General features: G+C 47.0%; 5 protein-coding genes across 9 annotated transcripts; 2 read left to right on the top strand and 3 right to left on the bottom strand.

Moving 5' to 3' along the window:
- Positions 1-9,448: 9,448 nt before the first annotated feature.
- On the bottom strand, positions 9,449-18,168 carry MRPL52 (mitochondrial ribosomal protein L52). Its single transcript, XM_081968901.1, has 5 exons — positions 18,002-18,168; positions 15,023-15,098; positions 13,627-13,694; positions 11,257-11,321; positions 9,449-9,675 (listed from the first exon to the last, which is right to left on the bottom strand). The coding sequence occupies exons 1-5, from the start codon at positions 18,027-18,029 to the stop codon at positions 9,529-9,531; spliced, it is 384 nt and encodes a 127-aa protein (XP_081825027.1). The 5' UTR covers positions 18,030-18,168; the 3' UTR covers positions 9,449-9,528.
- Positions 18,169-18,240: 72 nt separating this feature from the next.
- Positions 18,241-63,428, top strand: SLC7A7 (solute carrier family 7 member 7). Of its 5 annotated transcripts, XM_081968878.1 has the most exons (11): positions 18,267-18,378; positions 23,361-23,580; positions 29,538-30,056; positions 44,385-44,510; positions 47,167-47,311; positions 53,506-53,629; positions 54,948-55,051; positions 57,061-57,157; positions 60,304-60,453; positions 61,597-61,780; positions 63,071-63,428. In XM_081968878.1, the coding sequence occupies exons 2-11, from the start codon at positions 23,493-23,495 to the stop codon at positions 63,145-63,147; spliced, it is 1,614 nt and encodes a 537-aa protein (XP_081825004.1). In that variant the 5' UTR covers positions 18,267-18,378; positions 23,361-23,492; the 3' UTR covers positions 63,148-63,428. The 5 variants fall into 5 exon arrangements, with proteins under 5 accessions (XP_081825007.1, XP_081825004.1, XP_081825006.1 ...); XM_081968881.1 differs by lacking the exon at positions 23,361-23,580 and having other exon boundaries at positions 18,241-18,378; positions 63,071-63,427; XM_081968880.1 differs by lacking the exons at positions 18,267-18,378; positions 23,361-23,580 and adding an exon at positions 23,637-23,812 and having other exon boundaries at positions 63,071-63,427.
- A 1,670-nt stretch (positions 63,429-65,098) lies between these two features.
- Positions 65,099-91,844, bottom strand: LOC309400411 (mitochondrial inner membrane protein OXA1L-like). The gene is made up of 10 exons (XM_081968894.1): positions 91,688-91,844; positions 86,470-86,610; positions 83,806-83,995; positions 81,451-81,594; positions 79,780-79,865; positions 79,519-79,683; positions 76,627-76,731; positions 71,605-71,767; positions 67,703-67,783; positions 65,099-65,286 (listed from the first exon to the last, which is right to left on the bottom strand). Exons 1-10 carry the CDS (start codon positions 91,745-91,747, stop codon positions 65,183-65,185), a joined length of 1,239 nt encoding a protein of 412 aa, XP_081825020.1. The 5' UTR covers positions 91,748-91,844; the 3' UTR covers positions 65,099-65,182.
- Positions 91,845-92,608: 764 nt separating this feature from the next.
- Positions 92,609-96,243, top strand: LOC309400463 (general transcription factor II-I repeat domain-containing protein 2-like). The gene is made up of 2 exons (XM_081968977.1): positions 92,609-92,672; positions 94,351-96,243. The coding sequence occupies exon 2, from the start codon at positions 94,376-94,378 to the stop codon at positions 96,191-96,193; it is 1,818 nt and encodes a 605-aa protein (XP_081825103.1). The 5' UTR covers positions 92,609-92,672; positions 94,351-94,375; the 3' UTR covers positions 96,194-96,243.
- A 1,682-nt stretch (positions 96,244-97,925) lies between these two features.
- LOC309400407 (mitochondrial inner membrane protein OXA1L-like) lies at positions 97,926-110,113 on the bottom strand. The gene is made up of 10 exons (XM_081968887.1): positions 109,719-110,113; positions 107,343-107,483; positions 107,052-107,241; positions 105,982-106,125; positions 105,301-105,386; positions 105,054-105,218; positions 103,134-103,238; positions 100,457-100,619; positions 99,648-99,728; positions 97,926-98,154 (listed from the first exon to the last, which is right to left on the bottom strand). Exons 1-10 carry the CDS (start codon positions 110,073-110,075, stop codon positions 98,075-98,077), a joined length of 1,512 nt encoding a protein of 503 aa, XP_081825013.1. The 5' UTR covers positions 110,076-110,113; the 3' UTR covers positions 97,926-98,074.
- Positions 110,114-128,871: the final 18,758 nt, after the last annotated feature.

The following is a 128,871-nucleotide window of genomic DNA, read 5'->3' as shown; positions in this document are numbered from 1 at the left end:
TTTGAATTCAGAGGAAATGGTTCCTAAACAGTTTTCCAATTCCTTGTGAGGTGGAGTCTGAGCCACTGAATGAAACTGAGTATTTACTGGCCCGATGCCTTTCCTGTTGCCAATGCAGAGTTTTGTTCAGATGATCTATTCTCATTGTGCCCAGAGAGAGAGAAATATCTGCCTCTACCTAGGTTCAAATTCACAGCCCCCATATTGTGAAGCGAGAGAGCTCCACCCCTAGGCCACCGCACCGCTCAGAGGGGACTCAAAACGCTTCAGCATCGCCTCCGACTGCCCTCCGTCATCCAAAATCGATCATACGGCCATCAAAGTTGCCCTCTTAGTGGTGGCCGCGGTCAGAATGATGGGTGTTGTAGTCCGACATATCTAGAGGGCCTCAGGTGTGAGAGGGGGTTATTGAGTTTAATCGGGGGTGAGTGGTAGAGGCAGGGTGTTTATGGATCTGCACAAATTCCACAAAACGACAACCGAAAACAACCGATGAGCTGATCGCTTACTCTGGCCAAAATACGTTGTATACTCATATTCTTGGCACAGCTTGGATCTAAAGTTGAGATGGAGGCCTTAAAAAGCAAAAATAATGGAGGGGACAGGAAGGTTACACATTCCCAGCTTCTCGTTCCTTTTTCTCCCTTTCTTCTCCTTTTCCCTTCTCTTCCTTCCTTATTTTTTTCTCCCTTCCTTTTCCCCCTTCTTTCTTTTTTCCTTTTCCTCCTGCCTCCTCCTCCTTTCCCCCTTTCTTCCTTTCTCTTCCTTCTTCCTTTCTTCCCTTCCTTCCTTCTTCCTTTCTGCCATCCCTCTCTTTTCCTTTCCTTCCTTCTTTCCCTTTCTTTCTTTTCCTTTTCCTCCCTCCCTTTCTCTTGCTTTTTCTTTCTTCCTTCCCTCTTCTTTCCCATTCTTTCCTTTTCCTCCCTTCCCTTCCTTTTTCTTTCTTTCATTTCCTTCTTTCCCCTTCCTTTCCTCCCTCCTCATCCCTTTTCCTTCCCTTCTTTCTTTCCCATTCTTTCTTTCCTTCCTTCTCTTCCCGCCCCCTTCTTTTCCCTTCACTTCCTTTTCTTTCTTTTTCTTTCTTCCCTTCTTCTTTCCCCTTCCTTTCCTTTTTCCTCCCTCCCTCCCCCTTCCCTTCCTTTCCCCTTCTTTCCTTTTCCACCCGCCCCCTTCTTCTTTCCCCCTTTCTTTCTTTCTTTCTTTCTTTCTTTCTTTCTTTCTTTCTTTCTTTCTTCCCTTCTTTCTTCCTTCCCTTTTTTCCTCCCTCCCTCCCCTTTCCTTCCTTTCCCCTCTTTCATGTTCTCTTCCTTCCTTTCCTTTTCTCTTCTCTTTCTTTCCTTTTTTCCTCCCTGCCTCTTTCCTCTTCTCCCCCATTGCGTCCTCCCTTCCTCCTTCCCCCATTTTCTTGCTCTTTAGAATTGAAACACTCTGGATCCCAGCCTAGCAAACAGCTAGTCTGTTATTATTTTTTCCGTAAGAATGAGATGGCAGTCCTGTGGGTTAATTGCCATCCTCCTCCATCCTATTGTGTAATGTTTATTTTGAAAGAATACACTTTCCTGGTATTTTGCTTTGCAAAACGTGACATGACAATTCTGGGAAGTTCTGTGTTTGTTTGTGCGTTTCTCTCTCCCCCCCCCCAAAAAAAATCCATGCGCTATTGAGAAATGGAGGCTTAGTGATAGATTATAGATGGATGGAGAGACACAGAGAGAGAGACAAAGAAAGAGCGACAGAGAGAGAGACACACACAGAGGCACAGAGAGAGAGGCAAAGAGAGAGAGGCAGACACACACACACACACACACAGAGGCACAGAGAGAGAGGCAAAGAGAGAGAGGCAGAGAGAGAGACACACACAGAGAGAGACACGGAGAGGCAGAGAGAGAGAGGCAAAGAGAGAGGCAGAGAGAGAGACACACAACAGAGAGAAAGAGACACAGAGAGAGGCAGAGAAAGAGAGGCAGAGAGAGAGACACACAACAGAGAGAAAGAGAGACACAGAGAGGCAAAGAGAGAGAGGCAGAGAGAGAGAGACACACACACAGAGAGAAAGAGACACAGAGAGAGGCAGAGAGAGAGAGGCAAAGAGAGAGACACACAACAGAGAGAAAGAGACACAGAGAGAGGCAGAGAGAGAGACACACAACAGAGAGAAAGAGACACAGAGAGAGGCAGAGAGAGAGGCAAAGAGAGAGACACACACAGAGAGAGAAAGAGAGAGACACACACACAGAGAGAGAGAGAGAGAGAGAGAGAGAGAGAGAGAGAGAGAGAGAGCTGTATTGCCGTGGTACTCTACACATGGCCAGGATGCAGCGGTCTTGACTTTCTCCACAGGTTCAAGGAACTGAAATTACAGACCATCTTTAAACCTGCATTTTGGGAAAGAGCTGAAGTTTGAAAAAGTATTTTGTGGTGCAGGGTACAAACGGTCCTTGATTTATGGCCATAATTTGTCTTGGAATGACAGTTGTAAGTCATGGCAGTTGTTATCTACCTACCATATGACCGTGCCTGATTCCATGACCCATAAATGCACCCATTATATCCGATGTGAAGTCCCCCCCCCCAGGAAATAACTGGAAGTGAATTCATTCATTCTATCTATCTATCTATCTATCTATCTATCTATCTATCTATCTATCTATCTATCATCTATCTATCTATTCATCTGTCTGTCTGTCTGTCTGTCATTTGTCTATCTATCTGCTATCATTATCTCTGTCTATTATCGATCCATCTCTCCCACTGTCTATCTATATCCATTATCTATCTATCTATCTATCTATCTATCTATCTATCTATCTATCTATCTATCATCTATCTATCTAGCTATCTATTCACCTGTCTGTCTGTCTGTCATTTGTCTATCTATCTGCTATCATTATCTCTGTCTATTATCGATCCGTCTCTCCCACTGTCTATCTATATCCATTATCTATCTATCTATCTATCTATCTATCTATCTATCTATCTATCTATCATCTATCTATCTATCTATCTATCTATCTATCTATCATCTATCTATCTATGCTATCAATCTATTAATCTCTGTGTGTGTGTGTGTGTGTGTATGTATATATCAATCTATCATTATCTCTATCATCTATCCATCTGTGTCTATTATCCATCCATCCATCCATCCATCCATCTATGCTATCAATCTATTAATCTCTATGTGTGTATGTGTGTGTGTGTATCAATCATTATCTCTATCATCTATCCATCTGTGTCTATTATCCATCCATCCATCCATCCATCCATCCATCCATCTATGCTATCAATCTATTAATCTCTATGTGTGTGTGTGTTTGTATCAATCTATCATTATCTCTATCATCTATCCATCTGTGTCTATTATCCATCCATCCATCCATCCATCCATCTATCTATGCTATCAATCTATTATTAATCTCTCTATATATATGTGTGTGTGTATGTGTGTGTTTATATGTACATGTATATGTATATATATCAGCTCAATCTTATCTTTCATCTATCCGTCTGTCTGTATCTATCTATCTACTATCTCTCTCTCTCTCTCTCTCTCTATCTATCTATCTATCTATCTATCTATCTATCTATCTATCTATCTACGGTATCTATCTATCTATCTATCTATCTATCTATCTATCTATACATATATATATATAAATCAGATCAATCTATCATTATCTCTATCATCTATCCATCTATTATCCATCCATTCAACTCTCATTTATCATCTCCCTCCCTCCCATCTATCATCTATCTATCTATCTATCTATCTATCTATCTATCTATCTATCTATCTATCTATCTATCTATCATCTATCTATCTATCTATCTATCTATCATCTATCTATCTATCTATCATCTATCTATCTATCTATCTATCTATCTATCTATCTATCTATCTATCTATCTATCTAATCTCCCTCTCTCTCTCATCTAATATTTTTAATAAGCAGATTTCCAGAGAGGGACGCATGACACACAGCACAGCTGAATCCTGTCTCTGCTGACGCAACCACAATTTCGCACTCAATTCGACTGACTCAGGGATAATCCGGCGGAGGGGAGGGGGGGTGTCATCAGCTCAATGGCTGCGTCAAGATCAGCCAGGAGCTCAACCGGGGTGAAATTTGGTGGAGGGGGGGAAAAGAAGGAAGTGGGGGGGGAGGAGAGAATCATCCGTAGAAGAGCTGAGCTGGCCTTTGGGCGTGTGGAGGTCCTCTCCCACCAAGAGGTGCAACTTGGGCCCTCTCCCCGGCTTGGCCGTCCGGGCGGGTCTCGTGCGCTTGGCCCAAGGCTCCAGGGCTGATCTCATCCCTGTGTTTGCGGTGGTCACATCTGGAATCCATTACAGAGGTTTCGCCCCCCCCATCCTTCTGTAGGAGGGAGAAAAAAATGGTGTTCAAAACAGAGATGGAATTAGCAAGGCGGAGAATGAATGATGAGGGACCCGAAGAGGGGTGCGAAGGGGCAAAGAGATTATTTTTTCCCCACCATCCCTCTCCCCAAGTTCCTATACGGCTGGGCAGCCATGCAGATCTTCCTCTCTTCCACCTCCCCAAAATTGCAGGATTGGGGAGGGAGGAACAAGAGCGAAGCAAAATTCCCGTTGGGACGCCAAGCTGACTTTTAAATTTGGCATGCCGTGGACCTAGCATTCAATAAGTTCAACAACGCCCCTTTAGGCTGATGTCAAGCGGCACAGACAAGGAAGGGAATCGCAAAGATAGAAGGGATGGGTGAAAAAGGAGCGGGCAGGGAGGGAGCAACAAAGCCCATCGTGCTGCGGCGTGGCGAGGATGGATTGAACGGGAGCAACCCGGCAAGGCCTCCTGTTCAGGACCTCCTAGGCGAGGCCAACGTTTAAGGTCGAAAGGGCATTTAGCTCAGCGGCTAAGACGATCAGAAAGGTCGGCGGTTCGGCAGTTCGAATCCCGAGCGCCGCGTAACGGAGTGAGCTCCCGTTCCTTGTCCTAGCTTCTGCCAACCTAGCGGTTTGAAAGCATGTGAAAAATGCAAGTAGAAAAAAATAGGGACCACCTTTGGTGGGAAGGGAACAGCGTTCCATGAGCCTCCGGCGTTAAGTCATGCCGGCCACATGACTACAGAGACATCTTCGGACAGCGCCGGCTCTTTGGCTTTGAAACGGAGATGAGCACCGCCCCCTAGAGTCAGGAACGACTAGCACATATGTGCGAGAGGAACTGTTACCTTTTTACGTAGATTTAGATGAACAGAGTTGGAAGGAATCTTATAGGTCATCTAGTCCAACCCCCACCCTCGCCCAAGCAGGAGACCCTTCACCATTTCTGACAAATGGCAATTCCAACCTCTTCTTGAAAGCCTTCAGGGATGAAGCTCCCGCAAGTATCAAGGTTAGGCACGAGTGGTGAGGTGGCCTAGAGGCAGAGCTCTCGCCTCATTATCAGAGGGCTGTGAGTTCGATCCTAAGGTACAGGCAGATATTTCTCTCTCTGGGTACGTTGAGAATATATCTGCCGAACAAAACTCCGCATCGGCGACAGAAGGGCATCTGGCCAGTAAAAACTGAACTCTCTATTCAGTTGCCCAAACTCTATTAGGGAGTCAAAAAAGGTGACAATGATGATCAAGGGTTAGACATATTCACCTTAACAGATGAACAGAGTTGGAAGGGACCTTGTAGGTCATCTAGTCTAACCCCCACCCCCGCCCAAGCAGGAGACCCTACACCATTTCTGACAAATGGCAATTCCAATCTCTTCTTGAAAGCCTCCAGGGTGAAGCTCCCACAACTTCCGAAGGCAACCTCTGTTCCATGGGTGGATTGCTCACGCTGTCAGAAAAAGTTTGGAGCCGCTCTGGGTTTCATTCATTTAAACCGAATTAAATGCCCCCTCTCCATCGCCTCTGCAGAAAATCAAAGAAAATTATCTTTTTTTCCTCCCTGTGAAAAGCATAATCTTCCAGCGGGAAGAAAACCAGGATGGAAAATGTCATTTTCCAACGAAGAGAGAGGAAAAGAAACCGAAGACGATCCTTTAAGATTTGGGAAGAATGCCTGTATCTTCCCAGCCCCCATTTTCCTTCATAAGGTCTTGTGACTTGAGTTTTGGCCGGGTGAGGTTCCCCAGAGGGCCAGAGCGGGAGGTGTGTGTGTTTGTGTATGCTTTACAGCCCGCCCCCCCCCCCATGGATGGAGAGAGACAAGGAGAACAAGCAGGACTTTGGCAGAAAAGTATCCAACATTCCTACAAATTTGGCGGAGGCTGCATTTTGATTTTTCAGCCAAGATGGGTTTCTCCTCACCGTTTCCAAAAATCTATCTGTCCTTTGGCCAGTTGGATGTTTTTTTTTTCCTGGCAAACCCTGCCTGCCGATTTTTCGGCCTCTCCCCTGCTTTTCAACCGCACAGGGGCCAAGGAGTTTTTCAGCTTTTTAAAAACTTCTGTGGAAAACCTCGTGGCTCCCGGGCCAGGGATGGGATTCCCTTACCTTTGCTACTGGTTTGCAAATGTGAGCGTGCTCACAGAAGGTCACGCATTATGTCGGGGGGGGGGATGAGCGGAGCCTCCAGCAGCCACCGCTACCGGCTCACCTGAACCACTAAGAATCAGTGGAATACCGCTAATATCCCGGGCTCCCTGCACGAAGCAAAGTGGTGGGGAAAGAGTTGACTGACTTTTTATTTATCTATTTATTTATTTTAATCGCATGACATCCTGGCCCATGACTCATTTTGCAGCCGGGGTCTGGATCAGAAAGCGAGGACCGCATTCCAGGGCAGGCATTCAAAATAATAATAATAATAATAATAATAATAATAATAATAATAATAATAATAATAATAACAACAACAACAACAACAACAGTAACGACAGTAACAATAGTAATAATAGTAATAATAATAATAATAATAATAATAATAATAATAATAATAATAATAATAAGTGCAGCATCAGTCAAATGCAAAAAGCTGCACTGCTTGGATCTGCATGTATATTATGAAAATACGTTACGACGTCCTAGGCCCCTGGGTGGGGCCCGACTAGTAATCAATGCCAAATCCGGCGAAACAACTGGCCACTGTGTTTTGTCAATCTCCGTTCTTATTTAAAAAGAAAATTATGGAATAAATGAGTTGGAGGGGACCTGGGAGGTCTGCTAGTCCAACCCTCTGCTCAAGCAGGAGACCCCCTATATTCGTGAGGGCAAAGCAGAGCCCTTCCTGCGAGTACGCCAGTTGTTGTCCCAGCCCCGTTCCATCGTGCGTACGTCTGCACCTCCCGCCGGCCAGCTGGTCTTCAGGCCTCTGCCGCGCATGTGCGAGAGGCAGGACACAGGGCGGGGGACTGTCCTTGCATTGCATTTTGAGGCCTTGTGCAGCGGCCCTGCATCCCGTTTTGGCTTCCAGGTTGATGCAAGAAGCTTTCACCCGTCCCGTCCCGTCCCCTGTTTTGGGCCTGGAAAGCCTCAGAAGACTGAAAGACGGCCATATGTCCAGTTTTTCGGTGCCATTGTATGTCTGAACAGTCACTAAACCAACTGTTGTAAGTCAAGGACTATACGTAGTCCCAACTCCACCGAGAAAAATAGAGCAAAGCCGAGCATCGGTGTCTCCTAGATACAGTCACAATCCGGTCAAATATTCCCCCAACAGCGTAAAGAAGCGTGCAAGGCCTTCAAGATAAAATCCTGTTTTGTGATGAGGGGGGGTGACGGTTTTTGTGCCAGGGTGTGACGGTTGCGAGTGTGCGTTTGAAACAACGCGGGCCCTTGGCGAACAACACGGCTTTGCAGAGGCAGAGAACATGCCCACCTTCCAACCTTGGATTATAAACCAAAAGGTTACGGGGAAAAACGAGCAGAAAACAGTGGCTGGCCAGATGGGGAATCTTTTTTTCTCCTGGCGTGGCAAAATTACTTGCCTGCACGCATGCCCACTCAATTGCCCCAGCTGCACATGTGCGCCCCCCCCCCACCGGGCATGCACGCGTGACCCTTCCCCAGTCTCCGGAGACTTTCCTGAAGCCTGGGGAGGGCGAAAAATTGTCCCAACAGCCCAACCGGAAGTTCAGGAACGACCGCTTTTCGTCGTCCCCAGTCGTCGTCCCCTGCGCAGGCGCGCCCACCCACCCCCCAGTCTCTGGAGGCTTTTCTGAAGCCTGGGGAAGGCAAAAAATGGTCCCAACAGCCCAACTGGAAGTTCAGGAATGACCGCTTTTTGCCCTCCCCAGTCGTCGTCCCTCACGCAGGCATGCCCCACCCCTCCCCAGTCTCCAGAGGCTTTCCTGAAGACTGGGGAGGGCGAAAATCGGTCGTTCCTGAAGTTCCAGTTGGGCCGTTGGGACCGTTTTTCGCCCTCCCCAGGCTTCAGGAAAGCCTCTGGAGCCTAGGGAGGGTATAAAACACCCCAACCGGAAGTTCAGAAACGATCCGTTTCTAGCTTCCGGGGGGCTGGGGGAGGTTGTTTTCACTCCAGGGGAAGGATATTGTAATATCCTCATTCCCTCCGCACTCCAGGGGAAGGATACTGCAAAATCCCCATTCCCTCTCCACTCCAAGGGAAGGATACTGTAAAATCTTTATTTTTACCCCTCTCCAGGGGAAGGATACTGTAAAATCTTTATTTTTACCCCTCTCCAGGGGAAGGATACTGTAAAATCTTTATTTTTACCCCTCTCCAGGGGAAGGATACTGTAAAATCTTTATTTTTACCCCTCTCCAGGGGAAGAATACTGTAAAATCTTTATTTTTACCCCTCTCCACGGGAAGGATACTGTAAAATCTTTATTTTTACCCCTCTCCATGGGAAGGATACTGTAAAATCTTTATTTTTACCCCTCTGTATGGGAAGGATACTGTAAAATCTTTATTTTTACCCCTCTCCAGGGGAAGGATACTGTAAAATCTTTATTTTTACCCCTCTCCAAGGGAAAGATACTGTAAAATCTTTATTTTTACCCCTCTCCATGGGAAGGATACTGTAAAATCTTTATTTTTACCCCTCTCCAGGGGAAGGATACTGTAAAATCCCCATTCTCTCCCCATTCCAGGGGAAGGATACTGCAAACCCTCCGTTCCCTCCCCACTCCAGGGGAAGGATACTGCAAAATCTCCATTTCCACCCCACTCCAGGGCAAGGATACTGTAAAATCTCTATTTTCACCCCTCATCAGGGGAAGGATAGGGCAAAATCTCCATTCCCTCCCCTTTCCAGGGGAAGGATACTGCAAAATTCCCTCCCCACCCCACTAACCTGCTTTCCAGCTCCTGTGCAGGGCAACAGAAGAAGACACAGCTGATTAAATGGGATGCAGTGAATGGATGGGGGGGGGGGCAGGGCCAGCCAGAGGTGATATTTGCCGGTTCTCCAAACTATTTAAAATGTCCGCTACCGGTTCTCCAGAACCGGCTAAATATACCACCTCTGCTGCAACCGGTCTTCTTATATAATTTATACATAGATAGATTTATTATACATAAATTTATTGGAAAAAAATTTTTTTTGAGGGGGGGGGAAGCTCAAGAATGCAGAAGGACAAAGCACAATTATTTCGGGAGCTGCTGGAGGGCGTCTCCTTTGGGCTGAAGTCTCTTGCGTCGCTTCTCCTCTTGGTCTTCTTCCTGCTTTTTCAGCTTCGCTTCCCACTTTTGCATCCCGTGATCCAGCTCGGAAGAGAGCTGGGCTATGCGTCTCTGCAGGACCAAAAACCAGAGAAGGGACGGTTAAAAAAGGGACCAGGAAGATGTCCTCCACATGCCCCCCTTTTAACCTTCCTGCCGGAAATTCCCTATTATTCAGGTCTTTCTGATTTTTCTTTCGAAGCCGTTTCACTCCTCACCCAAGAAGCTTCTTCAGCTCTGACTGGATGGCGGGGAATGGAAGGATTTATATTCCTTGCAGACAGCTGGTCATTTGCATCCTTTTAGAGCAGGGATGTCAAACACAAGACCCGCGGGCCGAATCCGGCCCGCGATGTGGCTGGATCCGGCCTGCATGGCTTCGGCCTGGTCTATCGAATGAGAAGAGGAAACATTGGGCCAGCGTGGCTTCGGCCTAGTCTACCCAACGCAAAGAGGAAAGAGTTTGGGGAGTGGCGTTAAGCTGGCCACGCCCATCCAGTCCCCCCCAATCAACCACCGTCCTGATGCGGCCCTCAATGAAATTGAGTTTGAAACCCACCCACCCCTGTCTTAAGAGGGTTATTGAAGCACTTGGAAGTTTATCTGTCTCCTCAGGGTGACCTGAGCATTGCAAATGGTTCCTGTAGTCTGCCATTATTCCTCTGGAATTCCATTCCTCCTCCCACACCGTTCATCCCAAAGTGCATAGTTAAAAGTCTGTAGAGATTGACACGGTTGTTTTTTCCAGGAAGAGATTGGACTTCCTCTCTTTTTCTCTCTTTTGAAGACGTTTCCCTTCTTATCCAATGAGCTTTCAGGAAGCAGGTGATCCCCGAGGACACAGCTAAACCTCCAAGTGGCCTCAACGGCTCTCTAAAAAGGATGCAAATGACCAGCAGGACTATTAACCCTTTCCCTTCCCCTCCATCCAGTCGGAGCCGAAGAAGCTTCTTAGAGGAGAAGCGAAACATCTTCAAAACAAAAAAGAACAGAAAGTCCAGTTGCCTCTTAAAAAAAAAAGCACCTTTGGGACTTCCCGCAGGGAATTGTTATGGTCTGGCAGCAGCTTCAAACAGTGAGGAGTCTAGGGAAGGCTCAGACGAGAGCTCTGCGTCGGAGGCAGAGACGGGGGCCAGGGCCGTATGCCAGTTATCAGCTGCCTTGAGAGTCAGACATCCGTGAGGCAGAAGAACAGCTGGAGCCTGTTCCCAGTGTGCACATGTGCAGAGCGGCCAGACAAAGGGAACAGCTAAAGAACAGGGGTCAACTTAAGAGTAAGGCCACAAGTGGACAATGAATGGCCCCTCCCAGAGGAAATAAAAGAGGAGCAAAAGGGGAGTGGAGTTTGCAGGAGGCAATTAGTTCGCTTCATTGGCTCGTGACTCTCCGAAACGCCTGGCCAAGCTTTGCAGGTCAGCTCTCCAAGCCAGCTAAGGTCTGTGACCGTAAATCCTCCTTCGAAAGACTTTGCTGGATGTGAATGAGCAGAATTCACAGTCAATGAATAAAAGGGTTTTTTGTTGGGACAAGGAGTTTGCTTCATGCTCTTGGGAGGCCTGGGTCAGAATCTCAGACATGCAACCCCCAAAATTATTACTGTTAAGTAGGTTACGCCCCATTTTTTTTTGCCATGTGGCTAGAAAGAGTACTTACCACTATCTCCCTGTGTTTTTCCTGCCGTCGGATATGGCCTACCATGGGAGGAGCGGGCCTGCCATCTGCCGGGGACGGAGGGAGGGAAGAAAGGCACAATGGTTATTGAAGGTACAAGTTGCCGTTCTCGGAGGGCAGATGTGAAGCTTGCTAAATGCAGCATTAACCACCATAACCGAAGGACAGGGAGTCCTCTAATTCCGACCAGTTGCTTAGCGATTGTTCAGAGCTAAAACGCAGCCCAAAAACTAGAGTTATAACAACCCAGGGTTGGGAGTTCTCACACTCGCTCCCTGTCACTTGGCGGTCACGCGATTGAATTTCGGACACTTGGCAAAATGGCCTACATAGAGGTTATTTTCCATTCCATATATTCTATTCTATTTATTCTACCCCATTATTATTTTCCATTCCATTCCATATATTCTATTCTATTCATTCTATTTTATTCTCCTTTTCCCTTCCATATATTCTATATTCTATTCTATTGTTATTTTCCATTCCATTTCATTCCATATATTCTATATTCTATTTTATTGTTATTTTCCATTCCATTCCATATATTCTATTCTGTTTATTCTATTCTAATACTATTTTCCATTCATATATTCTATACCGGTGATAAAATATATAGGTGGCCATGTGGAGCCATATTTTCCAGCATGGCAGCCCTCAGCTCTGGGGCGCGCAGCTGGTTTTCGGCCTTTCGGAGGGCTGTAGGGGGCCGTTTTCATCATCATCTCCTTTTTATGACCACATAATGCCTCGCCCAAATGGGGAAGCTGGTTTCACTTAACAACCGTGTTTCTAACTTAACAATGGCAATGATTCATTGTGGCCAGAAAGGTCGCAAAAAGGGGCAAAATTCACTTAACACCCGTCTCGCTTAGCAACAGAAATGTTAGGCTCAAATGTTGATTCCAGAACCTACCAGAGACAGAAAATGAAGACCTTAAGGATATTATGAGTACAATTTTAGCAGATTATATTAAGAGAGATAAAAAACAACTGAGGTGGGACCTGGACTTAGTCTATAGGATAAATTCAGCATATGCTAAAAGCCATAATGTTCCAAGGGAGGTACATGTTAAATTTCTCAGGAGGACCACAAGGGATGAGGTGCTTAGGACCCAAAGGGAGAGACCATTGAAATATAAAGATGAAGAAATCACCATCCTTAAGCAGATTCCAAAAAAGATGAGAGAGGAGGAAGTATTCCTCCTTATCAAAGAAACTATACAATAAAGGAATTTGGTTTAGATGGTTGTTGCCAGAGGGAATGTTGATTTTCTGGGAGGGAAACAGGATTAGAATTAATACAGTGCAAGAGGCGGAAGCCTTTATAAAAAAATATTTCCCCTCCCAGAAGATGAACAAAGCGAAGGTAGTGGAAGGGACAGTAAGGTGCAAGACAAGAAGGAGGGTGTGTGTGGCTGAGGCTTCCTCTGGGGATAGGGAGGAAGGAGCAATATCGAAAAGGCTCAGATCACAAAAATAAAAGCATTTGAAATAATAGCAATTGGGACACTCTAGAAAGTGACAAAGGGAAACGAATGAACACATGGTCGACAATATAGAATAACCCTAACCCTAACCCTAACCCTAACCCTAACCCTAACTCCCGTACTCGTTCTGTGATTAACTAAGTCCTGAATTCAGAGGAAATGATTCCTGAACAGTTTTCCAGGAAAGATTGCAGTGGGGGGAGTTTTATCATCATCATCTTTTCACTACCCCATAATGCCTTGTGGGGTGGAGTCTGGGTAACTAAATGGGGCAGAGGGCTTACTGGCCGGATGCCTTTCCTGTTGCCAATGCGGAGTTTTATTCAGCAGATATATTCTCAGTGTGCTCCAGAGAGAGAAATATCTGCCTCTACCTAGGATCAAACTCACAGCCTCCCGGTCGTGAGGCGAGAGCTCCACCTCTAGGCCATCGCCCCACTCTACAGATCTTTTCAAAAGTGACAAGTTCAAATTGAGCTAGGCAACCGTATAAATACAGCTTGGAATTCTCCATCGGCCAGAAGCTAATTGTCAATAATCTGGCTGCTGAATTCCACCCGATTCTCCTTTGAGATGATAATCTTTTTAAAAAGGGAGGTTTGGTTTGATTCTGCTTTAAAGCAGTCTATTTTTCCCCCCTTTTAATGACCCTGTAACTCCTTGCGGGGTGGAATCAGAGCAGCTGAATGGAACTGTTTGCTGGCCAGATGCCTTTCCTGTTGCCAATGCGGAGTTTTATTCGGCAGATATACGAACTCAACAGATTGTGAGGGGAGAACTCTGCCTCTCAGCCCCCGCGCAACTCATAAAAGCAAGCCTATAAACATCAGCACATAACCTTCTCCCCGCCCATTGTTTTGTTTACCAGCAAAAGACCAATCCGGTAAATTGGTCATCAGGCTGTAATCGGAGGGGTTTGGAGGGAGACCATGCCTGGGAAAAGAAGACAAAAAAAGTTTGTGCCGCTCTCAGAAATTAAATAGATCAACCACAGATCAGAAGGGATGTGAAATCTCCTCTACCAACAGTGTAAATCAGGGGTGTCAAACTTGATTTCATTGAGGGTGGTGTTTGACCTTTGGGGGGGCGTGGCCAGCTGGACGTCACCCGTGTTGGGGCACCAGTGTAAATCAGGGGTGTCAAACTCAAATTCATTGAGGGCTTTGTTTTACCTTGGGGAGTAGGCTGGGGGAGCATGGCCAGGGGGTGTGACCAGCTCAACATCACCCGTGTTGGGGCACCAGTGTAAATCAAGGGTGTCAAACTCAATTTCATTGAGGGTTGTGTTTTGCCTCGGTTGGTGGGCTGGGGGGGCGTGGCCAGGGGGGCATGGCCAGCTCGACTTCACCCGTGTAGGGGCACCAGTGTAAATCAGGAGTGTCAAACTCAATTTATTGAGGGTTGCGCTTTACCTCGGGGAGTAGGCTGGAGGGGGGGGGGCGCGTGGCCAGGGGGTGTGGCCAACTCGACATCACCCGTGTTGGGGCACCAGTGTAAATCAGGGGTGTCAAATTCAATTTCATTGAGGGTTTTGTTTTACCTCAGGGAGTAGGCTGGGAGAGCGTGGCCAGGGGGGCATGGCCAGCTCGATGTCACCCGTGTTGGGGCACCAGTGGCGGCCCCGAATGCTTTGCCAGCGAAAACGGGCTCCCGAGCTCCGTTTTCGGCTGTGAAGGCTTCCTACAACCCTCTGCCAGTGAAAATGGAGTTCAGGAGGGCTGCACGGGGCCTTCCGGAGCTCCATTTTCGCTGGTAGAGGCACTGCGGGCTACTCCTTTGCTCTTTCCAGGACGGCCTCACAGGCCAGATCTAAACACCCCGCGGGCCGGATCCAGTAGTGGTTTGGCAACCTAGGCCGCTGGAACCGGTAGCAACTTAGGCCAGCCACGCCCCCAAATCGTTTCTCCTACAGCGGCACCATCTTGATTTTCGGTTCAGCGCATGCGCACAAAAAATTTCATTGCACAAATTTACATTTTCCCCCTTTTTAAAGGTTTTGCGCATACGCAGGCCTCTTTATGTGCCAATGCGCACACACGCACCAAACCGGAAGTAATGCCGGCAGCAACTTGCCCCTGCCCCCTCCCCCCAGGCCTTGAGTTTGACACCCCTGAGACAGATGATAGATATGTAGACGTACAGTAGATACGATGGTAGAAAGATGATACCGAGAGAAGGACAGAGGATAGACAGATGATAGCTACATGGTAGTTAGATAGCTGGATGATTAGCTGGATGAGATTAGATGAGGAGGCACTTACTTCATTCTCCATTTACTTCCGCCATGCTTCACAGTACCGCAATGGAAACTCCGAGCCAATTTCACCAGCTGGGGTCCTACAGGATGAAAAAAATCAAACAGGGAATGCATGGCTGAACCCGAAGTGTCGTGTTGTTGGCCTAGCCTCCTCCTCAAACCTTTTAACAATCATGGCTTGCCTAATTGAGGCATGTTCTTTTGATGTGCAAGCCCAAGATTTACACATGTTATACAATACAATACAATAGCAGAGTTGGAAGGGACCTTGGAGGTCTTCTAGTCCAACCCCCTGCCTAGGCAGGAAACCCTATACCATTTCAGACAAATGGCTATCCAACATTTATTTATTTATTTGATTCAATTTATCAGTCGCGCCCTCTCCGCGAAGGGACTCGGGGCGACGTACAATCAAATATAAAGGCATGTGGCATGGAGGAGGTAAATACATCAACAATTAGCAATACAAAAAGTAAAAGCCACAAAGTTAAAATAAATAACAATAAAATTAATACAATTAAAACAATTAAAATACCCAAAAGATTTAAATATACAGTTTAAAATTGCCAGGGAGGTTAGAAGTTCTGATTAAGCCAGGCCGGCTTAACATCTTCTTAAAGACTTCCAGTGTTGGGGCATTCACAACTTCTGGAGGCAAGCTGTTCCACTGATTAATTGTTTTCACTGTCAGGAAGTTTCTCCTCAGTTCTAAGTTGCTTCTCTCCTTGATTAGTTTCCACCCATTGCTTCTTGTTCTACCCTCAGGTGCCTTGGGAGAATAGCTTGACTCCCTCTTCTTTGTGGCAACCCCTGAGATATTGGAAGACTGCTATCATGTCTCCCCTAGTCCCTCTTTTCATTAAACTAGACATAAGAAATTCCTGCAACCGTTCTTCCTATGTTTTAGCCTCCAGTCCCCTAATCCTCTTGGTTGCTCTTCTCTGCACTCTTTCTAGAGTCTCCCCATCTTTTCTACATCATGGCGACCAAACCTGAATGCAGTATTCCAAGTGTGGCCTTACCAAGGGAGTGTAAAGTGGTATTAACCCTTCACGTGATCTTGATTCCATCCCTCTGTTGATGCAGCCTAGAACTGTGTTGGCTTTTTTGGCAGCTGCTGCACACTGCTGGCTCATATTTAAATGGTTGTCCACTAGGACTCCAAAATCCCTTTCACAGTTACTACTACTGAGCAAGGTACCACCTATACTGTACCTGTGCATTCCATTTTTGTTGCCTAAATGTAGAACCTTACTCTTTTCACCATTGAATTTCATTTTATTAAATAGTGCCCAATGTTCAAGTTTGTCAAGATCCTTCTGTATCTTAAGCCTATCTTTCTGGAGTGTTGGCTATTCCTGCCAGCTTGGTGTTATTTGCAAATTTGATAAGTTAAGTTGTCATGGTCAGACTTTAAAAAACTCCTGCTAGCTAAGGCAGTGGTCGGCAACAGATACAACTGATAGATAGACACACAGAAGGGATAGACAGGGAGGGAGGGAAAGAGAGGGATGTTATACATTATATTATGTTTCATTTAACAAGGTTTTAAGTCTCTTTCACCTCTCTTGGGGAGGGGCATTTCTTGATTTTTGGGCCCCCTGGGTGGATTTTTAAAAAAATGGATATTGACGCAACTACTTTTATTCAGTTTGGGACCTCATCGGGTGTATGTAGCTACAGTACGGTGGCTACATATTTTTGATAAGTTTCAAACAGAATGAAAGCAGTGCCTCCTGATGGTTCATAAAAGCATTAGCTGAGATGGTCTCCCAGTTGAGTGAGTAGTAGGGAAACAAACTGTAGGAAGTTAGCAACGTGCACCCCTCCCCTAGAAAAATGAAATATCCTAGGAAATATTAAATGGATGAGAAATGGAGAAAGGTGTTTTTTAGGCAGGAAACAGACTCACTCTTAATAGCCCTCACCCTCCTCAATAGTCCACAGCAAATGTCCACACTTAAGAGATAAAGAGATAACTAGATCTATTCATAGGCAAATGCCCTCACTGGAGATCCAAGAAAGGTAGCATTAGCTCTCTACCCATCTCACCGATTGGCACCTGGGAAGATTATATCAACCAGACAAGAATTCCCCAGGTTTTGCAAAAAACGGGCCACTTCCGCAAAAACAAGTGTTTTTGCCTTCCCTCGGCCCCCACGAGAACTCTGCAAGCTTCAGCAATTTGCTATGGCTGGGGAATTATTGTTCTTCTGGGATTAAGGGGAATTGTGGGAGTTGAAGTCCACCCATTTTACAAGTTGGCAATTTGCTGGCTGGGGAATTACTGTTCTCCTGGGATTAAGGAGAATTCTGGGAGTTGAAGTCCACCCATTTTACAAATTGGCAATTTGCTGGCTGGGGAATTATTGTTCTCCTGGGATTAAGGGGAATTCTGGGAGTTGAAGTCCACCCATTTTACAAGTTGCCAAGGTTAAGAAATACAGCTTCACAAAAGGGGCTGGATATCAATGTCTTCATTAGCCAAGCCCCCCTACCCCACCCCACCCCACCTGCTGCTCAATATGGCCATCATGGAATGTATAGAGGAGTCTGAACCTTTTTGAATTAGGAATTCAATCCTTTGTGTCCTTCCAATGTGCGGGAATTTTGGAGGGGTGTGTGTATTGGATACTTAATTGGGGAGGGTAATAAGTAACCGTAATGGAGTTGGAAGGGTCCTTGGAGGTCATCTAGTCCAGCTCCCTGCTCACACAGGAGACCTTTACTAGGGATTCGAATCGCCGAATTTCCGACCTTTCTGATCGACAAGCTCAGCGTCTTAGCCACCTAACCGCCCTTGGTCTCCCCTTGCCAGGCGGGTCTCCGCCCATCCACTCCCAAGGCAGCCCCATTGAAACCAACGGAACCGATCCCAGGAAAAGCAGATTCATTCTCTCATTCATTCTCTCCGGCACATGTTTCTGCCCATGCGCGCACGTACACACACAGACGCTCGTTCCCGCGTCCAAGAGGTCCATACCCAGCCTCGGAGTCACAGGTAGTGCCATTCAGAAGACTCCGGGTTATACGGCGCTCGTTCACGGGTTTAAAAAAAAACACAAGCCCTGGGGGCCGCCATCTTGGAACGTCCAAACGGAAGTCCCGCCTCTTCCGCTCCCCGGTTTGACTGGGAGCCGCCATCTTGTACGGATCGGGTGCAGAGTGGTAGAACCTCTCGTAGGGATCTCGTAGGCAAAAAAGACCCGTGGATAGGGGCGAAGCGTCGTGGCGTCAGCTGAAACTACTCTCCGGGGATCACCGCACGCCGGCATTTTCGGGAAACCACGCGGGTTATATATATTGTCCGGCTGTTGAAAAAGGTCCCCTCGTCTGTGCGAGCCGCCATTTTCGGCCTAGGTAGCGTAGAGGCCTTGGGTGGGCGTGACCCGGAAGCTAAACGGGACACCATTTTGCAAACGGAAACGGGAGATCCGCTTCCATCTTGGATGAGGCGACCTCCTTCGCCTACCCTGTCGCTTGAATAATAATAATCACGAAATCGCTGTCTTGTTTCTTTAAAGGAAAATATCACACTTTTAAGAAAGGTTCAAATGCCTTATTCGTGACGTGTCAGGGCAGCCTTGGCGGCCATGTTTTCTAGGGGCGGAAAGGACGTTTCGGCCATTTTTCAAACGGTCTCTAGGGCCCCGGCGCCATCTTGGATGCTGGTTGCTAAGGAAGCCGTTGCCCTTGGCGACCATGTAAACAGTTATCTTCGGATGGCGGAGGGAGGCCCGGATTGATGCAAGTGACCGAGGAATAAAATGACCGCCTTACTTTTAATCCGCCTTCCCCAACCAGGCGCTCTCCATTCCTCCCCCCCCCACTACAATCGGGTCTAGGGAATGATGGGATGCGAGGTTGACCCTTTGCCGAGACAGAGCATCAGATAGAGGAATTCCTCATCAGATTCATTTTCTTCTTCCTTTATTTCAAGGAAAAAGGGTTTTTTTCCCCTCTGTCTGTGTGTGCGTGTGCGCATGCTATATTTTATTTATTAAATTTAAATAGTGCCCATCTCACTGTCAAGTGACTGGCTTATGATAATATAAAAGCACCATATAAAATGATACATTTATACGTGTATATAGTATACATAGATAGTATATGGATGGATTAGATAGATACATAGGTAAGTAGGTAGGTAGGTAGGTATAGATACGATAGATAGATAGAGATACAGTAGATGATAGATAGATAGATAGATAGATGATAGATAGATAGATAAATAGATAGATAGATAGATAGATAGATAGATAGATAGATAGATAGATAGATAGATAGATAGATAGATAGATAGATTAGATAGATAGATAGATAGATAGATAGATAGATAGATAGATGATAGATAGATAGATAAATAGATGATAGATGATAGAGATAGATAGATAGCAGGTGTATAGTGTGCATGTATAGTCTGTGTGTATGTGTATGTATATATGTGTATGTAGATATCGGGTGGATTCTGACACGCACTACTGCTGGTTCACTCTTGTGTGCGCCATGCGCACGCATGCACAGTGTGATTGAAATTGTTCTGCGCATGTGCATAGGTAACACCAGGAGGACCAGTTTGCGGGCGTGGCAGGACGCCAAACCACTACCGGTCTGAGCCAGTAGGAACCCACCAGTGGTATATATATATATGTGGGGGTGGATGGGTCTGTCTGTCTGTCTGTCTGTCTGTCTATCTATCTATCTATCTATCTATCTATCTATCTATCTATCTATCTATCTATCTATCTATCTATCTATCTATCTATCATCTATCTATATCTAACTATCTATCTATCTATCATCTATCTATCTATCTATCTATCTATCTATCTATCTATCATCTATCTATACACACGCTCATATATACACATACACAGATATACATATATACCAGAGGTGGGTTTATACCTGTTCGCTTCGGACCGGGCGAACCGGTAGTGGCGGGTGTGGCGGGAGGCTCTGTCCACCCACATGAGAGTGTGCATGCACGCACAAGCGAACCGGTAGTAAAATAAATTGATACCCACCACTTATACATACATACATACATACATACATACATACACACGCATTTATATACATATACACACATGTGGCACAACTCTGCCATATACATAACTACATGTGGCATGTGTATAATTTGTATGGCGCATATGTAACAACATGTAGCATATATATAACTTCATGACATGCATAAATATATATATATATATAAAACTTTGTCTATATAAAACTCTGTGGCATATGTATAATTATGATATGTGGCCTATACATAACTACATGTGGCAAACGTATAACTATGCCTTATATATTGTACAACTACATGTGGCACAGGCAGACAGACAGACAGATTGAGACAAAGAGATGTAGGTGACATGTATATATATAAATATAGATGACATATTTTTTCCCCATTCAGTTATGTCTGATGGTCAGAGACTGCCTGGAGAAGTCGCTATAATTTTATTGGCAAGGTTTTTCCAAAGCTGAGAGAAACTGACTGATTGCATGTCACTTTCAGCCTGTCACTTTCAATTCCCTCTCTCTCTCTCTCTCTCTCTCTCTCTCTCTCTCTCTCTCTCTCGATTAACCTGGTTCCTTCAAAATTAATTTCTGAAAAATTAACTCCCCCCGCCCCCCCAAAAAACCAAGACACAGAACAGGACAATGGCATCGCCCTCCTCCCTTACATCAAAGGCACCACAGATAAAATCAGCAAAATTCTCCACAAACACAATATCAAGACAGCCTTCAACACTGACCAAAAAATAGCCAACATCTTAAGAAACCCCAAAGACAAAATCCCGCTAGAAAACCAAGGAGCCTACGAAATACCATGCAAAATCTGCCCTGCAACATACCTAGGACAAACGAACAGGAGAATAAATGCACGCATCGCAGAACACAAGAACGCGGTAAGAAAAAAAGAAAAAACTTCCTTTCTTTTCCAGCACCTTAAAGCTACAGGACATGGAATTAATTTTGAAGGAACCAGGTTAATCTCCAAAACAGAACACTTCAACAAGAGAATAATTATGGAAGCTATCGAAATAGAGAAACACCCCCACAACATGAATAAACGTGACTATACCTCCCGCCTACCAGACATCTGGAAACCAGTTCTAGTCAACAAACGAGCCCCATCCATCACCCAGGCCGTTACAACACGAAACACCAATGGACACACAGTCAGCACCAATCTATCAATCATGATACAACCACACAACCAATCATTCCACTTACTGAAACAAAGCCAGCACCCCATACCCCCACCACCACCACCACCAAGATTTATGGAAAGCTCTGATCACACTTTAAGCCCAAAACCCAGCCTGAAGATGGCAGTGAGACCTCGCTGAAACGTTGCCAAGACAATCTCAATCTTACACGGGAAAAGACCCGAATACAACAAGACAAGCATATTATATCTATCTATCTATCTATCTATCTATCTATCATCTATCTATCTATCTATCTATCTATCTATCTATCTATCTATCATCTATCATCTATCTATCTATCTATCTATCTATCTATCTATCTATCTATCTATCTATCTATCTATCTATCTACATTATGTATGTATGTATGTATCAGGGACGTGCGGTCAGGGGAGGCAGGGGAAGCAGAGCCTCACCTCTCATCATGAAATAATATATAATAATAATATATATTTCCTCCCATCCCTTTTACACGGCTCCCGCTAAGCTCCAGTAAGGAGAAGAGCCTTTGGGGAGTGAAGAGGAAGAGGAGGGAGGAGGAGGAGGAGGAGGTGCGCTCGGGGGGCGGTGCCAGCTGGGCAACTGGCGGAGGCAGGAGGGTTCTCGGAAGCACCAATAACCTTCCTGCCTCCACTGTACTTTGCGCGCTCCTCGCGACTGCAATAGACGTCCAGAAGTGGCAGGACTGTTGGGCTGGAAGCCCAAACCCCATTAGCCACAAAAGCCGCTTCTGGACTGATATTGCAGTTGCGAGGAGTGCACGAAGTCCAGCAGAGGCAGGAAGGTTCTCGTCGTTCCCCAGTTGCTTTCGTGGCTTCGTCATCAAGACGAAGTCCGGGAGCGGCAACAACATTTCTGCTGCCTCTGCTGGACTTCATCTTGATGATGTCGCCGCAGCTACCCAGCGCAGATGGACGGAGGTAGCCAGAGTGGCGCCGAGGCAGTCTGGCGGGTGAGTGACCAAGGATCAGGCTGCCTGATCCTCCATCACTCGCTCGCTCGCTCTTTCGTCCGGCCGGACCGCCTCGGTGCCGCTCTGGCTACCTCCGTCCATCCGCGCCCAGCAGCTGCGGTGACGTCATCAAGACGAAGTGGCTTGGAGGCGAAGTGCTTTTCAGTGCTTTTCTGTGCGTCTGGCATTTAGGTAGATAGCCGGATGTCCTAAACGCCAGATGCACAGAAAAGCACTGAAAAGCAGCTGCTGTTGGGGACCGCAGAGTGCGAGCCGGCAGAGCGCGCTCAGGAAGGCAGGGAATAGGATCACGTGTGCTGGAGGCTGAGGCAGCCTCAGCCTCCAGCACACGTGGTCCCATTCCCCGTCTTCCTGATGACGTCACCAGCCTCACCAGCTATAAACCTCACCACACGTCACTGGTATGTGTGTATGTATGTATGTATGTATGTATGTATGTATGTATGTATGTATGTATTTGTGTTACAACCACTGGTATGCCTAAATATGGGAGGAAGGTCACTACTCCCTCAAATACATACCTATTTCCCTGGCTCAACTGATAAGGAGGCGAGCCTGTGGCTTAGTGGCTAAGACTCCTGCCTAAGATATAATACAGCCCAGGTTCAAATCCCAGTAAGGGTATGGCTAGCTGATGAGAGCTAATTAGCTCGAAATAGATCTATACTAGTCTCCCTTTATTTATTTATCAGTACAAATACAACACACACACACACACACACACACACACACACACACATACATACATACATACACGCACACACACAGACATATACATACACACATACAGTAGAGAGAGGAGAGAGATACGCACACATATATATACTGGTGACAATAATAATATAAGAGGGTTAAATATAAAGATAATTCATAGTTATAAATATGCCACTATAATCAACAGAAGTATAAATAATATAAAGAGAAATTTAGCTTCCAGAATTCTTTATTGCACAAAGGTATTCTCAAAATTAAACAACGAAATAACGGAATAATGAAAATGAAGGGTGTGTTATGACTGAGCAGCCGGCCAATGCAACACAATGATTTGCGTTGAGCTGGTGAAAAGAAATCTAAGTTTCGGAACTATTTTCGATTCCTCCTCGTCTTACATTTATCTCTCTCCCCCTCTCCCCCCTTCTTCTTTTAAGGTTGACTCATGCTGAGAGCCCTCGCTGCCACAAAGAGGAAATGAGGATTTTCTGCTCAAAACATGTTTACTTAATCGTACTACACGCTCGCCCTAACCCAGTGGATCAACTTGTGGATCAACTAGTAGGATCATGAAACGCCTGCAAACCAACCGCCGAGCTCGGCGCACATCAAGGACCCCACGGTTCAACCCAGAGCTACGGAGGTTCTCCTCTTTCGGTATCAACATTTCACAGTCTGGGCTGATCTCGGGGACTGAGCTTTTAAACTTGGAAGTTATGAGCAGAATAACAGAGTTTTGGAAGGGACCTTGGAGGTCTTCTAGTCTTCTAGTCCAACGCTCTGAAACCCTATACTGGGGGTGTCAAACTCAAGGCCCAGGGGTGCTTAGATCTGGTCCGCGGGGCCATCTTGTGCGACGCTCCGCCGAGCAGCTGGAGCATCGCGGGCAGTAAGTATGCATGCGCGCGCTGCGCATGCGTGCACGCATGCTGTGAGCATTTATGTGGTGGACGCCTGTCTCCGTTGCACCGTACGAATTGCAACGGGATCCGGAACCCACCACTGACCCACAACTTCTGTTCCACTGGTGAATAGTTCTCCTCGTCAGGAAATTGCAGGTTGCTTCTCTCCTTGATTCGTTTCCATCCATTGATTCTTGCCCGGCCTTCAGGAGCTTTGGAGAGTAGAATATAGAGTGTTGCCGAAATGCTGCTCCTAATAAAGGACTGGTTTTCTTTTGAAACTTGGCTTGAGGCTCCTGAATCAATTAGGGCATCTTTCGGAAACCTGACAATAGAATAGAGCTGGAAGGGACCTTGGAACCTATACCAGTGATGGCTAACCTTTTTGTCGTCGCGGGCACAACACCCCGTGCGCTCCCCGTCCCCTGCAACTCCTTGCGCTCCCCGACCTTCCCGCACATGCGCACATGACTCCCGGGCCCCGTTTTGGGCCTAGTAGGCCTCCCTGCAGCCTTCTGGGAGCAAAAATGGGCCATGGGGGGGACGGACGCACCACATCTCCCACGCTTCTCCCAACCCCACGCATACATATACCCCTCCCCTGATTGCAAGCACGACCTGCCACCCCTCGTGCATGAACACATGTCTTCCGCATGCGCCCCGCTCCCCGCACACTCACGGCAGAAACCTGAAAATCAGCTAGCAGGCAGGAGGCGCGCGCACACGGGAGGTGCAGCTGAGCTGGGGCGACAGCTTGCGCGCCTGCAGAAAGGGCTCCGCGTGCCTTGGGGTCGCCATTACAGGAATATAGAATAGAGCTGGAAGGGACCTTGGAGGTCCTCCAGTCCAGCCCCCTACTCAAGCAGAGGAACCTATACCATCTTAAGTGAAATACCATCTTAAAAACCTCCAGGATTTCTGGTGGCAAGCCATTCCACTGGTGAATTGTCCTCCCTGTTAGGAAGTTTCTCCTTAATTTCAAGTTGCTTCTCTCTTTTGATGAGTTTCCAACCGTTGTTTTCTTGTCCTGCCTTCTTGGTGCTTCGGAGAATCATTTGACACACACACCCTCAAATCTTGCGAGACAGCTATCGTGTCCCCCCCCCCCAGTCCTTCTTTTCTTTTCTTTTTCTTTTTTACAAAAAGAATGTTTATTTTTTATAAGCAAACGTACACAAACAAAACGTAAAACATAAAAACATCTTCCAATTGCATCCAGCGAGTCTGTTGGTTACAAAACCTTTGTGCCTCTTCTCCATAGCCCTCACTTACAATTTATATAAAATCTCACATTATCAATCTAATATATATGTATACATGACTATCATTATTAATCATTTATTTGACTAGAACTACTATTCCTTCATTTTATACGAGCTGTTCTAAATTTTGAATTAATTTATATTAGCACAATTCATTACAGCCTCCTAAATCCATCCAATAATAGGACATCTTTATATTATATTTTACAATACAATAGTAGAGTTGGAAGGGACCTTGGAGGTCTTCTAGTCCAACCCCCTGCCTAGGCAGGAAACCCTATACCGTTTCAGACAAATAGCTATCCAACATCTTCTTAAAGACTTCCAGTGTTGGAGCATTCACAACTTCTGGAGGCAACTTCTGTTCCACTGATTCATTGTTCTAACTGTCAGGAAGTTTCTCCTCAGTTCTAAGTTGCTTCTCTCCTTGATTAGTTTCCTCCCATTGCTTCTTGTTCTACCCTCAGGTGCCTTGGAGAAGAGTTTGACTCCCTCTTCTTTGTGGCAACCCCTGAGATATTGGAACAATGCTATCATGTCTCCCCTAGTCCTTCTTTCTCTTAAGCTAAACATACCCAGTTCCTGCAATATTGTAGATATTGTAAATATCTAAAACAGTTCCTGCAATATTGTAGATATTGTAAATGCCACCTGAAAATATTCTGTGGCATTCCATTGTTCTTGTATTGTAAAATTTTCAGTCATATTTCATTTCCATATTTTTTTCGTCTAACCATTGGTAAAATACATCCCGTAGCTTATAAAATTGTTTATCTTCTTGTTCTCTAATTTCAAATGTCAATTTACTCATTTCAGCACATTCCATTATTTTATGAATAACTTCCTCCTATGTTGGTATTTTCTCATTTTTCCAGTTTTTAGCAAATACAATTCTAGCCGCCGTTAACACATTTACAATCAAATATTTCAATTCTCTACTATATGTTTCTGGTAAAATCCCCAATAAAAATATCTCTGATTTAAAGTCTAAATGTTTTTCTATCGTTTTTTCCAACCATGTGTGGATTTTAGTCCAGTATTTTTTTTAGCTTCTGCACACATTCACCACATATGGTAATACGAACCCGGTATCTGATGACATTTCCAACATTTTTCGGATTTATTCTTAAACATTCTTGCAATTCTCGTCGGGGGTGAGTGCCACCTGTAAAACATCTTGTACATATTTTCTTTATATGCTGTTGACATTGTCATTCGAACTGCCGAACTGTCAACCTGTTTGATCGACAAGCTCAGCATCTTAGCCACTGAGCCACCGCGTCCCTTTTGAAGGTGGAGTAGATTGGTTTTAATACGTGGGATTATTCCACATAAGAACCAATTTCACCTGCTAGGCTGGCAGAAGCTGGGACAAGTCACGGGAGCTCACTCTGTTACGTGGTGCTAGGGATTCGAACCGCTTTCTGATCGACAAATTCAGCATCTTAGCTGCTGAGCCACCACCCGTCCCTTTTGAAGGTAGGGTAGATTGGTTTTAATACGTGGGATTATTCCACACAAGAACCAATCTCGCCTGCTAGGTTGGCAGAAGCTGGGACAAGTAACGGGAGCTCACTCCGTTACGTGGTGCTAGGGATTCAAACTGCTTTCTGATTGACAAGTTCAGCGTCTTAGCCGCTGAGCCACCACGCGTCCCTTTTGAAGGTGGGTTAGATTGGTTTTAATACGTGGGATTATTCCACACAAGAACCAATTTCGCTTGCTAGGCTGGCAGAAGCTGGGACAAGTCACGGGAGCTCACTCCGTTACGTGGTGCTATGGATTCGAACCGCTTTCTGATCGACAAGTTCAGTGTCTTAGCCACTGAGCCACCTTTTGAAGGTGGGTTAGATTGGTTTTAATACGTGGGATTATTCCACGCAAGAACCAATTTCGCCTGCTAGGCTGGCAGAAGCTAGGACAAGTAACGGGAGCTCACTCCATTACGTGGTGCTAAGGATTCGAACCGCTTTCTGATCGACAAGTTCAGCGTCTTAGCCACTGAGCCACCTTTTGAAGGTGGGTTAGATTGGTTTTAATACGTGGGATTATTCCACGCAAGAACCAATTTCGCCTGCTAGGCTGGCAGAAGCTGGGACAAGTCAGGGGAGCTCCCTCCGTTATGCGGCTCTAAGGTGAACCCTGTTAAGGTTCAGCCTACAAATCGAGCAGGATTTGCAGAAAAAGACCCGCTTCTCTTTGGAGCAGAGCGTGGGTGCCGAAAGCAGATGCAGGAAATAAGACCTGGGAGGGTGGAAATGCACAACGCTCTCCTCCGCTGCTCTCTCCGTGGGCACGGCTGTGAGGAAATGTGTAGGCACTGGCAGCCTTTTATCATCCAAAGGATGAGGTAGGCTTCCCCCCCCCCCCGCCCCGACCTGGCACCAGACGGACCTTGGACTCGATGGTTCACCCCCCCTCCCTCCTTACTCCTCCCCCAGCCACCCTGCTAAGTTCCTCAACTTAAAAGTGCTGTCCTGACAACTTACTGATCCTTTCTTCTTAAGCTGGCGTGAGGGCAGGCGGGCAGTTCAACAGGGGGAAAGCCAAGCCCAGAACCGGTGAGTCCTACTCAGTTCGTCTCTTAGACAGTTCTCCTCCTCCTCCTCTTCTTTTCTTTTCTTTTCTCTTCTTCTTCTTCTCCTTCTCCTTCTCCTTCTTCTTCTCCTCCTCCTCCTCCTTTCTTCTTCTCCTCCTTCTCCTTCTCTTCCTCCTCCTCTTCCTTTTGATAGGTTTGGATCTAGGCTTAGCATCCTTTCCTTTCCCTTCCCTTCCCTTCTTTTCTTTCCTCTCTTCTCCTCTACTTTTTCCATCTTTCATTTCCTCCCCTTTCCCTTTTCTTTCTTTCCTTTCCTTTCCTGTCCTGTCCTTTCCTTTCCTTTCTTTCCTCTCCTCCTCTCCTTTTTCTATCTTTCATTTCACCTTCCCCTTTTCTTTCTTCCTTTCTTTCCTTTACTTTCTTTCCTCTCCTCTCCTTTTTCTCTTTCATTTCCTCCCCTTTTCTTTCCTTTCTTTTCCTCTCCTCTCCTTTTTCTATCTTTCATCTCTCCCTTCCTCTTTTCTTTCTTTCTTTCTTTCTTTCTTTCTTTCTTTCTTTCTTTCTTTCTTTCTTTCTTCCTTTCCTTTCCTTTCTTTCCTTTCCTTTCTTTTCCTCTCCTCTCCTTTTTCTATTTTTTATCTCTCCCTTCCTCTTTTCTTTCTTTCTTTCCTTCCTTTCCTCTCCTCTCCTTTTTCTATCTTTCCTTTCCTCCCCTCTCCTCTCCTTTCCTTTCCTCTCCTCTCCTCTCTCCTCTACCTATTCTATCTTTCATTTAATCCCCTTCCCCTTTTCTTTCTTTCTTCTTTTCCTTTCCCCTGACAGCGTGAACCGGTCAATTGTGATTTATTTAGCAAACCAGGTTTGGGAAGCCTGCAGCATTACCCAACTCTGTCTGAATCCAATCCAGTGGTGAATTTCACACCGAGCCAAACCGAGTTTGTAATCCGCAGCCTTCCCTTTCGCCAAAAACAGCGTGGTTTTAAAACCACGTTCCTCAAATCGGTATGTGATGGAATCCCTGCCTGGTTTAACTAGGGCTGATAGTGGAATGGAAGGCCTCCGGGTTGGGGAAAGCACAGGTGGTCTTTGATTGACCACAATTCATTTAGTGACTGTTCCAAATTACAACCGCACTGGGGGGAAAAAGCAATTTTTAAAAACCTTTTCTCGCGCTGAGGATCGCAGTCTTTGTTTATCAAGTACGGATTGAGGGATGGCAGTCTTTGTTTATCAAGTACGGATTGAGGGATCGCAGCCTTTGCTTGTCAATTACGGATTGAGGGATCGCAGTCTTCGTTTGTCAATTACAGAATGAGGGATCACAGTCTTTGCTTCTCAATTACAGATTGAGGGATCGCAGTCTTTGCTTGTCAATTACAGAATGAGGGATCACAGTCTTTGCTTGTCAATTACGGATTGAGGGATCGCAGTCTTTGCTTGTCAATTACAGAATGAGGGATCACAGTCTTTGCTTGTCAATTACAGAATGAGGGATCACAGTCTTTGCTTCTCAATTACAGATTGAGGGATCGCAGTCTTTGCTTGTCAATTACAGAATGAGGGATCACAGTCTTTGCTTGTCAATTACGGATTGAGGGATCGCAGTCTTTGCTTGTCAATTACAGAATGAGGGATTACAGTCTTTGCTTCTCAATTACGGATTGAGGGATCGCAGTCTTTGCTTGTCAATTACGGATTAAGGGATGATAGTCTTTGCTTGTCAATTACGGATTGAGGGATCACAGTCTTTGCTTGTCAATTATGGATTGAGGGATTGCAGGACTACCTGTAAAAAGATATTGTCTGACTCCGAAAAAAAGGGACAAACCCCCCACTTTGGGGGACATAGGGAGGAGGGGTGTTCCTTCCAGCCATGGCAGTTAACCGAGCTCTCTTCTCTCCTTTGACCAGCCATGACCAGGTCCGGCCAGTATGTGGTGGCGGGCACGCAAGAGGACCCCCCCGCCAAGACAGCGTCTGATGAGAAGTTGCCGTCTTCCGGATCGTCCTCCGAGGAGGCTATGCAGTTGAAGAAGGAGATCTCGCTACTCAACGGCGTCTGTCTGATCGTGGGCAACATGATTGGCTCGGGCATCTTCGTCTCACCCAAGGGGGTCTTATCCTACAGCGCCTCTTACGGACTCTCCCTCGTCATCTGGGCCGTGGGGGGTCTCTTCTCTGTCTTCGGGGCCCTCTGTTACGCCGAGCTGGGCACCACCATCAAAAAGTCGGGGGCCAGCTACGCCTACATTTTGGAGGCCTTCGGCCAGCTGCCGGCCTTCATCCGCCTGTGGACCTCCCTGCTCATCATCGAGCCCACCAGCCAAGCGGTCATCGCCATCACTTTCGCCAACTACTTGATACAACCGTTTTTCCCATCCTGCGAGGCGCCGTACCTGGCCGGACGTCTCCTGGCTGCTGTCTGCATCTGTGAGTGTCTCATCGCGGGGTGGGTTGTGGTGGGCGGGTGAGTTGAGGTTACGGGGAGGAGGATGACCTCCTGCTCACCTCTAATCATGGTTCAGATTTCTGGAGCCCTGGAGGGACCTTCTTGAGAAGGTCTCTGAGCTTCCCAAGTGTTGTGGCCTGCCAGCAGCCGGCGGAGCTGGCAGCAGATTTGGACAGTGAGGAGGTTGGGGTGGAGCATGGGCCAGTCCCAGAGTCTTGGGAAGGCTCAGATGAGTGCTAGGTAACATTATCAGTGCTCCTGACGACATTACTTAGTTTGTTCCCTAGCATTGATGAGGTTACATAGTGGGGTCATGAAATGTCTGTGATAAAACCACCAAGCTCAGAGGACACCCAAGGATGCATCAGTCCTTCTCCTCCTCTTCCACTTCGCAAACCCCGCTCTCTTCTAGCACTGATACTATTCCCCAGTTGGCGCATGAGACATCTGTGTCGCAGCCTGCCAGCAGCCAGCTGAGAAGCAGATTCAGACAGTGAGGAGGTTGGGGAGGAACATGGGCCAGTCCTGGAGTCTGGGGAAGGCTCTGATGAGGGCTCTGTGTCGGAGGCAGAGAGGGGGCCAGGGCCGTTTGCCAGTTATCAGCTGCCTTCAGAGTCAGACATCAGTGAGGCAGAAGAACAGCTGGAGCCTGTTCCCAGGGTGCGCATGCGCAGAGTGGCCAGACGAAGGGAACAGCTAAAGAACAGGGGTCGACTTGGGAGTAAGGCCACAGGTGGACGATGAATGTCCCCTCCCAGAGGAAATAAAAGAGGGAGCGCCAGGGGAGTGGAGTTTGCAGGAGACAATCAATTCCCTTCATTGGTTCGTGACTCTCCGAGACTCCTTGCCAAGGTTTTGCAGATCTTGGCCTGGCAGCTTTCCAAGCCAGATAAGGTCTGTGACTGTAAATCCTCCCTCGAAAGACTTTGCTGGGTGTGAATGAGCAGAATTCGCAGCCAATGAATAAAAGGGGGTTTTGTCGGGACCAGGAGTTTGCTTCCTGCTCTCGGGAAGCCTCGGTCCGAATACAAGGATCCATCAGTCCTCCTCCTCTTCCACTCCCCAAACTCCACTCTCTTCTAACCCTGATGCTCTTCCCTAGTTGGGTCATGAGACATCTGCAAGAAAACACCCAAGCTCACAGAGAGCACCAAGGGCTCCTCAAGCGTGAGTTAAGACAGGGAACCTCTTGTAAAAGCTAGGATGCTGGTTTGGAACGAAGCGTGAATCGGAACGCAAGCTTATCCATCGTGGCTTCGATCCAAAGGTGTGTTGGGACCAGTTCAGCCGAACCGGTCATGGTTTGACGGCCCAGGTCACTGGAATCGGCGGCGATCCAGGCCTGCCACGGCACTGAACTCAGTCAGAACACCAGGGAGGAATTCGGATAGATTCTTGGCTCTGCCACAGCTTGATTTCAAGCAGAGCGAAGGGCAGATCGCTGCTCTGGTATCTAATCTCTCTCTCTCTTTCTCTCTGCTCTTATCTTGCCCTGACCTTCCTTCTCTTTTCTCCTGCAACGCCTTTAGTTGAGGCATCGAATCCTGAAATGATTAAGATGCCAACTTTGTCCCAAAGACCCACAAGGGCTTTCTGTTTGAAACCGTGAGCCTCTCAGAGTTGCATCTTCAACCGTTTTTTTTCCCCGCTTGCATTTGGCGTGGCAGGGATAGAATGTAGTTACCTCGCCTCTTTATCATAGGACGTTTCCCCCCCCCCCCCCCCAGACAGGACCTGCTTATTTTCCCCCTTATCCTGATCCCATTCTCCTGGTGGGCCAATGAGTCAGGCATCTGTGATAAGGCTTTTTCCACACACCCCTCCCTCCTTTCTTTGATCGGTCCCGGATTTGGGGAGGGTTCAGTGCGAGACAAGTCCTCTTTTGAAAGTTCCAAGCTCCAGAGACGTGATTTCTGAATAACAAGACTTGGAAGGGACCTTGGAGGCCTTCTAGTCCAACCCCCTGCTCGGGCAGGAAACCTTACACCACTTCGGGCAAATGGTTATCCAACCTCTTCTTTCAAAAACTTACAGAGTTTTTCATTCTGGAGGCGAGTTGCTCCACTGATGAATTGTCCCAACTGTCAGGAAATGTCTCCTTAGTTCTAAGTTGCTTAGTTCTTAGTTCTAAGACTACAGGAACTATTTGCACACTTCAGGTGACCCCGAGGGCACAGATAAACTTCCAAGTGCTTTAACAACCCTCTAAAAGGCTGCAAATGACCAGCTTGTCTGCAAGGAATAGAAATCCTACCATTTTCCAATATCCTATCAGAGCTGAAGAAGCTTCTTGGATGAGAAGCAAAACATCTTCAAAAGAAAAAAAAAACAAGAAGACCAGTTGCCTTCTGAAAAGCACCTTTGGGACAACCGTGACCTGGATGACTGAGAATCCCTACCAATTTACAATACAATACATTAGCAGAGTCGGAAGGGACCTTAGAGGTCTTCTAGTCCAACCCCCTGCCTAGGCAGGAAACCCTATACCACTTCAGATAAATGGTTTATCCAACATCTTCTTAAAGACTTCCAGTGTTGGGGCATTCACAACTTCTGTAGGCAACTTCTGTTCCCCTGATGAATTGTTCTCACTGTCAGGAAGTTTCTCCTAAGTTGCTTCTCTCCTTGATTAGTTTCCACCCATTGCTTCTTGTTCTACCCTCAGGTGCCTTGGAGAATAATTTGACTCCCTCTTCTTTGTGGCGACCCCTGAGATATTGGAACAATGCTATCATGTCTCCCCTAGTCCTTCTTTCTCTTAAGCTAAACATACCCAGTTCCTGCAAACGTTCTTCCTATGTTTTAGTCTCCGGTCCCCTAATCCTCTTTGTTGCTCTTCTCTGCACTCTTTCTAGAGTCTCCACATCTTTTTTACAGTGTGGTGACCAAAACTGAATGCAGTATTCCAAGTGTGGCTTTACCAAGGCCTTATAAAGTAGTATTAACCCTTCACGTGACCTTGATTCAATCCCTCTGTTGATGCAGCCTAGAACTGTGTTGGCTTTTTTGGCAGCTGCTGCACACGGCTGGCTCCTATTTAAATGGTTGTCCACTAGGATTCCAAGATCCCTTTCACAGTTACTACTACTGAGCAAGGTGCCACCTATACTGTACCTGTGCATTCCATTTTGTTGCCTAAATGTAGAACCTTACTCTTTTCACCATTGAATTTCATTTTGTTAGATAGTGCCCAATGTTCAAGTTTGTCAAGATCCTTCTGTATCTTAAGCCTATCTTCTGGAGTGTTGGCTATTCCTGCCAGCTTGGTGTCATCTGCAAATTTGATGAGTTCCCCATTTATCCCCTCATCCAAATCATTGATGAAGATGTTGAAGAGTCCTGGGCCTAAAACAGAGCCTTGGGGTACTCCGCTGCATTTCAGCTATGCAATTTGGGGTGAACGCAGAATGAATTTCCAGAGGGAAAATTGCAGACTACCTGAATCAGGAGAGCTACTCTGGTGGCCCTGAGGACACAGATGTGCTTCAAAGACCCTCTAAAAAGGATGCAAAGGACCAGCTGCCTGCAAGGACGTCTGTTTCTCCCCACCCCTATCCAGTCAGAGCTTCTTGGATGAGAAGCGAAACGTCTTCAAAAAGAAAAAAAAACAAGAAAGCTCAGTTGCCTCCTGAAAAACTGTGACTTGCATGACTTGAGAATCTCTTCCCATCGTGACTCAAAGTCTGGTGACCTCCCAGGTCTTTTCTGCTGCTCGCGCTCCTCTTCCCTCTTTTATTTAGGGGGTTGTTTTCCGGAACCCGGCTTCTTCAGCCGAGGGCCAGGCAGAGCCTGCTGAATTGGCAAGCGCTGTCTGGAAGCAGACGGCGAGAAGTGCAGCATCAGGATCCTCACCGAAAGCCACGCGGTTGCAACACAGGAGTGGGACGGGCGGCGTGTGGGTTGAGGGCTTAGGCAGCAAAACATAGTTGCTCGGGTTGAGGGGAAGGGGAAGAGTGGATGCTGGGAGCTTGAACCCTTTTTTTCGTTGGCTTCATTGTCATTGCACCTTGTACAATGAAATTCAGTGCGATCTTCAGTATACAACGACAGTTCAGGGGAAAAAAAAATAGATGCAGGAAACCTCAGGCCTATCAGCCTGACCTCAATACCAGGAAACATTCTGGAAAAGATAATCAAGCAACAAATTAGCGAACACCTCGAAGTAAAAGCCAAAAGCCAACGTGGGTTTGTCCAAAACAGATCGTGCCAGACGAATCATGCCGGCTAGGGCTCACAATGAAGGAAGGCTTGCCACAAAAGTAAAAAAAATAACCAAATAAAAGCTCCTTCCAACATGTTAAAAACAAGAAAAAAGTTAAGGAAACAATTGGTCCATTGCTGGGAGAAAGTGGCAAGACGGTGACAAGCAACAGGGAGAAAGCAGAACTATTTAACTCATGTTTTGCATCTGCCTTTACACAAGGGGATAAAACAGTCCAACCGATCAAAAACAGCACCACAAAAATCAGATTAGGAACATAAGTTGAAATAGGGAAGAAAATGGTAAGTGAGCACCTGTCTACCCTAGATGAGTTCAAATCATCAGGACCGGATGGATTACACCCCAGGGTTCTGAAGGAACTAGCAGACGAGATCTCAGAACCACTGAACTAGATCTTTCAGAGATCCTGGAACACCGGGGAACTACCAGAGGACTGGAAAAGAGCTGATGTGGTTCCCATCTTCAAAAAAGGAAAAAAAAACAGATTCAGGAAACCACAGACCTATCAGCCTGACCTCAATTCCAGGAAACATTCTGGAAAAGATAATCAAGCAACAAATTAGCAAACACCTCGAAGTAAACAAAGTAATAGCCAAAAGCCAACATGGGTTTGTCAAAAACAGATCATGCCAGACTAATCCTATTGCATTCTTTGACAAAGGGACAAAATTAGTGGACCAGAGGAATGCCGTCGATATAGTTTACTTGGGCTTCAGTAAGGCTTTTGATAAGGTAGACCATAACCTACCACTAGATAAAGTAGAAGAATGTGGGTTGGACAGCATCACCACCAGATGGATTCGTAACTGGCTGACCAACCGCACTCAACGTGTAGTTCTCAATGGAACTGCATCTACATGGAGGGAGGTATGCAGTGGAGTACCCCAAGGCTCTGTTTTGGGCCCAGTGCACTTCAACATCTTCATCAATGATTTGGATGAGGGAACAAATGGGGAACTCATCAAATTTGCAGATGACACCAAGCTGGCAGGAATAGCCAACACTCCAGAAGACAGGCTAAAAATACAGAAGGATCTTGACAAACTTGAACATTGGGCACTATCTAATAAAATGAAATTCAGTGGTGAAAAGAATAAGGTTCTACATTTAGGCAGGAAAAACGAAATGCACAGGGACAGTATAGGTGGTACCTTGCTCAACAGTAGTAACTATGAGAGGGATCTTGGAGTCCTAGTGGACAACCATTTAAATAGGAGCCAGCCGTGTGCAGCAGCTGCCCAAAAAGCCAACACAGTTCTAGGTTGCATCAACAGAGAATCAAGATCACATGAAGTGTTAATACCATTTTATAATGCCTTGGTAAGGCCACACTTGGAATACTGCATTCAGTTCTGGTCGCCACGATGTAGAAAAGATGTGGAGACTCTAGAAAGAGTGCAGAGAAGAGCAACAAAGATGATTAGGGGACTGGAGGCTAAAGCATATGAAGAACGGTTGCAGGAACTGGGTATGTCTAGCTTAAGAGAAAGAAGGACTAGGGGAGACATGATAGCAGTGTTCCAATATCTCAGGGTTTGCCCCAAAGAAGAGGCAGTCGAGCTATTCTCCAAAGCTCCTGAAGGCAGGACAAGAAGCAATGGGTGGAAACTAATCAAGGAGAGAAGCAACTTAGAACTGAGGAGAAATTTCCTGACAGTTAGAACAATTAATCAGTGGAACTGAATTTGCCTCCGGAAGTTGTGAATGCCCCAACCCTGGAAGTCTTTAAGAAGATGTTGGATAGCCATTTGTCGGAAACGGTATAGGGTTTCCTGCCTAAGCAAGGGGGGGTTGGACTAGAAGACCTCCAAGGTCCCTTTCCAACTCTGCTATTGTATTCTATTATTGTATTAAGCACACCATCAGGTGGCGGCTGCTTTCCTCATTGACTTGGCTTTATTGGAAGCCGTCAGGGAAGATCAGAAGTGACGATGCTGTGACCGCAGCAAGCTGTGACCATTGTAACTGCACGCCGGTTTCTTCCAACAGCTTTGTAAACCCTTAGTAAGACCACACCTGGAGCCCTGCATCCAATTTTGGTCACCAACGTTACAAAAAAAAAAAAAAAAGATCTTGAGAGTTTAGAAAAAGTGCAGAGAAGAGCAACGAAGAGGATTAAAAGCCCAGAGACTAAACGCTATGCAAAGAACGGTTGGAGGAATTGGGCGTGGCTGGTCTAGAGAAAAGAAGGATTTGGGGTGGGGGTGGGGGGGTGTCATGATGGCAATATTCCAGTATTTGAGAGGCTGCCACAAAGAGGAGGGGTTCAATTTGTTTTCCAAAGCCCCCAAGGACAGGACAGAAAACAATGGATATGAAAACTCCTCAAGGAGAGAAGCAACCTGTAATTAAGGAGAAACTTCTTAACAGTGAGGGCAATTAACCAACGGAACAGCTTGCCACCAGAAATTGCGGGTGCTCCATCAATGGACGTTTTGAAGAGACTGGACAGCCGCTTGTCTGGAATGGGGTGTCAAACTCAAGGTCCGGGGGCCCGGGTTTCGGCCCACAGGGTTTTTAGATCTGGCCTGCCACCCTGGAAACGGCAAAACGGTCCTCCTGAGCTCCACTTTCACTGGCAGAGGGCTGCAGGAGGCCATCACAGCTGAAAACGGAGCTCGGGACTCTGTTTTTGCTGGCAGAGTGCTCGGGCCACTAGCGCCTCCCCCATAAGTGACCTCAAGCTGGCCGCGCCCACCTGAGGTCAAACACACAACCCTGATGCGACCCTCAACGAAATGGGAGTTTGACACCCCTGTGGTCGAGAGTCTCCTGCTTGAGCAGGGGGTTGTGGTAGAACAGTGGTTACCAACTGGTGGTCCGTGGACCACCGGTGGTCGGCAAGAAAATTTTGCTGGTCCGCAGAAAAATCATGTGCATTTTTTTTATATTGCACTAAATCAGGGGTCCTCAAAGCGACGGCCCCTGGGCTGGATATGTGCAATGAACGCTTGTGTTGCTGCAGAGAGTCTTCCTCTTCAGGGTCTTTATCCGCGGGTCGGACTGGGGGGGGCAGAAATTCCGACTTGGGGTCTGCTTCGGGCTCTTGGTGAGGGGCTTTGGGCGAAGGCTGGAGAGAAACATCGCTGGTGGCGAAGAGCCGGAGGGCCTCGTTCCAGTGGGATAGCATCATGGCCTGGAACTGGCCGACCATCTCAGCCCGCTGAGCCTCCAGGCCTTGCACTCCCGCAGGTCTTCCCTCTGCTTGCCTTGCACTCCCGCAGGTCTTCCCTCTGCTTGGAAATCCTATGCTCCTAGTCCTCAGTGGGGTGCTTCTGCTGAGCTTCCTTCTCGGTCAGATCCAATTTGAACCGAGCTGTTTTGCCAACTCTTTCTCGTGGGGGCTGCTTAGCTCCAACAACTCCTTCTTGTTGGGGCCCTAAGGAGCCCCGGCGGGCAGGCGAGGAGTGGCTGGGAGGTACCCCTCGCCATGAGTGACAGCAAGTTGGCCACGCCCACCCAGTCGCATGCCCACCTAGCCGGTCATTAGGCAGATCATATTAGCGGCCCGCGGGATTTAAAATTATGAATTTTAAGTGGTCCCTGAGGTCCGTAAGCTTGGTGAGGCCTGGATTAGAAGACCTCCAAGGGTCCCTTCTAGCTCTATTCGGATTGATCGATCGAAAAGGACGGATGCTCGGAGCCGGGGCTGGGGGGACGGCCGCCGAGTTTGCGCGGGGTAAAGACCAGAGCGAAGGCCAAACACAGCCGAAACCTCTCTCTCTCTCTGCCTCTTCCGGAGCCGCCCACGTCCCTGACTTTAGCTCCCCAAATCCAACCGAAAGCCGAAGCTGGAGGCTGAGCTGAGGCGAGCCGCAAAAGATGGAACGAAAGGTCCTTTTCTCGTCACCCGAGACAACCCCGGGCTGATGTTTTGAATGCCGTCCTCCATCCTGACCTCTGGAGCTGTGGTCACTTGATAAAGCTCGTCTAGGAATTCACCGCAGAGCTAACCTCTCGACTCGAGGCTGTTCCACCACCACCACCCGCTGCTCTCCCCCCCCCTTAGGTCTCCGGCCCAAGTTGGAGATGGAAGCTGGCGTTCTTGGGAGCAGGAGGCCCCCTGTTGGCGGTCAGAGAGATCTGTTGGATCTGAGCCACTGCCCGCACCAGACGCGATGGAGGGTTGAGCTTGCGGCTGGGGGGGTGAGACCCTGGTTGCTCTCTGAGCTGGGTTGATTTCCTTGCAGATGTTGCGTGACCCAACTAGGAATGTCAGCAGTTGCTAGCAGGGAGCGGGGGTTTTCTCTCCGTTTATAGACACAGGGCTTGTCTTGTCAGTCTTGTGGGGTGTTTCTTGATGGTCCCTTGACGTGAAACCTTGATATACCTATTATATCAACAGGGAGCAAACCCCACTCCCTCCTAGCGTTGATGATGTTATCTAGTTGGGTCATGAAATGTTTGCAAGAAAACATCAAGCTTAGAGAGCACTAAGGACTCCACAGTTCTTCTCTTCCTCCTCCTCCTCCTCCTCCTCCCCCTCCTCCCCCTCCCCCCCCCTCCTCCTCCTCCTCCTCCTCCTCCTCCTCCTCCTCTTGTTCTGATGATGTTACTTAATTGGGTCATGAAATGTCTGCAAGAAAACATCAAGCTCAGAGAGCACTAAGGACTCTACAGTTGTCATCGTCGTCCTCCTCCTCCTCCTCCTCCTCCTCCTCCTCCTCCTCTTGTTCTGATGATGTTACCTAATTGGGTCATGAAATGTCTGCAAGAAAACATCAAGCTCAGAGAGCACTAAGGACTCTACAGTCCTCCTCCTCCTCCTCCTCCTCCTCCTCCTCCTCCTCCTCCTCCTCCTCCTCCTCCTCCTCCTCCTCCTCTGATGTTACCTAGTTGGATCATGAAAGAAAAGGACTCCATAGTTGTCGTCTATGCAGGACTCCATAGTTGTCGTTGTCCTCTTCCTCCTCTCCATAAACCCCATTCACGTCTAGCACGGATGATGTTACCTAGTTGGATCATAAAACGTCTGCAAGGAAACCACCAAGCTCAGAGAGCACCAAGGAAAGTCCTCCTCCTCCTCTCCACAAACCCCATTCACATCTGATGACGTTACCTAGTTGGATCATGAAACGCCGCAAGGAAACCATCAAAGTTCAGAGAGCACCAAGGACCCCACAGTCCTTCTCCTCCTCCCTGTTCTGTCCTCTCCACAGACCCCACCCACTTCTACTATAGCACTGATGATGTTACCTAGTTTGGTCGTGAAACGTCTGCAAGGAGTTAGAAAGGGGTGTCTTGAAATTAAAAGAATGAATGGAATTAAAAGAAAGAGACGAATCGGATTTCTATCAAATATGGGACTAGAATTTATAAGCGGCTAGAAAACAGAAGTCTTTGTTTGTGTTTTTTCTAAACAAGTAGTGAATGAAATTTAACCAAAGTGACTAATTACTATCAAATTTAAAGTATGGACCCCAATGTAAATATAATGGTGATATGAACAATTAATATTATTACGATACAACTGTTATTACACTATTACAGAGGTTAAAACCGATAGGACGGCAATGGAGAATGGAGAACTACAAAGGCTAAACATGTATGCCGATACAGAACTTTTTTTATACTGTTATATTTGTCTTGTTTTTTTTTCTTTTTTTGTTGCATTTCCCCCCGTTTTTAAAGGTAAACGCGTTTAATTAATTTAAAAAAGAAAGCAAAAAAGAAAGTGGTGTCTTGAACTTGGAATTTATAGCTTGGAGGCTGGTCCTTGGCTCAACGCACTCTCTTCTCGTCCTGGGGAGTGGATGGGAATAGGTGGGGTTTGGCCATCTGGCTCCGAGCCAAATCTTCCAGAATCTCCCAAGACACAACAACTCGTTCTTGGGCTAAAGATCAAGGTTAGAAGAGAAGAACATTTAAAAAGAAAAAAAAAGCAATAAGATCTGGATAAACAAGTTAATTTCTGTTCTGCATCTTTGAACTTGTGATAACCAGGAAGCTTATGGCGTCTCCCGCCTGGATTTAACTTCGCGGCGCTCGCTGGCAATGATTGTCTGGTAGCTGGCATATTGGATTGGAGGTCCGCACACCAAAATAGCTGAATGTTCGGGTTCTAGTGTGCAGGCCTGCCTGCCGATCAGCTGGCATGTGCAGGGCGGGGTTCAGCACTGCCATGTGCGCAAAGGGATTGCGCTACAGAAAAGCCAAGTTTCTGGGTTCTAGCGTCCATGTGCGCCCGACAATCAACTAGCTGGCGCGCTTGGGCACACTGGTTTTTGGCACCGTCGTGTGCACGAAGGTCAATTGATCGTCGTGCATGGTGTGTGTGTGCATGCACGCCAGAAACCCAGAAGGCAAACGGGCAAGCCTGCGCGTGCCGGGTGACATGGCTTCGCGTGCCACTTTGGGCTTTTTGGCTCTAGATCCATGAGGGATCTAGACATCTATGGCAACCTCTCTGCGGACACGTGAGCCATTGCCCCAGTTTAGCTCCACCGCGTATGCGGGTTCACCTCCCGCCGAACATCTGATTTTTGGGTCTCTGCCGGTAGGCTGGGGGTCAAGAGGGTCACACACACATGCATGGGGAGAGCACAGCACCCCTGCCCTGTTTTTGGTCCCTGGAGGCTGCAGGAAGGCCTACTCGGCCCAAAACGGGGCGCGAGGAGTTGCAGCGCCCCGCACGGCCTGTTTTTGGTCCCAGGAGGCTGCAGGAAGGCCTACTCGGCCCAAAGCAGGGTGCAAGGAGTTGCAGCGCCCCACACGGCCTGTTTTTGCTCCCAGGAGGCTGCAGGGAGGCCTACTCGACCCAAAACGGGGTGTGAGGAGTTGCAGCGTCCCCCCCTCCCCACGGCCTGTTTTTACTCCCAGGAGGCTGCAGGAAGGCCTACTAGGCCCAAAACAGGGCTTGAGGAGTTGCAGCGTCCCCCCCTCCCCACGGCCTGTTTTTGCTCCCAGGAGGCTGCAGGGAGGCCTACTCGGCCCAAAGCAGGGTGCGAGGAGTTGCAGCGCCCCCCCACGGCCTGTTTTTGCTCCCAGGAGGCTGCAGGGAGGCCTACTAGGCCCAAAACGGAGCGTGAGGACTTGCAGCGCCCCCTCTTCCCCACGGCCTGTTTTTGCTCCCAGGAGGCTGCAGGGAGGCCTACTAGGCCCAAAACGGAGCGTGAGGACTTGCAGCGCCCCCTCTTTCCCACGGCCTGTTTTTGCTCCCAGGAGGCTGCAGGAAGGCCTACTAGGCCCAAAACAGGGCGTGAGGAGTTGCAGCGCCTCCCCCTCTCCACAACCTGTTTTTGCTCCCAGGTGGCTGCAGGAAGGCCTACTAGGCCCAAAACAGGCCGTGAGGAGTTGCAGCGCCTCCCCCCCCCCCCTGGCCTGCTTTTAGTCCCAGGAGGCTGCAGGAAGGCCTACTCGGCCCAAAACAGGTTGTGAGGAGCTGCAACGCCTCCCCCCACCCCCCATGGCCTGCTTTTAGTCCCAGGAGGCTGCAGGAAGGCCTACTCGGCCCAAAACAGGGCGTGAGGAGTTGCAGCATCCCCCCCTCCCATGGACTGCTTTTAGTCCCAGGAGGCTGCAGGAAGGCCTACTCGGCCCAAAACAGGTTGTGAGGAGCTGCAACGCCTCCCCCCACCCCCCATGGCCTGCTTTTAGTCCCAGGAGGCTGCAGGAAGGCCTACTCGGCCCAAAACAGGGCGTGAGGAGTTGCAGCATCCCCCCCTCCCATGGACTGCTTTTAGTCCCAGGAGGCTGCAGGAAGGCCTACTAGGCCCAAAATAGGGTGTGAGGAGTTGCAGCGCTTCCCCCTCCCCACAACCTGTTTTTGCTCCCAGGAGGCTGCAGGGAGGCCTACTAGGCCCAAAACAGGGTGTGAGGAGTTCCAGCATCCCCCCCTCCCCACAGCCTGTTTTGCTCCCAGGAGGCTGCAGGGAGGCCTACTAGGCCCAAAACGGGGCGTGAGGAGTTGCAGCGTTCCCCCCCCCTCCCCATGGCCTGTTTTTGCTCCCAGGAGGCTGCAGGGAGGCTTACTAGGCCCAAAATGGGTCGTGGGGGAGGGGGTGTCACGCACCCTAGATGATAGGTCCAGATCCAGATGGATCTCGACAGATTCGAACCCTGGGCCCTCTCTAAGAAAATGAAATTGAAGGTAGAGAAAAGTCGAGTCTACATTTAAGCAAGAAAAATCACATATGGACTGGGTGAAAACAGACTTCTGAGCAGTCACTGTAAGAAGGATTGTAGTGGACAACCGGCTGAACGATGGGACTTGTAGTCCACGCCATCGAGAAAGCCCCAAGGCTGGATAAGTAACTGCTGTGCTTCAGGAAAAAAAAACCTCTTATCTGGGACTTTGGGTCTTATCGACCGGACCGAGCAGTTATCGCTCCCAGTCCAACCCACTCCTTCCCCCAGCAGGCCAATTAACTGATTCAGCTCCCTGTCTTTGCTGAGGGATTGCTTCATAATTCAGAATGAGTCAGAAAGAGGAAGAAATGCAAGATCAAAAAAGCCCAGGGCGCTGCGGGGCAGGAGTTGAAATCCACCGTAGCCTCCGTCAAGCTTCAAGGGGACCCAAGCAAAGACATCGCGGGCTCTGATTCAAGAGCTGCTTTGGGAGGAAAAGACTTCATAAAATAAAATAAATAACATTATAAAACCATATAACATAGCACATAGCATAGCATGACAAATATTCAATAATAAATACAATACAATACAATACAATAAATTTTAATATAACATAATAAAATAAATAATAATATAATATAATAATCATAACAACGTAACATAACATAGCATAAATAATAACAGAAAGTAAATAAAATACAATGCAATAAAATAAAACAAATTTTAATATAATATAATAAAATAAAATAAATATAATATAATAAAATAAACAAATATAATATAATATAATATAATAATAATATAATATAATATAATATAATAGTATAGTATAGTATAGTATAGTATAGTAATGTAATGTAATGTAATGTAATGTAATAATATAATATAATATAATATAATATAATATAATATAATATAATATAATATAATATAATAATATAATATAATATAATATAATATAATATAATATAATATAATATAATATAATATAATATAATATAATATAATATAATATAATAAATATAATAATAATATAATATAATAATCATAACAACGTAACATAACATAGCATAAATAATAACAGAAAGTAAATAAAATACAATGCAATAAAATAAAACAAATTTTAATATAATATAATAAAATAAAATAAACAAATATAATAAAATAAAATAAACAAATATAATATAATATAATATAATATAATAGTATAGTATAGTATAGTATAGTATAGTATAGTATAGTATAGTAATGTAATAATATAATATAATATAATATAATATAATATAATATAATATAATATAATAAATATAATATTATAATATATTATAATATAATAAATATAATGTACTATAATATAGTATAGTATAGTATAGTATAATATAATAATCATAACAACATAACATAACAAATATTAAATAATAACATAAAATAAATAAAATAAATTATAGTATAAAAATATTATTATATAATAAAATAAACTATAATATAATCATAACATAACAAATATAAAATAATATAAAATAAATAAAATGAAATAAGTAAAGTAAAATAATAATAATAAAATAAATTAAAAAATAAAATAAGTAAGTATAAAATAATAAAATAAAATGATAAAGTGAAATGAAAGAATAAAAATAAAAAATAAATAAATAATAAATAAAATAAAAATAAAAAATAAAATAAAATATAAAAAAAGTTATTTTGGTCACAGGATCAAAATTCAGTGGCCTGACTCGTATTTACGATGTGTCCCGGAGGGGGGTGCGGGGGTTGTCACGTGATCCACTTTCGCGACCTTCTGACGAGCGAAGTCAACGGGGAGGCCGGATTCCCTTAACGACTGCTTGACTAATTGAAGCACTGCCAAGATTCCCTTAACCGCTGTGGCAAAGTACAGTCGCGAGATGGGGCAACATTTACCTAGGGACATAAATGTTGGGCTCGGCCGTGGTCATAAGCTGAGGACCATCTGTACTTGGGAATGGGTATCATGGTTTCCTCCTTCTCTTGATTTCAGGCTTCCTGACTTTTGTGAACTGTTCCTACGTGAAGTGGGGAACCCGAGTCCAGGACCTGTCCACCTACGCCAAGGTGCTAGCCCTCATTGCCGTGATCATTGCAGGCATCGTCCGCATGGGACAAGGTACTGGTAACCCTCTGGCTGTGGGGTGTCTATATTTTCTCTAACCTCTAGGGGTGGGAGGGAAGCCGGGGGTACCTCCACCCCAGGTGATAAGGGGTGGTCAGGGCCAGAGGTCAGATTCAAACCGAGATCAAACCAAGTTTTCCAATCGTCTTTCTTACTCTGGGGTCCCGTTGGAGCTAATTGACACCCTGGAATGTTCTCACTGGATGACTGGCAGTTTCAAAAGAGGACCTGCAGGTGAGAACGGGGGAAGGACTACGACCCTTCACACACACCACAGATGAGATCTTTCTAACTTTCTTTCTTTCTTTCTTTCTTTCTTTCTTTCTTTCTTTCTTTCTTTCTTTCTTTCTCTTTCTTTCTTTCTTTCTTTCTCTCTCTCTCTCTCTCTCTTTCTTTCTTTCTTTCTTTCTCTGTCTCTCTCTTTCTCTTTCTCTCTCCCTCCCTCCCTCCCTCCCTCCCTCTCTTTCTCTTTCATTCTCTTTCTTTCTTTCTCTCTCTCTTTCTGTCTTTCTCTTTCTTTCTCCCTCTCTTTCCCTCCCTCCCCCCACTCCTTCCTTCCTCTGTTTCTCTTTCTCTATCTTTCTCCCTCCCCCCTCTCTCTTTCCGTCTCTCTCTCTCTTTCTCTTTCTTTCTCTCTTTCTTTCCCGCTCTCTCTTTCACTCCCTCCCCCATTTCTTTCTTTCTTTCTTTCTTTCTTTCTTTCTTTCTTTCTTTCTTTCTTTCTTTCTTTCTTTCTCTTTCTCTCTCTCTCTCTCTGTCTCTCGCTCTTTTTTCTTTCATTCATCCTTTCCTCTTCTTCCTTTCCCTTCTTTCTCTCTCTCTCCTCCATCCCTCCCCTTCATTCTTTCTTTCTTTCTTTCCTTTCCTATCCTTCCCTTCCCTTCTCTTTTTCTGTCTTTTCTCCCTCCCGGAGGCTCGAGTGAAGTCTCAGGAGCCCGGGGAGGGCGGAAACTCCCCTCCACCATTGTGCAGGAGGCCGAATAGACCACGCCCACCATAGCCACGCCCACCCAACAACGGGGCGGAGAACTGGTTGCTAAAAATTTTTGAAACCCACCCCTGTTTAAACGGGATGACTAACTTCATTAGTATTAGTGCATTAATTAGTGCGTGTAGTGCATTAGCGCAGGTAGTATTACAAAAAAAAACCTGTAGTAAGACCACACCTGGAATACTGCAACCAATTTTGGTCACCGTACTACATTGCAGCTGATTTATGGCCTTGATTTTTGACTGTTTTTTTTTTTTTTCCCTCCGGAAGCTTCCCTGAAGCCTCCAGAGGGAGAAAAACCGCCCAACACGCAAACCGGAAGTCTGTTCCCAAACTTCCGGTTTGTGCATTGGACTGTTTTTTGCCTTCCGGAAGCTTCAGGGAAGTCTCCTGAAGCCTCTGGAAGGAGAAAAATGGCCCAACGGGCAACTTGGAAGTCCGCTGGGCCATTTTTCGCCCTCCCCAGGCTCCTAGAAAGCCTCTGGAGATAGATAGATAGATAGATAGATAGATAGATAGATAGATAGATAGATAGATAGATAGATAGACAGACACAAGACAGACAGACAGACAGACAGACAGACAGACAGACAGACAGACAACTTGGAAGTCCGCTGGGCCATTTTTCGCCCTCCCCAGGCTCCTAGAAAGCCTCTGGAGATGATAGATAGATAGATAGATAGATAGATGATAGATAGATAGATAGATAGATAGATAGATAGATAGATAGATAGATAGATAGATAGATAGATGATAGATAGATAGATGATAGATAGATAGATAGATAGATAGATAGATAGATAGATAGATAGACAGACAGATAGACAGACAGACAACAGAGGATTGATGGATGGATATAGATCGATAAATACACTCTATTGCCAAAAGTATTCGCTCACAGCTGAGTCTGATTATGTGGATGGGTGAGCGAATACTTTTGGCAATATTGTGTATATAGGTAGGTAGGTATGTAGGTAGGTAGGTAGATAAACAGATGACAGAGGATGGATGGATATAGATTGATAAATATATAGGTAGGTAGGTAGGTAGGTAGGTAGGTAGGTAGGTAGGTAGGTAGATAGGTAGGTAGGTAGGTAGGTAGATAAACAGATGACAGAGGATGGATGGATCCATATAGATCGATAAATATATAGGTAGGTAGATAGGTGGGTAGATAAATAGATAGAGAATGGATAGATAGGTAGGTAGATGGATAGATAAACAGAGGATGGATGGATGGATGGATGGATAGGTAAGTAGGTAGGTAGATAAACTGATGACAGAGAATGGATGGATGGATGGATAGATAGACTCTGTTTCCCTGAAAATAAGACCTCCCCGTATAATAAGCCCAATTGAGCGCAGGTGCTAAAATAAGCCCTCCCTGAAAATATTGCAACACATCAGCAGCCATGAGGTGACCCCGCTTGCCGTCTCCTGCACCCCAAAACTAATAAGACCTCCCCGAAAATAAGCCCAAGTGTTTATTTCCGGGGGGTGGTGGGCTAAAAAAAATAAGACCCTGTCTTTTTGGGGGGAAACATGATGGCAATGGAAACTTGGGGGAGGGGAAGGCTCGATTGTGGGTCGTAAGCCAAGGACTACCGGCTGTGGCATGTTATTTTGGGCTAACTCCCTCTCCCCGCTCTTTTCCCGCAGGACACTCGGAGAACTTAACCGACGCCTTCGAGGGCTCTGCGTGGGACGTGGGCAGCATCGCCCTGGCTCTCTACTCCGCCCTCTTCTCCTACTCCGGATGGGACACCCTCAATTTTGTCACGGAAGAGATCAAGAACCCCGAAAGGTCAGTCCCCTCCCGCCCCCCCGCCCCGAACAGCTGGACGGATTTTCACTCAGTCCAGGCCTGTGAGATCACTGGGGTTGGCATGCTTCCATCCCCACGTCCAGAAGTCCTCCCCACCCACGTTTCCCTGGAATAGCTTTAGGATTGTTATGAACAGGGGGAAATTGAACCCGATCAACTGGCCCTTCCTTGTTCTTCAGACTTTGTCTCTCCCGTCAATAAATTCCTTGCGGGAGATTAAAGCTGGCAGGAGTCCCGGATTGGCTGAAGGATCCTTCTCTTCCTTGAGTGCCGGAATTTCACATGGCCTAGCCCCGTGTTTCTCCCCACGTGCATACATGGATACATCCCAACGGGACTGTGTTGTTCCTCTGGGACATAGAATATATAGACTTTTTTAAAAAAAATGTTCATGGAATCCTAGGGTTGAAAGGGATCTTGGAGGCCTTCTTCTGGTCCAACCCCATACTCAAGCTAGGAGTTGAAAACTCTGTGGAAATAAACCACGTTGGCTGGCTTAATAGAGTAAAGTAAGAGTAGAGTAGAGAATGTGGAATGGAATACAATAGAATAGAATATAGAATACAATAAAATATAGAGTACAGTAGTGCAGAGCAGGGAAGAGAAGAGAATATGGAATGGAATGGAATAGAATATAGAATACCATAAAATATAGAATAGAGTAGAGTAGAGTAGAGAATGTGGAATGGAATAAAATAGAATAGAATATAGAATACGATAAAATATAGAGTACAGTAGTGCAGAGCAGGGAAGAGAAGAGAATATGGAATGGAATGGAATAGAATAGAATATAGAATACCATAAAATATAGAATAGAGTAGAGTAGAGTAGAGAATGTGGAATGGAATAAAATAGAATAGAATATAGAATACCATAAAATATAGGATAGGATAGGATAAAATAGAATGCATGGAATGGAATGGAATGGAATGGAATATAGCATACCATAAAACATAGAATACAGATAAAATAGAATAGAATAGAAAATATGGAATGGAATGGAATAGAATGTAGAATACCATAAAATATAGAATGGAATAGAATAGAAAATAGAATAGAAATAGAATTTAATGGAACGGAACGGAACAGAACAGGGGCCTTGGAGGTCTTCTAGTCCAGCCCCCTTCTCAAGGGGCTTTGGAGGTCTTCTAGTCCAGCCCCCTTCTCAAGCAGGAGAACCTAGACCATTTCAGTTAAGTAACTGTCTAGTCTCTTCTTAAAAACCTTGGAGGAAGGGGCCTTGGAGGTCTTCTAGTCCAGCCCCTTCTCAAGCAGGAGAACCTAGACCATTTCAGTTAAGTAACTGTCTAGTCTCTTCTTAAAAACCTTCAGTGATGGAGTGCCCACCATTTTTGGTGGCAAGCTGTTCCACTGGTTAATTGTCCTCACTGTTAGAAAGTTTCTCCTTAATTCCAGGTTGCTTATCTCCTTGATGAGTTTCCAGCCATTGATTAGATTTACTAGCATTCTTTATTTGGGGGGGGGGGGGGAGCTGCCCCAGAGAGGAGGGGATCAAGCTATTTTCCAAAGCACCTGAAGGACAGACAAGGAATAATGGATGGAGACTGACCAAGGAGAGATTCAACCTGGAAATAAGGAGAAATTTTCTGACAATGAGAAGAATCAACCCATGGAACAGAAGTTGCCTTCAGAAGTTGTGGGAGCTTCATCACTGAAGGATTTCAAGAAGAGACTGGACTGACATTTGTCAGAAATGGTGTAGGGTCTCCTGCTTGGGCGAGGGGTTGGACTAGATGACCTCCAAGGTCTCTTCCAACTCTGTTAATCTGTTAATATCTGTTGAATATAACTCCGCATTGGCAACAACAAGAGCGTCCGGCCAGTAAACACTCAGTTCCATTCAGATGGCCAGACTCCACCCCACAAGGGGTTATGGGGTCATTCAATGGGGATGATTGTTTATGTAGTGTATATTGGAGGTGGTGGTGACTCTTTGAGATCTGCCTGCAAGCAAATTTCATTTAATGAACATTTAAAGTGACACTAAAGTGAATGCTAAGTCTTTGAGGTCGGTGGACTTCAACTCCCAGAATTCCCCAGCTAGCCTGAGAATTGAATTTGAATTTGATTTGCATTGAAGTTGAAATGGAAGATGGGAGTTGAAGTCCGACTGTCTCAAAGTCAGGTTTAGGAACACGAGCCTCTTCAAATTACAGGCAGTTCCTCGACTTATAACAGTTCGCTTAGTGACTGCTCAAAGTTACGACCGGAATGGGGAAAAGTGACATAGCGACCGTTTTTCACACTTAACGACTGTTGCAGAATCCCCCTGGTCCCAGGATCGAAATTTGGATGCTTGGCCCCTGGCTCGTATTTACGACGGTGTTGGTGTCCCCTCTTCCCCCTATTTGCGACCTTCCGACAGGCAAAGTCGATGGGGAAAGACAGACTCACTTAACGACCGTGTTACTGCGGTGATTCCCTTAACGACGGTGGCAAGAAAGGTCATATAAAATGGGGCAAAACTCGCTTAACTGTCTCACTTAGCAACGGAAGTTTGGTTCTCAAGTCGAGGGCTGTCTATTGAACTGTGATTGCGGGCATTGTTACTTATTTATTTTGTTCGATGCACAGAGGTGCCAGGGGAGTGCCAGACTCTCCAAAGTCCCCTTGGGTGTGTGGGGTGGGGTTGGACTAGAAGACCTCTCAGGTCCCTCCCAAGCCCGATGATTCTACAAAATACCCAGCTTTTGTTCTTTTCCTTAATTCAGATTCCTGGGGTTTTATTTAGGAGGGAATTCAGGTGGAGAGCAAGTGCCCCCTGTTGGGCAAAGCTAGGCATTGCAGCCCTGCTCTTATCAAAAGTTTGTCGTATGGATTTTCTGAGGGGCAAAAAAAAGCAAAAAAGATAAACCTTGCAATCTGCAGAGAGCAAACATGTACAAGATTGCAGGTATAAGAATAAACGTGGACATGAACAAAGGAAATTGCATTCTTTGATAATGTGACAAAATTAGTGGACCAGAGGAATGCCGTCGATATAGTTTACTTGGGCTTCAGTAAGGCTTTTGATAAGGTAGACCATAACCTACTACTAGATAAAGTAGAAGAATGTGGGTTGGACAGCATCACCACCAGATGGATTCGTAACTGGCTGACCAACCGCACTCAACGTGTAGTCCTCAATGGAACTGCATCTACATGGAGGGAGGGATGCAGTGGAGGACCCCAAGGCTCTGTTTTAGGCCCAGTACCCTTCAACATCTTCATCAATGATTTGGATGAGGGAATAAATGGGGAAGTCATCAAATTTGCAGATGACACCAAGCTGGCAGGAATAGCCAACACTCCAGAAGATAGGTTAAGATACAGAAGGATCTTGACAAACTTGAACATTGGGCACTATCTAATAAAATAGATTAATACAATAATACAATACAATAATACAATAGTAGAGTTGGAAGGGACCTTGGAGGTCTTCTAGTCCAACCCCCTGCCTAGGCAGGAAACCCTATACCTTTTCAGACAAATGGTCATCCAACATCTTCTTAAAGACTTCCAGTGTTGGGGCATTCACAACTTCTGGAGGCAAGCTGTTCCACTGATTAATTGTTCTCACTGTCAGGAAGTTTCTCCTCAGTCCTAAGTTGCTTCTCTCCTTGATTAGTTTCCACCCATTGCTTCTTGTTCTGATTAGGGGGACTGGAGACTAAAACATATGAAGAACGGTTGCAGGAACTGGGTATGTTTAGCTTAAGAGAAAGAAGGACTAGGGGAGACATGATAGCAGTCTTCCAATATCTCAGGGGTTGCTACAAAGAAGAGGGAGTCAAACTATTCTCCAAGGCACCTGAGGACAGAACAAGAAGCAATGGGTGGAAACTAATCAAGGAGAGAAGCAACTTAGAACTGAGGAGAAATTTCCTGACAGTGAGAACAATTCATCAGGGGAACAGAAGTTGCCTCCAGAAGTTGTGAATGCCCCAACACTGGAAGTCTTTAAGAAGATGTTGGATAGCCATTTGCCTGAAACGGTATAGGGTTTCCTGCCTAGGCAGGGGGTTGGACTAGAAGGCCTCCAAGGTCCCTTCCAACTCTACTATTGTATTGTATTATTGTAAATGAGTAGAAATAAAAGGGAGAAACAGTAGGACAGGGACGGCAGGCAACGCTGGTGCGCTTATGCAAGCCTCCCTTTACGGACCTCTTAGGAATGGGGTGAGGTCCACGGTAGACAGTTTGAGGTTGAAGTTATGGGGGTTTGAGGAGGTAACAACGGAGTCGGGATGAGCATTCCAGGTGTTGACCACTCTGTGGCTGAAGTCGTATTTTCTGCAATCGAGTTTGGAGCAGTTAACCTTGAGTTTGTACCTATTGTTGGCCCGTGTATTGTTGCGGTTGAAGCCGAAGTCGTCGTCAACAGGTAAGACATTGTAGCAGACAATTTTGTGTACTGCGCTTAGGTCAGACCGTAGGCGGCGCGGTTTTGGGTTGTCCCAGCCCAAAATTTGGAGCCGGGTGGCCGAAGGGATTCTATTGTGAGCGGAGGAGTGGAGTACCCTTCTCGTGAAAGACCGTTCATTGTATTAATGTCCGATAAAACAATGTGTATCCCAGGCAGAGATGAGCTGTATTCGAAGATTGGTTTGGCAAAGGTTTTGGATGCCCTGGTTTGGAGTTCAATGTTACCGGAGAAGAAGGAGCTTCGCAAAATTAGGTTAACCACTCTTAATGCCTTTTTTTTGGCAATGCTGTTACAGGGAGCTCTAGAAGGAAGGAATTCTGGAAGGAACGAATAACCGGAGGAAGAAATGAATTCCCAACCCGGCATGGGGATTTTCTCCCCGTCCTTTTATGAAATGAGAGGAAAGCCAGGAGAACTGATTGCCACTAGAGGGGAAAGAAAGATGAGAGCTTAGCAAAGGAATTTAGCCAAAGCTGATGCGGTGTAGGTAGCTGGCCTAAAAACCAGGAGCCTGTGAGTTCAACTTCCCCTTTAGGCATGAAAGCCAACTGAGTGACTTTGGGTCAATCACCAGGAGAGAGTGAGTTCTAGTTTCACCTTGGGCATGAAACCCAACTGAGTGATCTTGGGCCAATCAGCAGGAGACTGTGAATTCTAGTTCAATCTTGGGCATGAAAGCCAACTGAGTGACTTTGGGTCAATCAGCAGGAGATTATGAGTTCTAGTCCCCCTTGGGCATGAAAGATAGATGGGTGACTTTGGGTCAATCACCAGGAGAGAGTGAGTTCTAGTCCCACCTTGGGCATGAAACCCAACTGGGTGATCTTGGACCAATTAACAGGAGACTGTGAATTCTTGTTTCATTTTGGGCATGAAAGCCAGCTGGGTAACTTTGGGCCAATCACCAGGAGAGTGGGAGTTCTAGTCCCCCCTTGGGCATGAAAGATAGATGGGTGACTTTGGGCCAATCAGCAGGAGATTATGAGTTCTAGTCCCCCCTTGGGCATGAAAGCCAGCTGGGTGACTTTGGGCCAATCACCAGGAGCCTGTGAGTTCTAGTCCCCCTTGGGCATGAAAGATAGATGGGTGACTTTGGACCAATCACCAGGAGAGTGTGAGTTCTAGTCCCACCTGGGGCATGGAAGCTAAATAGGTGACTTTGGGCCAATCACCAGGAGAGAGTGAGTTCTAGTTCCGCCTTGAGCATGAATGCCAGCTGGGTGACTTTAGGCCAATCGTTCAGCAGATTCAGCATGAAAGCTGAACAGGTGACTTTAGTGTTTAGACCAGGAGACGGTGAGTTCTAGTCCCACCTGGGGCATGGAAGCTAAATGAGTGACTTTGGGCCAAATCACCAGGAGACTGGGAGTTCTAGTCTCAGTTGGGCACGAAAGCCGGCTGGCCGACTTTAAACCAATCGTCAGGAGCCTGGGAGTTCTAGTCCTGCCTTAAAAAATACATAAAAGTCAACTGGGCCAGTCATTCTCTCTCAGCTCAACCCACCTTGCCGGGTTGTTGTTGTCATAGGGAAAATGGAGGAGGAAGGAGCAATAGATATCTTCACCACCTCGAATTGTTCATCAACAAAAATAAAGGCAGGGCTTACAAAAAACCAAATAAATAAAGACATTGAGCTTTGCAAGCTGTCTCTCCTATCCCGGATTCCTCTGAAGCGAATGGCCGCCAAATTTACAGCCCGTATAAATAGCCACAACAGAGACCCCGAACGCAACAATTTTCTCCCTAGGAACCTCCCCCTCTCCATTGGGATATCCATGCCGATCGTCACGGTGATCTACATCATGACCAACGTGGCCTACTACACCGTCCTGAGCAAGATGGAGATCCTGTCGAGCGATGCCGTGGCTGTGGTTAGTAAGCGCATCTCGGCCCGTTCGTGGGACGGATCAGTGGAATTTTTCCCTAAAGCATGATTGTTCAACCTTGGCCGCTTTAAGCCTCGTGGACTTCAACTCCCAGAATTCCCCAAACAGCCCTAGGGGATCAAATATTGTATGATGCGTGGTATGGTGGCCTAGAAGCGGAGCTCTGGCCTCACAATCAGTAGGCTGTGAGTTCGATCCTAGGTAGAGGCAGATATTTCTCTCTCTCTGGGCACAATGAGAATATATCTGCCGAATGTAACTCCGCACTGGTGACAGGAAGGCATCCGGCCAGGAAACACTCAGCTCCATTCAGTTTCCCAGACTCCATCCTGATACAAGGGATTATGGGGTCATTAAAAGACACACACAAAAAATCACATATTGTACAATGCTGTTAAATGAAGCGCTTAGTCTTGTCGTAGAGCTTAGCTGGCTGGGGAATTCTGGGAGTTGAAGTCCACAAGTTTTAAAGTGACCGAGGTTGGACAGGCCTGCTTTAAACAGTCATTTAACTAGGGGATCACATATTGTACAATGCCATTAAGTGACGTGCTTGGAGTGAGGAACCAGGGAGCTGTGAGTTCAATCCTAGGTAGTAAGAGGCAGATATTTCTCTCTCTGGGCCCACTGAGAATATATCTGCTGAACAAAACTCCACACTGGCAACAGGGAAGGGCATCTGGCCAGTAAAAACGCAGCTCCCTTCAGTTGCCCAGATTCCAGATTATGGGGTCGTTAAATGAAGATGCTGACTAAATGACGTGCTTAGTCTTGGCATAGGGCAAGGATGTCAAACTCGATTTCATTGAGAGCTGCATCAGTTTGACCTCGAGGGCCCGAGGTGGGCGTGGCCAGTTCGACATTGCGGGTGCCTGTGATGGCCCGAGTGCCATGCCAATGAAAACGAGCTCTGTTTTCGGCTGGGACGGCCTCTTGCAATCGGTGGTGAAATTCAATTTTTTTTTACCACCGGTTCTGTGGGCGTGGCTTGGTGGGCATGGGCATGGCTTGGTGGGCATGGGCATGGCTTGGTGGGCATAGGCATGGCTTGGTGGGCATGGCAGGGGAAGGATGCTGCAAAATCTCCATTCCCACCCCACTTTGGGGCCTGCCAGAGGTGGCATTTGCTGGTTCTCGGAACGACTCAAAATGTCCGCGACCGGTTCTCCAGAACCGGTCAGAACCTGCCGGATTTCACCCCTGATTGCAACCCTCTGCCAGTGAAAACGGAGCTCCCCTCCTGCTCTGGCATAAGGGTGAGGTCCCAGCAATTGATAGAGGAAATCTCTTCTTTTTCTTCTAGACTTTTGGCGATCAGGTTTTCGGAGTGATGAGCTGGACCATTCCCATCGCAGTGGCCCTGTCCTGCTTTGGAGGCCTTAATGCTTCCATTCTCGCCGCTTCCAGGTAAACCACTACGGAGCCGCGTGGCCTGTTCGAAACCGGGCCGCGGGAGAAATGGGCAAGCACACACACACACACATCGTATTTGTCGGAGTATAAGACGCACCTCTTTCCCTCAAAAAAGGGGCTGAAAATCTGGGTGCATCTTATACACTGAATCAAGCATTTTTTGCCCCCTTCACCAAAATGGCCGTGCATAAGCTTTAGGAGGCTTCCAGAGAGCTCCTGGGGGCTGGGGAGGGCAGAAATGAGTGAAAAACGGGCCCTTTTTTTGCTCAATTTTGCCCCCCACAACTCCCCAGGAGCACTCTATAAGCCTCCTAAAGGCTATCCATGCCCCCTTTTGGGGGGGAAAAATACAGGCCCATTTTTGCTCAATTTTGCCCCCCCCCCCCACTCCCAGGAGCACTCTATAAGCCTCCTAAAGGCTATCCTTCCCCCTTTTTGGGGGGAAAAATACGGGCCCATTTTTGCTCAATTTTGCCCCCCCAACTCCCCAGGAGCACTCTATAAGCCTCCTAAAGGCTATCCAAGCTCCCTTTTTTGGGGGGGAAAATACAGGTCCATTTTTGCTCAATTTCCCCCCCCCCACTCCCAAGAGCACTCTATAAGCCTCCTAAAGGCTATCCATGCCCCCTTTTTGGGGGGGAAAATACAGGCCCATTTTTGCTCAATTTTGCCCCCCCCCACTCCCAGGAGCACTCTATAAGCCTCCTAAAAGCTATCCATGCCCCCCCCCCCTTTTTTTTTGAAATAAACGGGCCCCTTTGTGCCAAAACCGGGCTATTTTGGGGAGGTTTGCAGGGTGCAAAAACTTTTTTTTCCTTCTTTCCTTCCTTCCTTCCTTCCTTCTCCTCGTTCCCATCCCCTTGCTTCCTTCTCCCCATTCCTATCCCTTCCTTCCTTCCTCCCTTCCTTCTCCTCATTCCCATCTCCTTCCTTCCTTCCTTCCTTCCTTCCTTCCTTCCTTCCTTCCTTCCTTCCTTCCTTCCTTCCTTCTCTTCATTCCCATCCCCTTCCTTCCTTCTCTTCTTTCTTCTTCCTTCCTTCCTTCCTTCCTTCCTTCCATTCCCATCCCCTTCCTTCCTCACTTCTCCTCATTCCCATCTCCTTCCTTCCTTCTTTTGTTCCTTCCTTCCTTCATTCCTTCTCCTCATTCCCATCTCCTTCCTTCCTTCTCTTCATTCACATCCCCTTCCTTCCTTACTTCTCCTTATATCCATCTCCTTCCTTCCTTCTCTTCTTCCTCCCTTCCTTCTTTCCTTGCTTCCTTCTCCTCGTTCCCATCCCCTTCCTTCCTTCTCCTCATTCCTATCCCTCCCTCCCTCCCTCCCTCCCTCCCTCCCTCCCTCCCTTCCTTCCTTCCTTCCTTCCTTCTCCTCATTCCCATCTCCTTCCTTCCTTCTCTTCTTCCTTCCTTCCTTCCTTCCTTCCTTCCTTCCTTCCTTCCTTCCTTCCTTCCTTCCTTCCTTCCTTCCTTCCTTCCTTCCTTCCCACTAGCACTTAGACTTATATACCACTTCACGGGGCTTTACAGCCCTCTCTAAGCAGTTTTTCAGAGTCAGCCTATTGCCCCCCCCCCAACAATCTGAGTCCTTGTTTTACCGACCTTGGAGAGATGGAAGGCTGAGTCAACCTTGAGCTGGTGAGGATCGAACTACCGAACTGCCGGCATTCTAACCACTGCGCCCCCACCGATTAATTGTTCTGTTAGGAAATTTCTCCTCAGTTCTAGGTTGCTTCTCTCCTTGCTTAGTTTCCACCCATTGCTTCTTGCCCTGCCCCCAGGTGCCTTGGAAGAATAGTTTAACTCCCTCTTCTTTGGGGCAACCCCTGAGATATTGGAAGACTGCTATCATGTCTCCCCTGGTCCTTCTTTTCATTCAACTAGACGTACCCAATTCCTGCAACCGTTCTCTGTATGTTTTAGGAGTTGCACATTTCTGCTTTCTGAAATTGGCCTTCAGGACCAGAAGGGCAACTTAAGACACTTGTTCATTCTTTCTCAACAGATTGTTTTTTGTTGGCTCCCGGGAAGGGCACCTGCCAGATGCCATCTGCATGATCCACGTGGAACGGTACACCCCTGTGCCAGCCCTGCTTTTTAACGTGAGTCCTAGGGTACCGTGTGAGCGTGTGCGCACGTATCCAGTTGGCTTGGTGGAGAGAAAGGCCTTAACAGAATAACAGTTGGAAAGGACATTGTGATTGCAAACCTTTTTGTAAATGCGTGCCCCATACCAGTGGTGGGTTTCAAATTTTTTTAGAACCTCTTCTGTAGGTGTGGCCTGCTTTGTGGGAGTGGTTTGCCAGCCATGTGACTGGGTGGGAGTGGCATGCCAGCCATGTGATTGGGTGGGCATGGCCAACATGTAAAATGTGGTGAAACTCACTTGACAACGCTCTTGCTTAGCAACCAAAATATTGGCTCAGGAACTCTGGCATTTGAAGCATACAAGTCTTAAAGCTGTCAAGTTACAAGATCCTTGCACCCCTAACGCTTTAGAAAAAGAAACCTCAGGGGTGTTCAAACTTGACAGCTTTAAGACTTGTGGACTTCAACTCCCAGAATACCTCCTCCAGTCATATTGGCTCAGAAATTCTGGCATTGAAGTGTGCAAGTCTTAAATCTGTCAAGTTACAAGACCCTTGCACCCCTAACACTTTAGAAAAAAAAAACCCAGGGGTATTCAAACTTGACAGCTTTAAGACTTGTGAGCTTCAACTCCCAGAATTCCTCCTCCAGTCATGTTGGCTCAGAAACTCCGGCATTTGAAGCACGCAAGTCTTAAAGCTGTCAAGTTACAAGACCCTTGCACCCCTAACCCTTTAGGAAAAAATATCCCAGGGGTGTTCAAAGTTGACAGCTTTAAGACTTGTGGACTTCAACTCCCAGAATTCCTCCTCTCGCTCTTCATCTTGATGATGTGCGGACGGGCGGGGGGAGGGAGCTGGTACCGGTTCTAAACGGCACTGTAGATTTGTGGAACCTCTTCTATAGAAGAGGTTAGAACTGGCAGGAACCCACCCCTGCCCGATACCCACAATGCAATGCGCTCTGCCCACCTGCGCATGCGCGCACAACCTCCCGTGCGTGGGGGGGGGGGAGTTTTCACCCTCTCCAGGCTTCAGGAAAGCCTCCAAAGTCTGGGGAGGGCAAAAAACAAGCCCAATGGGCCAACCAGAATTTCGGAAATAATCTGTTTCTGGCTTCTGGGGGATGGAGGAGGCTGTTTTCGCCCTCCCTAGGCTTCAGGAAAGTTTCCGAACTTCCGGTTGGCCCGTTGGGCCCATTTTTCACCCTCCCCAGGCTTCGGAGCTTTCCTGGAGCCCGGGGAGGGCAAAAACAGCCTCTCCCGGTCCTCTGGAAGGCCGAAAAAATCAGCTGGACGGCGCTGGAGCTGATGGCTCGTGCGCCGGCAGATATGGCTCCGTCTGCCATAGGTTCACCATCATGGATCTAGTCCAATCTCCTCCCCAAGCCTTAAATATCCACTGTCCCTTTTCCTATTATCTTGAGTGATTTGCCCAGTGGAAGAAGCAATTATTTATTTATTTATTTATTTTATTTTATTTTATTCGATTTATCAGTCGCGCCCTCTCCGCGAAGGGACTCAGGGCGACGTACAATCAAATATATAGGCGTGTGGCATGGAGGAGGTAAATACATCAACATTTAACAATTCAAATAGAAATAAAAGCCACAAAGTTAAGATAAATAACAGTAAAATTACAACAATTAAAACAGTTAAAATACCCCAAAGATTTAAATTTACAGTTTAAAATTGCCAGGGAGGTTAGAGAGTTCTAATTAAGCCAGGCCGGCTAGTTGGAACAGGTGGGTCTTGAGTTTCGTGCGGAAGGAGCGGAGATCAGTCGTTGTCCTAATATCTGGGGGGAGGTCGTTCCAGAGGGCTGGGCCCATCACAGAGAAGGCCCTACTCCTGGGCGCCGTCCTCTGGCACTGCCTAGTGGACGGCACCCGGAGGAGTCCCTCTCTGTGAGAGCGGATTGGTCGCAGGGATGTATGGGGCAGGATACGATCCCGCAAATAACTAGGTCCTGTGCCATGGAGCGCTTTAAAGATGGTGATTAACACCTTGAAGCGCACCCGGTAGACCACAGGGAGCCAGTGCAGCTCGTGCAGGAGAGGTGTTACATGGGTGAACCTCGTTCTCCCCATAATTGCCCGCGCAATTATCTTCTCTAACTTTTTGAACGGTACGTGCGATATAGTATAGTTAGACTTCAGCAAGGCATTCGACAAAATAGACCACAACCGACTTCTTGGTAGGCGATGGAAAAAAAAGTGGGATAGATAACATCCCCGTCAGTTGGATTTGTAACTGGCTGACAAACCGTACTCAACAAGTAGTCTCTAATGGTACTAGGTCTAAATGGAGGGAAGCAAGCAGAGGGGGACCACAAGGCCATTTTGGAGCATCTTCAGGGCTGCCACAGCAAGGCTGGTTAGAGCTGTTGGAATTGGGATGGGGGGGAATAGAGATAGTGGGCAACTTATAGCCAAAATAAAATCCTTTCTCCTGGGAACCAAGGACGTTCTCCCCAGGTGCTGGGGAGGCGTGGACGGAAACCAACTGGAGTTGGGACTGTGACCTGATTGGACCATGTGATGGACAAGGGGACTGAGGGAGAGAACTTTGCTATTTAATTTGGGTGGGGGGAAAACCTCGGGACCTTCAGAGTCGGGTTTTCACCAGATGATATGCCTTTTAATAACTTGCACAGGGCTCTAGGTTTAATCTGGTTTTAAGAGTATTTACTATGTATTTGGTTTTTAATGTGGTTCCTGTACACTGCCCCGAGTCCCTTCGGGGAGAGGGGGCGGTCTATAAATCAAATAAACTTGAACTTGAAACTAGTAAATTTGGACTTTGAGGAACACCTTGGGCTCGGATTTTTGATTGCATTGGGTCTATTACTTGGAACCCTGACAGATGCCATCTATCCCCCTTTTTTCTAGCTTACCAAGAAGTAGGTCGCGGTTTACCTTATCGAATGCCTTCCTGAAGTCTAAGGATACTATATTGAATGCATTTTGCTGGTCTACTAATTTTGTCACTGTGTCGGAGGCTGAAATGAGATTGGTTTGGCCCAATCTGTTTTTAACAAACCCTTGACTTGCTTCTAGTTATTACTTTACTCATTTCTAGATGTTTCGTTGGAAAAACCAAAGTTATATTCTGCTAATCCTGTTGAATTTGGCTTTCCTTCTGGTGTTCTGTCCACTGCAGGGAGCCATGGCTCTGATTTATCTTTGCGTGGAAGACATCTTTCAACTCATCAACTACTACAGCTTCAGCTACTGGTTCTTTGTGGGCCTGTCCATCGCAGGGCAACTGTATCTTCGCTGGAAGGAACCTTCTAGAGAACGTCCACTCAAGGTAGAGGGCTGTTTGTTAGCTGCGTAATATATACAACTTCCGTTGCCACAGCCCAACATTAAACTGGCAATGCTAACTATACAGGTCGTCCTCGACGTATGACCCCAATGGAGGCCAACATTTCCATTAGCAATCCAAGTGAATCCCCCCCCCCCATTTTATGACATTTTTTGCCATGGTTGTTAAGCGAGTCACTGCAGTTGCTAAGTGAATTACATGGTCATTAGGCAAATTCGTCTGTCCCCCCCCCCCCCCGGTTGACTTTGCTTGTCAGAAGCTGGCTGGGAAAGTTAAAAAATGGTGGTAATCTGATCCTGGGAGGCTGCAATCGTCGTAAATACGAGTCACTGGTCCACATCGAGTTGACCACGGCAAGCTGGTTGTGCTGAATTGGCCACAGTGAATTAGCCACGTCAAGTTAACTGTGGCAAGCTGGTTGTGCTGAATTGGCCACTGTGAATTAGCCACGTCAAGTTAACTGTGGCAAGCTGGTTGTGCTGAATTGGCCACGGTGAATTAGCCACGTCAAGTTAACTGTGGCAAGCTGGTTGTGCTGAATTGGCCACAGTGAATTAGCCATGGCAAGTTGACCATGGCAATCTGGTTGTGCTGAGTTGGCTATGATGAATTAACCCCGGCAAGTTGACCATGGCAATCTGGTTGTGCTGACTTGGCTATGGTGAATTGGCCACATCGAGTTAACCGTGGGAAGCTGGTTGTGTTGAGTTGTTCATGCGGAATTGACCCTGGCAAGGTGGTTGTGCTGAATTGGCCACAGTGAATTGGCCACGGCGAGTTAACCATGGCAAGATGGGTGTGCTGAGTTGGCCACAGTGAATTGGCCACAGCGAGTTGACTGTGGCAAGCTGGTTGCGCTGAGGTGGCCATGGTGAATTGGCCACAACAAGTTGACTATGACCAGTTGGCCATGGCAAATTGTCCCATTCCGAAATTAGACAAAGGGCTAATTTCCTGACAATGAGAACAATTCATCGGCGGCACGTCTTTTCTACAGAAGTTTTCGGTGCTCCATCACTAGAGCGAGCTCGAAATTTGGTGCGAGTCCTTAGTGTGGTGGGTGGACTTTTGTGAGTTCTGCGGCAATGGGAGACTTCAACCAATTTCCGCTTCTGTTTCCTGTAGTTGACCATCATTTTCCCCATCATTTTCTGCCTCTGCACCATCTTCCTGGTGGCTGTACCGCTCTACACTGACCCTATCAATTCAGCCATCGGCATTGCCATCGCGGCATCTGGACTTCCGGTCTACTTCCTGGTGGTACGGGTCCCAGACCAGAAGAGACCAAACTGCTTACGGCGAGTGACAGGTGAGTGAATCGGAGCTTCTACCGCTGGGATTTCTGATGTCTCCCTTCAGTGGTACAACCCCCAAAAGACTACCAGGGGGAAGAAGCTGTCCCTTTTCGCAGGCTTGCAAATGTTCAAAACAACATCTCCTATTGCAGGGGATAGAATATATATATGTATTTGTGTTACAACCCCTGGTATGCCCAAATATGGGAGGGAGCTCACTACTCCCCCTTTCTGTCCTTCGGCTCATTACAGAGGACCATCCAGACAGAAAACCATATTTTTATTTTTAATGTTGCCTTTTTATATTTGTGTTGTGTTTGTGCTGATAAATAAATAAAGGGAGACTAGTATAGATCTATTTCAAGCTATTTAGCTCTCATCATATACACACACAAACACACACAAACACACACACACATATATTGCAGTGACCAAAACTGTGACGGCCTCCTGCAGCCCTCTGCCAGCAAAAATCATTTTTGCTGGCAGAGGCACTGTGGGCCAGTCCTTTGCTGTTTCGTTTGTGGCCCACCAGTGGCCAGCAGAGCTGGCGGCAGATTCAGACAGTGAGGAGGTTGGGGAGGAAAATGGGCCAGTCCTGGAGTCTGGGGAGAGCTCTGACGGGTGCTCTGTGTTGGAGACAGAGATGGGACCAGGGCTGTCTAACAGTTTTCAGCTACCTTAGGAGTGGGGCAGAAGAACAGTTGGAGCCTGTTTCCCATGTGCGCATGCACGGAGCTGTCAGGAGAAAGGAACAATTAAGAAACAAGAGTTGACTCAGGAGTAAAGGCACAAGGGGATGTTGAATGGCCCCTCCCATAGGAAATAAAAAGGAGCGAAAGGGGAGTGGAGTTTGCAGGAAACAAATTAGTTCGCTTATTAGTGTGAAGATTTGCTTACCCGAGAGGCTCCTTGTCAAGTATTTCCTTGTACCCACGTTGCGCCTGGAAGCTCTCTGCCTGGCAATTATCCAAGGACTGATAAGGTCGGTGTTTGCAATTCACCTTTGAAAGACTGTTTGCTGGGACTTTGCTGGGTGTGAATGCTAGGAATTTACATTAGCCAAATGAAAAGGGGTTGGGATAAGGAGTCCATTTCGCAATTCGGTGAGAACAGTTTTCAGGGCGGCCCTGTGGGTCAGATCTAAGCACCCCGTGGGCTGGATCCGGCCCCTGGGCCTTGAGTTTGACACCCCTGACCATAAATACTCTTTACATTTCCATCTCCGTATTTCTTTCTGAATTGAATCATTCTTCGCCATCATCGGTGCCCGGATGACGACCAATCTTCTTTTCCTTTCCCAGCTCGCGCGACCCGGATTATCCAGTTAGTGTCCCTGTCTGTCCTGACGGAGATGGATCCCGAAATCAAATCTCAGTGATGCAAGAGATCCGAAAGAGAGGCCGGCTTCTCCCGTCAATCCCTTGCCAAGGACTCTAATTTATTATTTGAGATTTCATTGTTCAGCGCTCCATATTAAATTTCTTTTTAATTATTTTTAAAAAAAAGGTCTGCGGGAGACGACATCCCGGTACATTTTTACCACAGTTCTCCAATGGTTCCTTTGCGCTATTGTTGTCTGACTTGGGAGCCATCTTTTACATTTGGGCCTTTAGGCCTGCCACAATTTCGACTGTGGGAAAATGGGAGGAGGGATTATACGGAGTATGGGTGGAGAGGTAGTCAAAATAACATTCCTTTCCCAGAGAGTCAAGGACACCTTGCCCTGCAGCTGCGATGAGGTGACTGGGAGGCATCTCCAGTTTTGGACGGTGCCTGATTGGATCATCTGATGGACCTATGGTGCTGGGCAGGGGACTCGAACTTTCATTTGGGTGGGGAAAACCTGGAGACTGTCAGGTTCCGATAGAACAGTGATGGCGAACCTATGGCACGCGTGCCACAGGCGTCACGTGGAGCCATTTGTCAGGGCATGTGAGGCGCTGCCCTGTCAGCTGGCCAGACTGCATGCGCGCAGTGGCCAGCTGAGTTCACCCTTTTTAAAAGCCATTTTTCGCCCTCCCCAGGCTCCAGAGGCTTTGGGGAGAGTGGAAAGAGCCCCCCACTCCACCCCTGAGGCCCTCCGGAGGCTTCATGAGCTTCCGTGAAGCCTCCGGAGCGCAAAAAATCGGCTCTACGGGCAAACCGGAAGTTCAGGAACGGACTTCCGGTTTGCTCGGAGGGTCGTTTTGAGCGCCCCGAAGGCTTCAGGGAAGCCTCCTGAAGGTCCCTGAAGCCTCCGGAGGGTATCTGGGGGGTCGGGGGAGGCTGTTTTCGCCCTCCCCAGGCTCCTATAAAGCCTCTGGAACCTGGGGAGGGCGAAAAAAGCATGTAAAAATGGGGGGGTCGCACCTGTAGTGCGCATACGTGCACTGGGGGGGGCGTGCATTGCATTATCGGTGCCACACGCTTGTACATGACCCCTCTGCGCTCCCCCCACTTATGGCACACGAGCCAAAAAAAGGTTCGCCATCGCTGGGATAGAACAACAAAGAATCAGGACATCAATGTTGGGTTTCAATACTTGTATATCACATCGGTACTGACTACCGCTTTCTGGAAGAACGGGATCATTGTTGGAGCTGATGCTCCATGCTCCCCACAACCTTTTGAGCCATTCCCCTGGCCCTACCCAGCTCCCTCATGACTAACCCCTCCCCTTCATCCGCTTTCCCCCCCGGAGTCTATCAATCGCGTCCCATTTCCGCAGAGCAAATCCCTGACGTCCTAAGCAGCCTCCTTCCTATTCGTTCCCTCCGGCAGGCTCTTCCATCCCAGGCCTTGGCACGTTCCCTCCGAGATGTCTAGATTTTCTAGTACATGTGGCCCTCAACGTACGACCACAACTGAACCAAAAACCTATGTGGCTAAGTGAGACATTGGTCGAGTTTCGGTCCACTTGACAACTTTTCTTGCTGCGTTTGTGAAGTGTGTCACCGCAGTTGTTCCAATGGAAATCCGCTCGTGAAGCGAATCGGGCTTTCCCATTGACTTTTCTCGTCAGGAGGCCGCAACGAGAGGATGGCGTGACCCGCGGGACACTGCGACCGTCGTAAATACGAACCACTTGCCAAGGATCCGAGCATCAATCACGTTAACCTTGGGCACACTGCAACAGTTCTAAGTGTGAACAACGGGCCATCGTCGCTTTGAAGGACACTAAATGAATTGTCGTTAAGTCGACTCCTTGTGCAAGGCAAGGGAAAGGAACCGTCACGCTGGGTTGGAGAAAGGAAGCTCGAATCCCGAGTCATTTCAAACGGTCAAGTGAACGGAGGGCCGTAAGTCTAAGAATTCCTTTAGATTCTTAGCTTGCAACAACAGGCAGAAGCGAAAAAAAAAATAGCATCTTTATTAGGGATGAACGGCGCAACGAGGGGACAAGGAACTAGAGCGGAACTGGAGTAGTGTGGTCTTCAGATTAACGTATCTTCCCAGGGTCGCTCTTTTGGTGGCGGCTTGCTATCCTCAAGCTTCACCTCCTTCAAAGGGTTCTCGGCAAAGGTCTGACGCAACGGCCCTGCGAACAAAAAATAAAAAATTTGCAGGATTTATCTGGGTCGGTCACAGGGAGCACAAGTTTCGTCTTCCGAGCTTTCGGACTCGTACTGGACCCCATACTTTGTTCTGACCTAGGCTTCCCAAGGGGCACGAAGCCCTCGTCCCGATAAACCCCTTTTGTTTAATTTACAGTGAATCCCTCCCCAGCAAAGTCCCGGCCCACAGTCTTTCAAGATAGTTCACCGTTACCGATCTTTATCAGGCCAGGCCGACATCTTTCAGATGCCGCAATACTTGGCAAGAATGCAGGAATGAACTAAGTGTCTCCTGCAAACTCCACTCCCCTTTCGCTCCTCTTTTATTCCCTTTGGGAGGGGCCATTCACCGTCCACCTATGGCCTTACTCCCAAGTCGACCCTTGTTCCTTAGCTGTTCCCTTCGTTGGGCAACTCTGCGCATGTGCACACTGGGAACAGGCTCCAGCTGTTCTTCTGCCTCACTGATGTCCGACTCTGAAGGCAGCTGATAACTGGCATACTGCCCTGGCCCCCTCTCTGCCTCCGACACAGAGCCCTCATCAGAGCCTTCCCCAGACTCCAGGACTGGCCCAGGTTCCTCCCCAACGTCCTCACTGTTCGAATCTGCTGCCAGCTCTGCTGGCCACTGGCGGGCCACAACATCCTCAGGGAACCTCTTTCCAGCGGAGTGTGTGGGCTATTTTATAAATCGTTTTTACATGTGTGTGGCTTTTTAGTTGTTGATTGGGGGGTCTTGCTGGCCAGCTATTAAGTCATTGGCTGTTAAGGCTCTTAAGTACTTGCTGATAAGGTGGAGGGAGATCAACTCTCCTGTTGACCGATAAGGGAAACGTTTCCCAGGCTTCGGTCCTTTCCCTGGCTGTTTTTGTCCCTGCTCGACCAACTATCTTAGTAGCTGCAAAACTGAATGTAGGTGAATTGAACGTTCAAAACTTCTGGACCGGTGACGGACCCGAATTGGATTCTGCAACGTTATGCTGGGATATGTGTATGCGCTTTTCGTTTGTGAGTTGGGTAGGTAACCTGGTTACTTATATAGAAAATTGTTAGTATCGAGAATCACAATGGCAATTAAAGGCAAACCAATCAAGATGGGCTCCAGGATGAGTCTGAAAGCTCAGAGGACAAAAACGCTGGTCCCATTGACCAATCCTGATTGGATCTATGTAACGTTATCCCAGGGCATGTATATTTGACGTATATATTTGGAGCGGTGCCTAGCGGTAGAGCTCTCGGCTCACAATCAGGAGGCTGTGAGTTTGATCCTAGGAAGAGGCAGATATTTCTATCTCCGGCCACAATGAGAATATATCTGCTGAATATAACTCTGCATTGGCAACAGGGAAAGGCATCCAGCCAGTAAACAGCTTCATTCAGTTGCTCAGACTCCACCCCACAAGGGATGATGGGATCATTAAAAGAGAATGATGTATATTTGCCATCATTCATGAAATTCCTCCCCAAGGCAAGCCATCCCCCTTTCTTCCCCCACTTCAAACCTTGAACGCATTAAACGCAGGTAGTCCTCGACTTATTACCCCAAAGTTTATGTCGCTAAATGAAAAATGGGTTAAAGGAGCCTTGTCCCATTTTACGACTGTTCTGCCCACGCTTGTTAAGTGAATCTGGTTTTCCCCAAGGACTTTGCTTGTTGGAAGGTCGCAAAAGGGGGATCACATGACCCTGAGACACGGCAACCGTCATAAATGCGAGTCAACTGCCAAGCATCTGAATGTAAATCATGTGACCGTGGGGAATGCTGCAACGGTCATAAGTGTTTGAAAATGGTCACAAGTCCATTTTTTCAGTGCCGTTGGGAGTTCGAACAGTCCCCAAATGAACTGTTGTAAGTCCTCGGCTTACGACCACAACCAAGGCCAAAAGTTCTGTCGCAAAGTGAGACATCTGGTACCCGCCCCGTTTTACAACCTTTCTTGCCAGAGTTCTCAAGGGAATCACCGCACTTGGTAAGTTAGTCACCCGGTTGTTAAGTGAATCCGGATTCCCCACGGACTTTGCTTGACCACACGACCCTGGGACACGGTCGTAAGTTGGTCGTAAGCACGAACCAGTTGACAAACATCTGAATTTTGATGACGCGATCATCACTGGGAAGCTGCAACGGCTGTCGCTGGGAACAACGGCCAAGGCTCCACTTTTCAGTGCCGCTGCAACTTTCAACAGTCACTAAACAAACCGGCGCTAAGTCGAGGACTACCTGTACATGAGGGTTGCCAAACGCCCCTCCCCCCAATTTTGCTCCCGTGACAGACAGTAGAGATGCTGCGATGGTCCTATGTGGGAGCCCCAGTTGGCAAGTCACTCTCCCCCCCCCCTAATGTCGTACGGTTGCCAAACAGGTCGAAAAACTGAGGACCACCCATCCAAGCAACTTACCCGATGCTGCTAACGTCAAGTGGTTTTTAATGCGGTCCTCTCGTTCTTGTAGTCGTTTTTTGGCCTGGAAGGTCTCCCACCCTGGAAGAGAGCGGAGGAGAAGGAAGGCTGAGGGAGTACATCATGCAGTGAGAATGTATGTTTTGCCTACACAGGATTACCATATTTTTCGGTGTATAAGACGCTCCGAAGTATAAGACGCGCCTAGCTTTTGGGGAGGAAAACAAGGGGGGGGAAAATTGGCTTCTGTTTCCCCGCAATTTGTTGCCTCCTTGCAACAAACAGACAATATCCAAGGAAGAAAAACCTCAACTCCCATTTGAATAGGGATAAAGTGCTTTTACTAGATATGAATTGAAAGCAGGAAAGAAAGGAAAGCAAGATCTGAGCCAAAAAGGCGCGAACACGTACGTATCAAATGATTGCCCAGCCCCCTCCCTCCAGTTACCCCAAGCCCAGTGTCCAATCCGCAACTCCCTAAGGTGTCATCTTCAAAGGGCCTCATCAGGTTGGTATGCGAGACGGCTGGCCTTGACCAAGTCCAAACATCGACCATCAGCATGCGCAGAGGATGGGGGAGAATAAAACTCCCTTTCCCAATACCATGCCCCCACCCTCCCCATTTCTATGCCAGCTGATAGCAAGCAAGCGAAGCAGAGGCTGACGGTTATTGACGTACCTCCTTGCAGCAAACAGCAAACAGCCCGATTAGCACAATTTCTGCCTCCCCAAAATTTGCCTCCTGTTGCCTCCAGCAGCAAGTTTCACTTTCAATTTCAGCCTGGATCCTGCCGATCATCAGCTGTTTCAGGCTGCAGGGGTTGCGACAGCCCCGTGATGGCAACCACAGGTGGCACCCGGAGCCGTTTGTTAGGGCACGCGAGGCATTGCCCTGTCAGCAGATGACTTCGGCTTTCTTTGGTGGCCGTTTTGTCGCCCTCCGGAGGCTTCCTTGAAGTGCAGAAAAAACGGCGCTACGGGCAAACTGGAAGTTTGGGAATGGATGTCCAGTTTCCTTTGTAGGTCCATTTTCCGCCCTCCGGAGCCTTCAGGGAAGCCTTCTGAAGGCTCCGGAGGTCGAAAATCGGCCTTATGGACAAACTGGAAGTCACCATTCCTGAACTTCCGGGTTCTGTTTTTCGCCCTCCGTAGGCTTCAAGGAAGCTCCTGAAGCCTCTGGAGGGCCTCTGGTGGGGGGGCAGGGGGGGTTGTCGGTGGGGAGGTTTTTTTTTGCCCTCCCCAGGCTCTTAGAAGGCCTCTGGAGCCTGGGGAGGGCGAAAAAACTGCTCCAAAAACGGAGGGGGAGGGGCCCTGCTAGTCGCGCGCGCATGCGTGCACGGGGGGGGGGCACGCACATAGCATTATGGGTGTGGCACACCTGCACACGACCCCCCCGCACTCCTCCAGCTTTTGGCACGGGAGCCGAAAAAGGTTAGCCATCATTGCTTATAGCCTATTGCAGCCTCCGCAAGCCCCATTTTCCCTGTTTGTTGCAAGGAGGTAAATTGCTGGGTGGCTACATTCATTGTATAAGACGCACCCAAATTTTCACACTCTTTTAGGGGGGGGGGGAAAGGTGCGTCTTATACTCGGAAAATACGGTATTTATTTTGGCCATTGCGAGTTTCCTCCAACGGCAGTAAGTGAAGAGGAACGAAAGAGCCTCTGGGTGCGGGTGAAGGAGGAGAATGCAAAAGGTGTCTTGAAACTCAACATGAAGACAACTCAGATCATGGCATCTGGCCCTCTCAATTCCTGGCAACGAAATGGGGAAGAAATGGAGGTCGTGACAGATTTTATTTCCCTGGGCTCCAAGGTCACCGCAGATGGGGACTGCAGCCAAGAAATTAAAAGAGGCTTGCTCGTGGGGAGGAAAGTTACGTCAAATCTAGACAGCATCCTAAAAAGCAGAGACATCACCCTGCCAACAAAAGTGGGTATAGTCAAGGCGATGGTTTTCCCAGTTGCAATGGATGGCTGTGAATGGACCATAAGGAAGGCTGAGTGCCAAAGAATGGAGGCCTTTGAACTCTGGTGCTGGAGAAGACTCCTGCGAGTCCCTTGGACTGCAAGGTGATCCAACCGGTCAGTCCTAGAGGAGATCAACCCTGGCTGCTCTTTAGAAGGCCAGATCCTGAAGAGGAAACTCAAAATCCTTTGGCCACCTAATGAGAAGGAGGGACTCCCTGGAGAAGAAAGCTGGGAACGATGGAGGGAAAAAGAAGAAGGGGACGACAGAGAAGGATTTGGCTGGATGGAGTCACCGAAGCAGTCGGCGTGAGCTTCAATGGACTCCAGAGGATGGTAGAGGACAGGAAGGCCTGGAGGAACGTGGTCCATGGGGTCACGATGGGTCGGACACGACTTTGAAACTAAAACAGTTTCCCAGTGTGATTTAACATATGAAAGGCAGTTCCCCATATTTGCCATGTGCCGAAGAAGAGAAATGGGGAAACAAAACTGCTGCCAGGGAGGGGGGGAAAAAAAAGACCTTGCAAAGGAAACCACAGAAAAGCTGCGTTGGGTTGGAGGGACGGATCGTCCCTTTCCAGCTGCTCGTTATCTTGGACCACTGGCTTAGCCAGAAGCTTGGGAGAAACCCCAAAATAAACCAGGGATAAACCACGCTATCAAGGGTTAGACATGGGTGGGGCGGTGGCCTAGGGGTGGAGCTCTCGCCTCCCAATCAGGAGGCTGCGAGTTGGATCCTAGGTAGAGGCAGATATTTCTCTCTCGGGGCACGCTGAGGATACGTATCTGCTGAACATAACTCCGCATTGGCGACAGGAAGGGCATCCGGCCAGGAAGCACTCCGTTCAGCTCCACTGTAGGGTCAAAAAAGACGACGACGATGATCAAGCGTTAGACATAGTCACCTAAACAGATTAACAGAGCTGGAAGGGACCTCGTAGGTCATCTAGACCAAGCCCAACTCTACCCAAGCAGAAGACCCTACACCATTTTTGACCGAGGGCAGCCCAGTCTCTTCTTGAAAGCCTCCAGCGATGAAGCCCCCACAACTTCCGAAGGCAACTTCTGTTCCATGGGTTGATTCTTCTCACTGTCAGAAAACGTCTCCTTATTTCCAGGTTGAATCTCTCCTTGGTCAGTTTCCTTCCTATTATTCCTTGTCTGGCCTTCGGGTGCTTTGGAGAATAGCTTGACCCCCTCCTCCTCTCTGGGGCAGCCCCTCAAATATTGGAAGACTGTCCTCATGAAGAGTGTCTTCTCTTCCCTAGACTAGCCAGGCCCAGTTCCTGCAACCGTTCTTCGTACGTTTGAGCCTCCCGTCCCCTCATCGTCCTGGTTGCTCTTCTCTGCACTCTTTCTAGAGTCTCCACATCTTGTTTTATAATGTGGTGACCAAAACTGAATGCAGTACTCTAGGTGTGGCCTTACTAAGGCTTTACAGAGTGGAATTAGTTCCTTCCTTGATCTTGATTGCATCCCTCTGTGAATGCAATTTAGGATTGCGTTGGTTTTTTTGGCTCCACCGCACACTGTTGGCTCATATTTAACTGGTTGTCCACCAAGACTCCAAGATCCCGCTCGCAGTGACTGCTATTAAACCTGGTTTTACCCAGTCTATATGTCTCCTTCTGGGTTTTCTTGCCTAAGTGTAGGACTTTACATTGAATTTCCTTTTGCTAGAGAGGGCCTAGTGTTAAAGTCTCTCAAGATTCCTATTCTATTCTAACCCTATTCCACCCCACTCCATTATTCTATTCTGTTCTATTCCGTCCCATTATTCTATCCTATCCTATCCTATCCTATCCTATCCTATCCTATCCTATCCTATCCTATCCTATCCTATTCTATTCTATTCCCCATTCCATGATCCGTCTGAAATACTCCCCTCATAGTGAAAAGAAAAACAAATTAACTCTCTCTCTCTCTCTCACCCTCTTTGCAGCTGTCGATTAACCCTTTCTGTGTCTGTCCCGCCGCAGTCTTGGGGACCTCCTGTTTTGGGATGCGGAAAAAAGTCCGCACGGACGGCACGCGTAACAACAAGACTTGTCCCAGTGAGAACAGGTTGGACGTCATCCAGTAGGTGAAGACGGCCTGCAGGAAAGGCAAAATAATAATAATAATAATAATAATAATAATAATAATAATAATAATAATAATAATAATAATAATAATAATAATAATAATAATAATAATACCAGGAAACTAATGACAATGCACTACAGTTTACATCCACGTGGTGATATTGATAGACTATACCTACCCCGGAAATCAGGTGGCAGAGGATTATTACAAGTGAAGCAAATAGTTGAAGAAGAAAAACATGCACTTGCTGATTATTTAAAAGAAAGTCAAGAACATCTATTAATCGAAGTAAAGAACAAAAATCTATTGAAGGCCCAACAGACAAAACAAGAATACAGAAAAGATGTGATAAAATTAAGAATGGAGAGTTAGCAGAACAAAGCATTACATGGTCAATTTCTGGAAAAAATAAAAGATAAAGTGGACAGTGAAAAAACTTGGTTATGGTTAACAACAGGTACATTAAAGAAAGAAACAGAGTCACTAATCCTGGCTGTGCAAGAACAAGCTATCTGCACAAATGCCATTAAGACCAAAATCGAAAAATCCTCTGATGATGCCAAATGTAGACTTTGCAAAGAGGCTGATGAAACTGTTGACCACATACTCAGCTGCTGTAAAAAAATCGCCCAGACTGATTATAAATTGCGGCACAATTCAGTAGCACAAATGATCCACCGGAATTTGTGCAAAAATTATAATATTAAAACAACAACAAACTGGTGGGAACATAAGCCTGAAAAAGTCACCGAAAATCAGATGGTCAAGATCCTGTGGGATTTTCGTATACAAACAGACAAAATACTAGCGCATAACACACCAGACATCACACCGATTGAGAAAAATAAGATTACAATCATAGACATCGCAATACCAGGTGATAGCAGGGTCGCCGAGAAGGAATATGAAAAAGTCGCGAAATACCAGGACTTAAAAATCGAAATCCAACGATTAGGGCACAAACCAGCAGTGGTAATTCCAGTGGTAATCGGCACACTGGGTGCTATTCCAAAAGCACTGGAATTACATTTAAAACAGTTAAAACTTGACAAAATCACCATCAGTCAAATGCAAAAGGCCGCACTGCTTGGATCCGCACACATATTACGAAAATACGTTACGACGTCCTAGGCCCCTGGGTGGGGCCTGACTAGTAATCAATGCCAAATCCGGCGAAACAACTGGCCGCTGTGATACAATCGTATAATAATAATAATAATAATAATAATAATAATAATAATAATAATAATAATAATAATAATAATAATAATAATAATAATAATAATAATAATAATAATAATAATAATAATAATAATAATCAATAATAACAATAACAATAACAACAACAATAATAATGTCAAATACATTTGGGGGATCCTCGACTTACAACCATCCATTTAGTGACCGTTCAAAGCGATCGCGGCACTGGGAAAAGTGACTTAGGACCATTTTTTCCCTTCCGCAGTTACGACCTTTGCAAACGAAGAACTCATTCAGTAGCCAGGAGGGGGTAAAGGAAGCGAAGGGTTTTCTAGCACAACAACGGTTTGCCCCGTACAACAGAGTGCACAACATCGCAATCGAGAAACCACCAACTCAAGACAAACCGTCCGACAGGAAACGACGGATGAGGTTACCTAGCTAGGTCACGAAAGGCCTGCAAGAAAACAAGCGAGCTCAAAGGACTCCCCAGTCTTCCTCCTCTTCCTTTTTCCTCTCTTCGTCCATCCCCCTTTCTCCTTTTCTTCTCTTCTACATCACAAATGCCACCTTTTTTTTTCTAGGACGGAGGATGTTCCCTAGTTGGGTCATGAAACGTCTACAAGAAAACAAGCACGCTCAGAGAGCATCAAGGGACCCCACAGTCCTCCTCCTTCCCTTCTTCTCCGTTCCGCAAACCCCACTCCCTTCTAGCACTGATGATGTTCCCTAGTTGGGTTGTGAAATGTCTACCAAAAAAAATAATAATAAGCTGTGTCATCTTTTCTTTTGGATCTTTGACCTGGACTTCCCAGTCCTTCTTCTCCTACTCGCCTTCTTCTCCTCCCCTCCACAAACGAATGTTCCTGATGATGTCACTTAGTTTGTTACCTAGCACTGATGGTGTTATCTAGTTGGGTCATGAAACGTCCGCAAGAAACAACCAAGCTCAGAGAGCACCAAGGACCCCACAGTCCCACTCCTTCCCTCCCCCTCCTTCCCCCTTCTAGGACTGATGATGTTGCCTAGTTGGGTCATGAAACGTCCACAAAATAATACGCTCAGAAAGAGTCCCCAGTCCTTCTCCTCCTCCCCACTTTCTCCTCCTCCCCTCCACAAACGAATGTTCCTGATGACGTCCCTTAGTTTGTTCCGTAGCACTGATGATGTTACCTAGCTGGGTCATGAAACGTCTGCCAGAAAACAGCCAAATTCAGAGCGCCCCAAGGATCCCGGTCCTCCTCCTTCTCGTGTCCGCTAACTCCACACACCACCTCCCACTGATGGTGTTGCCTAGTTTGGTAGTGAAATGCCCGCAAGAAAACAACCAAGGTCAGAGAGCACCAAGGACCCCCCAGTCTTCCTCCTCCTGTCTGCAAACCCCACTCCCTTCGAGCAACGATGACGTTCCCTAGTTGGGTCGTGAAACGTCTGCCAAAAAAACCCACCGACCTGCCTTATACAGCGCCAGCCAAGCGTTTCCCCATTAAAAAAAAACCACCCCGAATAAAAAGATGTCCGGGAAATACCCAGGTTTCAAATTGTGCCAAGGTTGAGCGGCTCGTGGAGGTGTTGTGGCCCTCCAGCAGAGCTGGCAGCAGATTCGGAGAGTGAGGAGGTTGAGGGGGGGGGGGGGGGAAGATGAGCCAGTCCTGGAGTCTGGGGAAGGCTCTGATAAGGGCTCTTTGTCGGAGGCAGAGAGGGGGCAAAGGCCATCTGATAAGTACAATACAATACAATAGCAGAGTTGGAAGGGACCTTGGAGGTCTTCTAGTCCAACCCCCTGCCTAGGCAGGAAACCCTATACCGTTTCAGACAGATGGCTATCCAACATCTTCTTAAAGACTTCCAGTGTTGGGGCATTCACAACTTCTGGAGGCAACTTCTGTTCCACTGATTGATTGTTCTCACTGTCAGGAAATTTCTCCTCAGTTCCAAGTTGCTTCTCTCCTTGATTAGTTTCCACCCATTGCTTCTTGTTCTACCCTCAGGTGCCTTGGAGAATAGTTTGACTCCCTCTTCTTTGTGGCAACCCCTGAGATATTGGAAGACTGCTATCATGTCTCCCACTAGTCCTTCTTTTCATTAAATTACAATACAATACAATAGCAGAGTTGGAAGGGACCTTGGAGGTCTTCTAGTCCAACCCCCTGCCTAGGCAGGAAACCCTATACCGTTTCAGACAAATAGCTATCCAACATCTTCTTAAAGACTTCCAGTGTTCGGGCATTCACAACTTCTGGAGGCAACTTCTGTTCGACTGATTCATTGTTCTAACTGTCAGGAAGTTTCTCCTCAGTTCTAAGTTGCTTCTCTCCTTGATTAGTTTCCACCCATTGCTTCTTGTTCTACCTTCAGGTGCCTTGGAGAATAGTTTGACTCCCTCTTCTTTGTGGCAACCTCTGAGATATTGGAAGACTGCTATCATGTCTCCCCTAGTCCTTCTTTTCATTAAACTAGACCTACCCAGTTCCTGCAACTGTTCTTCCTATGTTTTAGCCTCCAGTCCCCTAATCCTCTTTGTTGCTCTTCTCTGCACTCTTTCTAGAGTCTCCACATCTTTTCTACATCGTGGCGACCAGAACTGAATGCAGTATTCCAAGTGTGGCCTTACCAAGGCATTATAAAGTGGTATTAACACTCCACATGATCTTGATTCTTGAAGTAGATGTGCTGCCTCCGGAGTCTGACATCAGCGAGGCAGAAACACAGCGGGAGCCTGTTCCCAGTGTGGCCGTGCGCAGAGCTGCCAGAAGGCAAGAACAATGAAGACAAAAAGGGTCGACTTGGGAGTAAGGCTTGGGGACGATTGGCCCCTCCCGTAAGACATAAAAGAGGAGCAAGTGGGCCGTGAGCTTTGGCAGGGAGCAATTTGTTCATTCTGGTCGGTTCAGGCCTTGAAAAGTTCTGTTGGACTCCGTGCTAATTTTGGCCTTGCTTTGCATTTGGCAATGAGGTCTCGGGCAGCGTTTCAAGGGAGTGTTTAAAGCGCTCCATGGCTCAGGACGTAGCTGCCTGCGGGATCGCATCCTGCCCCATACATCCCTGCGGCCGATTCGCTCTCACAGGGAGGGACTCCTCCGGGTGCCGTCCACTAGGCAGTGCCAGCGGGCGACGCCCAGGAGTAGGGCCTTCTCTGTGATGGGCCCATCCCTCTGGAATGACCTCCCCCCCCGACATTAGAACTACTACCGATCTCCGCTCCTTCCGTAACAAACTAAAGACCCACCTGTTTAATTTAGCTGGCCTGGCCTAACTGTAGCTTTTGTGTCCCTCTAGCCTGTATTTTAGATTTTAAATGTTTAGGGATAGATTTTATAGGTTGTTTTAATTTTTAACTATAATGTACAGCCTATCATCTAATTTGTTTTAATGGGTATTTATAATTATTTAAGTTTGTATATTGTTTTATTGTGGTCTGTACACCGCCCCGAGTCCCTTTGGGGAGAGGGGGCGGTCTATAAATTAAATAAAATAAAATTAATTAAATTCACGGGCTGTTTGCGAATCATTACGGGCTGCGAATGACCATCATTTACAGCCATCTAAATAAAAAAGGGTTTTAGGGACTAAGATTGGGATTTATGCTTTCTCAGGTTAGACCCGGCGAGCGAGCCTTTTGTGCCAGGGATCGATGAAGGGAGAAGTTTCCTTTCTTTCTTTCTCACCGTTGGGAAGTTGATCGTGATTGGCAACAGCAGGAGAGGCATCACCCGGAAAGCTGTTTTCATCACGTGGTAACTCGGGTTCGAGACGCCCGTTTCTGCCCCAAACTGCAAAAGAGAGAGAGATGCCATCATTCACCTGGGCAGTAATATAGCAGTTGATTTATATTAAAAAAAAAACGACAGGAATTCCCCCAAGCTGGGTGACTTTAAGATTTGTGGAGTTCAACTCCCAGAATTCCCCAGCCAGCACATGCACGTGTGCTGGCTGAGGAATTCTGGGAGTTGAAGTCCACAGGTTTTTAAATTGTTAAGCTTGGAGAAGGCCGGTCTACAAATTCCCCTTTTTACATCGCCCCCCACTCCCCACCGCACCCTAAATTATCCCTTAAGGGGAATCATTCTGAAATTTGGATGAGCTGTTACAGGAAAAAAGAGTTTGATGTTTGAGTAGCTTCCTGCTGTTGTGGCCAGCCAGAGTTGGACACTGAGGAGGTTGGGGAGGAACATGGGCCAGTCCTGGGGAAAGCTCGGACGAGGGCTCTGCGTCAGAGGCAGAGACGGGGCCAAGGCCGTCTGACAGTTATCAGCTGCCTTCGGAGTTGGACAGCAGTGAGGCAGAGGAACAGCTGGAGCCTGTTCCCGGTGTGCGCACGCGCGCAGAGCTGCCAAAAGAAAAGAACAGCTCAGAAACCACAAGCCACAAGTGGACGGTGATTGGCCCCTCCCAGAGGAAATAAAAGAGGAGCAAAAGGGGAGTGGAGTTTGCAGGAGGCCATTCGTTCCCTTCATTGGTTTGTGATTCTCGGAGACTCCTGGCCAAGTTTTGCAGATCTCGGCCTGGCAGCTCTCCAAGCCAGATAAGGTCTGTGACTGTAAATCCTCCCTTGAAAGACTTTGCAGGTAGTGAGTGGGCAGGAAACAATTCGCTCGTTCGGTCGTTTCAGGAGTGTGAAGATCTGTCCGTGAATCTCCGAGACTCTGGGCCAAGTCTTTCCTCGCCCTGCATGGCGTTTGGAAAATATTGACATGGCAGCTTTCCAAGGTAGATAAGGTCTGTGACTGTAAATCCTCCCTTGAAAGACTTTGCTGGAGGTGAATGAGCAGGAAACAATTCGCTCGTTCGGTCGTTTCAGGAGTGTGAAGATCTGTCCGTGAATCTCCAAGACTCTGGGCCAAATCTTTCCTCGCCCTGCACGGCGTTTGGAAAATATTGACATGGCAGCTTTCCAAGGTAGATAAGGTCTGTGACTGTAAATCCTCCCTTGAAAGACTTTGCTGGAGGTGAATGAGCAGGAAACAATTCGCTCGTTCGGTCGTTTCAGGAGTGTGAAGATCTGTCCGTGAATCTCCAAGACTCTGGGCCAAATCTTTCCTCGCCCTGCACGGCGTTTGGAAAATATTGACATGGCAGCTTTCCAAGCTAGATAAGGTCGGTGGTCATAAATTCACCTTTGAAAGACTGTTTGCCAGGTCTTTGCTGAAGGTGAATGAAAGGAATTCACATTCGTTTAATAAAAGGGTTTTTGTCGGGACCAGGAATCTGCTTCGTGCTTTTTGGGGAAGCCTAGTTCAGAACACCTGCCGATTTCGATCTCGGATCCAGGCATCGGAGAGAAGGGAGTTGTGGCAAGTTTTAAGGGGTAGCGAAAATTAAGGACTGCCTTGAACTCCCACTCACTTTTTTTAAAAAAAGATTTTATTCCACCTCTATTATTTTTCTAAACGAGGGAGTGAACATGATGATAGTTTTCCTGCTTAAAGCTGGACTAGAATTCCTAGTCACCTGGCAATTGGCCCAAAGTTCACCCAGTCATTTTTTCTGTCTAGGGTGAGACTAGAACTCCCTGTTGCCTGGCAATTGGCCCAAAGTCACCCAGTCAGTTTTCCTGCTTAAGGCTGGACTAGAATTCCTAGTCACCTGGCGATTGGCCCAAAGGCACCCAGTCAGTTTTCCTGCTTAAGGCTGGTCTAGAATTCCTACTCACCTGGCAATTGGCCCACTGGTACCCAGTCAATTTTCATTCTTAAGGCTGGACTAGAACTCTTTGTTGCCTGGCAATTGGCACAAAGTCACCCAGTTATTTTTCCTGTCTAAGGTGAGACTAGAATTCCCTGTTCCCTGGTGATTGACCCAAAGTCACCAAGTCAGTCTTCCTGCTTAAGGCTGGACTAGAATTCCTAGTCACCTGGCAATTGGCCCAAAGGCACCCAGTCAGTTTTCCTGCTTAAGGCTGGACTAGAATTCCTAGTCACCTGGCGACTGGCCGAAAGTCACCCAGTCATTTTTCCTGCCTAAGGTGGGACTAGAACTCCCTGTTGCCTGGCGATTGGCCCAAAGGTACCCAGTCAGTTTTCCTACTTAAGGCTGGACTAGAATTCCTACTCACCTGGCAATTGGCCCACTGGTACCCAGTCAATTTTCATTCTTAAGGCTGGACTAGAACTCTTTGTTGCCTGGCGATTGGCCCAAAGTCACCCAGTCAGTTTTCCTGCTTAAGGCTGGACTAGAATTCCTAGTCACCTGGCGATTGGCCCAAAGGCACCCAGTCAGTTTTCCTGCTTAAGGCTGGTCTAGAATTCCTACTCACCTGGCAATTGGCCCAAAGTCACTCAGTCATTTTTCCTGCCTAATGTGGGACTAGAACTCCCTGTTGCCTGGCGATTGGCCCAAAGTCACCCAGTCAGTTTTTCCTGCTTAAGGCTGGACTAGAATTCCCAGTCACCTAGAAATTGGCCCAAAGGCACCCAGTCAGTTTTCATTCTTAAGGCTGGACTAGAACTCTTTGTTGCCTGGCAATTGGCCCAAAGTCACCCAGCCAGCTTTCAAGCTTACGGTGGAACTAGAATTCCCAGCATCCTGGTTTCTGGCCCAGCACCATAACCGAGTCTTACCTCCAGAACAGCCCACATAGTGGCGGTTGTTATCAGGGGTAGTGCGTAGTAAGGATCCGAGACGGTGAGATCCGTGAACCACAACAGCCCCCCCGTCTGCATGCTGGGCACGGGACACTCCGCCATTTTGCGCAGGGCGAAGAAGAAGGAGATGAAAATGGGCGCCTGAGACCGAGGAGGGAAGAAGAGGTCAAGCTGTGTAGCTAATCATACAAATTGCAAACAGGTTAAGGGTGAGGTGAGTACTTTGTGGAAACTAACCTGGACCAAGGGTGCGAGGAATCCTACTTTAGGATTAAGATTATGGTCTTTCTGATACTGGTTCAATTCTGTGTAAGCCTTCATAACTGGGAGATGAAAGGAGAAATAGTTTCAGCAAAATTGAGTAAACATCCCTAATTTTACCTCTTTCTTTCTTTCTTTCTTTCTTTCTTTCTTTCTTTCTTTCTTTCTTTCTTCTTTCCTCCTCTGCTCTTCCTTTTTCTTTTCTTTCTCGCCTCCTTCCTTTCTTCATCCCATTCTTCCCTTCCCTCCCTCCCTCTTCCTTCATTTCTTCCTTCTTTTTTCCTTCCTTCCCTCCTTCCTTTCATCATCCCATTCTCCCCCTCCTTCCCTTCCTTCCTTTTCTCTTCCTTCCCTCATTTCCTTCATCCCATTCTGCCCCTCCCTCTTCCTTTCTTTTTCTTTTTCCTTTCCTTTCCTGCCTTTCTTCATCCCATTCCCCTCCTTCCTTCTTCTTTCTTTTTCTCCCTCCTTCTCCTTCCTTCATCCCATTCTTCCTTTCTTCCTTCTTTCCTTCCATTCTCCCTCCATCCCTTTTCTTCATTCCACTCCTCCTCCCTCCCTTTTCCACCCTTCTTAACTGCCCATCTCCTTCAAATCTCCCTGATTCTCTTCTGCTAAGCATTTCTGCAAAATATCCTGCCTCTTCAAAGTCTTGGCTCCTCTCTGGCAGCCCCCTCCTCCCCCAACCCTTTTTGGTCTCCCCAGTTTCATCAAATCCTTCCATTCCAGGGATCCCCAACTTTTCCGACCTCAGGGACCACTAAATTCATAATTTTAAATCCCACGGACCGCTAACAGGATCTGTCTAATGAACAGCTGGATGGGGGGGGTGGCCAGCCGGTCATGTGACTGGGTGGGCGTGGACAACTCGATGTCACTCACATCGAGGGGCACCTTGCTGGCTTCTACTCGCCCCTCCCCTCCCAGCCACTCCTCGCCTGCCTACCCGGGCTCCTTAAGGCCCCAAAAGGAAGGAGTTGCTGGAGCTAAGCAGCCGTCACGAGAAAGAGTAGGCAAAACAGCTCAGTTCAAATTGGATCTGACCGAGGAGGCTCAGCAGAAACTCCCCACTGAGGACTAGGAGCATAGGATTTCCAAGCAGAGGGAAGACCTGCAGGAGTGCAAGGCCAGGTGCTGGCAGCTGGAGGCTCAACGGGCTGAGATGGTCGGCCAGTTCCAGGCCATGGTGCAGTCCCACTGGAACGAGGCCCTCCGGCTCTTCGCCACCAGCGATGTTTCCCTCTAGCCTTCGCCCAAAGCCCACCATCAAGACGCCGAAGCAGACCCCAAGTCGGAATTTCTGCCCCCCCCTCTGCCCCGCACAAAAAGACCCCAAATTTAGTGCAATGTTAAAAAAAAGATGCAAATAATTTTTCTGTGGCCCGCCAAAATTTACTCACGCACCATTCCATCTAGACATCTCTTGCATCCTTGGTGTGTGTGTGTGTGTGTGTGTGTGTGTGTGTGTGATGAGAGCTAAATAGCTTGAAATAGATCTATACTAGTCTCCCTTTATTTGTTTATCAGCACAAATACAACACAAATATAAAAAGGCAACATTAAAAATAAAAATATGGTTTTCTGCCTGGATGGTCCTCTGTAATGAGCCGAAGGACAGAAAGGTGTGTAATCACCCTCTAAACTTACATTCTTTCTGATTCCCCGACTTCCTGGCGTCGCTGATTCTGGAATTCATCTCGCTCATTTGGGGATAGTGGTTGTTGAGGATCAGGGCGTGTCGCTGGCATTTTACAATGATGGGGAAGACCAAGGAGCGGGCTAGGACTGTTCCTAAAGAAAAAAAAAATGAGACGGAGAGACGAGGAGTTACTCCAGGGGAGTTACTCCCAGGAGAACCAGCAAGCTGAAATTTCCCGAGCATGCAATTCCTGACCGAGCGGATCAAAAATTCCCTGGTTAGTGCTTCCTTGATTATTTATTCGTTTACTAGTAGCTGGATACCCGTGCTTCGCTACAAAACGATGTGATTGGGCTTGATAAATGGACGCTTAAAGCTTGAAAATCAAGCTTTGAGTAGTTACGATCGGGCTTAAAGCTTGAAAATTAATGTAGAACATGCAACTCCTTGGCATCAGAGCGTGTTAATATTATAAGGCAACTGGCAGTTGGGACAAAGTTCTTTTCTGGTGAGGAGGGGGAGTAGAATGTCTAACTCCTTAGCATCAGAGCGTGTTAATATTATAAGGCAACTGGCAGTTGGAACAGAGTTCTTTTCTGATGGGGAGGGGGAGTAGTATGTCTAAACTTCCAGCCCGCAGGCTGGATGAGTCACGCACTGGCCATGCCCACTCCTGGTTAGAGAAGGGGTAGCATCCGAGCATGTAAATATAAGGCAACTGGCAGTTGGAAGAGTTCTTTTACGGTGGGGAGGGGGAGTAGAATGTCCAACTCCTTTGCATTAGATCGTGTTAATATAATACTGTACAAACAATACAAGACAAATCCTTTCTTAGCGAGCACCTAGAAGCTGAGACGTGCGAAATTTCAAGTTTGTAAGCTTTACAGTTCTGGAGATTTCGTGATGAGAGAATGATACTTGGCTTTTATATAAAGATTTACTTACTTACTTACTTATTATTTATCAAACAAATGTATACAGCTGCTCAACGCACACCGAGAGGTTTTACAAAATCCAAATAAATAAATAAAAATCCACCATATAGTAAAATCCCATTTAAAAATGAAACAAACCAACCCCTCCACCCCTCCATGGCAGTGAACACAATTAAATCAGTCGCAATCAAATTTGTCTCCAACTCGGAGACCTCTGAGACTGCTGACAAAACCACCCTTTTATACGAACTTTTGGACAAGTGTCTATGGAGATTCTCAACTCATCCAAGTCGTGGTTGTCCCAGAGGTGCATTTTTATTTTTATTATTTATTTATTTTTATTTTTCCAGAGGCGACGAGACTTTCTGGTTTTTCGTTGGAACACGTTTTGCTTCTCATCCAAAAAGCTTCTTCAGCTCTGAGCGGATGGTGGGGAGTGGAAGGTTTTAAATTCCTTGCAGGCAGCTGGTCGTTTGCATCCTTTTTAACAGAGTCATTGAGGTTACTTGGGAGATTTATAAATACCTGAAGTATTGCAGGCTAACTCTGCTGACTGCCAGCAGTTCGATTCTCCCTGGCTCAAGGTTGACTCAGCCTTCTGTCCTTCCGAAGTCGGTAAAACGAGGACCTGGATTGTTGGGGGCAACAGGCTGACTCTGTAAACCTCTTAGAGAGGGCTGTAAAGCACTGTAAAGCGGTATATAAGTCTAAGAGCTATTGCTATTGCAGGCTAACTTTGCCTACTGCCAGCAGTTCGATCCTAACCAGCTCAAGGTTGATTCCACCTTCCAAGGTCGGTAAAACGAGGTGTCAGGCCTGCAGCCACATTACTCTCGGATCTTTGTCCTTCTACACTTTCTATTCTTCTACTATGCCTTTTTCTATGGTGGGAAAATGGGAGGAAGGATTGTACGGAGTTAGATGCTATGTAGCCAAGACAAAATTCCTTCTAGAAAGCCAAGGTCATCCTTTGTCTCTGCACCTCTGCACCTGACTGGAACTGGATGGGTGGAAGCTGCCAGCATGGCAGTGGGAGATTGGACCATGGGATGGACTTGTGGGTGTGGGGGCAAGATCTTGAACTTTCAACTGGGTAGGGAAAACCGGGAAGCTTTCAAATTTGGGTTTTCCCAGATGTGCCAACATGGCTCTCTTCATAAATTGGAAATTTGAGCAATACTTTGCCTCGGACTCTTGATTTTATTTTGGATGCTCTTTGGAACCCTGACAGGAGGACCCGATTGTTGGGGGCAAGTGACTGACGTTGTAAACGACTCAGAAAGGGCTGTAGAGCCCTGTAAACCCGTATATAAGTCTAAGTACTACTGCCATTCTCCAGTGAACAAATCTTTGATTTATCTTTGTCTATCAAGCGAAAAGCGTCTTTTGTGTCCCGATCTGCTTAACGACCCCGGCGGTCCTCTTTACCTCCTACAATGGCTCCCCACCAAGGCAGCCCCACGTCCAAGTGCAAAGCCTCCAAGATCTTCATGATCAGACCCACCGGAGTGAAGCTTCCCAGACCCAATTCAGCCAAAGTCGATTCTTCCACCATTTGGCTAATTTCCTCTAAGGGGAGGGTTGTCTCTACCGGCGCAGTTGCTGCGGCTTGAGCAACCTGAAAGACAGGATATAGAACAGGGGTGGGCTTCAAAAATTTTTAGCCACAGGTTCTTGGCCCGGTTGCTGGGTGGGCGTCGGCATGGTGGGCGTGGCCTAGTCGGCCTCCCGCACCATGGCAGAGGCGGGGCCTTTCCACTTCTCCCCCTTGACTCCGGAGGTTTTCATCAGGCCTCCGGGAGGGTGAAAATAGGCCTCCTCTGTCTCTGGAGGCCGGAAACAGGTGTTAACGGAACTTCCAGGAGGCCCATTTTTTTCACTCTCCTCAGGCTCTGGAGGTTTTTCTCAGGCCTCCGGGAGGGTGAAAATAGGCCTCCCCTGTCTCTGGAGGCCGGAAACAGGTGTTAACGGAACTTCCAGGAGGCCCATTTTTCATCCTCCTCAGGCTTTGGAGGTTTTCCTCAGGCCTCCGGGAGAGTGAAAATAGACCTCCCCTGTCTCTGGAGGCCGGAAATGGGCGTTATGGAACTTCTGGGAAGCCCATTTTTCATCCTCCTCGGGCTTTGGAGGTTTTCCTCAGGCCTCCGGGAGGGTGAAAATAGGCCTCCCCTGTCTCTGGAGGCTGGAAACGGGCCTTATGGAACTTCCGGGAAGCCCATTTTTTGTCCTCCTTGGGCTCTGGAGGTTTTCCTCAGGCCTCCGGGAGGATGAAAATAGGCCTCCCCTGTCTCTGGAGGCCGGAAAAGGGCGTTACAGAACTTCTGGGAGGCCCATTTTTCATCCTCCTCGGGCTCGTGAGGTTTTCCTCAGGCCTCCGGGAGGGTGAAAATAGGCCTCCTCTGTCTCTGGAGGCCGGAAACGGGCATTACAGAACTTCTGGGAGGCCCATTTTTCACTCTCCTCAGGCTCTGGAGGTTTTTCTCAGGCCTCCGGGAGGGTGAAAATAGGCCTCCCCTGTCTCTGGAGGCCGGAAACAGGTGTTAACGGAACTTCCAGGAGGCCCATTTTTCATCCTCCTCAGGCTTTGGAGGTTTTCCTCAGGCCTCCGGGAGAGTGAAAATAGACCTCCCCTGTCTCTGGAGGCCGGAAATGGGCGTTATGGAACTTCTGGGAAGCCCATTTTTCATCCTCCTCGGGCTTTGGAGGTTTTCCTCAGGCCTCCGGGAGGGTGAAAATAGGCCTCCCCTGTCTCTGGAGGCTGGAAACGGGCCTTATGGAACTTCCGGGAAGCCCATTTTTTGTCCTCCTTGGGCTCTGGAGGTTTTCCTCAGGCCTCCGGGAGGATGAAAATAGGCCTCCCCTGTCTCTGGAGGCCGGAAAAGGACGTTACAGAACTTCTGGGAGGCCCATTTTTCATCCTCCTCGGGCTCGTGAGGTTTTCCTCAGGCCTCCGGGAGGGTGAAAATAGGCCTCCTCTGTCTCTGGAGGCCGGAAACGGGCATTACAGAACTTCTGGGAGGCCCATTTTTCATCCTCCTCGGGCTCTGGAGGTTTTCCTCAGGCCTCCAAGAGGGTGAAAATAGGCCTCCACTGTCTCTGGAGGCCAGAAACAGGTGTTACGGGGTGTTACGGAACTTCCGGGAGGTCCATTTTTTCGCCCTCTTCAGGCTCTGGAGATTTTCTTCAGGCCTCCGGAAGGGTGAAAACGGCGTCCCCTGGCTGTGGAGGCCGGAAACAGGGGTTATTTCTGGCATCTTGGAACCTCTGGGAGGCCCGTTTTTCGCCCTCCCCAAGTCTCTGTGTGGGACCTGCACTTAACTGGCATCCAAAACAGGCGGCATGGAGACTCCTAGAAGGCGTGGGGTGGGCGGGGTAAGGCAGGAGTGGGATTTGGGGCTTCGCCCAACCGCGCAGACTCTTCGCTAGAGGTTCGCCCGAACCTCTCCAGGCAACCCAGAGCTGCCAACCCTTGGATATAGATCAGGGGTATCAAACTCAAGGCCCCGCGAGATGGATCTGGCCTCCGATGTGGTCGGATCCAGCCCACGAGGCCGTCCTGGAAAGCGCTCTCTCACTCTCTCTCAATCATCTATCTACTTATCATCTACCTATCAGTCTGTCTCTGTGTCTGTCTGTCTATCTACCCAATGCAAAGAGGAAACATGCCAGCAGTTTGGGGAGTGGCGTCAAACTGGCCACCCCCCCCCCAGCTCAACCACAGCCCTGATGGGGCCCTCAATCAAATTGAGTTCGACACCCCGGATATACCGTGTTTCCCCCCGAAAATAAGACAGGGTCTTATTTTCTTTTGACCTCCCCCCCCTGAAATAATCACTTGGGCTTATTTTTGGGGAGGTCTTATTATTTTTGAGGTGCAGGAGGCGGGGAGCGTGGTCACCTCATGGCTGCTGCTCTGTTGCAATTTTTTGGGGGGGGGGGAGAGCTTATTTTAGCGCATGGGCTCAAAAGCCCGATTGGGCTTATTACCTGGGGAGATCTTATTTTGGGGGAAAGAGGGTCGATGGTTGTGGGATGCCAAATGCACAAGTCTCTTTGATCTCTCATTGCTTCCAAGCTTTACAGGTGTGTTACCTGCGTCCCTGCGGCCGCTGCTGTGCTCTGATGGCGGACTGTGGGTCTGAAAAGCGCAACGTAACCGTTCCGAGAATGTTGTGGAGTAGCTAAGCGGGCTTTGGCTTGGCACCATCCCGAAGGAGTGGACATCCTGTGAACCTGGAAAGAAATAGTCAAAAGACCTTCAGGACTTGTAGCAGGAGGGACTCGGCTTACAACCACAACCGAGCCCCAAATTTACGTCGCTAAGGGAGACGGTGGTTGAAGCGAGTTTTCTCCCCGTTTTATGAACTTCCTTGCTTCCTTTTTGGGGGGTCATAATGCATTTTATTAGTTTATCAAAACACCGCAAGAAATTTTAAAGTGTAATACCTTTAGATCCTAAAAACTTAGCTTGTATGTATCCGAATTTGCAACCTAAATGTTGGAGAGGTGACTGTGCCGACGCTACGTATTACCATAAATGGTGGACTTGCAAAACAGTCAAAGCATTTTGGATAAAAATATGGTGTATTATTCAAAATATTCTTAAAAAAGAGGATAAAGTTCGCTCCCCAGCTGTTCTTGTTAGGGATAATTACAGACTGTACAGTTATGGAGACTAATTTGATTCTGAATTTAACAACGGCAGCAAGATTGCTGGTGGCGCAGTACTGGAAGAAGGAAGAGTTGCCTACTATTCAAGAATGGACGTTAAAAGTAGTAAACTTAGAAGAGATGGCCAAAATTTCAGCATATCTCAAGGACAGGTGAGAAATACAAGTTGGAATGGAGAAGATGGATTGAATATATCCAAAATAAATATCGGACGAAGAAATACCAATTAGCTTATGAGTGAAAGAACAAGGATGGTTATCTGTTCTGACCCCCCCCCCCTCGTCACCAAGTCACTCCGACACAAAGACTCTTCAAGATGTCTATTTTCATACAAGTTCCACCTTGGCAGCAATCCAGCCTGCCAAGATCCAGATAGCACTCTGGGCAGCAATCCAGCTACAGCGACACCCCTTGGCAGCAATCCAGCTACCAAGCTCCAGATAACCACCTTAGCAGCACTCCTGCCTACCAAGGTCCAGGGAACAGATTGGCAGCAATCCAGCCTGCCAAAGTACGACACAGATCTGAGAGCTTCTCCAACTCCAATGATCAGTTGATTCCTGCAAAGGGTGTGTCCACAAGCAGTCCCTTTATAGCCTGGAGAGGAGTCTAATGATCAGCAGCTGAGAGCAATTACCTCCTGTAATTGCTCAATTGCTCCTTACGCCGGGTAGCACGCCAGTAACGAGCATCTAATAGCTCACTGATGTCTGACTCACTGTCCCGTGACTCCTCCCCACTGCTCCAAGGCATGACATCAGGAGCCCCCTTCCTTTGGCTTTCACCACTGCTCCATACCTCAGGCGCCTCCTGGTGGCCAACCAGCCTCTCTGCGCCCTGCTCAGAGTCGGAACCCTGTCCAGGGTCCTCCAAATCCTCCTGAGCTGACTCAGAGGGACCCTCGCTGTTAGCTTATGTTAGCGTAGCATTGTTAAATGTTTATACCTTGTATTTTGCTCTGGGAGGTTGGGGGGAGGGAGGGTTGGAGGGGGTGGGTGGGATCGGGGTGGAGGGCGGGGAGGGGAAGGGGATATATTTGTAAAATTTATTAAAACTCTTTAATTAAAAAAAAAAGAAATTTTAAAGTGTAATAGAAAACTGGGGGAGAGGTGGGAAGAAAAAGGTAGAAAGAGAGGAAAGGAAAGAGAAAGGCATTGATTTCCACCCCTCCTTAGTGTTCTGACTGAGGCTTCCTAAGAGCACAAAGTCCTGACAAAAACCCCTTTTATTCATTGGCTGTGAATTCTGCTCATTCACATCCAGCAAAGTCTTTCAAGGGAGGATTTCCAGCCACAGACCTTATCTGGCTTGGAGAAGCTAGCAAGCCGAGATCTTCAAAACTCGACAAGGAGTCTCAGAGAGTCCTGAACCAATGAAGTGAACTAATGGCCTCCTGCAAACTCCACTCCCCTGGCGCTCCTCTTTTATTTCCTCTGGGAGGGACCATTCATTGTCCAAATGTGGCCTTACTCCCAAGTCGAGCACTATTCTTTAGCTGTTCCCTTCGTCTGGCAACTCTCCGCATGCGGACCCTGGGAACAGGCTCCAGCTGTTCTTCTGCCTCACTGACGTCTGACTCCGAAGGCAGCTGATAACTGGCAGAGAGCCTCAACGACCTTACGATGCTCTTCTCAGCAAACTCCACTTCTTTCCAGCACTGATGATGTTCCCTAACATGGTCATGAAACGTCTGCAAGGAAACAACGCAGCTCCGGGAGCAGCAAGGACCCTACAGTCCTCCTCTTCTCTGCAAACTCCACACACTTCTAGCATTGATATTGTTCCCTAGTCTTGTCATGAAATGTCCTGCTTCTCAATTCCCTCCCTTCTAACACTGTTGATGTTACCTAGTCAGAATCAGTATAGAGCTGGAGGGGACCTTTAAGGTTTAGAATGAATGAATGAATGAATGAATGAATGGAAGGGATCTTGAACAGGAGGTCCTATACACCATTTGAAAAACATCTGCAAAGAAACAACTCAGCTCATTGAGCTCCCAAGGAGTACAGCTTGTTATTCTATATAGTAGATTAAGGGAATTGTAATGAAGATTGAACAGTAAGGATTGCCATTTATGGACAATTAAGGGTAATCTAAAGGAAGATATGGAAAAATGGAGAGGGAACAGGAAATATACTTACAATGGGAAACTACTGAGATTTAAAGACAGAATTACAAAGTGGGGGCATATAAGGATGTATAATTATATAAACATCATGATGAGAATAGCTGGGAATTGTAACCAGGTCTACATCTCTGCCAAAATTAGGCAGGTTTTTTTTAAAAAAAAGCATAATGACTATATACGTATACTTTCTTGTTCTCTCTTTTAAAAAAAGGAGGAGAAAGATAGATGTTAAAATGAAATATGTATACTGAAAAGGAGTGATAAATACCAACAACCTAAAATGGAGCTCGCTCAGAAGCTGAAATACACCAAGTAAATGAGATGGAGAGTGTGAAACAGAGGAGAGAGGTAAGGAAAGAAGAGAGGGATAGGAGAGAGGGCGGGAAGAGGAGGAGAGAAAGAAGGAGTGGAAAGGGGAGAGAGGAGGAGAGGAAGGGGAAGTAGAGAAGAGAAGGATGACAGAGGGAGAGAGGGAGAAGAAAGTGACAAATATGGTGTATGGAAAGCAGAAGAGCCAATAATCGTTTTTGGGAGTTGATGGTATGATGAATTGATGTAAACATTTAATAATACAACACAATAAAAAACTATATGTATGTATGTATGTATGTATGTATGTATGTATGTATGTATGTGTGTTACAACCCCTGGTATGCCCAAATATGCAATACAGCCCTGGTTCGATTCCCACTAAGGATATGGCTAGTGATGAGACCTAAATAGGTTAAAATAGATCTATACTAGTCTCCCTTTATTTATTTATCAGCACAAATACAACAAATATATATACATACGTACGTACATACATACATACATACATACATATATGTATGTATTTGTGTTACAACCCCTGGTTTGCCCAAATATGGGAGGGAGCTCACTACTCCCCCTTTCTGTCATTCGGCTCATCACAGAGGACCATCCAGGCAGAAAACCATATTTTTATTTTTAATGTTGCCTTTTTATATTTGTGTTGCGTTTGTGCTGATAAATAAATAAAGGGAGACTAGTATAGATCTATTTCAAGCTATTTAGCTCTCATCAGCTAGCCATCAGCTAGCCCTGGTTCGATTCCCAGTAAGGGTATGGCTAGCTGATGAGAGCTAAATAGCTTGAAATAGATCTATACTAGTCTCCCTTTATTTATCAGCACAAACACAACACACACACACACACACACACAGATATATACACACAAACACACACACATAAAAGAAACAACCCAGGTCAGAGAGCACCAAGGAGCCTGCAATCCTCCTCCTCTCTGCAAACACATATTCCCTTCTAGCACTGATGATATTATCTAGTCTGGTCATGAAACGTCCTCCTCCTCCTCAACTCCCTCCCTTCTAACACTGTTGATGTTCCCTAGTCAGAATCATTAGAATAGAGCTGAAGGGGATCTGGAAGGTTTAGAATGAATGAACGGAACGGACCTTGGAGGTCTTCTAGTCCAGCCCCCCCTACTCAAGCAGGAGATCCTATACCATTTGGAAAACGACTGCAAGCAAACAACCCAGGTCAGAAAACCCCCAAGGACCCCACCGTCCTCCTTCCTCTTCTCTGCAAACTCCACACACTTCTAACACTGATGATGTCACGTAGTCTGGCCATGAAACGTCTGCAAGAAACCGTAGTCCTCCTTTTCCCTTTCCCTTCTATTCTCTTCTGCTTCTCCTCAACTTCACAAACCCCGCTCTCTTCCAACACGGATGATGTCATCTAGCCTGGTCATGAAACGTCTGCAAGCAACCACAGTCCTTCTTTTCCTCCTCTTTTCTTTTTCCTTTTCCTCTTCTCCTCCACTTCACAAACCCTATTCCCTTCTAACACTGATGATGTTACCTAGTTGGGTCATGAAACGTCTGCAAGGAAACCACCAATCTCAAGAGAGTACCAAGGAACCTACAGTCCTCCTGGCTCTCTTCTCCTCCTCCCTCCCTTCCTCTCCTCCTCTTCTCTGCAAACCCCACTCCCTTCCAGCACTGATGATGTTCCCTAGTCTGGTCACGAAACGTCTGCAAGGAAAGCAGCCAAACTCAGAGAACTCCCCCCAAAGATCCCACAATCCTCCTCCTTCCTCTTCTCTGCAAACCCCACTCCCTTCTAACACTGATGATGTTACATAGTCTGGTCACGAAACGTCTGCAAGGAAACAACCCAGCTCAGGGGGCACCAAGGACCCCACAATCCTCCTCATCAGAATAGAACTGGAAGGGACCTTGGAGGTCTTTTAGTCCAGCCCCCTGCTCAAACTGAGGGGAAACAGGCTAAGATGACAACCCCAGGCCCGGTTTGGGCCTAAGTCCAGGCCCTGAAAGGAGGAGGAGGAGGCTCTCGTCCTTGGGACTCCCCGCCCGACACCCGAGGAGACAGACGATCAACTCCGTCCTGGGTCAACCGGGCGCTTCGCCTTGCAAGGACGAGCAGCGCAGGCCTGAGGCGGGCCCGGCGGACTACATGTCCCGTCAACGCCAGGGGGCGCGTGACGTCACAGGACGTCATACCCACCTGTGCGTGGAGCCCCCCCGCCGCCATCCACGCTCGCCGCAGCGCCCCGAAAGCCGCCATGGTCTCTCTGGCTCGGCCGCCGCGGAAGACCGGCGGCCTCGTCACGTGACCGGAAAGGGACGCGAGGCTCTTCCCGAGGCTGCCGCGGCCATTTTGGTTACGGGCACGTGTGTGTGTGTGTGTGTGTGTGTGTGTGTGTGTGTGTGTAGGCGATATCACGGCCATTTTCTCGCGAGTTTCTCCTTAAGGATGCGTTGAGTTGATGAGCGGAAAGACAAAAATAAAATATGACTCGGAAAATCGAACGCCCTTCCCCCCCACCTTGGAAAAAGTTAGGCTGAGGTTAACGGGCGGCCATGTTTGTCGCGGGCAATTCGTCCCCTTCTTTGCCCGCCATCTTCGTTGCCGTTGAGGCGAAGCGCGGCCATATTTCTCGCGGGCAATGATAGCGGCGTGATAAGGTTCGGGCAACTCCTCCCAGCCTTCCTATAGTATAGGTGTACTTTTCAACCCTGACCGCTTTAAGGCACGTGACTATCGCCACGGTTAGAGCTTCCTCATTCTGATTGACTCTCTTGCCGGCCGGCTGCACGCACTCCTCCCGATTGGCTGGCGGGCCTCCACCAATCAGAAGGACCTTCCCGCGTAGCAACAAGGGAGACGGAGCATTTTGGCGGGCTTGCTGACTGAGGAGGTTTGTTATGGAGGCGGTTTTTTTTTTTTTTTTTTGGCGAGGTCGAAGAACGGAGCTGAGGAAAGTTATTGCCTTTTGGCACAACTGGTCAAGCGGAACAGTTGCCGCCACACTTCTCCTGAATTTTACTTTATTTTATTTATTTTTGCCTTCGGAAAAGTGATTGTGAGGAGAAAGAAGGTGACGGGAGGGAGTGGGATTGAGGGAGGTGGGAATGGAGGAATTTCGACCTCCTTTTGGTAGGAAAAGGGAGGAGAAAAAACCGCCAGGAGAAGCTGCTGAGGGAAGGAGGTGAGGTCCGCCTTCTGAAAAGAGCAGATGGCGAGAGGCTGGGAACAAAACAAAACTCAGATAAAAATACATAATTAATTCTGGGAGTTGAAGTCCTGTTGGAAGAAATGTCCCTCTGGGTTGAGTTCTGTAGGAAGTTAGCACCCACCCCTCTCCTAGAAAAATGAAATGTTTTAGGAAATATTAAAAGGGCAGAATATTTCCCTTAAAAAGAGAAGTAGAAACAGAGGCAAAAACTTGCCCCCCCCCCTTTTGTCAATCCCCGACCTTCCTGGCCGGTATTTTAAATTTTGGGGTATTTTAATTGGTTTTAATTACTAGCTAATTTCATGGTCATTGTACAGACCTTGTTTAATTTGTTTTTCTGTGATTTTGTACTTCCGTTGTTTATAGTGCATTTTATTCCTGTCTGTACACGGCCCCGAGTCCCCTTGGGGAGATGGGGCGGTTTATAAATCGAATAAATGAAATGAAAATGAAATGAAGGGGCCATTAAGGCCTGAGCCAGTCTATTCTACATAACAAAGAGCCATCCCATTTCATTGCCCTTCATTACACCACCCGCCAAGTTTCAATCAAACTCAGCGCACAGACAACCTACAAAGCTATGACCTCTGAGAGCAACCAATCAGGATACTCTTCCCGTGCCCCAGGAAGTTCAAAGCCCAGGAGAGGATGTAAAACTCAGACTTTCTCGGCATCTTGGCCCTTTTTCTGCTCAGGAGCTCAAGCCATGTGATCCTGTTCAGGAGCTCAAGCCATGTGAGCCTGTCTACCATTAAACCATCTTTCCAAACACCCTCCATGTTTCCAGTGTCTTTTTCCCTACTTGGAACTGAACCCAGGTGGACATTTCTTCTAAAAGTTTCAAGTGGGGAGAAAGACGCTGGAAACATGGAGGCTGCTTGGAAGGATGGTTGAATGGTGAAGCAGAACCACCAAGCAGTGATTCTGGGTAGCTGAACACCTGGCTTGATGAGCACATGGCCTGAAAAGGCGGGCAGTGAGTTGGGGTTTTATTAATCTTGTTTATCAAATGTAATGAATGCTAGATGCTGGCTTTCTTGGGGGTTTTCATCCTGTCTTGAATGGATAACCAAATCTGCATTTCTAAAAGTCGGCCCCTTAGTTTCTACTTGGTCAGTGGGGAAGCCAGGTTCACTTAACAACTGTATTACTGACTTAATTGCAGTGATTTGCTTAACAACTAACAAGAAAGATCATAAAATGAGGCAAAACTCAGTTAACTGTTTTGCTTAGCAACAGAAATTTTGGGCTCAATTAAGTTGAGTACCTGTATTCAGAAAATGCCTAATTTGATTATGCTGGTGTATCGACCACCCTCCACTCAGCAAGAGAGAAAATAAATTCTTCACCACATTCATTTATTTAAAAAAATTGAGTCTGTGGTGTAGGTGATTCCTGTGGTGGGGTTAGAGGGGAGCATACCTCACAGTGTGGCATACCTGGAGGGGAGCAGTGCTGAAGTAGAATGCCTGGCCCACAGGGTGGGCTTTATTGCGTAACCCTGCGTAAGTTGCCTGCTGGAGACTTATCTATAAGAACGTCACACAAAACTACCTCCTTATTATAGATGTTGGCCATTGTGTTAGCTATTTTTGGTATAGGGATAGATTTGTATTGGATGCTTCATTTTTAAAAAAATGTTTTTTTGTAGACTCCAAGTCTTGGAACAGCCGAAAATGAATACAGCAAAAAAAGCAAAAACAGATAGTGGAACATCATTCCAAGAGGCCTGGACAGAGTTATATGGAGTCATTGAACGCAATGGAAAAGCCTTATGTATTCTGTGTTATGAAAGTGTTGCGTGTTGCACATCAAGTGTCAGGCGGCACTTTGAAACCAACCACAAAAGTGTTGTCAAACCTAGTGAAACTGAAAGAAGACAGTTTCTTAAAAGCAGTTTTCAAATTTCACTGTGCTTAGCAAAACACAGTAAGCCCCTTTCTGATGGGGATATTATCAAAACAGCCATGTTGTCTGCGAGTAATTTCCTTTTTCACGGTTTCCCAAACAAGGATAAAATTATTCAACGCATCTCTGAGTTGCCACTAAGCAGGAATACTGTTGAAGATCGAGTCCAGCGCATGGCAAGTGACGTTAGTCAGCAGCTCACCACTGACTTACAAAAGGCAGCTTGTTATTCCATGTGCTTGGATGAAAGCAGAGATATAAATAATCAAACAAGGCTAGCAGTAATTTTGCGTTACGCTGTTGGTGACACCATGAGAGAAGAGCTGATGAAACTGGTGTCGTTGCCTGAAAGATCACGGGGGATAGATATCTACAATGCTGTGATGGAGACTTTTTTGTCACAAGACATAAGACCAGAAAAAGTGGTTTCAATTACTAGTGATGGTGCACCTTCTATGGTGGAGGCAACATCTGGTTTCATACAGTTCTTTGTTAAAGAAACAAAACATCAAGTCATTCAGTTCCATTGTGTTATACATCAAGAAACTCTTTGTGCCAGGGAAAGCAGCAAAAAATTTGACGGTGTTCTCAAAGATGTCACAAAAATGGTGAATTACATCATGGCTCATGCTCTGAATTTTCCACAGATTCAAGCACTTCTTGAGGAGGTTCAGGCACAGTATAATGGTTTACTTATGTACGATGATGTCCGGTGGCTGAGCAGAGGACGAGTCCTGGAGATATTTGTAGCCTGCTTGAATGAAATTAAGCTGTTCATGATTGAAAAAGGGCAGGAATATCCACAGCTCACTGATATGGCCTGGCTTAACAACCTCATGTTTTTTACGGATTTTACACTACACTTCAATGTACTGTACAAACAACTACAAGATGTAGGGAAAACAGCGATAAGGATGTTTTGTGATATCAAAACATTTGAGGAAAAACTGCAGGTGTTTGAAAGTGACCTTGCAAGTGGGCAGCTGAAATATTTTCCAAATCTAAAAATGCATTTAAAAAATTCTACAACATTTGCAGACAATCCTACAAGCCATCAGGAAATCTGCAGGGAATTTTCCAGTATTGTAGCAGCTGCAAAGGTGAATTTTAGTAACAGATTTTTACAGTTCCGTAAGATGGAGACAACTCTGTGTTTTCTTACTTCTCCAGATAAAGTCAAATTGGAAGAACTTGATCTTTCCTGCTTATACTGGTTGGATTTAGAAAATCTGGAAATGGAGCTATTGGAATTTCAAGAAAGCTATATCTGGAAAAACAAATTCTGTAACCTGCGTGAAACACTTGAGAAGATGGAAGGGAGGACAGAGGGCAGAGTTGGTTCTGAAAATGAAATCCTTAAAGCGTGGAATTCTCTGCCAGTTACTTTTAAGTCAATGAAAGCACTTGGGATTGCTTTCCTTACTTTGTTTGGATCATCTTATGCTTGTGAGCAGCTGTTTTCAGCTTTGAATGATATCAAATCTGACATCAGAAACAGACTAACAGATGACCTGAGTGCTGCATGTGTTGCTCTCAAACTTACAAAGTATGAGCCAAGGTTGGACAAATTAGCAGCATGCATATAACAGCAAAAATCACCTTAATTGTTCACCTTTCAATAAAAAGTTGTTTTTTATCATTGAAAGCCCTGTTGTTGTGGTTTTCTTTTAAGACAAAAGATGTTAATGTATGAGTTGTTTTTTCTAAACTAAAACCTCAGTATTCAGGTTAAGTTGCTGTGTTGGCACTTTGCGATAAATAAGTGGGTTTTGGGTTGCAGTTTTGGGGCACGGTCTCAAATGCTTGCCATCACTGGACTAGAGAATATTTGTATCATTGTGTATGTATATTGTGTGTATGTGTGTTTGATACGGTGCTGGTGTTGAGATTGTCAGAGTCTGGATGAAGCGGAAATAGGCTCCATGTCAAACCTAGCAACTCTGACTAGGGTTTTTAATACCGTTCCCTCCCCCAGATATGGAGACCTAACTTCTTGATGGAGTACCATTTCCCAAGTCAAGCTAGATCACAATCTGGGGGGTCCTCACAGCCAGGACGAACTTTGTATTAACTTACCTCATGTGCCAGATGTGTTGTTCCCAATTCAAGAAACTCTGTTTATGGCCATTGATGACTTCATTATTTTCTGGATGGGCTTGAATGTATTCTCTGGGGGCCTGACCTGGAAAGTTAGTAAGTTTACTTTATTGTCATTGCACCTTGTACCACAAAATTAAATACCATCTTCAGTGTACATTATACATAAAACAAAACACACGTCCTTCACATTCTATACAATTGAATTGAAAACCCCTGATATGGGCATTCATAGTGCGCTATAAGGTAGAATTCAATAAGATTACAGCCCTGGGATAGAAGCTGTTTTTCAGCCTATTCGTCCTTGTTTTTATTATCCTGTACCGTCTGCCCAATGGTAACAGTTAAAAAAAAAAGGGTCTCCAGGATGAGATGAAAGTTGTTGAAGAAGATGAGCATTTGGAAGTTGTAGCTGCTCCAGTTGTAGCTGGCAGTGTGTGCCGTTGGAGACTCCTGTCTGGTAAAGTGGGCATGCTGCAGATCCCTTTGGCGAAACAATGTCATTTAGAGCATCTAGAACATGTGTCTTGTCTGTCCGGTGAAATAGTCTGTCAGGATGGCTTTTCCTCATGTAAGCCCTTTAAAACTCAACTCTTCCGTTAGACATAAGGACAGAATAGTAATTGGAGCCTGGTCTCTGTTATTTATTGCATTACTTGAGAAATTGATTATATTTGCATGCCATCTTTGTTGTTTTACTGGTTTATGTTATTTTTTGTTACTTTGCTCAAATGGGCAGCCATATGCACTTACAAAACAAACAAATAGCCCTACAATCCACTAATGATGCCAATGTGGTATTTCTTGTTATGGCAGACCAACCATTTGATCAGCCACAGGGTGGACAAGATCAACTGGATATAATTATGTGAACATCTTTTTAAGGGTGCGTTGATGGTGACCTGTATGATACATGCTATAGAGCTGAGGTGGCGCAGTGGTTAGAGTCCAGTATTGCAGGCTACTTCAGCAGATTGCTAGCTGCAGTTCAGCAGTTCAAATCTCACCGGCTCAAGGTTGACTCAGCCTTCCATCCTTCCGAGGTGGGTAAAATGACCCAGATTGTTAAGGGCAAATGGGCTGACTCTGTAAACTGCTTAGAGAGGGCTGTAAAAGCACTACGAAGTGGTATATAAGTGCTATTGCTATTTTCTAATCTCATGCTCCTGTTACGCCGACCTTTTCTTTTTGCAAAATATTAACGGATTGGATTTGGAAGCATTTGTTAATTCAAAGCATAATTTTATGTAATAAATTTACAGACACATTTACACGTATGCTCTCAGAGCAAATGGAGAACAAAATAGTTTAAACTAGGGAATAAGGTAGATGGGAGAACATTTTTTGTCTTGAATACAGCTTGGCGGCATTCACCCTAATCCACTCTTTTGTGGTGACGGCTTGCTCGGATGCTGTGTGGTTCTCTGGGAAAAGGTTTGCTGGAGTGACCCTGTGAATAAAAGAAAGCACAAGAATAAAACTGGGGGTATTTTTCCAAAGCAAAAACCACTTTATACATTCTGAAACTCACATTTACAAAACCAGATATTTTAAAAGACATCTGTAGGTAGACTTTTCTTAATGTATTTTTGCATCTGGGATTTAGGGACATGCTACCTCCAGTCTAGGCTGGAGCAATTCAGGTTGATGGACACTTGTTTTAAAGGTAAAGTTTCCCCTCGCACATACGTGCTAGTCGTTCCCGACTAGGGGGCGATGCTCATCTCCGTTTCAAAGCCAGAGAGCCAGCACTGTCCAAAGATATCTTCGTAGTTATGTGGCCGGCATGACTAAACGCCGGAGGAGCAAGGAATGCTGTTACCTTCCCACCAAATGTCCCTATTTTTCTACTTGCATTTTTACGTGCTTTCGAACTGTTAGGTGGGCAGAAGCTTGGACAAGTAACGGGAGCTTGCTCTGTTACGCGGCACTAGCGATTTGAACCGCCAACCTTTCTGATCGACAAGCTCAGCGTCTTAGCCACTGAGCCACCACGTCCCCCTTTTACAAAAGTGTTATAAGTGTTATACACCTGTTTTACAAAGGTGTTATAAAACTAAAAAAAGCCAGCTTCCTTTTTCTTATTGGATTTATTTTAACTGAAATACTGGGGTGGGGAGGGTGGAATGACTATTTCTTTGGATGCTGCTGAACTACTGTATTTTTCGACGTATAAGACGGACCTTACGTTTCTGGGGAGGAAAATAAGAAAAAAAAAATCTGCCTCTGCCTACCAGCATCCATGGTATTCAGCTGACACACGTTAACAAGGTAAGCCAATGAATAGGCATAGCAACTAAATCAGCCAATGAGGGCTATTTGGACGCCGAAATTTGCTGTATGAGCAATGAGGAGAGGGGAAGGAGCCTGGCTTAGCTGAGAACTGAAAGTGAAACTGCTTGTGTTTTGCTTGTATTTATTGCAACCTTGGAAAACCTGCTTTTGGTAATGTACTGTATATTATTATTTTGAATCCTGCTGAATCAGTTACTGTGCTTTCTGAATGTGATTGCTGCTGCAGACTCTGACCAGCCAGGTCAGCTTCAGCACCTATTGCAGCCTGATTCAGCACAGCTGATTGGCGAGTGGATCGGATTGCCGGAATACCCCCAATCAGCTGTTCCAGGCTGCAGGGGTCGCCACAGACCATCGCTGCCTCCATGCCTCATGTTTTTTGGCCTCTGGTGGGGGTGGGTGGGGCTACATCCGCTGTATAAGACACACCCAAATTTTCACCCTCTTTTTTTTGGGGAAAAGGTGTGTCTTGTATGCCAAAAATACGGTACATCTCCCAGCATCCTATACCAGGACTGGCGATGACAGCAGCTTTTGAAATACGTGAGTTCAGCAACATCTGGAGGATCAGACCTCCTCTTTCTGAAACGCTAAATCCAAAGCATTGGTGATCCTGGATGGCAGCAAAGAAAAGCGAAAGAGGCTTGCCTTTATGCGTTGAATCGGCTTGCTTTTTGAAGTACTTCTGTCTTTCGTCTAACTGATGAGCCATCTGGACGTTTTGCCATCCTGGGACGAGATAAGAGCAAGAGGCAGCTATAATCTTATACGACCACATGAATCTAGCCAGCCCATTCCTCCCTGTTGTGGCCCTCCAGCAGCCAGTGGAGCTGGCAGCAGACTCGGACAGTGAGGAGGTTGGGGAGGAACATGGGCCAGTCCTGGAGTGTGGCGAAGGCTCGGACGAGGGCCCTGCATCGGAGGCATAGAGCGGGCCAGGGCCATCCGACAGATATCAGCTACCTTCAGAGTCGGAGATAAGTGTGGCTAAAGAACAGCTGGATCTGTTCCCGATGTGCACATGCGCAGAGCTGCCAGCAGAAGGGAACAGTTAAAGTACAAGGGCGAACTTGGGAGTAAAAGCACAAGGGGACGCTGAACGGCCCCTCCCACAGGAAATAAATAGGAGCGAAAGGGGAGTGGAGTTTGCAGGAGACAAATTAGTTCGCTTATTAGTGTGAAGATTTGCTTATCTGAGAGGCTCCTTGCCAAGTATTTCCTTGTACAGCGTTGCGCCTGGAAGCTCTCTGCCTGGCAATTATCCAAGGACTGATAAGGTCGGTGTTTGCAATTCACCTTTGAAAGACTGTTTGCTGGGACTTTGCTGGATGTGAATGCTAGGAATTCACATTAGCCAAATAAAAAGGTTTTTTTTGGGGGGGACAAGAAGTCTGTTTTCGCGATTTGGTGAGGCCTAGGTCAGAAGAGTGCCTCCAAGCCATTTTCTCTCAACTCACCTTCCTTGATGCTCTTCAGGAAATCTTCCTGGGCTGGTAAACTCTGAGGATTATGTTCCAGACTCTTGGGGATGTGAAAAAAAGCACGAGCGGCCGGTAAACGGAACAGTAATATTTGCATAATGGAGAATAAGTTGGATGTCAGCCAGTAGGTAAAAATAGCCTGCATGGAAGAAAGAGAACATGGGACATCAGGCGATCTGATGGTTTTTAGGTTTGCTTCACTCCTTCACCCACTGATGACATTATCTAGCCTGGTATAGAAACGTCTGAAGGAAAAACCAAGAATCCGACAGTTCAATGCTGACTAAGTGTTGTGGCCCAGCAGGATCCGGTTGAGCTGCTGATGGGCTCAGATAGCGAGGAACCATATGAGTCTGCCCTGGACGATGTGGAGGACCCTGTGCAGGGTTCAGACTCAGAGCAGGGACCAGAGAGGCTGGTTGGCCACCAGGAGGCGCCTGAGGCATGGAGCAGTGGGGAGGATCAAAGGCAGTTTGTCCCTGATGCTAGATTGAGAAGGGCTGAGAAACGGAAGCAGCAACTCCGTAGGCAGACTCACAGAAAATGATTAAGCACAGTTGGTTGTGGATTGGCCCCTCCCAAGAGAGATTATAGGTGAGGCGTTGGGAGGGGACATTTGCAGGAAACAACCGTTCGAATTAGTAGTTAAGAAAATCTATCTGTGTATTCTAGCCGTGTCTGCTCGTTTGGACTATCTGCGTTGCTTCATTTGAATTATCTGGGTTGCTGCAGAGCTACTCTATTGAACTTGAGTTGTCTGGGCCCTCAGCCAAAGGATTCGTTATCTCAGTAATTAAACAGTGGCAAACAGCCAAGCCTGTGTTCTGGTTATTCACAGGCGTGGGGTGGTGGTCAGAACAACTAAGTATATCCTTTACTACTGAAATTAGGTGACCTCTTCCTGCACCACTGCAAACTGAAATGATAGAGGGGATGCAGTCCTTCCTTATATGGACTATATCAAGGGTCTGCAACCTTAAACACTCAACGAGACATTTGGATCCGTTTCCCACAGGGGGAAAAAAACCCACCGGGAGCCACAAAACCTGGGTGGGCGTGGCCAACTCTATGTCACTCACTCCCACCCAGTAACATGACCTCCTATAAATCTGATTAATACATAAAAATCTACCTGCTTTCAAAGGATGCAGTTGAGACCAGAATTATTTCTACTAGAGATCAGAAAAGAAAAATATGGCCAAAGTGGACTATATTTTAATGCTGCCTATTTTAACGGCGGCAAGACTGGTTTTCGCACAAAAATGGAAAAATAAAGAGACTCCCTCGGAACAAGAAATGATAAAATACTGACATGCACAGAAATGGACAGACTGACTCTTAGAGCTCAAAGACAAGGGTGAGATGGAATATCACGGAATCTTGGACAAATGGGACTGATGATTAGAAATGAGGGGAAAAGGCAGGGACAGAAAAAACATAGACAAGAATGGGAAAATATGGTATTAAGAATGTGTGTGTCAGGACTGCAGCCATAGTTTCTTGTGGCTCTCAGGCCTGCCACACTGTCTATTATTCTACTAGCATTTTCTATGGTGGGAAAATGGGAGGGGGGATTGTACAGAGTTAGATGCTATGTAGCCAAAACAAAATTCTTTCTAGAAAGCCAAGGTCATCCTTTGTCTCTGCACATCCTCACCTGACTGGAACTGGATGGGTGGAACTGCCAGCATGGCAGTGGGAGATTGGACCATGGGATGGACTTTGTGGATGGGGGGGCAAGATCTTGAACTTTCAACAGGGTGGGGAAAACCGGGATGCTTTCACATTCGGGTTTTCCCAGAAGTGCCAACATGGCTCTCTTAATAAATTGGAACTTTGAGCAATACTTTACCTTGGACTCTGATTTTATTTTGGATGCTATTTGGAACCCTGACAGTGTGATAGGGAGGAATCGGATATGCACCATATTTTTCGGAGTATAAGACGCACCTGGGTATAAGACACAGCAAGGTTTTGAAGAGGAAAAAAAAGTTTTTGCACTCTTCAAACCTCCCCCAAACGGTCTGTTTTTTGCAATAGCCTTTAGGGAGCTTGTAGAGTGCTCCTGGGGGGGGGGGGGAGGGCAAAAAATGGCCTGTTTTTTGCAAAAACGGGATCGTTTTCCATTAAAAAAGGGCATGGATAACCTTTAGGAAGCTTATAGAGTGCTCCTGGGGACTGGGGGGTTAAAATTGAGCAAAAAACAGGGCGTTTTTCGCTCACTTCTGCCCTCCCCAACTCCCGGGAGCTGTCTGAAAGCCTCCTTCAGGGTATGCACGGCCATTTTGGCAAAGGGGGCAGGTTTTTGGGAGGCAAAAAAATGCTGTATTTAGTGTACAAGACGCACCCAGATTTTCAGCCTCTTTTTTGAGGGAAAAAGGTGCGTCTTATACGCCGAAAAATACGGTATTTGTATGGTTAGCAATTCCATAAAAGAAAGGAACAATAAAGAGGCGATCTGACCGACTGCACAAATCTATGTAATGGATATAAAATATAAATTGTTGTAAGATCCAATCGCTACATGGAAATGTTTATGCCAGAAATGCCGTACTATGTCCCAATGTTGTTAATGTTTATCTAATAAAAAACTTTTTTTTAAAAAAAAATCTACCGGCTTTCCCCGTAGAACAGAGGCTCAAATGCCTCTTACCGTTGGGAAGGAAATGATGAAAGGAAGGAAGACCACCGGCATCACCCGGAATATCTTTTTCATTAGCTCCAGGTTTGGATTTGGAGGTCCTGATTGCATCCCAACCTGAAGAAGAAGAAGAAGAAGAAGAAGAAGAAAAAATAGATAGGGGTTATCCAGTGACCTTTGGTCAATTTTCAATTCTTTCTGCTTCACGTATCTGTCCCCAGTCCTCATTCCAATTCATCGCCGGGATGATTTTGACATTTAAATTCGCCTGCCGGGAAACAAGCGGGCCAAAGATCCGGCTAAAGCCAGGCTTCAGATAAACGGACATTCATTCAATCCTTAGCCAAGATCTGGCTAGATTTTTATATGGTCAGAAGTGCTTTCTGTCAGTGTATATCAAATTATAATTATAATTAGAAGGGCAGAAAAAAACAATTGCTACCAACTTGCCTTCCATTGAGGACCTGTACACTCCACAAGTCAAAAAGAGGGCTGTGAAAATAACTACCTCGCATCCAGGACATAAATTGTTTCAACTGCTACCCTCAAAATGACATTATAGGGCACTGACTGCACACCAGAACAACTAAACACAAGGACAGTTTTTCCCCCGAATGCCATCACTCTGCTTAACAACTAATTCCCACAACACTGTCAAATAATTTACTAAGACTGTATTACTATTATTATTCTCTTCCTTCCTAGTATCTATCTCTCCCCGCTTAAACCATGTTGCTTGTATCTTTACAATTTATATTGTTTTATTTGATTACTAGTATGATTGGATAGCTTATGAGTAACCTTGACTATTACTAAGTGTTGTATCTTTTTATTCTTGATGAATCTATTTTTATTCTCCTTATGTACACTGAGAGCGTATGCACCAAAGACAGATTCCTTATGTGTCCAATCACGCTTGGCCAATAAGGAATTCTATTAGAAACAGTCTCTCCCCCCCCCCCCCCCCATGCCATCACTCTGCTAAACTAATTCCCACAACACCGACAAATAATTCACTAAGACTGCATTACTATTCTTCTCTTCCTTCCTACTATCTATCTCTCCCCACTTATGACTATAACCATGTTGCTTGTATCTTTCAAGTTATATTATTTTTATTCGTTTCCTAATACGATTTGATAGCTTATGAGTAACCTTGACACAAAGTGTTGTATCTTTTTATTCTTGATGAATGTATTTTATTCTCCTTATGCACACTGAGAGCATATGCACCAAAGACAGATTCCTTGTGTGCCCAATCACACTTGACCAATAAAGAATTCAATTCAATTCAATCTGGAATAGCCATAACAAGAAATCAGCCAATGGGAACTGTTTGGTGACTGAGACACAGGATTTGTTGTGAGGCATATGAGACAGCTCGAAGACTGGGCGTGGCTTAGCTTAACTGTTCTGTGTATACAAGAGTTTGTTTGTCCTTGCATGATTGTTCTAACTTCTGGCTTCTTGTTCTTATACTTGCTACTTCTCCTCTTTACCATGTTGCAAGAGCTGCATGGGTATTGTACACATGCATCATGTTTTGTATTATTGGATATAAAGACGTTTCTTCTATAAATGAATCCTGAATTATATTGCTTGTGTGCTGGCTGGATAGCTACAAACTCTTAACACTTTCTCATGCCTACCAAAATCGTGATGGGTGGAGAAAGAGATCTGGATGAACTCTAAGTAATCGCTAAGCGGAAGCAAAATCTAACCAGACTTCGCCTTCAAATTGCCCAAATCTAGAACTCTGTTGCCTGGTGATCGGCGTAAAGTCACCCAGTCATTTTTCCTGCGTAAGGCTGGACTAGAACTCCTCGTAGCCTGGCGATTGGCCCAAAGTCACCCAGCCAGCTTTCCTGCTTACGGTGGAACTAGAATTCCCAGCATCCCGGTTTCTGGCCTAGCACCATAGCCAAGTCTTACCTCCATAACAATCCACATGGTGACAGTTGCCATCACGGGTAGTATGTAGTAAGGATCCGCGGCGGTGAGATCCGTGAACCACCACAGCCCCCCTGTCTGCATGCTGGGCACGGGACACTCCGCCATTTTGCGCAGGGCGAAGAAGAAGGAGATGAAAATGGGCGCCTGAGACCGAGAAGGGAAGAAGAGGTCAAGCCGGGAAGCCGTGCATACGAAAACCAATTCTAAGCGTGCCGTAAAAGCTGACCTGGACAAATGGCGTGATTAATCCTCGTAGGGGGTTAATATTATGGGTTTTCTGGTAGTGCTCCAGATCCATGACGGCCTGTGAAACTGAGAGGAAAAGAGACAGGGTTAGGGTTAGTGTCAGATTGTGCACAGTGTGGCTCTGTGAGACGACCCAGGAGCAAATACAGTGAACAGGTTTGTATTTAAATAGTGGCTTTATCTACAAAGAATATATACATACACATACATTAGTCAGATCTCAAATAAACAGCAACCAGAAATTACAGCACAAAACAGATACGCCCCAACAGGGCCTCTTCTTATTACAGGCTCTTAAAGGGATATCAGCCCAAAAACCTTGCTGACTCATTCCTAACATTACATCATCATAGCAGCTGGCCAGCTCTTAAATCATTACCCTGACACAGGAAATGTGACATACAACTAGACTTGTCTGGCTGTCTGTCTTGCTTACAAAAACTTCCTGTTTGTGGTTCCTCCAGATCGTGGACTAAAATTCCTAGCTCCCTCAACCATACCGCTGCATTTTAGAGGCCGGTAGTATTTTTGGAGGATTAGCTTTCCATCTACTTCGTCCTCCTTCGGCCTGACCTCACCTTAACGGCTCCTGTTTGCAGTCTTTGTTTCATCCCAAAGCTTTTCTTAATCCCGCTCAGGTTTGATCCCATTTTAAACTTACACTGTAGTCTGTTGCCTGCCTTCTTGGCTTCGCTGATTCTCGCGGTTAGCGCGGTAATATGGGGCACGTGGTTGTTCAATTTGACCGCGTCTCGCTGGCTTTTTACAATGAGCGGGAAAACCAGACAGCGTATAAATACCGTCCCTGGAAATTGGGCAAAAGAATTGCGTTATTTTGCAGGATGACGACAAGTTTTCTGGTAGCCACACAGACGTTCGGTCCGTCAAAGAGTTTATATCTTAGAGATGCAGGAAGTCTTAATTCCATAGCTCAGGGGTCTCCAACCGTCAACACTCAAAAGAGCCATTTGGAGCCATTTGAGTGGCGGGTTGCTCTTACTGTCACTACCGGTATGCTGCTCACGGGGCCGCACGTCCTGTTTGTAATCCACCGCCCCCCGCGACACCCAGCTGCTTGTTGGGGCACGTGCAGGAGCCACATGCTGTGCGCGGATGCACAATTGGCCGCTTGCTTTAACAACAGGTATAGAATGCGGACGGGTGGGGCAAACGAGCTGACCGCACCGGTATACACTGTCAGCTGCTCCTGGCTACTACCGCTACGGCCGTACCGTACCGTACTCAGAGGAACCCACCACAATTCAATGTAATTCCCACCCAGTCATATGACCCTCTCTCCCAGCCACGCCTACCCCGATTTTGTGACTCCCGGTGTTTCCTTTTCTATGGGAAATGGGTCTCTCTCTCTCTGTTTACCCTTGTTCCTTAGCTGTTCCCTTCTCCTGACAGCTCTGCGCATGAGCCCACTGGGAACAGGCTCCAGCTGTTCTTCTGCCTCACTGATGTCTGACTCTGAAGGCAGCTGATAACTGTCAGACGGCCCTGGCCCCATCTCTGCCTTTGACGCAGAGCTCTCGTCCGAGCCTTCCCCAGACTCCAGGACTGGCCCATCTTCCTCCCCAACCCTCCTCACTCTCCGAATCTGCTGCCGGCTACTGGAGGGCCACAACAGGTGGCCCCGTGGGCTAGATCCGGCCTTGAGTTTGATACCCCTGCTGAGAACAGCCTTTCTGTTCTCATCTGCTTCGCTCTCCCATAAATCTTCTTTACCTGCCACAATGGCTCCCCACCACGGCAGCCCCAAGTCCAAGTGGAACGATTCCAAAAACTTCAGGATAAGGCCCACCGGCGTGTAGCTATTCAGGCCCAGCTCAGCCAAAGTCGGTTCTTGCAAAACCCGTCCCAGCTCCTCTAACGGGAGGACTTCCTCCAGAGGCGGGGAGGACACACCTTGAGTCACCTGGAAAGGCACCAAGGAAACGTTCAGCGGGCCACGGGGGCGAAACGTTTCACTCTCCCCAAATCGCAACGTTTGGGATGAAGTTTCCTTTTCATCCGTACCTGGATGCCAGCTACGGCCGCTGTGCTCTGACACCGGATTGTGAGTCTCCAAGGAGCAAGAGGAAAACGTCGTCCTTTCAGCTGAGGGACAAACGATGTGTTGGCCTGCGACCACCTCAGGGGAACTGCTGCTCTGTGAACCTGCAAAGGAAGTGGGCAAAAAGCACCCGAATAAATGTTTGCGTGTGTGTGTGTGTGTGATCCGGAACATCCAAAGCAGATGTAAAACTGCCACACGCTCGGGATGTGCGGCTGTTTTCCAGGCCCTTCATGGTTTTGCAACGTTCAGGGGAGCCTCCTCTTCTCGCTGCAAACCTCCCTCCCTTCTAGCACTGATGATGTTACCTAGCCTGGTGGTGAAAGGTCTACAAGGAAACAACCCAAGGTCGTGAAAGGTCTACAAGGAAAGGTCTACAAGGAAACAACCCAGCTCAAAGGGAATCGAGGACCCACAATCCTCGTCCTCCTCTTCTCTGCAAACCGCACTCCCTTCTAACACTGATGATGTTACCTAGTCTGCTAATGAAATGTCTGCAAAGAAACCACTCCGTTCAGGGAGCACCAAGACCTGATGATATTCCCCAGACTGGTCGCGAAACGTCGGCAAGGAATCAACCCAGCTCAGGGGTCACCGACGACCCCACAATCCTCCTCATCGGAGCAGAGCTGGAAGGGACCTTGGAGGTCTTCTAGTCCATCCCCCTGCTCAAGCAGGAGCCCCTGTACCATTTGGACCACGCCTGCAATAAACCGGTCAAGCTTAAGAGAGCCCCAATAACCCCACAACGCTCCGCTCCGCAAACGCCGCTCCTTTCTAAATACTGATGGTAATGAAACTTCTGCGAGAAAACAGCCAAACTCAGAGATCTCCAAGGACCCCACAGTCCTCCTCCTTCCTCTTCTCTGCAAACGCCACTTCCTTCCAGCACTGATGATGTTCCCTAGTTGGGTCATGAAACAACCCAGCTCATAGAGCGGTACCAATGCAATCCTCAGTCGCATTAACAGAGGGATACAATCAAGATCAAGAGACTAATACCACTCTATAAAGCCTTAGTAAGGCCACATCTAGAATCCTGCATCCAGTTTTGGTCACCACACTATAAAAAGGGATGTTGAGACTCTGGAAAGAGTGCAGAGAAGAGCAACCAGGATGATGAGGGGACGGGAGGCTAAAACATACGAAGAACGGTTGCAGGAACTGCAAGTCTAGTCTAGTGAAGAGAAGGACCAGGGGAGACATGAGAGCAGTCTTCCAATATTTGAGGGGCAGCCCCAGAGAGGAGGGGGTCAAGCTATTCTCCAAAGCACACGAAGGCCAGACAAGGAATAATGGATGGGAACTGACCACGGAGAGATTCAACCTGGAAATAAGGAGATGTTTCCTGACAGTGAGAACAATCAACCCATGGAACAGAAGTTGCCTTTGGAAGTTGTGGGAGCTTCATCCCTGGAGGCTTTCAAGAAGAGACTGGACTGCCATCTGTCAGAAACTGTGTAGCGTCTCCTGAGGGGTGGGGGTGGACTAGATGACCTCCAAGGTCCCTCCCAACACTTATTAATCTGTTCATGACCTCACAGCCCTGTTCTAGCACTGGTGATGTTACCTAGTCTGGTCACGAAAGGTCCCGCTTCTCAACTCCCTCCTAAGCCCTGATAATGTTACCTAGTCAGAATCATCAGCTGGAAGGGACCTTGGAGGTCTTGTAGTCCAGCCCCCTGCTCAAGCAGGAGGTCCTATTAGCATAATATTTGAAAAAACGTCTGCAGAGAAATAACCCAGCTCAGAGAACTCCCAAGGACCCCACAATCCTCTTCCTCCTCCTCTTCTCTGCAAACTCCACTCCTTTCTAACACTGATGTTGTTCCCTAGTCTGGTGATGAAACGTCTGCAAGGAAAGCAGCCAAACTCAGAGAGCCCCCCCCCCCCCAAAGATCCCACAGTCCTCCTCCTTCCTCTTCTCTGCAAACCCCACTCCCTTCTAACACTGATGATGTTACATAGTCTGGTCATGAAACGTCTGCAAGGAAACAACCCAGCTCAGGGGGCACCAAGGATCCCACAATCCTCCTCATCGGAATAGAACTGGAAGGGGCCTTGGAGGTCGTCTAGTCCAGCCCCCTGCTCAAACTGAGGGGAAACAGGCTAAGATGACACCTCCCCAGGCCCGGTTTGGGCCTAAGTCCAGGCCCTGAAAGGAGGAGGAGGAGGAGGCTCTCGTCCTTGGGACTCCCCGCCCGACGGTCAACTCCGTCCTAGGTCAACCGGGCGCTTCGCCTTGCAAGGACGAGCAGCGCAGGCCTGAGGCGGGCCCGTCGGACTACATCTCCCGTCAACGCCAGGGGGCGCGTGACGTCACAGGACGTCATACCCACCTGTGCGTGGAGCCCCCCCGCCGCCATCCATGCTCGCCGCAGCGCCCCGAAAGCCGCCATGGTCTCTCTGGCTCCGGCGCCGCGGAGGACCGGCGGCCTCGTCACGTGACCGGAAAGGGACGCGAGGCTCTTCCCGAGGCCGCCGCGGCCATTTTGGTTACGGGAAACGCGGCTTTTCGTCTCCCAGGAGAGGCGCCCTCTAACGGATAAGGGTCCCTTTTCTCGCGAGTTCCTCTTGAAGGATCCGGAGTTGACGAGCGGGAAAAAAATAAAATAAAAATGAAATAACGACCCGGAGAGTGAAACGCCTTCTGGGAAAAGGGCAAAGGTTAAGGAGATCTTATCCGCCGTGGCCATATTTGTCTCGGGCACGTCGAGCCTTTCTTTTGATGGACTGGAGCCATGTTTGTTGCCGGTCGATAAAAAACGGAAGAGGAAGCGTGGCCATATTTGTTGCGGGCAACGATGCCTCCGTAGTACGTTCGGGCAATTCCTCCCAGCCTAGCTAAATATAGTACGTTTCAACCTTTGGCCATTTCGAGTCGTGGAGACTTCAACTCCCAGAATCCCTCAGTCTTATGCTTCTTAAAAGATTAAAAGACTGTGGCTCGTTTGGTTTCATTCTACCAAGTGGCCACGGGGCGGCGCTGTCGTACGCGTTACTTCCTCGTTATTAGTGCTAAATTAGGAATTGATTCATTTAATTTTAGGAGTGTAACTCAATTCAACACGCAGGGTCAACAACTGCAAACGCCCCCTCGTGGCCACTTGGTAGAATGCAACCCCAAAGAGCAGCACACTTCTGGCTGATATTTAAGGGCGTTGTCCCCTTATTTTGACTCAACAATTCTTGAATTGTCTTTCTTGATTTTGGATTTCTGCTTTGTCAACAGTTTAGTGGTACCCATGCAGAGATCAAACAAAGCAAGGAAGACAATTTACAAGGCCAAGTAGGCAAGTCTAGGATATTTATTTATTTGTTTGTTTGTTTGTTTGCTCGTCCGTCCGTCCGACCGTTCATTCATGCATGCATGCATGCATGCATTTATTCATTTATTTATTTATCAAACATGAAGAAATGTCCTTCTGGGTTCAGTTCCAAGTGGGGAAAAAGACACTGGAAACATGGAGGCTGCTTGGAAAGATGGTTTAACGGCGGACAGGATCCCATGGCTTGAGATGAACAGAAATGAAGGATCTTCAATGTTGGGTGAAGAAGAAGAAAGGGAACGAGATGCTGAAAGTTCCTGTCTTTATGCGCTCTGTTCGGCCCCCGCCTCTCTTGTTTCCTGTTCCTGTGTAAGAAAATGTATTCTGATTGGTTGTCAGACTCCCGTGGCGCCATGCAGGGGCAACTCTTTAGGCCAGTGATGGCGAACCTATGGCACGCGAAGCGCTGCCCTGTCAGCTGGCCAGCATGCATGCGCACGCATGCGCATGCATGCGCACGCTGGCCAGCTGAGTTCACCCTTTTTTAGAGCCATTTTTTGCCCTCCCCAGGCTCCAGAGGCTTTATAGGAGCCTGGGGAGGGCGAAAAGAGCCTCCCCCGCTCCCCCCGGAGCCCCTCCGGAGGCTTCATTGGCTTCCATGAAGCCTCCGGAGTGCATAATACCAGCCCTACGGGCAAACCGGAACTTTGGGAACGGACTTCCTGTTTGCTCGGAGATTCGTTTTGATTGCTCCGGAGGCTTCAGGGAAGCGTCCTGAAGGTCTTCTGGGGGTTGGGGGGAGGCTGTTTTCGCCCTCCCCAGGCTCCTACAAAGCCTCTGGAGCCTGGGGAGGGCAAACAAAGCATGCAAAAAATGGGAAGTCGCGCCTGTAGTGTGTGCATGCGCACTGGGTGTGTGTGTCACACATTGCATTATGGGTGTGGCACACTCCCTGTGTGCTCCCTGCACTTATGGCACGCGAGCCAAAAAATGTTCGCCGTCGCTGCTTTAGGCTGCGGTTTGAGTCCAAGTTTGGTTGCGCATTGCTTCTTCCCAGGTGCCCGGTGGTGAGATGGGTAAAGGGCTAATATTATCATGCCTTAATCCCATCACCCTGGAGCTGAAGGGGGGGAAAGGATCTTTGTTATGTAGACTAGACTGGCCCAGGCTTTTTTTAATGGCCCATTGACAAAGGTGGGGGCTATTAAGAGTGAGTCTGTTTCCTGCCTAAAAACATGTTTCCCCATTTCTTATCCAGAGAAAATAGAATATTCCGCTTTTTCAATATTTCCCACCTAGCCACACCCACAGAACCGGTAGTAAAACATTTTTGAATGTCACCATTGGCTAGGAGGCTTCAGGGAGGCCTGCTAGGCCCAAAATGGGGCATACCCTCAGCGGCCCATTTTTGGTGTGTGTGTCTCTGTGTGCGTTTGTGTGGCATGCCCTTGGGGCCCGTTTTTGGTCCCAGTAGGCTTCAGGTAGGCCTGCTAGGCCCAAAATGGGGATTTGTGTGTCTCTCTGTGTGTGTGTGTGGGGGGGGCATGTCCTCCGTGGCCTGTTTTTGGTCCCAGGAGGTTTCAGGGAAGGCTGCTAGGCCCAAAATGGGTGTGTGTGCGTCTCTCTCTCTCTCTCTCTCTGTGTTTGTGTGGCATGACTTCACGGCCCGTTTTTGGTCCCAGTAGGCTTCATGGAGGCCTGCTAGGCCCAAAATGGGGATATTTGTGTGTGTGTGTGTGTGTGTGTGTGTGTGTGTATCATGTCCTCCATGTCTCGTTTTTGGTCCCAGTAGGCTTCATGGAGGCCTGCTAGGCCCAAAATGGGGATATTTGTGTGTGTGTGTGTGTGTATCATGTCCTCCATGTCTCGTTTTTGGTCCCAGTAGGCTTCATGGAGGCCTGCTAGGCCCAAAATGGGGATATTTGTGTGTGTGTGTGTGTGTGTGTATCATGTCCTCCATGTCTCGTTTTTGGTCCCAGTAGGCTTCATGGAGGCCTGCTAGGCCCAAAATGGAGCATGTGTGTGTCTCTGTGTGTGTTTGTGTGGCATGCCCTCGGCGGCCCATTTTGGGTCCCAGTAGGCTTCAGGGAGGCCTGCTAGGCCCAAAATGGGGCAGGTGTGTGTGTTTGTGTGTGTGTGTTTGTGTGTGATGTCCTCCGTGGCCCGTTTTTGGTCCCAGGAGGCTTCAGGGAGGCCTGCTAGGCCCAAAATGGGTGTGGGTGTGTGGGTGTTTGTGGCATGCCCTCGGCGGCCTGTTTTGGGTCCCAGTAGGCTTAAGGGAGGCCTGCTAGGCCCAAAATGGGGCAGGTGTGTGTGTGTGTATGTGATGTCCTCTGTGGCCTGTTTTTGGTCCCAGGAGGCTTCAGGGAGGCCTGCTAGGCCCAAAATGTGTGTGTGTGTGTGTGTGTGTGTGTTTTGTGTGTGTGTCATGTCCTCCGTGGCCCGTTTTTGGTCCCAGGAGGCTTCAGGGAGGCCTGCTAGGCCTAAAACGGCGCATACACCAAATATGTGTGTGTGTGTGCTGTGCGCATTGGATTATAGGTGTGGGCACACGACACCAAAAAGGTTAGCCATCACTGACATAAAGCATGAACAGAAACGAAGGAACGCCGAGTATGTGTCTCTGGCCTTCATAAATTGTTCCTCTCCCTTTTCTCTGCGTATTGTCAGAGAAAATTGCTAATGTCAAATGCAAAGAATCCAGCTGCTAACACCCCAATTTGAAAAAGCCGCGGGTTCAGGAGAGTTTCAATTATTCCCTGTCCGTGTTCTGCATTTCAAATGCTTCTTCCTGGTTCTTTTCTCATTCCCCTCTTCGGGTCCCAATTAAAATAATATTTTTGAAGGTATTTTTCAGGGCGGGGAAGTTGTTTTAGGGAAGCAAAGCAAGGAGCAGTTTCGAAGTCGCCGTGCAATTTAATGCATTCACCGAGCGTGTTTCCCAGTTGTAGATGAAGGAAGCCGTTCATTATGCGCAGAGACTAGAAAAATGGAAAAAAACAAACAAACCAGGGGTATAATTTTAAAAAAAATGTTGTGTATGGGAGAACATGTAACACTCAAGGGGATTCATTAGGAAAATGTCTGTAGGTAGTCCTCACTTAATGAGGTCAGTTGGGAGCTGTTTTCTGTCCCCTAGTGACCCAGCTTTTATTTCCGTCCTGCGATGTCTTGGACTTCCTGGTTGCCGTTGCTAAGTGAATCACTGCGGTTTGTTAAGTGAGGACCTCATGCGGTCAACAGAAATGGTCGTAACTGTTCTGACCGAAGCTTCCCAAGAGCATGAAACAAACTTCTTGTCGTGGCAAAAAAAAAAAACCTTTTATGAATTCGCTGTGAATTCTGCTCAGTCACAGCCGGCAAAGTCTTTCAAAGGAGGATTTACGGTCACAGACCTTATCTGGCTGGGAGAGCTGACAGGCCGATCTCTGCAGAACTTGGCAAGGAGTCTAAGAGAGTCGCGAGCCAATGAAGCGAACTCCTGCGAACTCCACTCCCCTTTCGCTCCTCTTTTATTTCCTCTGGGAGGGGCCATTCATTGTCCACCTCGACCCCTCTTCTTTAGCTGTTCCCTTCGTCTGGCAACTCTGCGCATGCGCACACTGGGAAACAGGCTCCAGCTGTTCGGCTGCCTCACTGATCTCTGACTCTGAAGGCAGCTGATAAGGCAGCTCCGACACAGAGCCCTCATCAGAGCCTTCCCCAGACTCCTGGACTGGCCCATGTCCCTCCCCAACTTCCTCACTATCTGAATCTGCCAGCTCTGCTGGCTGCTGGCCGCTTGAGGACTACAACAGATTCCTCTTGTAACTCCGTCTCCACATTCTGCCATTTCTTCCCCTACAACAGGTTGTCAAACTCGAGGCCCATAGGCTGGATGAGGCCCACAGCGTGCTTAGATCTGGCCTGTGAGGCTGTCCAGGAAACAGTGAAGCACCGGCCCGCGGTGCCTCTGCCAGCGAAAACAGAGCTAAGGAGGGCTGCGCACGGTGGCCCTTTTTGCTCACAGAGGGCTGCAAGAGGCTGTCACAGCCAGAAGAAGGAAGCCCGGGGTGCCACGCGAGGCCCCTGTGCTCCGTTTTCCCTGGCAGAGTGCTAGCAAAACAAACGACTAGCAGAAGTGGATCCCCCCACACCCTACCCGTGCCCGGTCCACCACAGGTGCCACCGACATGAGTGAAGTCGAGCTGGCTACGGCCATGTCCACCTGGCCATGCCCCCCCCCCCGCCTGAGGTAAATACAACCCTGTTGCGGCCCTTAATGAAATTGAGTTTGACACCCCTGCCCTACAGGAACTGAGCTGAACCAAAGTCCGGCTCCTTTTTAATGTATGTCAGATGCACTTCACGCAAAGGGGAGACATCACATGAACATAAGGAGGGAGGCCCAACACGGCCCATCCTGCTGCATTCTGGATCCATCGAAGCTTCCGGGTAGCTTTCGAGGGCAGCCCCATGTGGAACACATTGCAGTAGTCAAGGCATCCATAAATGACTGTGTGAAGGGCTTTATTTCCTACAATCAGAGTTAGACAGTGCCTATTTCCCAAACGAGAGGGACGTGGTGGCTCCGTGGCTAAGACGCTGAGCTTGTTGATCAGAAAGGTCGGCAGTTTGGCAGTTTGAATCCCGAGCGCCGCGTAACGGAGTGAGCTCCCGTGACTTGCCCCAGCTTTTACCAACCTAGCAGTTCGAAAGCATGTAGGAAAATAGGGATCACCTTTGGTGGGAAGGGAACAGCGTTCCGTGTGCCTTCAGCATTTAGTCATGCCGGCCACATGACCACAGAGACGTCTTCAGACAGCGCTGGCTCTTCAGCTTTGAAACGGAGATGAGCAACGCCCCCTGATGAGTCAGGAATGACTAGCACATATGTATAAGGGGAAACTTTACCTTTACCTTATTTCCCAAATCCTTCTCTCCTCCACCCCCCTATTCTCCTCCTCTTACTGGTAGTTAAAGAAGAAGATATGTTTTCTGAAAGAAAGAAATAAAATCTGAGGGATGGATGGAGACCAAGTGAGATTGTGGGAAAAAGATGCTTCAAGAGACTACAGAACGTGAATTCCTAGTAGGAAAAGGAATGGAATATCAGAATAACAAGAGTTGGAAGGGACCTTGGAGGTCTTCTAGTCCAACCCCCTTCTTCTCAAGCAGGAAACCCTACACCCGGGATGGTGAACCTATGGCACGCATGCTGGAAGTGACACGCAGAGCCATCTCTCGGGGAACACCAGCCGTCTCCCGTTGCTCTTCCGGATTCTGCCATGCACATGGGTACCGGCCAGCTGGTCTTTGCACGGGGGAGCGCAGGAAACCGGAAGGGTAGCTCCCTGGCACGCATGTGTATGCCGAGAAGCTGAGCTTCTGGTTTTGTGGTGCTGCCGTTTCAATACTTGGTACTGAAAAGGTTCACCAACCTTACACCATTTCAGACAAATCTCTTCTTTAAAACTTCCAGTGTTTGGAGCATTTACAAGTTCTAGAGGCAAGCCGTTCCACTGGTTCATTGTTCTCACCGTCCGGAAATTTCTCCTTAGTTCTAGGTTGCTTCTCTCCTTGATTAATTTCCATCCATTGTTGTTTCTTGTCTTGCCTTCAGGGGCTTTGGAGAAGAGGTTGACTCCTTCCTGGGGGCAGTCCCTGAGATATGGGAGTCCCTTAGATATCATGTCACCCCTAAGGGGCAAACAGGTTTGTCATTTTTTTTTCCTCCTAAAGAACCCTTTTATTTCCTGATGTCCTGGGGGTTGTGAGAACACCCCACCACGTACCGTGCGATGATTCAAGATATAAAGGATACTCTTGTGCTACTCTCAAAACAATCCTCTCCCGGAAAATCAGGACGCAACACCTACAGAATGACGCATGAGAAACACTGTTAATTGTTTCTTTAATAAAAATCTCTCCCCTCGAGGGCCCGAACGTTATTTGCAACTAGCCGATAACCTGGCGTTTTCCGGGTATTTATTTACAAGGGGGGGAAATGTCTGGACCAAACATCATTTCTAACGTTGGATTTTCCCCTTACCAGAGGGAGCCCCCTGGTGGAGTACTGTGAAGCCTTTACCATGGCAACACTGCGCTGCACAGTAGAAGCCATTTTACGGCAGTACAGTAGAAGCCATTTTAAGGTACAACAGGCTGTATCTTAACAGAACAAAGACCCCGAGGGGTTTTAAGGGCCACTTACCCCCCACAGTATTTGTCTCCAGAGAGTTAGTTGGTTTGTAGAGTAAATCCTATCCCTAAGACGATATGGGGCCGTGTTATTATTTGCTGAAATACTTTGCCTGAGGGGAGAAAACGTGGAAAGGACACCTTGCCTGCTAAGCGTTAGAGGCAGTCCTTGAATTACAGCCACAATCGAAACCAGAAGTTCTGTTGTTAAGGGAGGCAGCGGTTAAGTAAATTGCACCCATTTTTACGGACTTTTTGTGGCCCACGCGTCTGTTAAGCGAATCACTGCAGTTCTTAAGTGAATCATATGGTCTTTAAATACATTTTCTCCTTGTCTTTGCTCACTGGAAGCCAGCTGGGGAGATTCAAATGATCACATCACCCCAGGATGTTGCAACCGTTCAGAGGTGGGCGTCATATACTGTAACAACCGGTTCCCCCAGAACCTAAAATGTAAGCACACGTATGTCTATGCTCGCTTCACTTGCATGCCCGTGGCATCGAAAAACCGGTGATTATATAGGACCCTGATGGCAAACCCTTGACACGGTGTTGCCCTGTGAACTCCAGCGTGCATGATTTTGGCCTTCATTTTCAGTTGTTTTTTTGCCCTCCGGAGCCTTCAGAGGAACTTCTGGAGGGCAAAAAACAACCCAACGCGTAAACCGGAAGTTCGTGAACAGACTTCCTGTTTGCATGTTGGGTCAATTTTCTCCCTCCAGAGGGAGAAAAGTGGCCCCACGAGCAACCTGGAAGTCTGTTTCCGAACTTCCTGTTTGCCCGTAGGGCTGTTTTTCTCCCTCCAGAGGCTTCCCTGAAGGCTCCGGAAGGCAAAAAACGGCCCTACGGGCAATCCGGAAGTCAGAAAATTGGCTGTTTCTGTCCTCCGGAGGGCCTCCAGGGGAGCGGGGGAGGCCGTTTTCACCCTCTCCAGGCTCCTAGAAAGCCTCTGGAGCCTGGGGAGGGCGAAAAACAGGTCCATCGTGCCATTGCACACCAAAAGAGGGGGAGGGCAGGGGGTCACATGCATATGTGGGCGGGGTCGCATAGAATTATGGGTGTGGGTACGTCTGCTCACAACACCCCCTGTGCTCCCCCTGCTTTTGCCACACCGATATAGGACATGATATAGGACATGATAACGCTAAGGTTGATGGACTGGCCCAGCCGCACATGTGGCAGACAGATGATCTACTCTTTGGAGAAAAATACTGTGGAGTAAGACATCCCTAACACGCCTCCGGATGTGCGTTCTGTTAAGATACAGCCTGTTGTGCCTCAAAACGGCTTCTACTGTACTGCCTTAAAATGGCTTCTACTGTACAGCGCAATGAAGCTGCTGTGGTAACGGCTTCATAGTACTCCACAAGGGGGCTCCCTCTGGTAAGGGAAAAAAATCCAACATTAGATATTACGTAGTATAGTATAGTCTTTATTGTCATTGTACAAAATCAATACAACGAAATTGGTTACATTTCGTCCGGCTGTTTTCCCCCCTATGAAGAAATACCCAGGCAAGGCCGGGTTATCGGCTAGTTGAAAAGAAAAGAAAAAAGATAAAATAAAATGAAATGACTTTATGGACTTGTTTGCTTAGGAAGACATCTGGAATTTTCCTGGTCTCGCCTTAGGGCATGGGTGACTGTAAAACCTAAACATGTTCATCTTATTAGTTACGCTAGGACTGCCTTTTACTACTTGTCTTGCATAGAAGAAGTTTGTCCCGGCCAAATTAAAAGAGGGTACGGTGATGATTAACCCTTCCACTGAGGTTAATGAAAAATATGAGAAGAATGCTCAGCATTCTCCCCCCCCCAAGGCGATGTGTCCCCTCCCGTACATTTTTTAGGTGGAAGCCTGGAGTTGTTCCGAGGACATCTACTCCCATCGTCCTTGGGAAGACTATATAACCCTCATGGCTGCTGACAGGTCTTCACAGCGATTCCACCATGCAGTCCAGCATCATCTTTCTCCTCTGGGCGTTCCTGGTCTCTGGACTCAGCATCCCGATGACCTACCAGAAGGAATCTTCGGGTGAGTCTTCTGTTTGCGTCTTTCCTTGGTAGAATTCGCAGGTCCACCCATCTCGTGGGGTGTCCTTGGCGTTCTCGGAGCTTGGTTGGTTCTCGTGCAAGAAGAAATCAACCAAGCTCAGAGAGCACCGAGTGCCCCACGGTTGTCTTCTTCTCCCCTCCCCATCCTCCTCTCTCCCCGTCCTCCTCCTCTCCACAAACCCCACTCCCTTCTAGCACTGATGATGTTCCCTAGTTAGGTTTTGAAACATCTGCAAGAAAACAAGCAAGCTCAGGGAGCATGAAGGACCTCACAGCTCTCCTTCTCCTTTTCCTTCTCCTCCTCCTCTCCACAATCCCCACTCCCTTCTAGCACTGATGATGTTCCCTAATTGGGTCAGGAAACATCTGCAAGAAACGCTCCAAGCTGAGAGAGCATGAAGGACCCCACAGCTTTCCTTCTCCTCCTCTTTCTCCTCCTCCTTCCCCATCTCTTTCTCCTCCTTCTTTTCCTCTTTCTCCTCCTCCTCCTTCCCCTTCCCCTTCTCCTTTTCTCCTTCTTCCTCTTTCTCCTCCTCCTTCTCCTTTCCCTTCCCTTTCCCCTTCTCCTTTTCTCCTTCTCCTTCTTTTCTCTTTCTCCTCCTCCTTCCCCTTCCTTTTCCCCTTCTCCTGCTCTTTCTTTTCCCTTTCCCCTTCCCCTTCTCCTCCTTCCCTTTCTCCTCCCCCTCCCCCTTCTCTTCCACTTCCCCCTCCCCTTCTCCTTCTTTTCTCCTTCTTCTCTTCCTCTTTCTCCTCCCCCTCCCCCTCCCCCTTCTCTTTCTTCTCCTTCTTTTCCTCTTTCTCCTCCTCCTCCTCCCCCTTCCCCTTCTCCTTCTCCTTTTCTCCTTCTTCCTCTTTCTCCTCCTCTTTCTCCTCCTCCTTCCCCTTCCTTTTCCCCTTCCCCTTCTCCTCCTCTTTCTTCTCCCTTTCCCTTTCTCCTTCTTCTCCTCTTCCTCCTTCTCTTTCTCCTCCTCCTTCCTCTTCCCTTCCCCTTTTCCCTTCCCCTTCTCCTTTTCTTTTCCTCTTTCTCCTCCCCCTCCCTCTCCCCTTCTTCTTTTCTCCTTCTCCTCCTCTTCCTCTTTCTCCTCCTCCTCCTCCTTCCCCTTTCCTTTCCCCTTCCCCTTCTCCTTTTCTCCTTCCTTCTACCACTGATGATGTCCCTTAGTTGGGTCATGAAATATCTGCAAGGAAACCACCAAGCTCAGAGAGCATCAAGGACCCCCACATGCCCAACCCCCGAGCTACAAACATTCTCCTTTCTTCATACCACTCCACGTCAGTTCCTTTGACTAAATCCAACTCCTTCCCTATGGTTTCCTCACTGAACCCTTTCCCCCCCAAAGAAGTGAGGACTTCCTTGAGAAGTTCAGAAGAACTTCAGTTAGGAAGAACCTCTCTTAAGAAGAATTTCAGTTCACTGGTTGCTCAAAGTTCAGTCTGTTCTCGGGCCCCCATGGCCCAAGGGCCACTTGAATCCCTCCACTGCTTTCTGTTTGCCCTCCAGACGAAACGCTACCAGTCCCACCTCTTTCGGAAAGTGTGACCACGAAGGAAGTCTCTATACGCCACAGCACGAAGGGGAAGTGTACCGACGAATATGCTCTGCACTTTTCAATCGACGCGCTACAGGTGAAGGCCGGTCCGCGTTACCTCCTGCTGACTACCATGAATGTGAACGTCAATCCGTGTAACCGAACCATCTTCGCGCAACCTATGCAGACCACGTGGAAATTCGAAGACAACGAGGAGGACTGTTCGGATTCCCCGTCCTCTGAGTAGATTTGACCGGTGTTCGCGTCTTGATAGCAGCTGGATTGCATTCCTGTCTTCCCAAGTTTTACCTATCCCAGCATCTGTTTCACTGCTTCCTTATGGGTTTGTAGCTTTCAAAAAATGGCAGAGGTACTTTAGCTTTTAATAACCGCATTGGGCACCGCAACATATATGAAATAAACTTGGCGGATTAGAAACGGTGGTGTACTCGTTTTACTTTGCATGCGCAAATAATGGAATGGAACGGAACGGAACAGAATAGAATAACAGAGTTGGAAGGGACCTTGGAGGTCTTCTAATCCAACCCCCTGCTTAGGCAGGAACCCCTACCCCACTTCAGACAAATGGATATCCAACATCTTCTTAAAAATTCTCAGTGTTGGAACATTCACAACTTCTGGAGGCAAGTTGTTCCATTGATTAATTGTTCTAGCTGTCAGGAAATTTCTCCTTAGTTCTAAGTTGCTTCCCTCCTTGATTAGTTACTACCAGGGGTGAAATTCAGCAGGTTCTGGAGAACCAGTAGCGAAAATTTTGAGTGGTTCGGAGAACCGGCACATATTACCTCTTGCTGGCCCCAAAGTGGGGTAGGAATGGGGATTTTGCAGTATCCTTCCCCTGCCATGCCCACCAAGCCATGACCACAGAACCAGTAGTAAAAAAATTTGAATTTCACCACCGGTTTCCACCCATTGCTTCTTCTCCTGCCCTCAGATGCTTTGGAGAATAGCTTGACTCCCTCTTCTTTGTGGCAACCCCTGAGATATTGGAAGACTGCTATCCGGTCTCCCCTAGTCCTTCTTTTCATTCAACTAGACATCCCCAGTTCCTGCAACCGTTCTTCGTATGTTTTACCCTCCAGTCCCCCAATCCTCTTTGTTGCTTTTCTCTGCACTCTTTCTAGAGTCTCCACATCTTTTCTACATCGAGGCGACCAAAACTGAATGCCGTATTCCAAGTGTGGCCTTACTAAGGCATGATAAAGTAGTATTAACACTTCACGTGATCTTGATTCTATTCCTCTGTTGATGCAACCTAGAACTGTGTCGGCTTTTTTGGCCACTACCGCACATGGCTGGCTCCTATTTAAATGGTTGTCCACTAGGACTCCAAGATCCCTCTCACAGTTACTAAAGAAGGAAACATGGGTGGCTCCAGATGAGGTTGTCATGCTGGGATTCCGGAGGGCAGGTCAACATATTTGGAGGGCAAATCCCCATGATATGGTTTGATACTCCAGGGCATAAGTGGGTGGGAATTAGTTGTCTAGCAGAGTGGTGGCATGGGGGAAAAATGTCCCAGGGCCCTGATGGCAAACCTATGGCATGGGTGCCACATGTGCCATATCTGCTGGCATGCAAGATGTCAGCTCCAGCATGCATGCACATGCCGGCCAGCTGATTTTTGGCCTTCCGGAGGTAATTACCAACTTTTACTCTAATGGCTTGCAGTAAAAAGTCACTTCCAGTTTGCTCGTAAGGTTATTTTTTTCCCTTCGGGGCCTTTAGGGAAGCCTCCTAAAGGCTCCTGAAGGCTCCGGAGGGCAAAAAACGGCCCTACAAGTCACTTCCAGTTGGCCCTAGGGCCGTTTTTTGCCTTCTGGAGCCTTCAAGGAAGCCTTTAGGCTCTCTTCCTGGGTTTTATTCTTTTCCTCCATGTGATTCGTATGCCACTAATTTAAGCTTAGGAGTGTTCTAAAATTACATATTCTTTTTTCAAGCCATTAAGTAAAAAATGGTAATTATCTCACCCAGTTTCAATGCTTTGTCCATACACCGCCCTTGCACAATTTTGGTTCTTGGTTGTCCCGGCTTTGTGACTGCCAGCAATGACGGTCGTGCCTGCTGCCATTCGGGTGAGCTTGCTTCAGACCAAACAAGGAATTTGCAGATTCCTCGTGGTCAGCGAAGCGCCTCACCTTCCTTTACCTCCCCTACAAGGAGGATATTACCCCGAAGGGCTTCCCAGCAGCGGTTACCAGCTGGATTTCACAGGGCTCAGCTGAGCCTGCTATTTCCCAACTGTTCTCACTGAGGCTGTAACCCGGAAGACTTGCAAGATTGATGTCAGCTCTCCATGCCATGCCATACCGTACCGTACCGTACCGTACCGTACTGTACCATACCTTTATAATAAGGTTACAGTAACAGACCTGTGTGCCACTTGGAGATCTTCTTGGACTTACAGCTCCTGCTGAAAGATTCATCTTATCTGCCAGTTCTGTCCATTGATCAATCAAGAAATGCTTCATCCTTGACATGAAGCTGCCCTTGAAGACCATTCTGGACCTATGGCTGGTACAAGATGAAACACAATGAGGAATAACATAGACTTCGCGTTACATCCATGTGTCCTCATGGCTACTTGAGCTGCATTGGTTGCCAGTAGGCAAATCCAGGTGGCGGCCAAGCTCTGTATAGACCTGTATAGAATGAATGAGTTGGAAGGGACCTTGGATGTTTTCTAGTCCAGCTGCCTGCTCAAGCAGGAGAACCTGTACTATTTCAGATAAGGGACTGTTTAGATAGACAAGTCTTGCGTAGCTTCTTCTCCGGTAATATTGAATTGCAAACAAGGGCATACAAAACCTTTGCTAGACCAATCCTCGAATACAGCTTGTCCATCTGGAACACTGCATATCAGACATAAATACAATTGAGCGAGTCCAGAGGTATTTCACGAGAAGAGTCCTCCACTCCTCTGCTCTCAACAGAATCCCTTATGCCACCAGACTTGAAATTTTGGGCTTAGACAACTTAGAACTTCGCCGTCTTCGATCGGACCTAAGCATAGTATATAAAATTATCCACCACAATGTCCTACCTGTCAATGAATACTTCAGCTTCAACCACAACAACACACGAGCACACAATAGATACAAACTTAGGGCAAACCACTCCAAACTCGATTGCAGAAAATACGACTTCAGCCACAGAGTGGTCAATGCCTGGAATGTGTTACCTGACTCAGTGGTTTCTTCCCCAAACCCCCAAAACTTTAACCTTAGACTGTCTCCTGTCAACCCCACCCCATTCCTAAGAGGTCTTTAAGGGGTGTGCATAAGACGTCCCTGTCTTAATATTCCCTTGTATTTGTACCCATTTCATGTATTCAGAATCACATCTATACTTCTGTTATCTAATTTGTACTTGACAAAATGAATGAATGAATGAATAGATGCTTCTTAAAAACATCCAGTGATGGAGTGCCAACGATTTCCGGAGGCAAGCTGTTCCACTGGGTGAATTGTCCTCCCTGTTAGGAAGTTTCTCCTTAATTCCGGCTTGCTTCTCTCTTTGATTAGTTTCCAACCATTGTTTCTTGTCCTGCCTTCTGGTGCTTTGCAGAATAATTTGACTCCCTCTTCTTTGTGGCAGACTTTCAAGTACTGGATTGCTGCTATCGTGTCAGGCCTAATTTTTCGTTTCTTTAGACTAGCCCAGGGGAGTCCAAACTTTTTTCAAAGAGGGCCAGATTGGATGAAGTGAACATGCTGGAGGGCCGAACATTTTTCCGAACATTCTTTGAACAATTACAATTAAATGCAAATGAATTATTTTATGCCAAGTTAATTGCAAATGGCATACTTTTCATTTCATAACATTAAGATCAACCGACAGCTGAGTTTTCACAATGTATTTTAAATAAAACTGCTTCAAGTTGCGTCAACTTTTCACTGCGGTCGCGCCCTGTTAGTTTGTCATATGTGCTGTGTTTTGTCTGGTAGTGTCTTTTGATATTAAATTCTTTATAAACGGCCACAGTCTCTTGACATATCAGACAAACACAGTGATTCCGTATTTCAGTGAAAAAAAAATCCACTTTCCACCTTTCCTGGAAACGGCGGCCCTCACTGTCAACGTTCCTTTTCTTATTTATAGTTGCCATTTTATAAAACGTCAGGATCGAGCTTCCGATGCGGCCCTCTCACCACCCTCCCTCCTGTGGCAGTCAGTCTTCTGTCGCTCCCAACGCGCCGCCCTCAAGCAGAAGATGTAAATGCGGCCCTCCCACGGCCCTCCCTTCTGATTGAGGGTGGCGCATTGTGAGCGACAGAGGGCGGTGACGTCAGGATCGGGCTTGATCGCGCTGGGCACCTTTGCTTGAGCCTTTCGGCTAAGCCTGCCAGTTTTGGGGGTGGGTTCGTGAAAATAGGTTTCAAAAAGCTTCAGAGCTTCAAAGGAAAGAAACCGGGAACTTGAGTTACGCCCTTTCAATTCCCTTTCACCCGCACCTCTCTTTCATTCTCTACATCGCTAAGATGTTAATAAACTTCCCCAAAGTTTAGATGCGGCAAATATGCAAGCGCGCACACACGTACGCTTATTGATACCCTTTAAAAACCTTCCGATATTTGTTTATAGCGGCTCATGTGAGCTTTCATGGGCCATCTCCTCTTTTTTCTTTTTTCTTTGGTCTCTTCAAGCAGAGAAGTTAATGCGTGGCTGAATATTTCCTCCTTCCTTCCTTAAAAAAAACAAAAACAAAAAACCAACCCACCTTGGGGGAAGGTTCCTTGCTTTTCGCCTGCCAAACCTCTCCGAGCCCGGCGGAGAAGCTACAAGTATCCCTTGGCCCCATGCTTCACGTACTGCGCCTGCGCCGCCTGGTAGTTTGGCCATTTCGCAGCCTGTGTTGCGAAGGCTACGGCGCGCGTTCTTCGGCGATACCAGTGAGGCTTGGTCTCTCGTTTCCTCAAAAGGCGCCCTTTCTCCCCCCCCCCCAAGGGAGACAGAAGTTTCCCCCTTTTCTTTGGTACGAATGTGGCCCGACCAGTTTACAAGCAAGTCGCCTTGCCTGTTTTTAGGCTGGCCTGTGGATGACAGGTACCTTTGCTGTAGGACAGAGTTACTCAACCTTGGCGACTTTAAGTCCTGTGAACTTCAACCCCCAGAATTCCCCAGCCAGCTTCCGATGCGGCCCTCTCACCTCCCTCCCTCCTGTGGCAGACAGTCTTCTGCTTGCCGCCCTCAATCAGAAGGGAGGGCTGTGGGAGGGCCGCATTTACGCAGAGCAGGGAGGGCTGTTAGAGGGCCGTATTAAACCACCCCCGGGCCGCAAATGGCCCGCGGGCCGGACTTTGGACATGCCTGTCACTAGCCAAACCCACATTTTGCAGCCGCTCTTCACATGTTTTAGGCTACAGACCTTTGATCACCGTAGTCGTTCTTCTCGGAACTTTTCTCAAAGTCTCAACATTCTTTTTGTAGCGTGGTGACCAAAATTGATTGCAAGTATACCCTAACCCAGCGATGGCTCGCATGCCACAAGTGGGGGGAGCGCAGGGGGGTCATGTGCGGGCGTGCTGCACCCATAATGCAATGCGTGACCCCCCAGTGTGCATGCGCGCACTACAGCCACTCCCCCCATTTTTACATGCTTTTTTCGCCCTCCCCAGGCTCCAGAGGCTTTATAGGAGCCTGGGGAGGGCGAAAAGAGCCTCCCCCGCCCCCCCGGAGGCCCTCCAGAGGCTTCAGGGATCGTCCGGAGGCTTCCCTGACGCGTTCGGAGCGCTTAAAATGACCCTCCGAGACAAATGACAAAAGGACCCTCCGAGACCTCTGACAAATTGTTCCGCGTGCCACCTGTGGCACGCGTGCCATAGGTTCGCCATCACTGCCCTAACCCTAACCCCAACCCCAACCCTAACCCTAACCATTCCATTCCATTTCACTCCACTCCACTCCACTCCACTCCACTCCACTCCGCATTCTATTCCATTCCATTCAACATTCTATTCTGTTCTATTCCATTCCACTCCACTCCACTCCACTCCACTCCATATTCTATTCTATTCTATTCTATTCTATTCTATTCTATTCTATTCCATTCCATTCAACATTCTATTCTATTCTATTCTATTCTATTCTATTCTATTCCACTCCACTCCACTCCACTCCACTCCATATTCTATTCTATTCTATTCTATTCTATTCTATTCTATTCTATTCTATTCTATTCTATTCCATTCCATTCAACATTCTATTCTATTCTATTCTATTCTATTCTACTCCACTCCACTCCATATTCTATTCTATTCTATTCTATTCTATTCTATTCTATTCTATTCCATTCCATTCCATTCCATTCCATTCCACTCCACATTTCATTCTATTCCATTCCACTCCACATTTCTATTCTATTCTATTCTATTCTATTCTATTCTATTCTATTCTATTCCATTCCATTCCATTCCATTTCTATTTCTATTTCTATTTCTATTTCTATTTCTATTTCTATTTCTATTTCTATTATTTCTATTTCTATTTCTATTTCTATTTCTATTTCTATTTCTATTTCTATTCCATTCCATTCCATTCTATTCTATTCTATTCCATTCAACATTCTATTCTATTCTATTCTATTCTATTCCACTCCACTCCACTCCACTCCATATTCTATTCTATTCTATTCTATTCTATTCTATTCTATTCTATTCTATTCTATTCTATTCCATTCCATTCAACATTCTATTCTATTCTATTCTATTCTATTCTATTCTATTCTACTCCACTCCACTCCACTCCACTCCATATTCTATTCTATTCTATTCTATTCTATTCTATTCCATTCCATTCCATTCCACTCCACATTTCATTCTATTCCATTCCACTCCACATTTCTATTCTATTCTATTCTATTCTATTCTATTCTATTCTATTCTATTCTATTCTATTCTATTCTATTCTATTCTATTCTATTCTATTCCATTCCATTCCATTCCATTCCATTCCATTCCATTCCATTCCATTCCATTCCTATTTCTATTTCTATTTCTATTTCTATTTCTATTTCTATTTCTATTTCTATTTCTATTTCTATTCCATTCCATTCCATTCTATTCTATTCTATTCCATTCAACATTCTATTCTATTCTATTCTATTCTATTCTATTCTATTCCACTCCACTCCATATTCTATTCTATTCTATTCTATTCTATTCTATTCTATTCTATTCTATTCTATTCTATTCTATTCTATTCTATTCCACTCCACTCCACTCCACTCCACATTCTATTCTATTCTATTCTATTCTATTCTATTCTATTCTATTCTATTCTATTCTATTCTATTCTATTCTATTCTATTCTATTCTATTCTATTTTATTCTTATTCTTATTCTATTCTATTCTATTCTATTCTATTCTATTCTATTCTATTCTATTCTATTCTACCCTACCCTACCCTACCCTACCCTACCCTACCCTACCCTACCCTATGTCTCATAAGCAATGAGAAACAACCTGGCACCAGGGAAAATTGGCATCGTAGTTCATGCCTCCACTGACAGCACATTAGGTTATTCCAAGAAGATTTACTGTGGGCTGCTTTCTAAGATCACCCAACTGCTTCTGTTAATCCAACCTCCTGCAGCTCATGAGCCAACAGCATTGGAGACACCAAGATCCCTCTCAAGTTCCACGGATTGAAGTAACTATTCATTACTCCTGGGTTCCTCTGAGGTCTGTCCGTAGGCCGAATAGGACCAATGATCTCATGACCACAGCACAGTCCAGAAAGAAGAACTGGGATGAGGTAAGACGATGAAGGTAGCTAGATTAAAACACGGCAAAGCGTTCCGAGTAATTCATCCGGCGAATGCTTGTATTTCTGCTTCCGAGACAATTTGAACCTTCCCTGAAGGAATCTCTTGATTGGGAAGTCATTGCCTGCATATGCTGGAGCAATATAAGCAATTTTGCATCCCACCACTGCTTAGAAGACTTCAGACTGGTTTCCACAATGTCGTTCCATGAGAACTTTCTCCTTTGGAGGCATTTCTTTTCCCTGGATACAGGCTACCACTGAACCTTAGAAAAGTTACTGCGGATGAGTTCTCTACTTCTTCTTTTCACCTTTTTCTTTCATTAGTCCACCCATCATTTGCCTTTTAGTTCTTTTGGAGGCCCGTGGTCCTTCAAACCCACTGCCTTCTTCTCCCACTACTCCTTGTCCCACCCGCTCTGCTCCCAATCAAAAACCTCTGTTCGCCAGTAAAACCATTGCTTCGTGTCCAACGCGTGTTAATAATAATAATAATAATAATAATAATAATAATAATTTATTAAATTTCTAGACCGCCCCCTCTCCCCAGGGGGACTCGGGCCGGTGTACAGGAATAAATTTAAAAACATACAAACAATCATATACATAGCTAAAAGTCAAATTAAACAACCCCTGTACGAATTTATAAAAATTAAAAACATTAAAAACAGACC

Source organism: Natrix helvetica (genome assembly GCF_964273705.1).
Source record: "Natrix helvetica genome assembly, chromosome: W".
In the NCBI taxonomy this organism is placed as follows: Eukaryota; Metazoa; Chordata; class Lepidosauria; order Squamata; family Natricidae; genus Natrix; species Natrix helvetica.
Note: the sequence above shows the minus strand (reverse complement) of the source record. Positions and strands in the feature narration are given on the sequence as shown.

Bases quoted from the DNA above. Each gene is read 5' to 3' on its own strand.
- MRPL52 (XM_081968901.1), bottom strand. From the start codon at position 18,029: ATGGCACTACCTGTGACTCCGAGGCTGG. The intron at 13,695-15,022 runs GTAAGTGCCTCC...TTCTTTTCCCAG, and splicing joins GGAAGTAAATGGAGAATGAA to GCATGGTCTCCCTCCAAACC. The intron at 11,322-13,626 runs GTAAACAAAACA...CGTCCCCGGCAG, and splicing joins ACCGGATTGGTCTTTTGCTG to ATGGCAGGCCCGCTCCTCCC.
- SLC7A7 (XM_081968878.1), top strand. From the start codon at position 23,493: ATGAAACGCCTGCAAACCAACCGCCGAGCTCGGCGCACATCAAGGACC. The intron at 23,581-29,537 runs GTATCAACATTT...TCCTTTGACCAG, and splicing joins ACGGAGGTTCTCCTCTTTCG to CCATGACCAGGTCCGGCCAG. The intron at 30,057-44,384 runs GTGAGTGTCTCA...TCTTGATTTCAG, and splicing joins CCTGGCTGCTGTCTGCATCT to GCTTCCTGACTTTTGTGAAC.
- LOC309400411 (XM_081968894.1), bottom strand. From the start codon at position 91,747: ATGGCGGCTTTCGGGGCGCTGCGGCGAGCGTGGATGGCGGCGGGGGGG. The intron at 81,595-83,805 runs GTAAAGAGGACC...TTTTTTCTTTAG, and splicing joins GTGGGGAGCCATTGTAGGAG to GAACAGTCCTAGCCCGCTCC. The intron at 67,784-71,604 runs GTGAGAGAGAGA...GCTCTCTTCCAG, and splicing joins AATCGACAGCTGCAAAGAGG to GGTGGGAGACCTTCCAGGCC.
- LOC309400463 (XM_081968977.1), top strand. From the start codon at position 94,376: ATGAATACAGCAAAAAAAGCAAAAACAGATAGTGGAACATCATTCCAA.
- LOC309400407 (XM_081968887.1), bottom strand. From the start codon at position 110,075: ATGGCCACGGCGGATAAGATCTCCTTAACCTTTGCCCTTTTCCCAGAA. The intron at 107,242-107,342 runs GTACGGATGAAA...GTGCCTTTCCAG, and splicing joins CGGCCGTAGCTGGCATCCAG to GTGACTCAAGGTGTGTCCTC. The intron at 106,126-107,051 runs GTAAAGAAGATT...CCCAATTTCCAG, and splicing joins GTGGGGAGCCATTGTGGCAG to GGACGGTATTTATACGCTGT.